Below are 102,865 nucleotides of genomic sequence, written 5' to 3' on the forward strand. Positions count from 1 at the left end.
CATCTGATACATTGCTTGAGTCCTAACATCTGTATAATGTGAGGACAATTGCAATGTATTCAAACAAAATGAAGATATAATGCACACTTCCATGCATTCATTAGAAATTTTAAAACTAACCAACATGTGATGGCCACACAGTGATGTGTGGATGAGAGTGGTACCAGCCCACAACCCTCATGGGACGTCCCGTCATCTCAGCCAACCTGTGCCTCATATTAAGAAAATGTGCTAAAACAGCATCAAGGATTACACTTTATTATAAACGTCATTAAGAAGTCATTTTCAAACATTACATAGTGCTTCCAATCAGTAAATATGTATTAATATAGAAATATAATGAGGTCCAAATGCCTGAAACCACTAGTCAATTAGTGCAAAGCATAAACTGGATTTTGTATTTTAGATTTTTATTCATTCTGTACAACCCCATTTCCAGAAAAGTTGGGAAATTTTGTAAATAATGGTTAAAAAGAAATAGAAATAACAGATTCTTGTTTTAAATGCATTTCACAAAATGCCCAATTTTTGGGGAAAAATTGGGCTGTACGAAAACAGAGCCGGCCCAGGGCACAAGTGAACTAAGAGGATGCTCAGGGCCCCTGTGGCCACCAGGGGGCCCAAGAGTACATAAAATGACAGCTTGTTTGTCTTTTTTTGTGATGCATTATGTCAATGGACAACAGTAATTATACAAAAGGTAGGGTCTCTTCTTGTTTTTGGGAAGTTCATGTTTAATTAAACTTACGTAAATAGTCACATCTCAATATATTACAAAATAATATTTTACTAGTTAGTCATTGATGAAAGTTTTTGTCTTCTGTGTTAAAAAATATGTATGTTATGTATTTTTGTAATAAAAATAAGCTTCTGTTTCATAAATGTACTGATAACAGCTTAGCATTATTTACCTTAACCTACCCTTCGGGGTCTTTGCTACGATATTCCAGTATCATTATGCCTCAATTAGTTATAGATTAAGAGTTGTTGGTTTATTAGATGTACAAATGGCTTCCTGATGTGTTCAATAATTTATGTTGTTAAAACATTTTGCAACATGATTTTGTTGTACAATTTTCATGGTAATGCAATGTTTTAATATAAAATTGGGTTTCAAATGATTCATTTTGAGATTTTAAGTTTTCAAGTGATATATAATTTCTGATTAATTCTAAAGTGTGATTCTAAAGAGGCAACAAAGAAGACTTTTTTTGACAAAGGTCAGAACTCCTGATATGATGTAGGTTTTTGTGGCGCACTCTTGCCATAAATTAATCTATTACTTTTCCTACATAATCTTTTACAAAAAAAGATTGGTAAAATATCAATTTAGGAGTCTTAGACCTTTTCAACGATATATATAGTTGATATGTCATGATTAGATTAGGATTTAATTGTAATATATGAAGTAAACATAGGGGGCCCACCAAGGGGCCATGTGGCAGTTAACAGGTTAAAGTGCATTTAACTCCTGAACACTCTTGTTTGTCTGCTACTGTTATAATTAAAGATCGTAAAAAGGTAAAAACATGCCAAGCAGACATTGGTATGAGGTAAGCAACACAGCTACAACAACAGCAACAAAGAATTGATCATGGTTGTGTTAGATTTATAGTAAGTTAGTGTGCCAAGAAGCAGTCGTATCGGCGGCACGAGTCGCATTCTGCTCCGGGGCTGGTGAAAGGATATCTCTGCTTCAGTAGAGGCGGCTGACAGCTGCTCGGGGGAAATCTCCACTCGGTCTTTCCTCTTGTCTGACCGACGCAGAATTATGACAGAATGAATGTGCACAATGCGGTTTGTGTCCACCTGACGGAAAAACGATATTTACAGTTTCATGACCGCACCTGTTATCGATCACGCACAGTTACACAAAACAACACTTCATAAACAAACAAACAAAAACATTCAGACCTCGCCGATGCAGAGCCCCATTACTTCCTCTTTCTCCGTGCTCAGAGCGTGATTCATACAGACTAGAAATGCGTCTGACTCTAAATGTACAGCGCTCACTGCCATTATATGAAGTACCATCAAACAACTAACGTTAGTGTTTTTCTCTCTGATTTGTTTGTTTATCACTGTACAGAACTTCCACATCAGCAAAGCGCATGCGCTACACTCAATTCCTTCCGACAGGAAACGGGAGGGGGAAAAATCACATGGCATTCAGTTTATCTACGGTGCCCGAGAAAGCACATGTTAGGATTTCCTTAGTTTTGTGTGATAGTGTGTGTGTGTACCAACTTAACCATATTTGTGGAACTAATTTATACTCAAAAGTGAAATCACCAAAAACCTCCATTTGGGGACGTCCTCATTTGAAAAACTGCTGAAAATAAAATTATAATTTATTTTCTATTGTCTTCTCTTCCAGCTTGGTGTTCATATTCAGTTCTCTCTTCACAGCAGTTCAGTCAGTGTATTACTCCGGGATATTGGTTTGTTTTAACTCAGAGGGAGTGTCAGACACATTAAAAAAGTTAACAGCTTAAGTCATTTGTGGATTAATGCGTATTAGAGATGCGAACCGTTTAAAATTATTCAGTTCAATTTGGTGAACTGGTTCAAAAAGATCCTGTTACATCGATTGATTCATTCGTGAACCGGATATCACAAACTGCTCTGTTTTTAACTCTCTCACAACAGACACAGAAGAGAAGACAATGCTGAATAAAGTTGTAGTTTTTGCTGTTTTGGACCCAAATGTATTTTCGATGCTTCAAAAAATTCTAACTGACCCTCTGATGTCACATGGACTACTTTGATGATGTTTTTCTTACCTTTCTGGACATGGACAGTATACTGTACACACAGCTTCAATGAAGGGACTGAGAGCTCTCGGACTAAATCTAAAATATCTTAAACTGTGTTCTGAAGATGAACGGAGGTCTCATGGGTTTGGAACAACATGAGGGTAAGTTATTAATGACATCATTTTGCTATTTGGGCGAACCATCCCTTTAATGTACGAACTGCAGTGGGTTTGTGAGTTGATAAAAAAAAAACTAATAATTAATTATATAATAGAAAGGTAAAATAAATGGAAACAGTTCACCTGCATGTCAGTGTGACCATTAAGCAACATTAAACTGTAAACGTGTGAATGTTAACAACACATTTATCAAACTGCCCTTGAGAAAAATAACCATGGTGTTATTAAAGTTAAACTGTAGTAACCCATGGTTTTTTGGTGTGTTGACTACCATTTATATAATCACAGATTTACTAGAAATACCATGGTTAAACTATGGTTAAAATAGAAAAACCATGGTTAATTTGTGGTTACCATAGTTTAACTATAGTAACCATGTTTTTTTTTTTTTTTTTTTTTTTTTTATTTGTAGTAAAATGGTTAATTTTAGTAAGTTTCCTCAGAGATATAAATGTTATGTCAGATGGGTTTAACTGACAAATGTGTTTGGGAATCCCTTCATTGCAGACTAAATAAACATAAAATAACAGCAATGACTTTAGCTACACGCCCTAAAGACTTCCTGGTTTTAAATATTTTCGTCCAGACAAAATATATAAATATCGTCGGCAGTCAAAGTCTAAAAAAGGTCAAACCAAACCGAAAGAATAATTGCAATCATGATAAAGATTAAAAGATGAGGCGTTTTCCAACCGGACGACATTTAGAGTCGCACAGTCAGCAGCACGCCGGTGACGTCGGTGTTCATGTGTTTACAAAAAGTGACAGCTTGCACTGGATTTATTTTATTCCTCCGAACTGCATCTCGGCTCTACGTATCTTAAAATAAAATGCCACAGAAAGATCCCTGTCAAAAACAGGCTTGTGCCATACAGAAATGTTTACAAGGTAGCTTTGTGGTATCAATGTTGTTAACCTTGCTTTACTTGAATATTGCGGAGCTTTTCGTTTTTAAGCAGTTTGACCTTCTGATGACTTCTTATGTGTTTTTAACAGCCAACAAATACATCGAAAGTCTTTGTGAGGATGTGATTCGAGACATGAAGAAGTGTTGTGAAGTCCACGCAGGAGAAAACTCTGTCTGCTGCTCTGGATTTATCAAGGAACACACATCTACAGACACAAAGACGATCCTTTAATAGAAAGATACACAGCATGCATGTATATGTGCTGCAAGAGATCAGAGGAGACTTTCAAGGACATGTGGAATAGATATTCACCAAAGAGTCTCTTGTAACTTTAATTAAATCAAGCTGCCTCTGGCTGTCACTGTTTATTCAACAGTTTAGTGAGAATAATATGCATTCAACATTTAGTGTCCATCAGAGTGACCTTCTTGGTTTCATGTTCAAAACACAAAGGCCTCGTAAGGACAGCTGTATGAAATGCAGATTACAAAATGGAACAGAAACTGGAATATTTCTAGCATGATGTGCTGAGCATTAGCTGTAATTTAGGGAAATAGATTAGATGTATTAAATGAATATCAAAACAAAGATGAGACAAAAAGGCAAACCAGAATTGTTTAAATCCTGATTGTCTATTTACTGGGAACTTTTCTGTCATTATTGAATAAAATTACAACTTTTATCGACCCCTTGGTCTTTGGAGTAATGTCCAGATTTAGTACAGAAATAGCTTAAGTTTGAACATCAGGGTTTAACAGCACTTAGCTTAGTCAGCATGACATAAAGCCAAAAGGTTAGATAGGGATTTTAAAGGACATTTTCAAATGTTTCAACTATTTACATGTTTAAATAGGCTAACTTTTCAAGTCTTGGTTCGTGCAAAATTAATATTAGCAACATTTTCAAATAAACAAAAAAATTAACCAGGGCTTAAAGTACAAACTAAAAACAATGCACAATCCAAAAACTGAAACCATACATTCTAGCATTGATATACGTTTCCTATATATAGATATAGACATCTTAAGAATCAAATCTTGATCTGATAAAGGAGTGATGAGTTAAATACAAGCTGCAATATCACACAGAAGCTGTAATCTGATGTTAGATGACATCCTCGGAGTATAAGACATTACAATGAGAGATCCTATGAAGCCAGACCAAGCAGAAATCCACCAGCAAAGCCTCCTGTGAGAACAATGTTTTTCTTGACAAATACTTGCACCTGCGTGGAGAGAGAGAGAGAACGTTTAAATTAATTCAGACACAATGGGCAACAGCACACTTCTCATTCCAGTGAATTCAGAGTTTTACGCTTAAATTTGGTAAACTTGAACAGGACAGAAAAGTTACCTCACATCAGATTATTTCTGATGTGTGTGTGTGTGTGTGTGTGTGTGTGTGTGTGTGTGTGTGTGTGTGTGTGTGTGTGTGTGGTGCATGTTGCGAGTCTGACTGGCAGTTGAGGGAAAAAAAGATGCACATACTATATTCTCCATTCAGTTTCATTGTGAATTGTTTTCTCAATGCTGTAAATAAGCAAATGTACACTATCCAATACCATGATATGCCATAACTGTGGTATACTCTATCTGAGATACAATGAGTGTGTGTTTTGAACACACGAGGAAACAGAATATTACAATTACATAAATGCATAAATTATAAAAGTGTTTCTTACCTCATTAATTTTGGTCCTCACTTCTTTAGGAGGCTCTGAATTCAGCTTCAGCTGCTTCTTTGCCTTGTTCACGTCTTGCTCGACTCGTTTCCAGTCTACTTTAATGTAGCCTGTGTGATGAGCAATCTGAAAGCGCATCATAGATGGCTTATATCTTTAAACAATCATAAATAATATATCTCTTCCCCATCTCTTACATCTTTATTTGACCCTCTAACTTTAACACTCACTATTCTAATTCTATTCTATCTTTCTAATATTTTTGTATTCTATTTTCTTTTAATTTATTATGCAATTATGTATATGTGTGTAGATATATATATATATATATATATATATATATATATATATATGTGTGTGTGTATGTGTGTGTGTGTAGTAATATAGTAGCTTGCACTATTATTTATCTATTCTATCTGTTTTGTTTTTATTTATTATATTATTTAAACGCCCATGCTACATGTACTGTGTTTAAGCTAACTGCGACTTGTTACAGCACTTATAACAAGTCGCATTGCTCTTTTGTTGTTTTTGATTACCGTATTTTTCGGACTATAAGTCGCACCTGAGTATAAGTAGCATCAGCCCAAAAATACATCATGATGAGGAAAAAAACATATAAGTCGCATTTATTTAGAACCAATAGTAAACATTACCATCTACATCCGCGAGAGGGCGCTCTATGTCTTCAGTGTAGACTACTGGAGCAGTGAGCAGCATGGAGCGCCCTCTCGCGGCTGGAGACAGTAATGTTTTCTATTGGTTCATTTCTCTAGGTTCATTTCTCTCGGTTCATGTCAAATTAATTTTGATAAATAAGTGGGACCTGACTATAAGTCACAGGACCAGCCAAACTATGAAAAAAAACTTCCACTGTCCTCCAAGTCGCTTTGGATAAAAGTGTCTGCTAAATGACTAAATGTAAATGTAAATAATATACACTCTCAACATATTGTTGCTAAGCACTTGGCTTTTACAGGTTTTACTATTTACCTGGAGCAAAAAGAAGCCTCCTCCTACAGCTGATGCTGCAAGCTTCCCAACTTTCTGAAACAAGTACCCTGCACACCTGAGAAAAACACAAGCGTCAGCTGTTTGGCTAAACTCTACTCCGCATCAGTGTTCACACACTACTAACCAGCCGCTCACTCCTCCAATGGCCAGCTGTGTTGCAACGGAGTACTTCTCCGCAGCGGCTCCAGAGTTATTTTTGCCGAACATCTTGTTCCACCAGCGTTGTTTCTTGACATGCTCTGCCAGCTCCATCACGTCAAAGGTTTCCGTGTCTGTCACAACACAGTAATAGTCATTTTATAAAACATGTTTAAATGAATCCTGAGTAACTTAAGGCTTTTTCATCCCACGAAAGGGTGACAATTGTTAGCAAGAAATTATTTATCAAAAGTGATACATCATTTGTCATGCAGGACAGTAATACTGTATAAAAGACTCTCCACAATAAAGAAAAGCAAAAGTCTCTTTGATTTTGAGCACATATGTTCCTTATATATTATTACTTAAACAAAAAAAAAAACTGTTGTTATTATTATTAAAAAAATATATTATTAATGTATTTATTTAGTAAAATGGCTATACAAAACCACTTTGTGAGGAATGCATTTCTTTTATATTGTGTCGTACCTGAAGGCATAGAAGCAAGTTTACAGTAAGCATGAAATCTGTGTTAATTTACTGCTGGCGGTAGAAACCCTGGCTGATGCAACACAAGGTCAAGGAGGAAAGCTGTTAGAAAAACAAGCTGATTAAACGCAGTGCTGCTGTACTCCATCCAGTAGTAGTCCGCATCTTTACATCACAACCCTGACTAATGACGTAACCTTACAGGACTCCAGACATAAGCCAGACACAGAAATAGCACACTACTGCAGCCAAGAGACTCGCTTTCAGACACATCTGAAGTAAAGAGACGCGAGTAAGAGACTCACACCGTGTCTGTATCCTGCTAATAATACAAAGCCTGCTCTCTTCTTCATACTGTGGATCTCCAGAAATACTTCTGTGGATTGTGTTTGTGCGTGCAAGTGAAGGTTTCTCTGCCCTCTTTAAAAGATGTTGGTTTTATTATACATTGTATTTATTAAATTTGTACATTTCACATTCATGAATGCAAGTTTACAAAAGGCATATTGATTAGTAATATCCTATGGAAATGGAAATGTATGTATAACATATTTCTCTGTAAAAAGATGCTTATGTACTGTCTCTTCTTTTAACCTTTTTTTATTATTATTTATTTTATTTTTTACTGTTCCTTTTCTGTTGAGGCTTGTAAAATGTTTGGCACTGTACATGATACTTGTTGACGATACAACATTAAAAAAAGGTTTGCTGTTTACTAGTCACATCCAAGGCTTTTCTAACGTTAATCACATGTAAAGGCTAATATGACTCATGTCACAAACATGAACTGGTTCTGCATGTGACATTCCGTGCTTTGCTAGTGTGCGAATTAGCGTATTAAATGTTATATAATTGAGAGAATCTCTCTTCATCGTTTAAATATGATGCATTTTAATGTAAGTTACACTGTGCTGCACACTGAAGGACGTGTGTTTATATTCGTGTAATCCTAATTCATCATCTCTGAAGGTGCTTTCGCGACAAGTTTGTTTATTATAACGTAAAACTGAAAACTGGGTCATGTGCAACCTTATTTAAACATATATTAAGTGATAGAAAACAAGAAAAAACGGGGCTTACCCTTCTCTGACATTTTCCTTGCGTGTTTTCTATCCGGAAGATAATGTTCGTGCGCATCCTCTGTGTCAAGTGAACTTCACAGTGGGCGTGGCTTAGACCGATCGGCGTTTGATATCAAATAGCGCGAGAGCGATTCCAAAGCATAAGGAGCGTCTGTTCTCGCGGTATTTCAACATTACACGCCGATCAGTCTCAGTAGGCGTGAAAAGTTTTTTTTTTGGGGGGGGTGCGTGACGGATGATTTGATATGTCATAAATTAGGAAGTAACCTCATAATTATTTATACATCACAAGTAATATATATATATATATATATATATATATATATATATATATATATATATATATATATATATATATATATATATATATATATATATATATATATATATGTGTGTGTGTGTGTGTGTGTGTGTATATATGTATGTATGTATGTTTGTATGTATACCAGTTCCCTATTAAACCAAATTTTGATGAGATTTCTGCTCTTTTGTTAGAGATCATATCATGTCCAGCTTTCAGCTTTGTTTTTAAAATATTTCATTTGATTTATTCACTAATGAGATGTCTTCCCATAAAGAGCATTGTTTGATTAATTTGTTACTTTTAGTGAAAAGTTTTCTATACATAAATGCAAGTACGGGGATTATAAACAAATTACTTATAATTTTGAAATCAGAAATTCAGCAATAGGCCACCTAAAACAACGTATAATCTGATAAACAAGAAAATTGTAAAAATTAATTATGTAATCATTTTCATGTTTATTAGATTATATTTTTTATCTCATTATTAATATTTTTGTTGTTTTTGTTGTTGTTGTTGTCTCTTCCCCCCTGCTTAAAATGTTAAATGTGATTCAATTACAAAAAAAATTGTAATTTTGTTATTATTATTTTGGAGCAAGCTATTTTTTCCCCAAGGTAATGTTAGGAAATTACTATGGTATGGTTTCGGTATCCACAAATAGTATTTGTCTTGAAACTCTGAAAGGTATTATTTAATTTAATAATTTCCCTCTCATTCAGTTTATAATGTCCATGATTTTAATGTTTAATCAGTGAGTGATTTGCTAGATCTACAGATTTCTATATAGTCCTGAACTGATCCTAGAAACATGAATCTTCCAATGTTGAATGAACTGATTGCTGAAAGTAAACTGAAACAATATACTGTTGTGTTTTATGAATTAACCAGATGTTCTCATCACAAAGATCTTGTGCTTTGAAACAATTATGAAGACTAAATAATTATAGAACTGTAATGAATGCATGAGATAAGGTTCTGAAAGAGAGACGTGGAGTGTTACTACAGATTTATTTTTATTTTTTTAATCCTTACTTAATTTAATTTTAACACTCAGTTTAATTTAGTTAATTCAAAATAAATCTGCTTAGTTGTGTAAACACAATTTAATTGGTTTAGATCAAACTGATTTGATGTAATAAGTTGAACTTTATTTTATTTGCCAAAGAAACTTTCTCATGTGGGAACAATTTTATTATTATTATTATTATTATTATTATTATTAATAATAATAATAATTTACTAATTTGCATAGCCAGGTAAGGATGACAATGATAAGTACATCCATAAACTGAAAAAGGCAAGTGAGTTTAGGTAAAGTGGGCCATTTTTGGTTTATCTTGTAATTAATATATATATATATATATATATATGTATAGGCCTATTTTTAGATATATATAATTAAACAAACCCAGAATTTATTAATTTAACAAACTTAAAAACATATAACCTTCGGTCTTAGTAAAATTAAAAACAACTGATAGAACATTTTGCGTTGACATTTAACTTGATGAATGTAATATTGATGATAATTAACTTTAAAACATATAAAAAATGTGACTATAGCACATGTACACACAAAAGAGGAATAAGAGGAATGTTTAATATTTTAAAACTAGTAATATTGTAAAACTTTTTTCTGTTTTTGTCTAAAAACTTTCAATGAGCTTTAATCGTGACCATATTTTAAAGCTTTATACTCTGCATATTCCATGCTTTTCTCACTCCAGATTCAACTTCATTCTACTTTCTTTTTCTTTACCTCCGTATCTGATATTCCTGATTGCACACTCATTTCTGTTTTGTAAAAAGCCAGTCATACATGTCAATTATAAATTATAGTCGAGTCAAGTTTGCAAATTGAAGTTTTCTTGAAAAAGCCTTTTGTGAAAGTTTGAAGCAGTTTGGAAGTTTAGATTAGATTAGATGAAGATATCATGATTGACCTTGTTTGCTTGATTAAGATGTTTTCTAGCAGTTTAACATGATTAACATGTTGTTAGCATGTTAATAGTATGTTTCTAGCATGATTAGCATGTTTGTTAACCTCCTTTTGAAATGATCAGCATGTGACTAGTATGTTGTTAACATGATTGACATGTTGTTAGCATGATTAGCATGTTGCTAGCATGATTAGCCATTTGCTAGCATGTTTCTAACATAATTAACATGTTAGTGGCATGTTGCTGACATGATTAACAAATTATTAGCATTTTGTTAGCATCTTTCTAGCATGATTAGCATGTAGCTAGCATGTGAACATGATTAACATATTGCTAACAAGAAGGAAAAAAATCCAGCAAAACAAAATAGGAAGAAAAAAAATGAAAAAAACTCAAACTAAATAAACACTTCTGATTTAGGTGGGGAAACAGCTTAAAACCAGCTGATTTAGCAAAAAGCCATCTTAAAACCAGTTAAAACCAGCTGAATCAGTAAAAGAATGAAATAAAAAAAGAAAAAGAAAGAAAGAAAGAAAAAAGAAAAAGGTTGAAACCAGTTAAAACCAGCTAAACCCAATTGATTCAGCAAAAAGGCAGCTAAAATTCAGTTAAAATCAGCTGAATCCATAAAAAAAAAAAAAAAAAAAGTTGAATACTAGTTATCTAGTCTTAGCTGGTTTAAGATGAAAATGGCTGGTTTAATCTTGGTTAATCTTCTGACATGTCTCCCAACTTGACCAGCTAAGACCAGCCTGAGCAGAGAAAACCAGTTTAAAACCAGTTTAAGACCAGCCAAAGCATCTCACCAGCTCAGGCTGGTTTTATTTCTTGTTGTTGTTGTTGTTTTCAGTCGGGAGTTGTTAATCTTTGCTATAACAATAAACATCTTAAAAACATCATAATCTCACTGTGTAAAAGAATCAATGAAGTCTGTTTTTCTGGGTGGTTTTGACATTATGGTTTTCGAAAACCGTATGCCGGATCTGATATAAAAGATATAATAACTAACTTCAGAATAGTCTGAAGGTCTGGGCCGAGATTGGTGGTTGTAGCTTTATGTTTTAATATCAGTTTATTTAATGAATATGATTAGAATTAGTGAAGGTTCATTTTACCTCACAGCAATATTGGTTTACATTTAGTGAGCAAACTTACAACTTAGAAATGAAAAAATGAACATCATATTACCTTTCATGATGAGGGAGTCCTTCTTTGAGGTGTAGCCAATCAACAGGGTCATATCGCTTCAGTCAAAATGATTTTATCATCTAAAGAAATAGTGTCCCTTTAATTAAACAGCATCATTATGCTCTGGAAGTGTAAACTCATTAAGCACAGTACAATCAAGTTTAAACGGCCCACTTTACCTGAAGTCAGCAAAAGTTTATGTAGCTTTGTATTTCATATAATATTTAAGAGTAAAATGTTATATTTTGATTTGATTGTACAGGTTATTTATTTATTGTCATTTTTATTTACTTATTTATTTATTTACATATCTGTCACAATCTCAAACCCCTCGCGGTTCTATTATGATTCCGTTGATGTTCGTGGGGATCCCCAGTTCTACATTCATGTCCACAATTTCACTAATGATACGACTGGTTTACAGGATGTACGTACATTCACTACATCTATAATAATGTAACCTTATTGTTTGGGTTCAAACATTTAATCAGCTGTTTATTGATCAAAGATAAAAGAGGGGGTTTCAAGCTTCAACGCAATAAAAGTCCAATACAGCTTTACATTGTTCCCCCCATAAACTAGAATTTGACCTTTTTAATTTTATTTTCCCTTTACAAATGATGTCATACATTTTTACCATGATTTTCAGAAGCTACCCACTAAAAAACATTACTTGTAACAATAGTTCATATACCAAACAATCTTGTTTAATCATATTTAGAACAAGAATCATTTTTCAAGACATTAATAGACTTTATTTGAGAATCTCAAAGCAGCCACTAAATAATAATTCATTGTCATATGAAATCTTTACCAATCTTTGCCACTATTCTTCAAAACCACCAGGTTTGACCCATTTGCCAGCAACAAGATTTATAATAACTTCAAATACAATCAAATTATGTATGTTGTTTCATTTTGTACAAATATATCTGATGATAGAACATTAGCTATTTCAACCATATTTTGACATTTTATTTACACTAAAGATACTTAAAAGAACATTAAATTAGACTTATTTACATTTAATATGCTTTATATGTATATCCTAATTTTAGTAAATGTAATTTGAGGGGGACACTGGAATGTGACGTCTCATCTTTGACCCTTTATGAATGGTTCTTTGGTTTCCAGAGATGCTTCAATATCAGTCACCCGATGAGGGAAGGAAACACTTGCTGTTATTAATATTATTTATTTTAGCATTTTTGAACAGGCTTGTTCATTTCTAAGTAATATCTTTTTTCCCCCAGCTATTATTTAAACAAAACAATCTTGAACAATTTCCATGCATTCTCAGTTTAATCATTTCTTCATTTGCATGTTTGATTTAATTGGTTTACTTTTGTTTTCTTTCAGAGACTGAAAATGTGTTATTACATGGAGCTTTCATAAGAAATGCTGGTTGCACTTTATGTTACAGTACGTGTACTAACATGTATTTATAGTGTACTTACAGTGTATTTATCTAAGAAAGTTCTGGTAACACAAAATAACTACATGGGGTAGGGTTAGGTTTAGGGGTAGGTTCAGGGTTAGTACCTAGTTATTACATAGTTATTGTAATTACTATAATAAGTACATACTATGTACGTGAGGAACAGGACTGTAAAATAAAGTGCTACCGAAATGCTTCTAAAACCATGAAGAGGGTTCCTTCCACATGTGTGATAATGATATTTAGGATCCACATTTGTGTCTATAAAAATGACAGTATAAGACTCATTTTTGTCCAAATTTTATTTTGTTACATGAACTGTGTACTACATCGTGGATTATAGAGCATAATCATTTTACAGTACATAAGTGTTAAATGCATTTCAAAGAAAGAGAGTAAGAAACAGAAACTCATCGATTCAGAATCGAGTTTTCTTGAAGAACTCTTGATTGAAGCGTGTGAAATCTTTACTGACCCAGTAATCAGATGTAGCTGCATTTTGATACAAGACAGACTCTACACTGAGTACTGAGTAAGCAAATGACATCAGTGCAATCTTTGATCATATCCAGCACATATACATTTCTCCGTTAGATGCAATAAAAAGAATAGCAGCAGTGTCGTCCACAAAACATCCTATAATCATGCAATGAATGTAGTTTGAAATAATGAACAGCTAATGAAGTCTCACGTATTCTCCTGTGGCTGTTCTCTGGGTTTTTTTCTTTTTCTCTCTGTCTTTCTGTTTGACAGAGCTGTTCCGAAAAAGTGAAACTGATGGTGTCTGTTAGGGGGAATACCATGTCCTTATTATGCATGCATATTAGGTTATTTCCCAAAAGCATCCACGGCTTACTTAAAACAAACTGTACAGAAAAATATATTCTTCATGATATCTGTGACATAGAGAGTTAATGCAGAGGAAACTCTGTTTATGTTGATTACATGACAGACTCTTTTCTTTGTTCAGAAACTAACAATGTCTCTTTTCAGATTTGGTTGTGTAGGAAGTAAATCAGTCTGTGTAGATTTTGACTTAAAAGAAAACCCAGTTATATAGTTTAATAAAAGCTGAGATATAGTTATAGTTTGTGGTATAGCTGGAATCAATAGAGCTCTAAAATGCACAAACGAAAAACAACAATTTTGATGACTAGCCCCTAAATGTGAATTCTACATTTAATTGAGTAAGTAATTCTGTGAGGATTGTAGTTTAGGCCTTTTGAGTCCATCTAGAAAAGACTTACTTCATCTCAGCATGCCGTCCGGTGTTTCGACGTCTTGTTCCTGCAGCGCTGCACATCTCTGAGCTCCTGAATGCTGTTTGTATGTTCAAGCTCTAACAAAGACACTTGTTGGCTCAGAACCCTATACCATACCGATTTCCACTGAACTCCTCACTTGACGTCTCACGCAAACTGTCTATTGCTCCACATCCTTCCTCCTGCTGTAGTCTACATTGAATTCTGAGAATACGGAAAAAGCGACTTCCTTGGTTGCAGAAGAGCTTGACAGCGTGTCGTGTCTGCACATGGCAGAGCTCTGTTCATGTCTGTTGAGCGTGTGTCGGCTGCGCGGGGGGCCAGCGTTTATTTGCCCTCTATAAATTTCCCCTGGGTCTCTCCCTTCACCTGGCTGGGAATTGTGTGTGTTAGTCACCTTACAAGGGACAGTCCCGTTTGATCTCAACATTTTAAATAAGCATCTCTGCTCACATGCAATACCTTGGACAGAGACTCTTGCAAACGTCTGAAGATGAACGGGGACCTGGGTCCATGCTGTGGTCCTCTTGCTGGAGTTATTAACATGTCTAAAACTATTTCGCAAAGTTGCTATTCTGAAAGTAATTCCGCTTCATTTTTTCTAATTTAATACATCTGGAATTTGATGAGTGATTATTTATTTATTTGTATGAAAAAGCAGACTAATTAATTAATAGACATTTTGCATTTAAATGCAGTAAACTATTTTCATATGACCGTTTTATCAAAAGACAAGAATCACTTTAAGTAAATAAAAAATATATATTACAAAAATAATTATGCATGAACAAGCCAGTTGAAAAGAAAGAGATTCTCTTTTTAAATACAAACAATTATTTTCATATAATTTTACTGAAAGAAGAAAATAATTGTATTGTATTAAATAAAAAATGTACAAAAATAGTTATGAATAAACAAACTAACTGAAATGAAAGACATTCTCTTTTTAAATACAATAAACTATTTTTATATGATAATGTTATCAAAAGAAGGCAATAATTGTAGCATATTAAATAAATAAAAAATGTACAAAAATAATTCTGAATAACCAAACGAATTGACATGAAAGACATTCTCTTTATAAATACAATAAACTATTTTCATATGATAGTTTTATCGAAAGAAGACAAGAATTGTATCATATTAAATAAGAAAATAAATGCACAAAAAAACTATGAATAAACAAACAAACTGAAATTAAAGATTTTCTTTTTAAATACGATTAACTGTGTTATGTGCTGACTTTATCAAAAGAAGAAAATTGTAGCATTAAATAAAACAAATTTACAAAAGTAATTATGAATGAACAAACTAACTGAAATTTAATACATTCTCTTTTTAATTAAATAAAAATTTTCATATGATACTTTTATCGAAACTACAAGAATTGTATCATATTAAATAAATACAAAATAAATGTATAATAATAATAATAATCAAATATTGGTATAAAATTGATTCATATCTCATTGTCAGACTCCTATTTTTCTTGCCTAATTTGTATTTTCTTGTAACTGCTAATTGAGATAACAGAATAGAGATAAAACCCATCCTTAAGTTAAAGTCAATTTTTGTATCGAATGTGTTTGATGATGAAAAGCACTTTCGATTCTGTCTCATACTGAAGGTAAAGGAAAGCATGGGAAACAACTCTATCTGGGGTCAAATGTATATGTCTTGTGTGAGACCATTACATCATTCTATATCTCATCATTCTGTACTTATTTGACCTTCTGTGGGTTCTGCACTGATGCAATCATTCGGCTAAAAAAGTCTAACCCTAACCGTCCCCGAAAGGGTTCTATTTGCATAAACATTTTGGTGAATCATAAAGTTCCTTGCCATCTAAAAGAAGGAGTGTGGCATACAGGAAGTCAAAGCAAAGTTTGTGAGTATGGCGTACAGGAAATCAGTGCAGTGTTCATCACCACCCCAACGTGAAGGCGGGGCCTTTTTTGTTTATTTGCATGTTGTCTTTGATGTTGCCTGGACAGGCTTCAAGTAAGGTTTATTTTGGTAACACATTTCACAATACTCAAAGCAGATTACTGATTGGATTACTATTTTGTAATACTGTATGCATTACCATGTCATTATAGATTTCGGTCGTATTGACCAGCTTTCTGTCAGAACGTTATTCCACAATTCTTCGGTCCGTTAGTCGCCTACAGCGAACAAGATGCAATCATGGCAAGGAACCACAATAAATAAATAAAAGCTAGACAAATGGTGCACCTGCATTTATACAGGCTCCAAACTGCAAACTCTCTGAGTAGGGATTTCTTTTTAAATAAGAAATTATACCCGGCTTATGTTATGTTCTATAGGATGGATGTTTGTAATATAGTCCAGACAAACTACTTTTATTATGTTGTCATTATTCTCTCTTGTGGCCTCATGGGATAATAAAGTCCATCGGATGTGCTGCACTTCACAATCTAAAAAGTCGTTATTAGTAAGTCGTCCGGGTATATTTCCCCTACTGTTTAACAAATACTAAGAATTCTGCTCTTCACACATACTGTTTCCACCCACTGTTCAATAGGAAAGTACGTGATTTTGGGTGCAGGCAAGAAAAACGACTTCAGTACGCTGACTTTTGTGAGTAAACAGCTCATCACCATAAACTGATGAGCTGTCTATTCATTTCCAGTGTGTTTAAACACTATGTGCATGTACAAAAATATACAGTGTCATAAAAGAAGTCACAGAAAATTGTATTTAAATGTAAATATGATTTTTATGGGATCAGAAAAGACTCGTAGAACTGAAAGGCATTCTGTGAGTCAGAATCAAATTTAATAAGAAAAAGTTTAAATCTAAGCAGTAATATTGACATTTTTGAAAATCAAGACTCTTGACAGACTTCTTAGAGTGTCTTTTCTTTTCTTTAGCATGTATGCATCGGTGGTATAGTCATTGACAGAATAGGTTAAAACCAACAAAATCACAAATCTACAGCAATGCGGTGGGCAACTGTCTCCCCCCAGACTTCCCCAGCTCAGGGGCAGGGTTGTGGTTTCAATGAATCTACAAGAAGAAAGAAATAAAAAACAGTAACGCAGTATTCTCCCCACCCAAGAGAAGCCTAATTCCAGTAAACTCAATGCTGGTCATATTTACTGTTGAAGTAACTGACCTCCCACAGTTTACAATGTACTCGCTTGCTTGCTGTTTTTTAAAAGTAGTAAAGTGCTTTGAAATTAATCTAAAATTATGTGGACTGAAATGTGAATTTAACATGGGAGAGTCAAAGTGACTAAAACATAATAAGTTAAATTACTAAATATAACACTTTCAATGCACAGAAAGAAAACAAAGAACATTTTCACTGACAGCCAAGTTCAAGCACTCTTAAAAACTCCCAGTAAAATCACTGAAGCTGTTTACACTGTGAAATCGACATCTTACAGATTCGTACAAATATTTGCGCTTAGTTTTTTCTGACGGGAGAATTCACCAGAAAGAGGTATTCAGTCAGCAAGCGAGTGAAGAAAACACCGGCATTTCAGCGATGACTCATCAGAACACCTCTGATTGGTCATTGCGATCAATAGCATCGCGTGTGATTGGTTATAATGTGCAGTGCGGTATAAACACATCTGTATCTGGCTCAGCAGCTGCCAGTGAACGCACATCTGAATTTAGCAGCTGATGCTATGATACACTGAAAGTTATAATCACTTGGTGTGATTGTATTAAATATAGAAAATATTATTCTGCTATTTTCTGTCTTTCAGAAGCTGCATTCAATATCCACCTGGCTCAAAAACCCTTCGAGGTGTGCGTGATTTCATCAAGTACAACATGTTCATGTATCAACATCCTTGTTGATCCTGGAACAACATTCTAATCAACCAATCAGAACCGAGATATAACTTTTCAGGAAATATCTGTTTTAGGCTTACAATCAGAGTTAGGTGCTTCTACACCCTTGTTTATCAGCTATCATTTCCCACTGATTTTAGGAAATAAAGTTGATCCAAGATCATCAGAAGATGTTGATCCAGGAACGTCTTACTTGGCAAAAGACACCTTTCATGTGAAAATAGCACTAAAACAAATAAATGAATAAATAAAACCTGTAATAGTGTTAAAATCTTGTTTGACATTTATTACAAACACACTAAAGATCTACAACGAAACAGAGAGAGCGCTGGTGATAACTAAGTAAATATTTAATAAAGTATAAATAAATAATAACTTCAATACTAATTTGCTGGAAATAACTTCTTAAAGTGGAAAAATTTGTTGAAAAACCACTTACACTTATCACCAACTGCAACAGCGTTTTTATTTTTTAGCTCAACTGTCATGAACTTGGATTGCACGGGATTGTGGGATGTTATAGACACATCTGTGCTGGCTTCAGAAATCAATCAGATGAACGATGATCGATCAAGCTGACATTGGATTCGGACATGCTTTCCTTAGATGCGTTCTCTGAAGGCAGCATTTTTTTCCGAATCAGACAAAGCCATGGTTTGTCTTGAAAAGATTAAGACAACGGTCAACTGGTTATCTGGAACTGGTTATGCACTTCAGCAAATGCGATGTTGGATGCCACCATGGTTTATCACATTAGACAACAAAATTAAAGTGTAATGGTGTTATCATTTTATGACTCAACCACCTTATATCCAATCGATCTCCAACATGTTTGCCATGAAACATTGGTTTTGGAGTTTACACTGAAAAAAAAAACTGTTTTATAGGAAGTCACTGGCAATTTTGCAACAGGTAGGATTCAGTTTAGGGTCCTTCTCAATTATTCAAACCCGGAGCGACCAATGAAATGAACATTGCAATAGTCAAGATGTAAGGAGAGACAAATACATGTCTCAGTGTTTCGGCATCTTTGAGGCTAATAAAATATTGCAGGTGAAGTCATGAATAATTTTATTAGTTAGTGATTGGGCTATAATGGTCTCAGTTTTGTCCATGTTTAGTTTTAGGAAGTTAGAATTAAAGGGGGGGTGAAATGCTCGTTTTCACTCAATATCATGTTAATCATGAGTACCTATAGAGTAGTACTGCATCCTTCATTACTCCAAAAAGTATTTAGTTTTATTATATTCATAAGAGAAAGATAGTCTGTACCGATTTTTCCCGGAAAAACACGAGCGCCTGGAGGCATGACGTGTGGGCGGAGCTAAAGAATCACGAGCGCCAGTTGCGTTGACAGCGTTTGGAAGCAGTGACAGCTGTGAAGGCTGAAACTGAACGAGAGCAGCAGCAGCAGCAAGGACTCGCTCCCAGCGGGGCTCGAACCCGGGTCTCCGATGGGAGGCGGACGCACTAACAAGGAGGCAGAGATATTTTAAGCAGTTTTACTCACCGCCTGCGGTTGCAACACACGATCATGACCCTTTTTCATTGGGACTGCATTATCCTTAAGAAATAAATGATGTGCGAATCCGGCGTCAAACTGGGCCTTGTTTGTAAAACAAGCATCTTCGAAATGCAGGGAACAAACACAAACACTTGCACAACTGTAGTTTATGATGCTCTGTAAAAATAAACTCCATCCACTGGTCCCTTAATGCTGTTTCTCTTTTGGTAATCTGTGCAGGGTTGTCTTGCCCTGGCAACCAAAAACACACTTCTTTTGTGACATTTCGCGACGCTCTCGCTCTGATCAGTGAAGTCTGTTATGCTCTCAGTGCTCTGCTATACAGGAGCGCTCGCTCTTCCGGCAGAAGTGCCTCAGGACCCATATAAGGAAATTCCGCTCCATCTAACGTCACACAGAGCCATACTCGAAAAAAAAAACTTTCCGAAACTTGTGACAAACCAGAAGTTGTATTTTTGGAACAGAAATACTCCTTCAAACGTACAACTTAATTTTTGAAACTTTGTCCATGTTTAGCATGGGAATCCAACTCTTTAACAGTGTAAAAAACTCAGTATGCATGAAATAGCATTTCACCCCCCCTTTAAACCATCTTTTTTTGTGTTTATGCAAGTAGAAATTGAATCAGTTTGAGTATATAGGGCAGGTTTAAGACGGGAGACACCAAGATGACGGTCGTCTGTCGGGGCAATATCGGTCAGCTTTAGTTGTTGTTGTTTTTTTGGTATGTTCTGCACCGTTGGCTCTAGTGAATCACAGTGGTAGTTGTATATAGATAAGAATAGTCAGAGGCAGATTTAGTGATTTGGGGGCCCCAGGGAAATATATGAATGAGGCCCTATGTATTTACACACATTTACAAACTTAGCCTTGAGGCTCCTTTTTTTGTTGTGATGCTTGCTTCTGCATAATGATGCATTTTTCATGTACATGTTATAATGACACCACAAAATAGCAATTGATTTACAGTTTTCACAAAAACTGATAATTGATAAAATAATAAACCTCACAATTGAGCTTTTAAACTTTTTTTTTTTTTAAGAAAAGAGTCAAGTATAAGAAAAGTCAGAAGCATAAATTATAATATTAATTTAAAACAGGGTAATTTGGGTGGATTTTCACATTGGTCTGAACAAAACCTGCAGACGGGATTATTGAAAATGCACGTTGATTCTCTGCAAGCAGGAAGTGCTTTTGGAAGTTTAGAAATATAATGGTTTCTCAGTTAACGGCCGTAAACAAAGCAGCGCTGCGCTCATAAACACTACTTTATCAGATAAAATGAAATTGCCTTGGAAAGTTTTCTGAAAACAGTCAGTTCCCTTCATTCATTCATATAAAAACTTGAATTAGAGTGCATGAGATAAATGTAAAAAATATAGCCAATACTGACAAGGGAAGTCCACTGATTAGTTACCAGCGTAAGCCTGTGTGCCTGCACTCACTCTCCAAAGACTCATTTTTAAAATACACTTATTTTAGTTATCTTCACATTACATTTAAAAGAAAAAAAAGATAATGAAAAGGAAATTATACATTTACACACCTAAGGATTATATCAACCAAACAAGTAACTGTGTATGCGTCCTCTACTTGGGTTCTTATGAATAAGTAAGCAGCATTTAAAACAATAAATATATAATACGCACTGTTGCTCAATATTTCATTACAGCTTCAGATACATGATATTTTCATTTGCTACAAGCAGGATACACGAGAAGTGTGTTCAACTCGGACTGTTGTCTTGGTGACAAATACCGTAAAAAGCAACCTGAATCCTGATTCAAATCTTGGATTTGGATTCATATGTTTTTAAAAACACGTTTTATCAAAATAAATATAAATCAAATTAAATTAATAAAGAAAGAAAAAAAAGACTAAATATTTGACTGAAGTGTCGTTACTACAGTAACCACGAGAGGTCGCTTTTGAAACAATGTATCATGACTTAATTTGGATTCTTCTTTGTAAAACGCCCAAACACGTCTAACATGAAAGGAATGGGTTAAAGCTGCATTTCTCATACATTTAACAAAGTAAAGTCGTCTTTTATAAAAGCGTTCGGCGTTTATGCAACTATGCAGCTTAAGGAACTATGTCTGATCTATGTTTTAACTGATAGCATGATGCAATGTGTTAAATCACTCCCATCTTTAAATATGAATTGGTTTTATGTGTTTGTAATCTGTTTGTCTGAAACTTTCTGTGCTGCCATTTCGGCCAGGACTCCATGGTAGAAGAGATTCATATCTCGGTGAGATAATTAACGGTAAAATAAAATATACATAAATCAATAATACCAGTTCAACCAGGGTAAGTTTTTTGGGATGAATGATGAAATAGAACTTTAAGAAGGATACAAATAATTCCATCAAGTGTCTGGGTTTCAGTGCCTTTAGCTTCTTTAATTAACTATTTTGTTGATATGATTCATCAGGAAGTAATGTTTTACCCATCTAAATCTCTTTTCTGGACTGGGCAGTGGCCTGTTTTCTGGACCTAATATAACTATGTGCTTGTGCGTGTGTGTGTGTGTGTGTGTGTGCATGTTTTGTGACATATCAGGACACAACTCTGTATAATGACATGGGTATGACACAGGTATTACAAGGAGAGGGTGACTTATGAGGACATAACCCATGTCCCCATTTTTCAAAACGCTTATAAATCATAAAGAATGAGTTTTTTTTTTTTTTGAGAAAGTAATGTTTTCTGTGAGGGTTAGAGTTAGGTGTAGGGTTGGTGTAGGGCCATAGAATATACAGTTTGTACAGTATAAAAAGCATTACGCCTATGGTACGAACACACTTTTCATAAAAACAAACGTGTGTGTGTGTGTGTGTGTGTGTGTGTGTGTGTGTGTGTGTGTGTGGTAGGCCTATAGTTGAGAAGGGTGTTCCTGCATTGGTTATCACTTACGAAACAGCTCCGCCGGCAGTGAGAGAGTTAACTAGGACATACTTGTGAACGCGCAGGCGGGGCCCACGAGCTCACCCGGTCCTTTTCCTGGAAACGAGCGGAGCGGACATAAGTACACTCAGAAGGAAGTGACCGCGCATGCGCGTGGCCGTGTGGGTGTATTTGGGGTCCCGCGTGAACAGGGCGGCGTTTCTATGGTGAAGAGGTCTTTGATCCGCCACATGGACCAGGAAACACCGCGCCTTCTGATGAAACAGTTCACGGATGATACATTGTAGCCGCCAGCTACATCTCTCCGGTCGCAGTCGTGTTTCGCAGTTGTGTTTGTGTATCTACGGCCTCTCGGCGCTGATCGAGGGTCTCTCTTTGAAGCTTTTATGTAATGATCCGCTCTGGCGAGGAATATTCTGGACTCTTGTCTTAGCTGAGAATCACTTTCTAATAAAGGCGTCACGTTTTTAAACGCGGATACAACTTGCCCTGACGATCATCTGTTAAAAATAACCTAGATCGCATCATATTGTCGGTAGTTCTCTCCCACAGGTGTCTTTCACGTTAAGGATGGGGATCTGATCAATCGGCAGAGGCTATCCACCTCTTCGATCATTTCATCATTCGGTCACCGAAGACAGATTTGACGTTAATGTTTCGCCAGGAGGTCGGTGTCCTGTCTTTTATTCCGTCTTGTTCGTACCTTTTCCAATACGAGCAGAGGAACATGTCTCGGTATAACATCTACAGTCTGCTGGACTGGATGTATGGAGGGGTGGACCCCATGTTTGAGGGCAATGGAGGCCCCGAGTGCGCCGCTTTCCTCTCTCCACGACAGAGACTGTTTGAGACTCTGTTCATTGTGTTATTTTCTATCCTGGAAGTGGTGGTGGCTATCAAAAAGATCAATGTCCCTAAAGAGGTCAGAGATGTGGGGAAAGATGGCAGGAGGAGTAAAGAAGACACCTGGGGCAAGAACCTACTGCTTGTGGCTCTGTGCATGACTTTTGGAGTTGAGGTTGGGTTTAAGTTTGCCACAAAGACTGTCATCTACCTCCTCAATCCATGTCATGTGGTCACAATGGTGCAAGTAAGTATATTTATGATAAAATCATTAGGGATGCACGATCATGATTTTCCATGGCCGATTCCGATTTCTTTCAAGCAAACTGGCTGATTTCCGATTTTTTTTATTTATCTTTAAACAACAAACAAGAAAGTGTGTATAAAGAAGAAGTTTATTTGGTATTTAATAAGCCAAACTGGCTTTTGGCAATTGAAAACAATAACCGTAAGCATCTGAAATTAACGGCGGTATCTGCACAGTAAGCAGACTACATTTAATACAAATATAGATGGTACAGACATCAGCATTTAGCTTCTGTTTTTGAATTCGGTTGAAACTACAGAGAACTGGCCTTAAATTAAAAGATTAACAGTGACCATGTGAAATTAAAAGCAATAACTGCATAGTTCTACAATCCAAACAACAAAATCTACACACATTCAGCATCAGCATTTTAGTTTTTAAATTTAAAAAAGGTCTTTACCAGTGAGACTAAATAAAAGTATGCTATATAAATACATTATTAAATCTTTTTAAAATCAAATAATGTTGGTGCGAATAAAACAAAGATGCAAAGTGTTTCATTCATCCAATAATAATAAAAAAAATTAAGGTAATGATTCAAATCTATATTTTTTTTACTTGAGCCAATGAAAAATAAATAACTATTGTCTCAAGTTAAAAAATAGAAATGTGAATCATTAACCTAAATTTTTTTAATTGGATAAAGGGAAACACGTTGAAAATACTTCCACACAAATGGCATAGTGAATGATTACAATGTAGTCTGTGCACGGGGCGCACTTTCGGAAAAATCGCCCGAAAAAAGACCAAAAACCGGTTCCGATTTATGGCCTGTCAACCGGTGCATCCCTAAAAATCATAAAAAGTAGCCTGTTGGGCAGGTGTGGTTCTGCTTTTGTTGCAGATGATATGAGCTGGAGGTTCAAAATCCCATGAACAAAACATTCAACTTCAGATTGCTTAAGTGTGCAGTAGTCAAGTGCTTTGGGTAAACTAGTAAACTAGAAATGAGAAGTAGTGAGGGTTTTTGAGGCTATGCATTTTGTTTCGTTTCCAAGCTTTGGATGTTATTGCATGCATCACTAATTTAAGAAGTGAAGTGACATTCAGCCAAGTATGGTGACCCATACTCAGAATTTGTGCTCTGCATTTAATCCATCCAAAGTGCACACACACACACACACACACACACACACAGAGCAGTGAACACACACACACTGTGAACACACACCCGGAGCAGTGGGCAGCCATTTATGCTGCGGCGCCCAGGGAGCAGTTGGGGGTTCGATGCCTTGCTCAAGGGCACCTAAGTCGTGGTATTGAAGGTGGAGAGAGAGCTGTTCATGCACTCCCCCCACCCACAATTCCGTCCGGCCCGAGACTAGAACTCACAACCTTTCAATTGTGAGTCCGACTTTCTAACCATTAGGCCACGACTTCCCAAATTAGGCCACAACTTCCTAATATGTTCTTATATGGCATAACACACATGGGTGCAATTCTGAATTCGTTCTCATTTGCAGTTCTTCTCTTACAGTTATCTGGCCCTCAAAACATAGGAAGGAAATGAGAGAAAGATAAGTTCTAAAAAGGAGGAAGAGTTGTCATACTTTTGTGCCGCTTTTCTTTGCAGCTGTTTAAACTGATGTACATTTTTACTGGAATGAGGGGGGTGTTTTTAATCGTTCATTTCCTCGCCCTCAAGTAGTTCCAACCTGAATGAGTCGTCAAGCACAGAAGAAGAAACAGTATTTTGAAGAATGTTGGTCACCAAATAGTTGACTATAGTATGGACACTATGGTATTCACTGTCAACTGTGTGGTTTCCAGCATTCTTCAAATAATCTGTGTACATTCATATGACATGCTTGTTAGGTTGATTTGATTAAATTTTTTATATATATTTGTTGACAGAAATTTATAGCATATTCTGCCAAAACAAAAGCTGGAGGATTTAGCATATTAACAGCTTGATAACTGTTTGAATGTTGGAAAGTGAAGAATTTAAGACGGTGTATTGGAGCTTGTAGTGGTTATGTGAAGCGTGAAACCTGGCATGAACATCCAGAGGACCTTTCCACCAGCAGAAGAGTCTTTGCTCTTGTGTTTCATATGAATTAAATGTAACATCAGTTCAAATCGCAACATGTGCCAGAGATGAATTTGATGTCAGTTTCGGTTGAAAAAACAAAACAAAAAAAAGGTTCCCTTGACCTAGTTCAGTGATGGGCAGACTTGTTCCTTCCAGGCCACTTTCCTGCAGAGATGCAGAGATTTGATCCAACCCAGCTGAACTCTGAAGGAAAGTGGTCTGAGTTTGCCCACCCCTGACCTGGATCAATAAACGCTGTTTAAGCGCAGTAATGACCTAGTTTTGTTACAGTTAACTTCACCAATACAGTAACACTATTAATATGAACAGTAACATAAATCTTTGACAGAACTCTGTAATAATAATATTATATATAATAATAAAACCTTTGGAACATCTCTCTGTCTTGATATTCTCATACCTGTTTGCACGTTCATGGCCAGTGATCAGCCAGCGGTCTGTTACTGGCTACTGCCTTCATGTTTCAACCGGCTAAAACACTATTGTTACTTTAGAGCTGCTTTACAGCAGAATTTTGATTTGACAAAGTTTGCATCACTTTTCTATTGCTTCCCTAAACGCTGTTTTGAAACGATCTCTATTGCATAATGCACTTTACAAATCAAGCTAAAGTAAAATAAGTAGCAGCATGAAATCACCAGCGTTGCTTTATTTCATATCACCTCCTAAATCAGGTGCGATATTTGATATATTGCCCAGCCTACTCAGGCATAAGCATTTCTTTATGTTTTATTGTCCAGCTGTTCTAGGTGAGGCTTTCCCATAAAATTAGTAAATAGATAAATCCTTGCTTCATTTGCGGAGTCCAGCTCCAGAATGCCCGTCTTTTGCCAGGCATCAAATATGCAAACTCAGCATGTGTTCTCAAGCACGGTACACCATAGTAACTCGATGGTTCTACTTATGTCAATAAACTTATGTGTGCAAGTCATACAGTATTTGAACAAGGTCACAGGCTTATCATTTGGTAAATATTAGTCCATATTACATGATAGTGGGGAATTCTCAACAGGCTCAATGGATCTCACACACAAACAATTAGCAAAACCAATAATCACAAAAATACACCGGGAGATGTGGGGAAATTAACATGCTTTTCAAATCCTTCAGTGCATACAGAATGTAACAAAACATTATACTGTAGCAATACCAAACATGTTTTTAACGTAAGAACGTCTTCCTGCCGACATATTGTTGCAATAGTTCCTCCTCAAAGCAATCTAAATGTCAAGGCCATGATCACTTACCCAACGTGAGATGATCGTGTGAAAACATGGATGATGTTTTAGAAGGTTATGAGTGAATAATAACTTCAGTCAGTTCATGAGAAAGTTATCAATAGCTCTCTATTCACTTTAGTTGTATGGAAAAGAGCATGCACATACATTTCTTTTGTGTGTGTGCCAGGAAAGATGGATTAAAAAAACAACAGGAGGGTGAGAAAATCATGACCATTATTTTATTTTATTATTTTATTATTTTGTTATTATTTTTCAATTCGTTTAACCAGCAGAAAGGACTTTTCATAGTTTTAAAATGGTAATATTTCTTTAAAATTACCCATGCAGTGTCGTTTATGATTTCTGAGGGAGATAGTTGCATAGACATCTTTTTTATCATTATTTTAGGGGTAGACTGAATGATTTTTTTTTTTTCATTTTTCGATACATTAGCGGTCAAATCAACCAGTTGAATGGCTAGCAGTTACTCTTTGTGCCTTGCTCCCAGACTGCTCTTCATATCCTGGCTACCCTCCAAACAGATATTAAATGATGTCAGTGTGTGATCTCATTAACCCTAGATTAGATATGGCTTGTGGCCGTCCTTACTGAGAGAATAGACCACATGGAACATTCTGACTCAGATCAGAACCAAAAAATAGTTTTCTCATAAACAAATGTCTCAACAAATTTGAAACAATGAAATGTATTTTAATATGTGAAACACTTTATTCAGAAAGATTGCTCCGTTTTTAGAGCTGTAATTTTAAGTTTACTTGGATGGTATTGTTAAACTGGTGTTTTTGCATTAAATAAGAATATATATAGGTGTATACAGGTTATTTTTGCAATAATAAAACTGTTACACAAGTTGTTTTAGGTAGTTCTCCATGCAACGCTGAGCTGGTGTGAAATGGTGTCACGTTATCTCCAGATCTCCACTTTTCAGTAGCTGAATGTCTGTTTGATTAACACTCAGCCACTGAAAATGTGATGAACTTGTTCTGATAAGATATGCACAGCATGGCCCTTGGCCAAAAGATTCAATTTATGCACCTCCGATATATCTAAGATACACTCATTAACAGCAGCTCTAATGGCTTGCATGAGTACTCTTCTCTTTGCAGAAGTCTCTTTTGTTCAGTTAATTTATTATTTGGAATTGCTATCCTCTTGTTGATTTTGTAAAATTTCTGGCATTTATTCATTCTCATGTCAAGTTGTTTGCATTACTAGCTTAGCTGCTTTGTCCAAAGAGTCATTGTTATTGAGCTTTATCACTCTCTCTTTTGCAGATCTTCCTGCTTGCATGTCCCCCCTGTAAAACTGCCATGGTTATTTTTAGGTAAGTACTCGGTAACAGCCCAGGTTGCACTGCAGAGCACTGTGTAATTTTGTATATATATATATATATATATATATTTGATAGTCTTTGTCTTCTCATGCAATTTAAGTCTAGTGAAAGTAATTAGTGTAGAGTTTGGCCTCTCCAGCATATGAGGAATGCAAACCTGTGCATATCACCACACTCTTCCTAAAATAGCCTTTCAACATCTTTTTTTGTGAATGCTTAGGATTCTTATCAGCTTTTAATAATATGTTGGGGTAACGCATTACAAGTAATATTTAATTTGACAATATGGCTGGGGGTACATTAACAACCTCAAAAGTGTGATGATTTTAGACTTTATAAATAATAATTTTAATAATAACAGCAGCTTAAGATCAGATAATTCCTTCCTATATCATGGGCCACCAGCCAAGAATTTCACCTTGACATTAGAAGATTGTTGAATAAATAAGTATTCTGGATTCATTGTTTTATTTGAAGGCAAAAGGCATCTGTTTGCTGTCCACAAAAGCCTGATCACATTGAAATGAAACATAATGACGCATAATAACAAGATGCATGAATCATTGTTGTTGTCATTACTATCTGGGCAGTAGATAGAGCGGAAGATCTAAGTGTTGCTTGTCATTGGAATTTTAACACAATCCTATCTACTTAGGGCATGATGTAAAGCTATTTTAAAGCAATCAGTATACTGTAAAGTGATATGTAAATAAACGTGACTTGATAATTAATATTATACCACATGGTGAGCAATTGCTATGATATATACTCAGCTGATGTCACATCAGCTCTTTGGTAAAGCCTTTGGTATTTGAACAGAGCGGTGTTAATGTCCCTGTTTTGACTTTTCAGTGTAATGACATGGTGATGCTAAATTCCTCACAGGAGCTTTTAATGTCTTGGATGTGAGACATGTCACCAGATGGCAATAAACTATTAACAACCCCAGAGTTCTAGATTCATCATATTATAAAATGATTTGTTTCCAACTGAATCACACGAGCTTGAATCCTTGTTTTTTTTTACATTTCTTTTGCGACTCAAGAAAGAAAACACATGCACATTTTGGATGACATGGGCGCGAGTAAATTTTTGATTCTGGAAGTGATATAATCAGTTAACGTGTGTAAACTAGTGGCCATGACATGACAAATGAGTGCTAATGAGGTTAGCTTTGAGCACAGTGATGCCTGTTTTTATACCAGTATATTAGAACTAACTTGAATTCAACACCAGAGATGCTCTTCATGTTCCTAATGTGTTTCAGAAAAAAGTTTGAACTAAAATCCAACTGGAAATGTAAAAAATGAATGTAACTGAAAAAAATATAATATTGCTTTAAAATGTAGTAATATTACTTAACTCTGATTGGCTGTTCAGCTCAGCAAATGAGTCGGTGCGTGAGAATTAAAGCAAAAGTGATGGAAATGAGCTCGTAAATCAAGACTGCACAGACAGAAGGCTGATCTAATGTTCCTTAATCTTACCCAAACATTTCAATACACCGCTTTTTCATAAACAACATACGTCGCTTAACATGAAGAAAGTTATCAACATAACTGATATTCAAAATTGTAAGCAAGCGCTGCTTTGATTGTGTATCTGCGTATATCTCATATATCCTTATTTCGGTTTCTCCTTTTGAATGATGAATAAAGACTATTGAAAGCTGCTGATACAGACACGCAGGCACATACCGCACATGCTAGTTTGCAGTCGGCTGTAGTTTGTGTGGTGCATTCAAGCAGACATGAGGCGACAACACTGTCTGCTATCGTCCCCGCGAGTTCTATGACGTTAGCTTGGTGTGCCCTGCAGAGTTTAACTTCAACCTTAAACACACCTGATCCAGCTCATCAAGTCCTTCAGGCTTATTTGAATAAGACGTGGTATGTGTGATGGAGCAGGGTTGGAACAGAACACTGCGGGCTCCGGTCCTCCGGTGTGCATAGGCTCTGTACAAAGAAAAATGAACCTATGCTAATATGAACAAAACTTATTTGATAAAAACTGTTCCTGTTTAAATAGTCCAACAAACAAAACAGCCTAATGTTGTGTAATGAAGAGTTTATCATTGCATCAAATTTACATCATGGACAGGCACTGACAGGAGACAATACCATTTATTTTTATTTCATACATCTGAAGGGATGTAAAGTATTAGCACTGTGAACCAAACAACATGAAGTTATGAATCTTAACAGCATTTAGAAGCCAAGACCATAATCAGAATGAACGTCTGCCTACATACGCAGTTGCCTGTTATCAGGCCCGGAGTAGCAAAGGGGTTTTGTGCCAAATTGCATCTTCTTGTCAAATAAGTACCCCACTCATTGAAGCCTCTACGTGATTTTCTAATCCTAAACGGCACCTGGGGAGGAGTTGGGGGTTCGGTGCTTTGCTCAAGGGCACCTCAGTCGTGGTATTGAAGGTGTAGAGAGAGCTGTTCATGCACTCCTCCCATATACAATTCCTGCCGACCCGAGACTCGAACTCACAACCTTTCGATTGCAAGTTCGACTCTCTAACCATTAGGCCACGACTTCCCCTTGAGTGATAAAGTGATCCTTTTTGTTTTCTTTGCGTACAAAAAGTATTTTCATCATTTCATAATGTTACGGTTGAACCACTGATGGCAGATGGATTATTCTAATGATATCTTTCATACTTTTCTGGGCATTGACGGTGTATTTTACTTGGCAGTCTATGGGACAGTCACAAGCCTCCCGGTTTTCATCCAAAATATCTTAAATTGTGTTCCGAAGATGAACTAAGCTTTAACAGGTTTTCATTTTTGGGGTGGAATATCCCTTTAATTTCTGACCCTGCTCTGCTCACAATCAGTCCCTCCTTCCAAATAATGAAAAAAAGTTGCCAAGATCAAGATTTACTGTATGTGTTGCAATATTTCATAAAAGAGCATAATCCATACTGCTGTCTTATAGTCATTATAATTTATTGGCTTTTTCATTTGTATGTGATGTTTTGACCTATAATAGCTTCAGGTTTTGAATGATATTTCTGATATCTGTCAGTTTGATGGCATTTCTTTGCTTCCCAGTTGATATTTAGATCCTGAGGTGTTTTAGATGTACTGTTGCTGTGAGCTTTCTGTGTTTTCTATGTTAAAGACTTCAGGTCCATATGCTGAATGGAGCCCTTCTAGCGCTTCTCTTCCCAGTAGTCAACACTCGACTGGTGAGTATATTCCAACAACTATTAAGTTAAGCGCTCTGTTCAAATCATGCTAACTCCAAATAAGGCTAGAACATGTAGGTTTTGTCTTCTAAACATGCTTTTTTTTTCTCCCATCACAGCTTCCATTTGAGAAGGAAATCTATTATATTCAGCACTCCATGCTGTATCTTGTGCCAGTCTACCTTTTCAGAAAAGGAGGTGAGTTTCTGTCGTAGTGCATCATCATATCTGCCAATATCCATGTGCACCACGATGACATTTTAGCTTTCGAAATGACAGTTATGTTGACGTCAGAAAGACACTTCACGTGTCCAGAGTTCAGTATATGCCAGTACAGCAGTGACGCTCAGAGAGAAATGAGCAGTGTTGGGAAAGTTACTGTTGTACAAATGACTAATCTCGACATTAAAATTGCAGTTTGATTACATTACTAATTACTACATTTAAAAAGTCACTAGATTCTTAATTACTTTACTCTCGTGTTTAGTTTACTTTTTAAGCTATCAAACCTAAAAAAATAAAAAAAAAACACTACAAAGTGAAACTTTCAGTAATTTGATATTTAACAGCAACTTGAACGATCACTTGTTTTCCTGACAACAGCCATTTTTGATTGTACAGATTACGGAGAAATAAATAATTTAAAACTGTAAAAGGTCTACTTTCCTTTGTATGCGCTTGCAATATCAACAAAACATTGTGCTTTTGTAAAATAAAGAAACAGCAGAAAACTCAGCAAATACTTCACACACAGCTGATAAAGTAATACTTATGAAACCAATGCGAGGTCCAGGCTTTCTGAGCGCATTATCTGTAATGGGCATACGCACATCAATATTGCGTAGCAATGTATTTCTGCTTTACAGTTAATAATAAGATTAAAATATGGACTGGCTGTCTGAATGTGTGTGTGTGCGTGCGCTGTCTAAAGCTAAATTAACATGACATGGGGAATATATTTAATATATAAAAATAACATTATATATATATATATATATGTATATATGTATGTATGTATGTATGTATGTATATATATACATAAATACATACATATATATATACATATGTATATATATATATATATATATATATATATATATATATGTATATATATATATATATATATATATATATATATATATATATACATATACACACATGTATGTGTGTGTGTGTGTAATTATATATACAGAATAAATGTACACAGCGCATATATTAACGTAAACAAAAAAAAATATTTTGGATGCAATTACTTCCGATTAATCGTTTCACAGCACTATTTAATATATTAGGCTGTATAAATGTAGACATTTGCGAAATTAATTGTAATTGCATTTTTATAGTAAAATCATGAAAAGAATCATTTTAGCTAAATATAAAAGGCTATCATTAACAAAAACATTAGATTTTGTTGAATAGAAGAATTTCGTCTCGAAAGAATCAGTCCTATAGAAGATACAGGATATCATAATAGCAACAGATTAGGTTCAGATGAAATGATTTGCCTCAATCATCAACAGGGTATGATGAATAATGTATACTTTTTAGATGCATATGTAATTAATGGGAATAATATATAATAATTCCGATTCACAGTTGTGTCTGACGTTTTATAACACAACTTTAACTTTTCTCAACAACATAAAGTTGTATTTGTTTAATGGTAACCTATATTTGGTTACCATCTTATCCCATCTCACCCTATAATTCTCAAGTTTAGTGGTTATATTTTTGAAATGCTATTGCAATGTTTATCCAGGTGCGTGGTCTTGGCCCCATTGTTAGTGCTTCCCTGTAATCACAATTTTGTTTGTTTGAAGGAGGAGGTGAAACTCTGTGTGGTAACAGATGTAGCTTAACCTCTACTGAACCCAGAATATTCCTTTAAAACAAATGATCAAGCGTCCAGATATATACTGTTCTGACTTGAAGAGATTCTTAAAGACTGTGCCATGTGTCTCATTTGTCAGGTGTGTATAAGCCAGAGCCGCTCCGAGACATGTGGTGGGCGCTTCTCTCCTCGGGCGTCCTCTTCCTCTACCACTTTTTGTTCCTCCAGGGCCTCGGAATGGTATGACAATCAAACACTACTGCTGAATAATTCAGAACACTAGCATACTGCTCTTTGTATTTCTTCCATAGAAATATGGAAGAAATAGTAAGAGTTGGTAGCTTATGACTATGTTAGAAATTGAATGCTTGATTACTACTTCCTGATAGCTGCATAGTATACACTGCATGCTTCCCACTGTATGGAAGTGAAAGAGTACACATTATTCTACAGCATTCCACTGCTTTGTCACATGAGCTCATTGCATTGTGTTGAATTTAGAAAGTGTTACAGTAAGTAGTATGTTCTATTGCGTTTTTCTAGAATTTCAGTTTTCATTAAAGTTTACATTTCGCTGTTGAGTTTTTTTTTTCCTAAGAGTTGCGAAGTATAAATTTGCACTTGAGAAAAAAGGCAAGTCTTCTGGGGTGTCTGTTCTGATCACACAGAAGGGCTACTGTAGCTCAGATTGCTGGAAACCTTCATGCCGGCCATGATAGAAAGATGTCAGAACACAGTGCTTTAGAGTTTGCTGCATATCCACAGACCGTCTGAGAGCCCACGGTGGCCCTGTCCATCACCGAAAACACCTATAATGGGAGAGTGAGCAAGTGGACCATGAAGTAATGGAAGAAGCCTGGTCTGATGAATCCCATTTTCTTAAGACTGGCTGACCGAGGCAGAGATATACTCTGCATAGAAGCCTTGGGCACCACCTACCAAACAATTGTTGCTGACCACGTACACCACTTAATGGAAATAGTGTTCCCTCATGGCATTGGCCTCTTTCAGCAGTATAATGCACCAGCCACAATGCAAAAAAAAGTTGAGGAATGGTTTGAGTTCATGGTGTTGCCTTGAGCATCTGCGGGATGCACTGGACCAACGAATCCATGGAGGCCCCACCTTGCAAATTGCAGGACTTAAAGATCTGCTGCTAATGCCTTGGTGCCAGAGACCACAGGACGCTTTCAGATGTCTTGTAGGGTTCATGTCTTAATGCATCAGGCTGTTTTATTTTTATGTTGTGGCTTGTCAGTACCGAGCTATCTAATCACTTGGAGGATATGACTCTTATTAGATGATCAAACCAGTCTCTGGACTGGAAATATTACTTGATATAAAAACATCAGTTGGTTCCTGATTGTATCAGCCACTAAAGTGCATGCATTACACTTAATTGAGGTTTTATTTGATGTCTAAATGTAATTCTTTAATAAGCCACTCTTGCATATTTAATAAAACTGATGGTCAGAATCGGAAGTATTGCATGTACACATACACTAGTCTTGTGCACTTCCGTTTAAATAAAATATGCATCAGAGTAACATGACACCATTTGAACTATCTGTCATCTGCCATTGGTGCAGGCTTACATTTATAGTTATTTCTCGCTACTATTTGACATTTTATACATAAAAGTGTGATAAATTACTTCTAGCATAAAAATAATGAAGCATGTAATTAAGCAAACTCCGCTTGAATCATATATGCTGTTCATATAGTTCTATGGGTCACACTTTTTTGGGGACCAATTTTCACTATTAACCATGACATTTGCCTCCACAAACTTCTAATTTGCTGCTTATTTATAGCTAGTAAGACGGTTGTTAAGTTTAGGTATAGTTATAGTAAAATAGGCTCATGTAAAATAAGGCATTAATGTGTGCTTAAAAAAATAAACAGACAATATGCTAGTACTAATAAGCAACTAGTTATTAATGAGAATTGGTCCCTGAAGTGTTACGATTCTGTTTCACATATGCATGTTTTGCTTTAGTTATTGTGAATGTATGCTAACTCAGTCTTGTGTTCTTGCTTCCCACCAGTTGACAGAAGTGAATCTGAATAACATGCTGTGCCCTGCGGTCTCTGACCCCTTCTACGGACCATGGTACCGAGTATGGGCGACCGGCCACCAGACTGCCCTGACGTTACTGCACGGCAAGGCTCTGACCATCCTCTCGCAGCACACCGCTCCCATGTGCCGCTATTTACTGGATATAGCACATCAACGCAACAAGAAGTTGGACTAGTTTTTTTATCAGGAGTCTTACATGGACAAAACTCGTCCAGCTTCCTAGAAAAACATTAGTACCTTTTTTTTCTATTTGTTGTTTGGTTCAGACGTTGTCATTATATCTAAAGACTGTTTTAACTCCAAGGACTCAAGCAACATAAACCTTGCCTTGTTTTTATATTTTTATTTTAAAGTTTAGCAAAATGAAGAATCTTTGACCTCAGAACAGATGTAACTTTTATTCTCAAGTTGCCTTCTTTAGTTACATTCAACAGTGGGCCAACCCAGTTCCTTTTACTCATCTGGTGCGCAGTTATAAACGCTGAATTTCCTCATGCCTTGCATGCTGTTGAGGCAGTTTTAATAGATGGTCTCAAAATGACATTCTGTTAATATTGTAGACCTGTTGTGGAAAGCATACATGTAGTGGTACTGTACGTCTATTTCCAGGCCCCCAGCAGTCTCTTTCTTTGAAACTGGGATGTAAATAGTTGCGACTAAATTTTAAGATGACGTTATTAGCTGTAGTCACATCCACTAAACATTTTCTATTGGCTTAAAGTGATTCCACCTGCTGTTTGATCAAGCTCACGTGCTCTACTGATCATATTATCCATGGGAAATGATAGTGTTTTTCTATGCTCACATGTATATACAAAAAGTTCAATATGTAGTCAAATGAAGGAAAAATAAGTTCCATTACCAACCACACTTGGGGCTCCCTTGTCTAGTCCCAAAATTGCTCTGATCATCACGTGTTTTCCCGGTTGTTTGCATGTCAGAAACTAAGATTTGCTGAACAGTTTGCGGCTGTTGCAGTCATGCAAGAAATGTCATTTGAGCAGTCTAGTGAATTATGGGATCACTCTCATTTCAATGTATGTAGCTTGACTGAAAGGGAAACCTGTCTGTCTTGGTGTCATTTTTGTACATATGTTTTTATCTACATTAAAGGTCTTCTCAAACATGTCATTGATGAAGTCTTGGTTTCACAAAGTGTCAAAAGAATACAAATAAATACAAAGACACCTAATGCCTTATCCTTTCAGAATTAATTTTTTATTGGATAAATGATTTAAAAGGTAATAACAATAATGTTTTAAAACTACATTATCATTGCCACAGCCATAGCTCACATACCCACATATAACCCATCTACCCCCCCCCCCAACACTTTTTGTTGTTTTTTTGTAATTTTGTCTTTTTTTGTCTTTTTTTTTTTTTTGTAGCCATACTACCATATTCATAATAAATGCCCATTTCAGGTCTCATCACACTAACAGCAATTCAGTGGGGTTAAATGATCTAGTTCTACAGGGGAGTTATATATATATATTTTTTTTTGTTTTCTTTTTTTTTTTTTTTTGCCAAGTCGTTACTTTATTTCAAGTTCTGAAAGGAAGAAAGAATCCAAAATCAAAATAGAAACAAAAAGTGGTGGGCATATGGGGCTACACCAGGCAACCCCGGCCCCCAATGACACCGCAAGCTGTCAGTCATCGAAGGGCATGTTCAAAACTCATCTTCTCAAAGCTCCAGAACATAGAAAACCACTAAAATAATTTAGAAACTAGGTCCAAAATATTTTTTTTAAGAATTAACTTGATATATAAAAACAGTCATTGTGTTTACTTTTTTTCCTTTTCTTTTTTTTTTACAAAAGTTTTCAAACAAATTTATTGTAGTTAACTTTTTTTTTTTTTTTTTTTTATCATCATCATTATTATTATTAGTTATACGTTTCCCCCCATATCTATCAGTGCGATTGTATGCCAGTGCAGCTACTGGGTCCAGAGTAAAGAAAAGAGGCTTTTTATTTTTTCCTTAAATTGCATTTAAAAATAAGGATTAACTCATCTTTTGTATAAAGTATAACTGCTGGTCTTAGGAAAAAAAAAAAAAAAAACCTTAAGAAACCCATAAATCTAAGAGGCACGCTATGGGGTTTTCTTTGTTTACAAAAATATATAATAATGACAACAATGATGAAAACAAAAAAATAAAAAGTGCAACCTAGTATTACGGTCATTGACATCGTGCAAGGTCTCAAAGACAGCTACAATGAAAATTCATTGAACTTAGGTAGCTAAAATCCTAAAACATTAGAAATTGTACAAAAGAAGAAAAAAAATATACACAGAAAACAGAAGACATTTCTCTTGCAGGGAAGGTTTTTGGAAGGACAGGAAGGCAGGTCTGTAGAGCAGCATTTGGACATGGCTGGAGGCATCTTTGGTTCGGTTGAACACACTAAGGTAACATGAACCAATCAACTTTCAAAGGACTATGGGTTCAACCGAGCACGAAGCTCGTTTGCAGGTGTTACAACCCAACGTGCATGCCTAAAATGAGCATTTGCTATACACGCCAAACACTAATCCCAGTTGTGGTGTTAAAAACAACAGAAATCCAAAGACAGGGTAGCGAGAAAATGGTTTTTAACCAATCTTTGAGCAATGTAACTGTAGGACGGGTATTGAGAGATTCTACAGTCTTCAAATGCGCCTGGGATTGCTGATGTCCTCAAAGTGCATGTTCAATCTACTCTAGGAATCATGAAAATACTTTGTTCCAGTTGCAGTCATTTTACAACTGTAAAATGTACAGACATATGACAGAAGCAACGTGTCTTTCATCACATAGCATGGCTTGCAACTGAACTAACCGATGATCTTTGAACAAATGTTGTTAGAGACGTAAATTCAGCACACTGAACCTCATTTTCGCTGTAGTTTTGGCCATATGGAGGCAACAGCGTTCAGCTTGTTAAGCCAGCCGCCTTTCAAAACGGTAACGTACATGAACGCAAACATTCACAAAGAGCGAGACTCCAGGGTAATTGTATTTTGCGTAAATGTGCACATCTATAAGAGATGAGATGTTAAGCATATGCCCAAATCCCCCAGGCCATGAGGGGAAAGATGGGGTTAGACTCGTCACTACTTGTCCTTTCAAACCTGCAGGAGATTACACTGGTAGAAAAAAAACACCTGTAAAACAGATCTGCATATATTGAGGATAATAATAAAGTCTGATATGAGTCCGCATGACCAGTCACATTTACTGCGACCACCCCCAACATGAGGTCCGATTAGCACCATTTTATTTAGTCTTTTTTTTTTTTTCATATCTATATAGCAGTGAAACAAGCATGCCATGTTTAACAAGAGGCCTCTTATTCATGCAACAAATGTATTGCAATGGCCAATACATCAGATTTCAAATGCAAAGACTTAGTTGATTTTGCAGCTGATTTTTTTTTTTTGTTTGTGCTGTTAATGGACCAACAAATGGAGCCCTGATCGTCCAACTAGAAAACAATACCAGGGTTAAAAAAAAATAATGCAGATATTTAAAGGGATGTTCAAGACAGAGAAACCAATGTGTGACCAACATGTGTCACTTTTCATAGCTGACCTACATCCTGGTAGGTGGGGTTTAGATTAATCAGATGAAAAACAGTCACGGCTGGGCAGTAATAAACACTTGACTGTTAAACAGGCATCTTTTGCCCAAAAGTCGCTGGTCAAAACCTTCATGTTATGAAATAATCGGTCTCAAGGTAGTTGAGCACTCAGGGCAATATTTGCTGGTCCACATCATAACCATTTTTAAGGCAAAACAACTGAAATCAGGTTTTTTTTCTCTTTAGGTTTAAGTGAGCTGGATAACGACTGTGGATGGAACCCAAAAAGCCCTTAACATTTTGCATATGAAAACAAAACCAGATTTTCTCATTTTCCTTTCAGAAAAGAGCGTCCACTGCTTCTACAGACAATATAACGTGATATTCACTCTACCTCCTGGTCTTTGAAAAAAATTAAAATAAAGCTGTATCAAACCAACACAGAGCAAGAGTTGAAAAGGGGTCTAATAGAGTATAAATTGTCCGTGAGAAAACTATGAAAACACTTAACGACCATAGTTTAAAAAAAACTCCCTGGTGTGACATGACAACATTCATCAAATTAGTCATCTTCTCAATTACAGCCACAGTAAAGTCTGCGCGTTCATATGAAGGTGTAAACATTGGTGCCATGCGAGACAGAAACGGACATATTCATCCATATTACCAGATCATTAATAACTAAACGAAGTGTCTTCTGAAGCATCCTCCTGAGAATGAAGATTCCCGAGCCAGGTAAACAGACCAGGAGAGAAATTAATTAAAATCAGCTATTCAGAGCAACCTCCCTGCCACAGCATGCATTAAAAAAAAAAGTATGGCTTTTTTTTTTTTAGCTTGTCCCTGTCGTTTAACCTTGTTCTCTCACAAAGGTTTTCCTCTCTGTGTGACAAAATAGGTGAAATACAAAACAAACCGACTTGAATCTGCTGTCTCTTTATCCTTTTACACCCTTACTCGGAGCACAGACCTACACTTTTAATTTCACAAACAACACGAATACAACACATCACAATGAAAAACTAAATAAGAGACTTTTCCTAGCAACACTAGACAAAAAAGGGTTTGTTTATCTAAGTTAGTTCAGTTTAAATCAACTTAAATCATGGGGGAAATATTCTGGTGTACCCAAAAGCTAATTTAAGATAGTGGTTTCAATAATCTGAGAGTTCGAGAAAAAAAAAACCCAACAACAACACTTTACTAGTTCTTCACTTCCTAACGTCAGCCACACTGCAAAACCCAACAATGCTCACGATAAAACAAGAACAGAAAACTAAATCGCCACTCGAGAGGAACTGCACAGAGAGGAACGAGATTCCCTTAAACCCTGTGGCTGCCTAGATGATATAAAAGTCAAACTAATAAGAAACAATAAAAGAGGGAGAAAAACTGAGCGATCACTAAAGCAGAGCATACATAAAATCCGAGCAAAAGCATAACTACTCCAACATTTAATATGACTTATTTCCATCCACAGACTAAGAAACCTGATTTTAGGAAATTTGTTGGAAAAAAAATATATATATATAATATTTGTTTATTTTCTTAAAAAAGGGAAGGGTTTTTTGTGTTATATATATATATGCGCTGCAAAAACTAAATGAATACAAAGAAATGAATTGTATTTTTTCGCTTTATAATCACCTAATGCTTATTTGCCACCCGCTGCCATGCCTCCAACGGACCGAGGACATGGCAACGGAAACTATCATCATAAAATGGTACAGTAGTACAGATAGCTAGACCACGAGGGGGCGGGCTCTCCCGGGAAGATGTCCGCCGAGAGGTCCAGTGACTGGTCATGCGGCTCGCTGTCAGGAATAATGGTTGTACGGAGGGAGAGGGTGCCCGATGCCATTCTGGTAGTGATGATGCTGGCGGTGGCCGATGTATTCTGCGTAGCTCACGGTCATCTTTTCACTACGGTACCTAAAACAATGGTGGAAAAAGGGGTAAGCGTTACAACAATGAAAGACACTTGAAATAATGTGCATTGTGCACAACAGACCTGTGAACAGCTGTAAAACTGTGTAACAAAAATCTGTATTTTTGCTTCTGTTGTCAGTAGTGTTGGGGAAAGTTACGATTAAAACTAATGCATTACCGATTGTGTTACTCCCTAAAAAAGTAACTGATTCCGGTACTTAGTTACTTTTTATGGAAAGTAATGCGTTACATTACTTTTGCGTAACTTTCTTGTTACTTTTTAAATATGAGCAGGACTTGATTGTTTTTAATATAAGTTCTATTTATAGCAAATATAGAAGCCCTTTCACACCAAAAAGTGTAATGAATAAACCTCAGGCTGAAGGAAAAGTAAACTGACGTCTGTACAGCAGAAGAAGAAGATTCAACACTCTTCAGCAATACAAAAACATTGATAAGTTTCTCTAAAGTCATTCACGCTTATTAGTATGGTTGAACTGGATCAAAGATCAGCAGCAAAGACACTAGCTAATAAAATAGGATTATATACATTTGTGTTATTTAACATTTGGTTTTGCTGAAACATGCTGGTTTGCGTCATATTCTGAGTTTGCATTTCATGGTATATTAATTTTGATGAATACTTTTTTTTTTTTTTGCAAGTGGGATTAATTAATTCAGTCAATAAATGGGAAACACAGTAACTGGCATTACTTTTTAGAAAAAGCAACTCTTCTTGTAAATTAAATATTAATGCGTTATTTTAATTATATAGTTACTTGAAAAAAGTAATCTTATTACGTAACTCACGTTACTTGTAATGCGTTACCTCAACACTGGTTGTCAGACAACGCAACCCATAAAGACTACATGCAGGCATTTCCAATCTGCTACTCTGCACTGCTAAAATCCAGATTTATAACTAAGACATCATTTGACAAAACCACCATACACAAAGACACTGGCTGTTGTGATCTCAGTTATATTTAAATAGAGCACAGGGAAAATGCAGAATGTCTGCCTTATTTTGACTGCTATCACCAAAAAAGAAAAGGCTAAATGTACTTAAAATATTATAAATATTAAATATAAAAAATTGTCCTAGCTACTCCAAGCTCTATCGTTGCAGTCAGCGGGTGTTGCAGTTGAACAGTTCACAAGTCTTCAAATAAAGGTTGCGCTTTCATATTAAAATGGACCAACACCCAATTTTTTATATAACTCCGACTGGATTCGTCTGAAAGAAGAAAGTCATATACACCTAGGATGCTTTGAGGGTCATTTTTGGGTAAACTAACCCTTTACATATCACCAAAATAGCTCCTTGTCTCAAAACATTATTAAACGTTGCAGCAACAATGAGAACATTAATAAATTTGGTGACAAAATCCCCAGACTGGAAACACTGCAGCTAACATAAGTGTTATGAAGGGAATGAGTTTTGAATTAATCTTATCTACAAAGTAGGAAGATGGGCATACTTTGAAATCCACACCTGCCACAGTGTGTGTTATCTGTAATCTCAGACAGAACAGAGGCGACACTGAAAGTGGCACTGCTTGCCCAACTCTTTCACTGTGAACATAGTGTACTTTTTTTTTTTTTTTGAGTTACCATAGATCTAGACTAAATGAGAACATGCATTTACTCCTCTCACTGACACAAAAACAGATTCACTTTCTCAGAATTGAAAATGATGCAAACCTCCTTTAGGCATTTAATCCAATTTTATTAACCAATGTCATTGCTGCTTAACTTTGACGATCCAATTCAACCATACTAATGAGCAAAAATTAGCATTAGATAAATCATTTGTGCATTTTTATTTTAAATTTTTATTAAGAATGTTGACATTCCTTCAAGAAACCCAGAATGGAAGCACAGCTTAAAGGTTTGTTTGAGGTGCGCCCTCTACTGTAAAGATTTCCTTCAGCCTGAAGCTTATTCATTTCACTTTTATTAATTTCACTTTTTTTATATTAAAAACAAACAATCAATTCCAGCCTGGATGAGGAAAGTAACACAAAAGTATCATAGCAAATTACTTTCCACAAAAAGTAACAAACGCAATTAGTTACTTTCTAAGGAAATAACACAATATTGTAACGCATTACTTTTAAACGTAACTTTCACCAACACCTTTCACTAAAGCCTTGTCCCATTGGACACAAAAACTAAAAGATTAATCTACCAATACATAGCCTGTAATGAAAATAAATAAGAATTTGTTCAGAATGCTCAATTGTCTCACCTGGTCAGTTTAATAGTCTTCCTGAAGTCATTTGTGATGGGAGCTTTGTAACCTCCCTTTCGAAGTAAGGAATCTATGGTCTGAATGTGGTCCCATCCTATCAAGACAGAAATTAAATCACGGTCCTTCATACTGATTGTTACATTTTGGTCTGAATCCTATTTCTACTGCAATTCAAGACGTGTATTTTATTCTCACCTTGCTCCTTCGCAACCTCTGGCAGGTAGGTGGCGGTGCGCTTTGATCCTTTTTCACTAAAAAACTCTATCCTAATGCCGTGAACACCCACCTAGGAAAAAAAGACATCTTGAAAAATCATGTATATTTTTTCCATACTTGACCTTTGTGAAATTGACAAATACTGTTACTTTGGTGCTGATAATGACATCAAAATTGTAAGAATAGGTTGTTGAGAGAGGAAAAATTTCATCTGTGCATCTGCAATCAGTTCCGCTCCCGCTTTCTTTAAAAGGGACAGGAAGAGACAGACATACTGACAAATTAAATATGAGACCAAATAAACAATTACACATCATAGATGCCTGCCTGTAGTCCAATCCATTCAAAATATTAGAGAGTGTTGTTTCTCCAGACACTGGCATGGGTTGCAAGATTGAGGACACGCAACAGGAACGAGCACATTTTACAACGGAAGGTGACAAGACTTATACGCCAAGTTGATGAGTTGGGTTGAGAGGAATAATCTCTGACCCGGTTCATTTTGTTGGCTTCAATGGCTGCAAGTAAGCTGTTATAACACCAACTGGCAACCTGGAGTGTCAAAATACTATTAGGTGCATTGGCAGTGGGCGGAGTCACACAGACCAAAACCAAAACATTGCATGTCCTTCAAGTGGGTTTGCCAAATGCCATTAAAAGGAAAAGAAGCTGCTCGAATGGGCATGATGCTGAAGAACTAATGAGGTCTGTTCTAGTCCATTTACAATATTTAATACATTTTGCTACGAATGACTTGAAAGACATTAATTTACTGTTTATTTTTTAAATAGTGTCAGACTATAGGAGACGGCGGTGTTGTCATAACACGCTGCTATGGGCTAGTCTTGCTCCATACTGGCATTCTGACACAGCAAGCTTCATGCTTTCTAGCCTCATCTACCCATTTTTTCTTTTTGCAATTATTCTACCTATTGTACGTATTTACAAATATATTTAGCAGGTGTTTTTCTATGGGATTTTCATCTCTTTCATCACTTAAAAAAATCTGACCATACAAATCCCTGACCATAGGTACGAGCAATGGTGATGCTTGCAATGACAAACACGTGAAGGATTGCTAAAGCAGAGGTACACTTCTGGTTCACTATTTAGCCTCTGGGTGTGTGTAAACTCAGTCTAGCTCTGAATTCGGTCAATGTTTACAAAATGCATGAATTCTCATGGAACGGCAGCAGAACTACAAAAGATGGTCGTGTGAACAGTCTAGGGATATTAACAGTCTGCAGTTATTTTTCCTAAACGAAGCTCGTTAACCCATTATTAACCGTTAACCAATAAGATTATTTTAAATTAGAATTGAATTAAATTAGGAAGGATTAGGAAGTGTCTGTGACCCATTAAAAACACTAACATTTGTTTCCCAGGAATTAATTAATAGGCCTATACGAGAAATATTTTTATAAGAAAATGAACGAAAAACTATCAAATGAGAGACCCAACATTGGTTTCAGTTTAGTTTTAAGCCAAATTAAATAGTTTTGGCTTGTCATTTATATTACTATAGCTTTTATTTTTAATTGTTGTTCTTTTCTAAATACTGTTAATTGAAAGGGTTTGTAGTGGAGTGAGAGGAACTAAAATAGCCTAGCTATGTTAACAGTGTTTATTATAATGTTTGTAAACATTTTGAGTCGCATTAGGCCTATTTCTGAATGAAATAATAAAATGCAACTTATAAGTGACTTGTTTTTTTTTTTTCTCCCTCTTTCTACTAAACACAATTTGTTTATACGCATAGCGTATTTTAACCATGCAGCAAACCTTTTTCAACATTTTGATAAATTACTGAAAATTTTATTTATCGGTCAAAATTCTTAACGGTCGGTTAACTGTTAACCGGTAAAAATGAACATCCCTAGAACAGACAGAAAAATTAGAGAGATGTGGCAAGGGGATTGACGGGTTTATTTAGTTAATCAGACAGCATTAATTTTGAGCGACAATTATTAACATAAGATGCCTGTCATCACATGTACTGATTTGAAAAAGGATTTTTCTGACCATTTATTTATACGATAGCTGTTTTAGTAGTTTTAAAGCATTTATTAATGCCTTATTCTTCATGACCATATTTTAGATTCTAAACTTAACAACTGCCATACAAACTATTAATAGACAATTATTAAATTATTAACTATTAAAAGCTAATAGTGAGAATTAGAATCAAAACTAAACTGTGATCTTAAGGTGGGACTGTCTATTATTTGGATGTGGTTGTTAAATGCTTTGCAAACCATGTACAGCACACCACTCTGCATGAAAGTCTCAGTCAGCTAACAGTAAGGAAAACACAAACTAACATCCCCCAACTCTGCAAACACTAAAAAAAAAAAAAAAAAAAAGATTGCACGCACAATACACAAGACATCATCATCATCACTCCTCACCCAGGGCACATTTCGGTCTTCACTGTTGTTGATCACTAAGGACAGTGTATAAAGAGAGAGTGTGTCTATCCAAGCACATATATGTTTGCATGGCCTGAATCATCAAGCTTCCACAGTATAATGCCAGGCTAAGTCTCTAGGCCTGTGCTTCATTTGAAAGCAAGGATGCAATTAGTATCTAATTCTGCATGGCCCAAAATCACGCAAATTTGCAAGCCGTCTATCAACAGGCTGCAGTGGCCAGACCGTTTGTTGACATTGTAGGCTGAGGGTAGAGCTTGAGAGTATGTGAGCGGATCTTGAAGTAGTTTTGAGCTCCAGAGTGAGCTGCGGTACACTCCGTGATAAACAGCAGTTTTTCTAATTAGTTTGTTTCTTTTCATTTCCTGACAAGGTACAAGGTATGGCTTTAATAACAATTAGCCTTTTCCCAAGTGCAACTAAAGTCTTTAACATTCTGAAAAATTTATACACGAACAACAACAGACTGCCAGAAGGTTAAGTGCATGTGCCCAACGTGCTTAATTTTCCTGAAGCCTCATGATGGCGGTGGCACCGATGCCTGTGCACATCCTCGTTGCTTGCAGCTATATTTTCATTTATGACTCTTTAAACCAGCATAACATTTGTAAGACAGGCAATACAAGCGAATAAAAAAAATATATTGGATAAAAGTTGAAATGTCAATCAAAAACATTTCCAAAACACAAATATCAGGGAAAAAATTTTATTCCACAATTTACAGGATATCTGAAAAACAAAAGTAAATAATTAAGGCTTCTTATGACCCTTTTTAAGAACTGCACAAAAAAAATAACATATGAACTGGTAACATATTAAACTGTAAAATGACTGTAAAATGGTTTTCACAAAATAAAAATCGTATAAAATTATATATCACATTAAGTCTTTAAACCATTAAGAAAAGGGATAAGTCAAACATATACATTATTATATTAATTAACAACGTATGAGCAATATCACAAGTAGTTCTAAGATATGGCTGTATATCAGCTGTGACTCAGCCGTATTTGATCACAAAGTGATCCAAGTGTGATACTGTGTTTATACAACAGTTTGACAACACGAGTGCATAAATACATAAGAAACTACAACAGGGTCTTAAAAAACCCTCTTTTGTGCAGAACTACTTCCTTCCGCCACAAATTCAAAACTAGGGCTGGACGATTATGGCATAAAGTCAAAACCTCGATTAATTGAACATTTTACCTCGATTACGATTAATAAACGATTATTTTGTTTCTGTTTAGTTTTTTTGCCCTCATAGTTCACTTACAAGGTTTGTACTGTAAACAGGGCCATAGTTGGAGTTTGCGGGACCCCGGTTCAAGTTGTACCAGTGGGCCCTGTTTGAAAGTGCTTAATTTGTATGTTCGTTCTGTTTATTTGTTCATCAACATGCCCGCCACATCCCAGAATGCAATGCGGCGCCAAAGCTCTATTAGGTGCGGTCACTTTAAGACAATGAATGCATCCAATATAATACACATACGATTTTTTTCTCAACTGTTTACTTTAACTTAAGACATAACTGACAGTTTTTTCGAACATACTATCCAAAACGGGTATTTTCACATATTTTTTATGTATTTGTCGGTACAAGAGCAAGAACAGACAAATTCGGTGTTCAAATGTTTTGAGACGCCTCTCTCTGCATGAGCCTGAACACCAGAACACCGCGGTGCTGAAGTGGGCTCGCCTCTTACACATCCTTTTCTGTTGGTTTAAACTGAGCACAGAGCACAGCGCCATACCTGTCAAGTTTTGAATTTGAAAATAAGGGAAATTTTCCGGCGCCCACCGCAAGCAGTCCCACCTCCCCAACAAAGCTCCAGTATCCCTTACATTTTAAGACACGTGTTATAGCCCAAATGAAAACACAAAAGGGTATATATGAAGAGTATTTATTTAAAGGCTTATTTGCATATTTTCTGTTAATTTAACATTGCTTGTCTTTACATTTACATTTTATTTTCATTCCACACATTCTTTTCATTTCATATTGCTTTTCTTTTACAGTTTTTCTTTTTATTTCACATAACTTTTCTTTTACTCTTTTAGTGAGTTTGCATTCTTTGCATTCTTTAAAAAAGTAAATTCGCTGTCCCATTTATCCTGGTATTTACACATGGGTTTTGGTTCTTTGGCAGGTGTGCCTTCACTCTCTATCGTAGCATCCATCATCCGTCTCCGTTTTTTCTTTTGTTGTTGTTGTTTTTCCCTCGTTATAACTCATGTCACCTGACCTCACACACCCCTCGCGACAGGCTACTTACAGGTGGCAGTTATCGCGAGACTAGTGACAGAGCTCAGATTGGGAATGTTTTTATTATTATTATTTTATTAATAACGCAGGTTAAAATAAAAAAAATTAAATACGGGAGATTTAAGGGAAAATACTAATACGGGAGGACGGCGGGAAAGAAGGGTAAAACACGTGACTTTCCCGGCCAAAACGGGATACTTGACAGGTATGCACAGCGCGCGAGTAACCAGCGACTCAGTTTAGCTTTTCCGCGTCTTGTGTTTGAATGCTTTAGTCTTTTGAATGGTTACATTTGCAAGTGGCAAGGCTTAATAACACGTGAAAATGATACACTTTCGTGTCGACACGCAGCAGTGTTCTGAGCGTCTCTTTAGACTGGCCTCAGCCAGACGGTTGACATCGACTATTAAAGATGGGATATTTTTTCCTATTGAAAGAACGATCATAGCTCACTATCAGCAGTTATTTTATCTATGTTCGTAACATTTCTTACATATTATTGCTCGGTGTAAGAGATAAATAAAGATTAAAGGTAAACAGTACCAGTACGAGTGATTGCGTGTGTGAATTAGTCATACAGTCTCTATATTATTGTGAAGCTGTGGGTTGTAAATAGCCTAATTCCTTCAAAAGTAGAAAAATATGCTATAATAAGTTGAGACTCTAAGATACTTCAATGATAAATCACAGGACAATGCTGACATCTGCGTTCCTGTGTGCGCACGATCTTCACTGATATGAGTTTTCGTGCCATAATGCAGCTGCACGAATATTTTTTTTTTTTAACTCAAATAAAACAAATACAACTGACAAAGTTAAATGAAGACTCAAGGCTCACCGCTCGCGCGCCATCACTATGTGTTGAACTGGCGTTCACCTCCGTGTTTTGCTTTTATGCCACTGACTGGCAGAATTATGTGGCTACACACGCTTTTAAGGGGGAAGTATTAACAGGAAATAACCGAAATAACCGACATGGGAAAATTACGTCGGTTAGTGGTTCTAAATTTCGGTTTCGATTACTTTTTGATTAATTGTCCAGCCCTATTGAAACCTCAGTTTGACAGTTTAACAGCTGAGCTCAAGCCTCGGTTACTAATTTGAAATCATCAATTTACAAATAGTAACGAAGGAACATTGAGTTGCTTCATTAAAAGCTTATTATATAACTGTATTAAAAGCAATGTATTATGTGGTGTTGAGTATTATGAGATGGACTGAGTGAGTGCGATTACCTGAATCTGAGCATTCATTTTTCATGTAAAATGAATGTCACCTTGGCTTTATTTTTAAAAATATGATTCCTAATGCACAAAAAATTCCCAGAATACTGAGTGCTATGTTGGTTACAGTTTCCTTCCTTTTTAATTATTTGTGGAAAAAACATTGTCATCTAAAGTATATTTTACCCATTTATTTAATCCATTTTCAAATTACTACAAATTTCCTAAATAGCAATTAAAATAAATACAATTATATCTGCTTTATTTCAGCCATTGATCACCCTGCTTTCCAAGATATCCGCATGAGCAGTCAAAAAAACTATATTGCTTGACCAACAAAAATTACCATCACAAATCACACACTGTTTCCCAAAACCAAACAAACACTATAAATACTACTGTTTCTATAAAATATTTATTGAATAATAATATTTAACAAAGAACAGCAACTGCCATCATAAAAGTTGCTAGGCAATTCAGTCAAAAGTAAAAGTGCAAAACTATTTGCTATAGAACAAATAATAATGAGACCAAAGACTGCCCGTCAGAATAACCCAAAACTTTAGATATCTCAGAGCCAGCGGCAAATTCCAGAAGATCTGCCCGAGGTGAGGCTGCTCTTGGTGGGTTCATGAGCGCTGAACGGCCGCCCACTGACACCCTGGATCTCACATCTCCAAAAATTAAGCAAATTTATTTTTGTTAATCTTTAATAACAAACCAAATATTTGAAGTCTAAACAACTACATTCTTGCCAAAAAAAATTCTTATAACTACATTCTGTGACACATACACACACAAAAAGCATCATTTATAAAAAAAAAAAAAAGTGTGTGGACTTGGACATACGAAATGACACTTTCTTTAAGAAATACTGCATGTGGAAAGCTACAAACAGTCAAATGAAGTTCTGATATCACTAGAGTATGGCAATCCTCTCAGCAAATCAAATTTGAGAACCAGATAGATCTGTTATGTAAAAATACATACTCTTGGTGTCTTCATTTTTATGAATTGTAGAAGACACATAAGCTTCTTTCACATTTACAACTCTGTGTTTGTTTTGTAAAAATAGTCAATTTTCACATTGTTCTGAACAAAAACAGTAGAAGGGCTTAATAACAATGAAAATCAGTTATCTGTATGCAAATTATTTTACTGCCACTAGGTGGGGCTTTTGAAACAGCAGAAATAAAGCAGTTTTCCCCAGTAACGACTGTACACAAAGCATCGCTGCACTCATAAATGCTGCTTAATCATGTTTTATCGGAAAGATAAATTGAAAACGCCATTGAAGCTTTTCTGAAGACAGTTGGTTCCCTTCAGAGACAAATTCATATAAAAACACCCGCACCGTGTTTAGATTGTGAAACCTGCAGCCAGTGTTGGGTGTAATGCGTTAAGGTAATTAAATTAATTATCCACTGAAAAGGTAATGGATAACTGCTCATTTTTAGATAATTTAATAACCGTTACATATAAAGTACTTGCATTACATACAGTCAATTTCAACAGTTCTAAAATCAATATTGAATTTTAAATCAAAATTTGCTGTCTAAAGATAAAATTAAATTCAGCATCTTTAACCCTCTGCGCACGAGCACGTTCACTTTTTCCTGATTCAAAGAGAAACCTTAAATACTCAGATACAGATAAGATTATATCTAATCTAAAAAGGGCCTACTTTTATTTGTGTACACTGACAATAACAACAAAACATTGTTGCACTTTCTGCCATCTAGGTCTCTGTGAGCAACTTTCTATACGTCACAAACTCCACGAATATTTCACACACAGACATTAGAAAAATGAGAAATAATCGAAAATGAATGTTCTCTGATAATTTATAATTTAAGATAATTTATGTAATCTATTCTTACCTACATTAAAGTGTTATTTTTTACATAAACCTGCACAGATTTTACAAGTTGGGCTTTTCTTGAACATCTTGCTAAACTGAAATTTATCATTTAACTTTTCTTACGCTTTTTAGTTATTCAGATTAAATTTAAATTTATGCATTTAGCAGACGCTTTTATCCAAAGCGACTTACAGTGCATTCATGCTATCAATTTTTACCTACCATGTGTTCCCGGGGAATCGAACCCCCAACCTTGCGCTAGCTTGCTTGCTAACGCAATGCTCTACCAGTTGAGCTACAGTTGTTATTCAGAGTATTTCTACTTGTTAGAAGAAGGTTACATTTTTTTAATAAAAATGTTTAAGTAATGCAGTTTTTTTAAAACTAAAAGGCTAAACTATTCTGTTTGACTCAAATTGAAAGAAAAAAAAAGTTTTATTTTATAAGGTTCATAGGGATTTTAAGATTGTAGCCTTAATAATTACGTTACTTATTGATTAAAGGTGCTGTAGGGAACTTTTGTAAAAAAAATATTTTTTACATATTTATTAAACCTGTCATTATGTCCTGACAGTAGAATATGAGACAGATAATCTGTGAAAAAAAATCAATCTCCTCTGGCTCCTCCCAGTGGTCCTATTGCCATTTGCAGAAACTCCATCGCTCCCGGTAAGAAACAACCAATCAGAGCTTGCGGTCCGTAACTTTGTTTGTGTTCAAAATGTAGGAAAATGTATATAATACGCGAGTACACCATGAATCCATTTTCCAAACCGTGTTTTTGGCTTGTCCTGAATGACTAGGGTGCACCTATAATAAGTGTTTATATTCAGACTATTTTACATTGCTTCGGGGATACCGCGGCGGAGTAACCCAGTACCTTTGTGATTCTTCATAGACATAAACAGAGAGAAGTAGTTCCGGCTACAATGTTCTTCCGCAAAACGCAAGCAGTTCTGTTTATTAACCGCTAGAGCGTCAAAAGTTCCCTACCGCAGCTTTAACTAAGTTACTTTTAGGACAAGAGTAATTAATAAAAGTTATTTAAATACAATATTGATGATGTAATTACTTTTTGAAAGTAACTTACCCAACAATGCATGCAGTTCATATTTATTCAATGAAATCACAGCAATTTTTGTCTTTCTGTCCCCAAATTTAAGAACTTTTGAAATAATAGTTAAGATTTTTCTTATACCATGTAAGGTATTTAAGACTTTTATGGCCTTAAATTCAACCACTAAAGATGTCCCGTCGTGCAGGGTGGTGATACATTTTATTAGCCCAAGTGGAAAACACAATTAGCCTTTTGATTTTGCAAGCCCTGCATATCATGCTAAAGATTTTTTCTTGGGGCCTGGTCAGGTTAGAAGTTCAGACTTTCCCATTTCAAATGGTGGTTCAATCTCTGTTGGACCACATGAGACAGACTTGAAACGTTTAAACTGACAAGGCCTAAAATCTCATGCAAATGATTCAGTGAACAGACACCTGTTTGGCTCTTCAGGGAACAGTTATTTAGTGGTAAGTGACATTTATTACCAAAATGCTTGCAGCAAAAAACCCTTAAGTGCACAGGGAGTTTGTTTGTTTAATTTTGTGAATAACAGATGGCAATAGCTTCTGCGCTCTTACCTCCCAGTCTAGGTAATCACCAACATCCTCAAAGTTGGTGAGCAGAGACACTGAGCAGAAGAGGCGCGGCAGCTCGTCCCTCGTCATGGGGGGAAAACGACTGTCTTTAAGGGCACTGTGAAGAGGACATGAAGGCAAGATTTACAATTAAAAAAAGTCTACTAGGGTAGACGGCCAATCGCAGTGAATAAGTACTTATGCGCATGAATTCCTACACCAATTCATTTTGGGATCAGTCATAATGACTATTTGCCTAACAATCTAGTGAAGCTGACTGGTGAGTCTATCTAGATTTAGTGGCACAAAAACTGGCAGACACAGGAGAGGACGTGACAATGTCTCAAAAAGAAACTTCATAAGAAAAATCTGTCACCAAGGAAAGATCAACAGTAAGAGGAGGAATAAGAAGGTGGATTTTCTTTGGCAACTTCTCTGTCAGTAACAATAATAGAGTTTCTGTAGTGTCGGTACGGTTTCAATTCAGTTCCCAAGAGCTGTGATACTGACAGGAGACTGCTTTCAAAAGCTCACACCAATGCATTTCTTGGTAAAAAAAAAAAATTGTCACCTTGCAAGGTATTAATGAAATGGCTGTTAAATGTATGATTTTCTTACCTTAAAAAAAAAAAAACTAGAAAACAATATTAGTGAATGGAATCTAGTTTCAAGCTCCAAAAGGTTTATTCAAAAACGGCAACACATAACATATAATAGTTTATTACTGAACACTTTTTTCTTTTTTTGAAATCTCAGATTTGATAGTCAATTAAGAAATTTCACGGAAATATACATTTTTATTTCGTAACTTTACAGCAAAATAACTATTGTGGTATAAACTATATTATTCATATAATGATATAATTCGTATAATTACTATCTCACCCTGAAAGCACAGATGTGACAGATGTCAGTCAGCTCCTGATCTTTGCAAAGAAAGATCATAGAGATTTTTGATATTCTGATATTTTGAAGCTGTTAAACTTGGCTTCATTACATGGCACCACAAAGGGAGAGGATATTTTCAAAGCGGTTAAGAATATGGTATGAGAATATGGGGCTTTGCTAAACTGTCTGTTGTTATTAATGGAGCACCTGTAATGCAAGGAACAAAATCTGGATTTGTTGGGCTTCTTCAGAAGAGTGGTGTTAACTGTCCAGTTCTGCACTGCATAATATATCAGGTTAGTAGACTTATTTTATTTACTTAAAATCTGCGAAAGTAGTTTCTCAACAATGAAGCACATCGAATCAAAAGAGAAACAGGCTGACAGATGACACTCTCTTTCAGCTACTGCAAGTTGGGTGTACACATTTTGAGACTGACATTGAATCCATTGTGCACTAACAGGAGAGGCCACAAGTTTCTCATTGAGATGTCTATTTGTTAATGCTAGGAGACATATGGCATTAGCTTGTGGACTCGTTATAATATTAAGTTCTGATTGGCCAATCGATGTCATTTAGTTTGTACATTCTTACTATTTTAGAGAATATCAATATTTAGGGTGCTTTCGCACCTGGCACATTTTTCCCCTTAGCTTGGTTAGTTTGGGCATATGTGAACACGCCAATTGCGCTTGGATCCAGGCCAAAACATGGCTGAGGTGGTCTTGGCTCGATTGAAAACGAACTCTGGAGTGGTTCAGTTGTAGTGAGAAAGCAATCCGATCTAACAAACAAGGCTATATCACAATGTATTATGGGTAATTACATAAGTTCCATGAAAAGCATTAGCTTAGTTGTTTTGCTAATACCTTAAAATGAACCTGTGAATGTGGGTTAGCATGTCTTCTGCATTCAAAATCAAAGAAAATTTTTCATTTTATAATGCCATCTTATTGCCCTTCTTCCTAGTAGGTTATCCAGGTGCATCCTGGACTCCTGCTCAAAATAAATAAATAAATATAACGACAGCTATTAAAAAAAAAAAAAAAAAAAGCTAAAAAACACAATAAGTCTATGAAGCTGTTCCATCCTGATGTATGATATCAGCCATCACAGCTAAGTGGAATCCCAGAAAATAAACAGTGGAACTTTTACCAATGAGAGAACCATTTACTTGTGCGTGACTTGTATTAACAAATGTGTTTAATTTAGAAACTTTTCCGTGTGACAGCGAACATTGTAATCATTTTAATCCCTTGGAACACAGCAATCAATCTACAAGCATGAAAGAAACCCTTAATTTTCATGTTTTACACACAATATTATTAATCTAAAAGGCACTTCTGCACTTTATTCTGGACAATTTCATGTGAGCTTTTTTGGCCCATTTTTCATGTGCGGATCTTATTTTTTTATTTTATTTTTTATCTTTGAGCTATTTTTGGATCTACACACTGCCAGAAGTTCATGTAGTTATTCAATTCCATCTGGCACTATGCTTCTCCAGTCTCTTCATTTGTATTATCTTTGGCGTTGCAGTCCCACCCTTGGATTTGGTCTTTGACATTATGAAATCATGGGCCTTACTGATATCCAGGCACACACCCATTTTTTTACACCCTGATTTACCAACCTCTACAGATGAGGACTACACTAATAAATAGAAAATTCTATACATGAGATTCGACTACAGCTACACGGTACAACCCTGAGCAAATATGTGAGCGCAAAGAGAATTCCTAGAGGTTTGCATATCCAGAATTATCGACTTTAGTTCGTAATGAGGAGGAAATCTAAATTCTCAACAACGCTTCTTTGGAGGTAATAGTTTTGATAATTGAATACACTCAACAAGAACGGTTTAAAATTAAACAGGAAATCACTGATCTTAAAGGAGTAATGTGAAGTCTTAATTTTGTGTTGGGGGTGTACTAGAACATGCTTTCATGCTTTTTTTATTTTTCATATAGTTCACATAATTAAAATACCTTTCTCCCCAGTCTGGCACAAATGGCTGATTAAATTTCAGGTTTGATGAAGGCCCACCTTCCATAAAACGAAATGTGTTGTGATTGGTTAGCTGTCCCAGTGCGATATGATTGGTGAACAGCTTAGACTGTGTTTCAGTAATCCCCCGCCCCTTACCAAAACAGAAAGTTAAGTCTGTTCTGATATAGTTAAGGATGGCGTCAATATTGCCATATCAATATGAGTCTGATTCAGACCTCTGAATATATTGAACAAGAGAATCGCGCAGTACCTTTGCACACACGGATATGGATGGACCTGGCGAAAACTTGACGCTACAGCAGCTCTTCTTATTTTTCTCTGATGCACTAACTCTGCAGCAGAACTTCATCGTTGTTGTCTTGTCTGATGCACTCAACCAAGCATTCTAACCACGACCTCGCCCCTCCTCCACCCTCCAACCATTTAAATTTCCATAGGCGGGAATAATTTTGATGATATTCTAATGGAACAAAACCCGGAAAAACAGCGTTGCCCAAATGATCCACTTGCTCTATTCTTTATCTATTCTTTCCTTTTTTTTTTTTTTATTATATCATCTAAAAACCCTTGCTACATGTACTGTTTAAGCTAACTGAGACTTGTTATAACACTTATATATCATTGCTCTTTTGTTGTTTTTGATTGCTTCCACTGTCCTCATTTGTAAATCACTTTGGATAAAAGCGTCTGCTAAATGACTAAATGTAAATGTAATGTAAATGTAATGTAAATGTGTGTTAAATTATGTTACAAAAATTGATATGCAAGTACTAGTGTTTACCGAAAATAAAGAATAATCAAAATAAAATGTCACATTCCATGTGGTTTGTGCAATTCATACTTATCCAAGTCACATTTGTGACTCACAAATTTCAGATTTGGGCCACCTTTTCTTTGTTTGATCAGCCCAGGTATAAACACTACGGTGATTTTAAAATAAAGGGTTCAACAATAAGGACTGTCTAATGGCCCGGGACCACAATATAAGACGCTCGGGAAAGTTGACGAATTTGTCATTGGGACTTTGTCAGTTCATTGCTACGAAAGGTTATCATTTACACATGAATTAAAGCCTTGCTAAATTACAAATTCAAGCGATTTTAAAGCATTCAAGCAAGATGAGAATGACTACTCCATTCAGTACTCAATTAGAGCACATTGAGAGATGTGTCTTAAAGTGCGAACACTGAATTGAGTTTTTTCTGAGCCTTCTTGTGCTTGAATGGACAAATACATACAAAAGTATGCCAAAATATCCGTCTTGGCAATTATCTTTGTAGCTTTAACAATGATTCATCAGATTCAAAGGCCATTTTTTCCTTTATTTCAACCGATCTCTTCCGGGCTTGCATACAAACTGCATGCAATAATTTTCAAAAATGTGTGGAAATAAAGTCTGTAAACAGCCTTTAACAGAGGCCAGAGAAGCTGAAGATGGACGTAAAGATGAAGAACACTGAAGCAGGCAATGCAAACTCACTGTTCACAATGCGCAAAATATTGGAAGAAAATTCTGAATATTGTATTGTTGGATTATCTGAATGCATCTCTGTGGGGGAGTGACTGTTTTCAGAAAAGTTCATGTGACGTTTTCTTTTCATTTTGCCTCTGTATAATGTATCTAAAGTAGTATTAACAAGCTTTGTTTACAGCGGTAACCAAGGAAACCTTGTACCACTGCTGTTCCATTAGTGCCACCTGCTGTCAGAGAGTGAATTTGCATCTCATTCAGCTTATCGGTTGTTTTCCTAAAGCAGAATTTAATTTGTATCTTTCTTGTTTATATTCAGTTCTGCTATTGTTTGTAATTGGTAATTTGTTCTTATTTACTGACTTTTCACTTGTCTTTAATAATATTTGAGCTATATTTGATAGGCTAGTAGTTTTTGCAGTAGTATCGAAATTAGAACTGAGAATCTTAAAATTGAATCTAAAATGTTATTAGAAAGCTAAGAAGCTTATTTATGAGAACAAACTTGATAGTGAGAACAGGAACCTTTTTTTTTTTTGTGGCAGGGCCTGTAAAAAATATATGCAGGGCAAGTAAAAATTTGCCAGTAGGAAAAATCCTTAGCGTTGAGCCCTGAAAGATATTTAAGAAAAGAAATTGAGGTTCAACCAATGGAGTGAGTTTGGTGTGGGACAATGAGTTAACTAAATGATAGAAAGGGAGCTGGAATCCCCCAAAAATAAATGAGCAAACCTGAATATGTTATTTCATGATATGAATGGAGACACATTACAGAGAAAAAAGCAGAATTTCAAAGACAGATGTGGCATACCTGGTAAGGGTGTACTCCCTGAGTCCTGAGTGCAGGTTCATGGCAGAAAATGTACCTATACAACCCCTTAACCGCTTGTCCCGGCCGATTTTCCAAGTGACAAACAGTGGGCTGTTGGAAAAGAAAAGAACACCGATCACAATGCAGTTGAAATAAACATATAAATCAAGGTGTGAAAGCAAAAATATCCCCAAGTAGGCTTTTGGGTTTTTGTTTTTATTTATTAGCTATTATATAAGTACTATCACACAAGCAAGAGTGCAGTTTTCCTGAATATCAGTGTGCAAGTGCAATCGCAAATGTGATAAATGTCATACATTTTAGACACATTGTCTTTTTTTTTTTTGTCAACAAAAATATTTCCAAACAAAGGCGAAGCAGAACATTTGTGCATCTAATGGCAGCAATGCTGTTTTTTTCCAAAGCAAATCTGTTTTTGGACAAATCGAGTGAACCAATGATTCAACCCAAAAAAACAAAAACAAAAAAACACAGGCCTACTTATTGCATTCTTGTAGAAATTACAAATTCATAGTTTGGCCATGATTTAACTAAAATGAGGGAACAAATTCTTTATTTATGGCTACATTATCCTCCATTTTTCCCCAACATCACGTCCAGGTCTCTGCACAAACAAACTTGACTGCCTTAACTTGTCTAACAAGCTCAAACTATGAATGCTACAAGAGATAAAGACTAAAAAACAAATGAGACAAGATATTTCAGATATAAGATATAACCGCTTCTGTGCACATTTTGTGTGACCATTATAGGTCAACAAATTATTTGATCAGACTGAAAAAGAAATTGGCTAACAATGCTTTCTGTAACAATGAGAGACCAGCGTGCAAACAGAATTCAAATTTATGTTTCTGTTCGGCATAAATCCAAATGTTTACATGGTCACTAGGGGTGGGAGAAAAAAATTGATTCTCCGATGCATGGCAATTCTCTCTTCAACAATTCTGAATAGATTCTGAATCTGAACATTTCAGAATCGATTCTGAGCTTGTTTTTTTCCCCGCATATGGCAAGTGTGCACGCTAAAGATGCGGATGGCTTCAATGCACAGAATTTGCGCTGTGAGATACGTGCACATTTCTTGACAGTCTGTGCTTCCACCCGCCGTGTTTTACTTTAGATATGCTTTCATTCATGTCATTTGGAATGCAGTTCTATTAGATGCACGAAACTCGCACACTGACAGATTTTCACATGCGCTTTGTGTTTGTTGTCCTGATGTTGTCTGCTGCGGTTAAATGCACTTGCATTTTCAAATACTTTTATATGAAATTGATGTACAAACAGTCAATTATGTTTTCAGAGCAGGAAAAAATATCTGATATCGAAATAGATCTGTGCATTAGAGCAAATGCAGCCTGTTAAAGTGGCCACTTTCTATGATCTCATCAGTAATAAACGGCAATAATGCTGAGGAAAAAAGATAATCTAAGATGTAAAGTTGTAAAGATTATTTGCGGAGCAGAAGAATTAATTGGGGAAAAAATATAGATCAAGAATTGTTTTGGAATTGGATTGTGACTCCCAGAATCGAAATAGAATCGAATCGTGAGACCCATAGATTCCCACCCCTAATGGTCACAGTGTAACATCTGGCTGCTAACCAATTATTTTGGAGGCTTTGTACTTCACTGATGTCCTAAGTAGTGGTCGACCAATAAATCGCCAATATATCACCACCAGTCCAGTTAAAATATCTATGCATTCATGCATGGTAACCAAGTTTTAATTCTAATTACTAAAGTTCTATCATTAAATAATACTTGATTATCATATTATAATGCTTCACGGACTGAGGTTATGAGTGTACTTTGAGATATTTTCAGATATTCAGTATATCAGGCTGGCGAGTAAACTAAAAAAAATCTACTAGCCGATGGCGATTCAATTGCCAAGGTGTACATAGAGTGTTGACACACATCTTCTTCAGGCAATATTTTTATGTTAAAGCATTATGTTTGTTTTCTTCTCTCTTGCTCTGGAAAGAAATCTAAAGTTTAGGTGCTGGATTCTTCTCTAAACACATACAGAATCCAATGGTTACAATCCTAGCAGTCTTAGTAAGACTTCCAATCTCACCTTTAACATTAAAATGGAGTTAATGAGAACGAGGATTAACAATATAGGGCCTGAGGTCACGGTCAATAATTAACTGCTCCCATGATAGAAAACTTAGGCCACTGTTTAAAGTTGAGTATCAGTTGATCATGGTGGAAATTTAAACTAAGCCCTTTGGCCAGGAACCAACTGGCAACGGTCTTTTAATGTGCTGGAAAAATATGAGCATGTTTACATAGACACAAATATGCTGATAAATACCTAAATGTTATTTTTACCCATTTAACATTTAAAACAAAAAAAAGAAACCACTTGAAATCTCAGAAAAAACTAAGAATAGCAGCATGTGTCCTTGAACATGATTCATTTGGATGGAAAGAGTGGAGCCTATTGTTGCATAAATGCAATCTCGTTATAGGGGTGCAACATAATGACAAAAAATAAATCTCGATATGCATACACCAGAAACCATCAACTTACTGTACAATTTCATTCATACAGTGAACCTTTCGCTGTTTGTTAACAGTGTACTACAATTATTTATTTGTAAATGCCAACCTTTGTGAAAGTCTGGAAAACTGGAAAGACATTTGGTTGAAAATACAGCAATGTCATGGAGAAACTGAGCTAAACAGGCACATGGCCATACAAATTATGATATAACACTCCTGCATGTTGCAAAAACACAACACACCCTCTGTGTACATTAAATCAATTAGCACTATCCATTACACACACATAACCCAGAATATTCCAACTGGCCAGGTTCTCAACTCTGGAAAATCCACAGAAGGACAAAAGAAATATAACTCCTACTGAAATCCTATCACCACTTCCTCAGTCTTTGAAAGACCTTTTAGTTCTTTACAACCCTACATTAAAGTGCCTTAAAGCTAGTGTGCAAGCTCCAAACAAATTAAGTAATTTTTTTTGTAACCTTTTAAAAATGCTATTTACTTAAATGTCCGTTTGCAAAATGCTTCTCTGACCATGCTTCCTAGCAGCCCCCACTTCCCCAGAATAACAACCTCTAGTGGCAGGAGGTGAAACTTCCAAAACTATAAGAGGGGTAACTGTCACAATGATATGCGGGTGTATCATCGATCCACCCCAAGCCAGAGATAACACTGAATGACAAGTTTTTTCAGTTTACTTAATTGGTGTTAAACTAACAGAATACATAAGCCTTTCCTTTTATGTCTGAGTTGTAATAAATTCCACGGTGTTCTTGTCAATTTACGTTTGAAATGAATTGCACTTCATGAGGCATTAATGTTGAAGAAAGTCATATAAAATCCTTTAGGTTCAAGGTGAAAGTTAGCATCTTTATGGTTACTGCAAGAATGATAAATGAATGTTTGATGTCAGGTAGCAATAAAATACTTTAAGGGCCAGCATTTCTCTCCTGTTGTGACAGTATCCCCTGGGTTGGACACATTTACACATTTCAGGTAAGGTAATCCTGATTATGACAGCCCATATCATTATAAAATGTTATACCAGCAAGTGAAAATATACTACATTTGAGTCTGTCACTTAATATTGAGAATAAAACAAGGGAAATCAACAAATGGTGCATTTGAAATGTTTTCAATGACATGTTAGATGTTGTTTAGATCACACATGTACACTTGTTTCTGTGAAGGCCTCAATACAGCTCATAATTGCAGTTCCTTCATCTTTCCACAAAGGAACCTTCTCAACACTGAACTCTCATCCCGGAATCTTTTTTTTTTTTGGTTGAATTAAACCTGTGTTCAGTGTGTAATTTTTTTTTTAATTTATGTATGAAGTGATATTAACCCCATGACTTCAAATTCACTTTTTCTTTTGAATATTGTGAAGGCCTCAAATTCTGTCCATTTTTGCTTTTGGTCTTCATAAACAATAGTTTTTACACAAATAAACACAGTGTAACTCTAAACTCAGATTCATCACATCATCATAGAGGATCCTGAAGATGCAGCATTTCACTGGAACTTGGTATTCATTACTATTTTTAGTTTTCTGTTTTACATCTTTACATTTAATCATGTTCAACTCTCATTTATTAATGTATTCAGCTAATAACTGATAAAGCACTGTAATTTTCGAGGGTCAGCTAAAAAAAAAATACAAGTATCTTATTGAAACTACATGCTGTTTTGTGTGTATGCAAAATCCTAATAGAGGCTACAAGATATTATAAAAGATGTGTGGTTAATATACCAATAATGAAAATAAACTTATCAAATCAAATTAACTATTACCTAAACCCTAAATCGTACAGCCCTAAAAGCGCGACTCTTCAGAAGACTTGGATTAAACTGCCCCATTCCAATGAGTTATATTACTCTTTATGAACGTTAATGAACATCACAGTTTGGGGTGAACAGACTTTCAATAGTGGGACAGAAATCTTTTTATTTTATAAAAGTTAAAAGTGATTATTACGGTTTGTGATAATGGTGGAGTGATTGGAGATGAGCGACACCTGCTCGACCCACCGGTCTCGAGTCACACGGTTTAATATTGATAATTTCATCGGACACTATTTTTTTTTTTTATGGATTAGCTTTTCTTTAAACTTCTCTTGGACTGATGCAGTGCAACACCTGCTGAGTGGCATCAAACAGCTTGAAAGATCAAAGACAATTTATTTTTTTATTTTTTTAAACCTCAGACTGGACTCTTATGAAAGAAGAAAGTCATATACACCTAGGATGACTTCAAGGTGAGTAATTTATGGGCTAATTTTCATTTTTGGGTGAACTAACCCTTTAAAATGATGTGACGATGCAAGAACATGGCTAAGAACCTGGACGTAAGATTTAAATGGGGAAAAAGCAGTTGAGTCAACTTAAAATATTAAAGCAACCAGCAGCAAAGGTTTTTTTTTTTTTTTTTTTTGAGTTTACTGAACAGGAATACAAAAGTTGGGCCAAATCAATTTTTCAAAGTTTGACTGGTAGTTCACTCAACTTAAACCAGTAGTTTTACTTTCATATGATTTGGCACAACTTTATCCTTTATCTTCTCAAGTTGAATAAAGGTCCTTTGAACCTGATGTTCACTTGTAGCAATTTTATTTATCATTTTGGTAACACTTTAGTTAAGGAACCAATTCTCACTATTAACATTTTAGTACTTATAAAGCACATATCAATACCTTATTCTGCATGATCATATTTCAGACCCCTTAATCCTACCCCATACCTAAACTTAACTACCTAACTAAATATTAATAAGCAGCAAATTAGGAGTCAACACACCAATAAAAATAAAACTCCATAAAATGTTCCCTGTACGAATTTATTATTAAATTATATAATTATTAGCAGAATATTTTGGGCTATATCATCAGACATGCTTTAAATGGAGTCACATTTCTACTTATGAACTATTGCAATTGTGTGTGTGTCATAATTAGATATATCAGCATAATCAGATGTATCTTGATATAGATATATCTCTGATATAATTTATAATTTCACCTGCTTGTGAATTATATCACACTTTGAACGTCACATTGTGTACAATGAATATTGTAGGCTCGTCTATCAAACATGAATTTTTTTCATAATTTGCAAAACATTGCTAAATTAATACATTTAAAGTTACCTACTTGTTCTCACTAGTGCAAAAACAAATAAATAATAATTTAAAAAAAAATTAAGCAAAGAACATGACTAGTCCATAAATGGCCAACACCACTGTGTTAACAAAACAGCGTTCTATGCGTGTATGCATTGCCTAATTATCTGCATTTATGTGCACAGTACACATAGGGGCAGTGTTACTATAATCAGAGGAAGGAACTGCAGTGAAGACATTAATTCATTGCCTCTTCGACGAGCCTTGACTAACCGGATAAGATAAAGAACAATCTTAAAACCCAGCACTCGATCTGTGGCTTGAGTAAATCGCTTTGTTTCATCACACGAATACATAATCATTTATAACACATTGAGAACGCTTACCTGAAAGAGTCCCAGATGACAAAGAGTCGATGTTTAGCGAGCGACAAAATAGCAGAGTATTAAACCATTGTAGACTTAACACTTAACATGCGAGTTAAATATTCTTTCGTGTCCTGATACCATTGTATCATTGTACCTTCGCATTGGTACAACTTGCGCAACGTTGGACTGCAGATTGAACGAACAGTACTTTGAGAGGTTTCCAACGAAATAACTGGGGGAAAAGTAAACAACTCTTGGGCTTTGTTAGCTTACTAGCTCACTAAAGCTAACCATAGGCAGCAGCTTCAAATTGAATCAAAATGAAATAACACTCGGTGTTTTCTGTAAAAATCTAACTAAATAGGAAAAGATAGATAACTAAGAGCTAATAAATTGTAAAAGGAAAATATTCGGCGAATGAGAATCGTGTTTGAAGGCTAGCGTTGGTTAGCATGTTAGCTTGCAGAGAAGCTTAAAGAAGAGGAGGCTAACACCCATTTAATCTCTTTCAGAGAGAAAAAAAATGCTCAATTAACGAGCGCATTAAAGACAGATTAATTTAACTCTCAGTCTTCGAAACTAACGTTACACATCTAAAAAAAAACACATATTAGATTGATTTATCAAATATGTAACGTTCTGATTCCAGTAATTTTGACGATTAATTAACAATTAAATCATTACACTTACTAGTATTTATTAATTATATTAATATTAGAAACGTGAGTTTGGAAACATGACAGTATGTTTTTTGTTGTTGTTGTTTGTTTGTTTTTTAGAGAGGGCTTGGATTAACAAGTAAACTATTAATTAACGTTACTTTATTAGGTGTTTACGGACAAAAAAAAACACAAAATAATTATCATGACAATAGTGCAGCAAGGGCATCATCAAAACTTTCCCCAAGAACACCAAGTCTTTAAACGTAGCGTACTGGTTCGAGCACAGAGAACAGGAAAAATACCGTCTGTTATTGTAGCAAAGCAGGTCAAAATAGCTAGCCATCTTGCTAGTGTTACTTACTAGGGGTCGTTTGTAAACCTGGGTGTTCGAGGAGGCTGGTATCCGTAGAGATGGCAATAAAGTACGTCGAAGCAAAAGCAACACATCTCCGCCGAAACGACCATTTTCCTGGCTCCGGAGCCGGGGCTGAGAGTCGGGGAGAGGCCGGTGGAGTTGTATCCTCCTGGGTTTGGGGACAGAGCATTGGTGTTGTTGCTACTACTAACCCCCGGACCCCCCAGGCCGTTCACCCGAGTCACGTTCCCGGCCACAACACTCGACGACGACCCGATCCCCAATTCCGATCCACAATGTCCGGTCCCGGCTACTCCGCTCCCCGCCCCGCCGGGACCCCCCGCACCGGGGGATCCCGACAACTTCTGCTTCTTCACCCCGCAGCACCCGGCCGCCATCTTCGAACAATCTGCACCGACACACCGCTTCCGACCCATCACCGTCACCGCGGGAAGGGCGGACCGAGACGCAGACCACGCGTAGAAATCCCACTGCGTCAGCACGTACGACGGACAGTGCTCCACCTTCCCTTCCTTTGACAGACGTAATAACCGAGCGGAGCGTACGTTATATCTCACCGAGAGAGACTGCAATGTCACCAAATAATTTTCCTTCGAAAAGACGTAGCGTACGCTGCAGTCTTACGTAATGTTCTTAGGCAGACAGGCAGCCGCGAGCCTCCGCTAATTAAACGCTTCGACAGAGCCAATGTATATTTGTTAGAGTAACAGCCCCTCCTTGCACTGTGCACTGTGCCAACTGCAGCGATGCACGCAGGACTCTGTCAAAGCATGTACGCGTCCATCCATACATGAAATGCCAGTCAAGCTAGACAAATGTGTGGCCCGGTCAGGTCTCGCTCTGAGGCAGTAAGGATCTCGAGTACGCAGGACCCATGAACATTAGCCGACCCGAGAAGCGTTCAGTCGATGCGGTTCATGCCAGCCACGGCTCCACGCTTCACACCGGCCCTCGGGACCCCGTTAGCCGCACGACCCCCTTCACTGCACGCCCGCCGTGGAAACTGAACCCAAAAGTTTTCCTTCGACGGATCGGAGCGCTGTCAGCTGATTATTCGGGTACATTTTCAGCACGGCCTCCGTCAGAAGTGGTTCCTCCGGTCTCGCGGAGTGTTCCGCGCACAGCTGCTAACATTAGCTCGGTTGCGGTGGAGAAAATATCCTATGCGTTCATCTGAAGCACTCGGACTAGTATTCTCTACTTTCACGCCGGAGTACAGAGCCCAGGACGTAGTTTACGACAGATTCCTGCGTGTCATACGCATTTCTCCCTATTCACCAACTACGTTATCACGGCGCAGAGCGAGGGACACTGATATCCCGCACTTGTTATTCGCCAAGACGCATAAATCCATTCATTGTCTTGTCATCCTTCGACCTAATGGAGAGAGAACGGAGCCGTTAGAGAGCAACATGACCCAGCATCCAGCCCGTTTTTTTATTTATTTCCAAACTCGCCAGGAAAGCCGTCTGCCCTGTCTAATGCACACACCCACGGTTCACAGGCAATGGAAAACCATGAAATATATTAGGGAATTAAAAAATGATTTTAACTCCAGACATGATCGAATAAAATAATGGAATTTAATACCCCATCAAAATGTCTTTATTGTTTCCAGAACATTTATAAGACCAGCCAGAAAATATAAATATGAAAATCAGAAACAAACACAACAGGGTTTCAGCAGGCTTTATTTGTTTATATATATATATATATATATATATATATATATATATATATATATATATATATATATATATATATATATATATATATTACTGCTATTTAATAACTATAAAATTTTTAGTCACTTTATTTAAGTGGCCTGTTAATTATTCTATTATTATTATTTATGTAAATGTGGAAAAGTACATTATGTAAAATACATTTCCTAAATTTCCACACACAAAAAAAGTTAATATGTAATTTGTAGCAGCAAAAGAATAAAAAAAAAGAAAAGAAAATGTATGCAAAAAATTGTCCTCACTCTTTATTATGTTATGTATATTATTAGTGTCAATGAATAAGGAAAGATCTCTAGGTTCACATTGATAGTCTATAGATTTTAATTTATAAGTAAATGCATTATTAGTGCTAGAGCAAAAATAAAATAAAAATAAAGTTGAGAGAATATTTTATTTTTAATATTATGTATGACGTAACATTATTTTTGTTTTATGAAAGCAGGAAAATACATACATATGGCAACCCAAACTACAGGCTACTACCATAATGAAACTGAACTATCTGACATTTGAAAATGCTGACAACAAAGTTAGCATAGAGAGTTAAAGCACTGAGAAAGCATCAGTCATTGGTGAGTGTTGCATAGATTGAGTTGCATGTAAAATCAGAGACCACAGACAGCCAGGAATTGGTACAGTATCCAACAGAAACTCATGACCTTTATTTTCTCTTTAATAGTATATTAAGTAAAATAAAATACATTCAAAAATTAAGGGGAAAAAAAGAAATGTAAAAAAGTAAACAGGCTACTGGATGGGGATGGGGGGGGGGGGGGTAATATTAAACATATTTTTTTTTAAGTAGTTGTGTCTTTCACTAAATGAGGTCAATATTTATCTAAATATTCCTAATACTTATTCCCAAAATTTGTAAATAAATGAAACATCATTACATGTAACTGTTTTTTTTTTAAGTTTAGATTTTTCAAGGTATTTCTGCGTTTCTGTAATGTACAATTTATAACATAGTTACACATAATGCATTATCATATTAAATATGAACAATCATAACGAATAGCCATGAAGTTATGAATATGAATTAATTAGAATATTTCAAAACGAAAGATCTGTCGGTAGGTTAATAAAGGCTGTGTTTAGAATGTTTGGAAGAGGAAGAGCTGGCCTCCATGTAAAGGTGACGTACTGTAGACAGTACACACACACACACACACACACACACACACACACACACACACACACACACACACACACACATATATATATATATATATATATATATATATATATATATATATATATATATATATATATATACATATATATATATATATATATCAATTAAAATATATTATTAATACTTAATGCATTAAGTTAAAACGTTTGAGCAAAAATATTTACAAGCTAATGCATGAGTTGGTGCCATCTGGTGGGAAAAAAATCTATAATGTCATTGTTTAACCACTAGAAGGCTGTGCATCCTTTATAGATGTGTGCAGCGCTAACGGTTTTTGAGATGATCATTTCCAGATATTATTATTCATTATTAAGCTGTGTATTAGGATATATTCGGGTAAACTGCCATCTTAGCCGTGTTATGTCGGATAAATTGAATTTAAAATTGGGAAAAAAACAGCACTTCATCCTTCCAAAACAATATACATTCATCATACATTTAATTCAGAATACTAAAATATCTTATCAAAATGTTTTGGTAAATGGACAAGAGCAAAAAAAAAAAAAGACACAGTTTCAACAGAATCATCACAAAAGGAGCAACTGGAGAAAATACTGGAGGAATTTTTTGTTCATCTAATAGTTTGCAGGGTATTACTTGTAAATTATTTTGTAGGAAATCTCTGCTAATTTGTTAGGTAAGGAAAAAAACATGTGGAAGCATCCATTATTATTATTATTATTATTATTATTATTATTATATTTTTCACAGAATTAAGCCTGCATTGCTCCAGTAAGCATCATCAGATAACATATCCTGCTGCAATAATGAGCAGACTACTCTATTATTATTTTTGCAGGGAATAGCAAAGCACAAAAGAAGCATATGCCCTGATGATCAGTCTATTTGAATTTTTGGGTGAACTATCCCTTGTATCATTCCAAGCATTTGGAAAAAAGTGTTAAATGCATTTTGATCATCGGTTGTGGATAATGTGTTTACAGTTTTTAAAAATTACCTGAAAATTATGACATAATAATTAATTAAAAAAATAAATAAATAAAGGAATAAAATGTAAACAACAAAAACAAGTGGCTGTATGCCAATGAGTACAAAAGAGTATTTGATGTGGCCAAATGTGTTCTTACTGTAATTTTCCCTGTAGAATAGAGAAGATAGGGGAGGCAAAATTCTGACTGACAAATAAACAAAAGTTGGCTGTGGTCAGTTTGGTTTGGGCAAGAAATAATATTCACCTTATAGACACCGGGCAACACATCTTGGACAATGACAATTTTTTCAGCGGTGTGGAAGCATAAGCTCGCAGACTATTGCATGCATACAGAAAAGGCGCGTGACGAAAACAAAATGCAGAGTTAAGCAATTTGATGACTGGGAATGTTCAGGTTTGTTTTACCCCAACATTTATTTCATTACTAATGAACTTCACCAAACGTTTATTTAGAGAGGGATGGAGCTGTGGACAAATCTACAACTTTTTTTAACTACAGTATTTAATGACATGCATGAACAACTACAAAGTGAAACTTTTGGTTCCACACATGATACATGAGTTATTTGAAACAAAGCAAGTGCTTGTTTTTTAAGATATGAATGCACAATGATTTGTTTTGAAAAATAGTATCATGAAATTAGTGCCAAAGTGATTGTAAAAAATTGTGACGAGTCGTGAAGAACCATTTCAGTATCAAGGTACAGGTTTGCCACTTTTGATATTGAGCCACTGTATGTTCTTTCGTCTGTGCGTTGCATTTTTTTATAGCCATTTTATTGCTTTCAAATGAGGCTTCTTTTGGATAGTTATAACATTTCGTTTCAGCAGATTTCATTTAATCTTTAAGGAAAATGGCAGATGGCAGCCTAGGTAAGAATAATATCCAATCATTTTTCACATGATGCCATTTTATTGAAAGTCCATGGGTTGGCAAGAAGCGCACAGTGGCCCAAACCCCTTAAAATAAAAAGCACTTACTAAATGTTTTACACCGTGACACTCAAACACAGCTGAAGTGTAAAGGTGACCTGTGAAGTGAAAAGTGTCAATTAGAGACACACACCTGCATGTGAAAATGAGAATCTCCAAAAAAAAAAAAAAGTTTTTCGAGATATTTGATAAAGCTAAAGTACAGAGTTTCAATCAGGGCAATTAATGGAAAAATGCCTGCAATTATGGCATATAAACTTAACTCAGCAGGAATAATGGGCCATTGTCAACCTGTTCAAACCGGAAGTCACTAAACCTGAAAGTGGGTCAAACCTCTTGTTCAACCACAAACATTATGCAGAAAAAAAAAAGCTTAAGTTGTTTGTCATGAAAGACACATTAACTGTACTAATTAGTGCAACTGCCGATCAGACGATTTGCAGCTCACTGGTATGTATGGTATATTTAAAGTCATCCGAAATCATGTTTTAATTTTGTATTTTAAATATGAATGTGAAGTTTTATAAAGTCTTTATACAACTCATTTATTCACAATGGAAAAAATAATGAAAGAGAAGAAAAATCAACACGAAACTTCATTAATTGACTTACTCGCTCTTTGCAGATAAATTCAAACATGGAGTTGACAGGTGAGTGTGTTCGGATGTTAATCTCTGCGGGTTAGTTTATATGACTACAGCCAAAGCAAGATATCACCCCTTGTGAAAAACAAGTGCACTTCAGCATACTTTCAAAAAGTATGCCTACATAACCTACTTTAAAAGAATAATTGCGAACTTAATTTAGTTTATTGAGTAAAAAAAAAAAAAAAAGTTCTTGCATTAAAATATGCATTAGTGTATTAAAGAGCTGTAAGTGTGAACATAGAAGTTGTAATCTGCAGATATGAAACCTGTGAAAGTCGAATGTAAATGTTGTGTAGCAAGGATACACAATAGATCTCAGTGTGTAATAACTTGTTTAACTGGTTGATACAGTCTGTTTATGCTCCACTAGTGGACACTGCAATGGTTCCTTGTCCAGATCCATATCGCCCTCTTCAGCTGGAGTCCTTGACCTGGGTCAGATAAGACTGGATATGTTTATTATTCATTAAAGAAAAAAGTGAATTCAGATCATTTATCTGGATATTGACATTAATTGTGCAATTATTGAAGCACTGATCAAAGTTAGCACTTTCCAGTGAATACATTGTTTGGTGATAAACTTAGCATCTTTTAATCGACACCAGCATCTGCTGATCAGTGGATCAACCCAAAATGAAAATTTGCTGTTAATTTGCTGACCATCAGGCCATCCAAGAAGTCAAATCATTCCTTTGAACTAATTTTATTTAGTGAGTTCACACCAAATCTAATGAAACTCTTGTCTAGCAGCACAGATTTGAAAAGTGCAATGTGTTGTGTTCTGTACTTTTGATTTCTGTACCCAGTATTTTAAAGAATTTCAAACGCAACGAAAATACAGGTATCAGTACTCAGTATCGACAAGCAGGCTACCAAAAATGAAAGTATCGGTATCGGATTCATTCAGAAAAACATAGTATTGGTGCATCCCTACTAAGAATATTATTTAACACATGTTATTCAATATTTTATTGTTGACACAATATTTTGTTTACTTCAATGTAAATTAAAAAATATAGTATAAATACTGTACTTTTTGTATTCTGATAAATGTAATAATTTTTGTACTTATGAGAAACGTTTGCATCAAACACTGTTATATGTACTTTTCTCTAACAAATGCAGTTATTTTCTGTTATTTTTATGCTTATTTTAGATTGATCAATTGTTTGTCTACAAAGAACCTCATCCGGATGAATGTTTTGATGAAGGTTTGTTCAGATCAGCATTTCATGATTTCATGGATGAGATATAGCCGGATCACAAACACACACACACACACACACACACACAGGTCAAATATACAAATCAAACTGATGCCAAAACTTGGCATGACGCTGATTTGAACATCATTGGCATACATTTACAGTACATTAAACCAAATTCAGTGTGGTCTTAACTCAGTTTTCACCCAATTACCAAGATATGGCCATCCAAACTGAATTTAAAAGGATGCTAAAGCATCGTCATCAATGACCGATATTTGATGTCTAATTAAAATCAAGGTGTCTGCTGGGAAATGCCTTGTGTAGGATACAGTTAGGTCACAATGGCCATGTCTCTTTTCAAGCGTAATACTAGTAAGCCTATTTAAGTGTCTTTCTATTTCATGTACCATATTGCAATGGACAAATAATATTGTCTCTTCATTTTAATTCGACCGCAATATATGCAGTCATGTCTGACAACTTGACAGATGTTTTCTGAAGTATATATAAATAAAAATTTATTTTGGAGATCATAGATTTCTTTGGAAACCGATTAGACTGAGATTGTTTAGCCTTTATTAAACTTTATGAAACTGTAATGAATGTTATGCATTGTTAATCTCAGATAAAAAGTAAGGTACAAATCTTTTGCATACTGATGAAGTTTACCAATTTCTATGAAATTTTAATTATTCTTTGCATCTAGCCTAGTAATTATTCTGAACCATTTACAAAGATTTATATTTATGAGCATTCATATTTCATTCGCATTGATATTGCTGATCCCCAAGAAATCATTGAAGCCTTCGAAAAATCTGCAGTCAATATATCAGTTATCTGATCTCTTCTGTGAGTATTGTACTCAATATGTGAACCACAGACATCAGTTGGTAATTTAGATTAAATGTAAATGAAGACAAAAAATATATCTAAGGATATAAAGCACATGCATATTTATTAATATTATTAGGGTTAGCGTTACCTCTGTAAACATTTACCACTGTAAAATTGATTTATTTGTAGTTCACAGTGATGGAAACTGATAGAAAATAGATTTCTTACCATGTGGTTCCCTCTAGTGGGCAACTTTAGCACAAAGTGTTGTGGTCCCTCCGCCGTTTTGAGTATGCTCTTCTTAAACCACTTGACTGATTCTCACAAAATTTTGCCTACATCATCTCTAGACACAAATTATAAAAAACTATCAAAATAATTTGAATTAGTCAAACCATTTAGAAGATATAAGCCAATCAATTTTATAGCACCATGCACTTATTAAACTATACATTCTAAACCATTTAATGAATCAAAATTATTTTGATGACTTTTTGTCAAAAGGGTCTCTAGGTGATACATACAAAAATTGGCATTAATTGGATAAATGGTCTAGGAGGAGTTCAAAAAAGTAGATTTTTAAAACATTTAGAATAATTTTATGTTTGACTCAGAGAATCAGAAGAAAAAAATATTTTGATTGTAGCTGTATTTTTGTGGAGATATGAGCAAAAACATAAAAGTACTTATGATAGGTATGTGTGTGTGCAGCTGAGTAATGGGGGAGATTGGGGACCATGCTGCTAAATTTGGCTTACGGTTTTGGCTGGCTAGACCTTTTTAGTGCAAAAAAGACTAATAATAAATATAGCTGCAAGAACGCACATCACACCTCCGTTGCTTGGCACCATTACAAATAAGAAAATGAGTACAAATTCAATAGAGTTCCAGTACCTTTGGTGCTTGGACTTCTAAATAAAGCAAAATCAAAGGAGCAACAATCTTATCTCTTTTTTTATTTCTTACAGTCTGCTGTGGAATAAAGCCGGACAACAGATATAAGGTCAAGGATAATGTCGGGAATGTTCTTTTTAGTATTCTTGAGGACAGCGATTATTGTAGCAGGCATTTCTATCAAGGACGTTCCTTCATAATGAATGTTATTAATGAATCTAATAAAGAGGTCATCAGACTGGTGCACCCGTTTGTTTGCGGCAGCTTCAATCATGAGGTATGAACGTTATCCTTCTATCGATTAGCCCTTGAGTATGTTGTACAGTATATAATATGCTGTGTGTATATATATTTTAGCTGGAGGTTCAGTCCCCACCAGGCTTTACCATCGGACATGTTCGACAAAACTGGCATGTTTGCCTGCCTCAGTTCACAGTTGAGAATAAACGAGGTGAAGCAGTCGCTAAGATCGCAGGACCATTTTTACCTCTTACCTGCTGCGTGGATCAGAACTTTGAGGTGATGCACGAGTTTCACTTTTCAATTTGACTTTCAATGACCAAATAACTTGGCCAAAGTCGTTTTCTATTTTTTACCTTTTAACATGACCTTCACACAAACCTTTTAGTATTTTTGGATTAGAATTTTAACACTGTGCTTATCAGGCCACTTTCCTTGTTTCCTGACGCACTTTGATTGTATAGGTTTAGATTTAGGTGATTTCAGGTTGTGTTACACTTCTGGGGAAATCTGATGCCTACAGCGAAGATCACGCGCACACACATACATAGGCCTGTTTTTATACTAAAATATGACAGTATATGAGGACTACCTGTGCTTGAATACTTACTGTGTTATAGTTACCCGTCTTACACTGTGACCACAGCTGGTGTCTTTGAACGCGGCAGCGACAGACGAACCATTTGGCGAGATCATCAAACCCTTCTCATGCAGTGTAATAAACACAGGTGCAGATTTTGTGCTGAGGTTTCCAAGCGACCTGGATGTCCAAATGAAAGCTACACTGTTGGGGGCCTGCATACTTATTGTAAATATTTTTTTAAAACCTTCAGTTTTGTAATTTAAGACTTTTTAAATATATTATTTATTAATTATAACTCAAATCCATTTTCAGGACTTCATGCATTATGATAAGCCAAAACAACAGATACTATGTCTACTGAAGTATTTATCCCCTTTGGCGGTTTTCACTCTGTTTACGCTCAAGTAAACATGCATGAAAGAAACAACAAGGTAAATTTATAATAATCACATTCTTTATTAATAAAGAAGAAGAAAGCACAGGAGACTGCAGGAGAAGTACAACACGAACCACACTAAATACTACAAGAACGGACAAAGACTATTGAAATCTCAGTATTTTTTCAAACGATTATTAACCCCCCCCCAACCCCCCCAATTATATTCATGTTTATCAGTATGTAAAAAAGAAAACATATACTGTGCATTTGTGGTTTCATTTACTGTTTATTCCAGGGATATTTCACTGAATGCACTAGGAATCAGGGGCCATATTCACAAAACATTGAGTTCTCTTAAATAGCAGTAAAATTTCTTAGCTATAAGAGTTTCCTGCTTGCAAAGCTGCTGAGACCAACTTTAACTGTGGAATGGAAAGAGAAAGGGTGGGTTGACCTCATTATCAACTAAGAAATAGTGCCCTCGTCTCAGAAGCTTTGAGAACAGGATATAAGAGGAAACTCACAGCTAAGAACTTTTACTGTTATTTAGAAGAACTCTTAGTGCTAAGACCAGTAGTTTTATAGATACGGCCCCAGTTGTAGTAATATGCTAATGCTTTTATGTGTTACATTTCTTTTGGATGTTCAATGGTTTAAAAGTGAGAAGAATCTAAAGTCCCCTCATTGTGCCCAGTTTTATTTATTACTGAGTCCTTTGACTGATTGTTTACAGTTAAATGTAATTTACTTCACACAAAGTAACACAAGGCATAGGAAAAAGGTGGATGCATACAGTACAAAAGGCAACTAAACGAAAGACAGATGACACTTAATAGAAACCAAGAATGTATTTTGTTTTGTTTTTTTTGTTGCCCAAAATGCATATGTGTGTATTCAAGGTCTTTAAATTTGTGTGGAAAGTTACCAAGGTGGCTGTTCTTATCTTTGCACGCAGGTAACACATCATTTTACGCTTTGGATACTAGGCCTACTTCAGAAAGAAGACCGGAGGAAGACAAATGTCAACAGACTGCTTGCCAAATTATCCTCCAATAAAGGCTGGAGAGAAAAGAATGATAGTTACTTTGGCAAAAATTGCTTTTTAATATTGCATCTTGCAAAAAAAAAAAAAGAATAAAAACAAAATCACATCACAAATGCTGTTAAAGTTGCTTAAAAATTACCATCTCTTTTTCTGAGGCAATGAATCTTAAGTTGTATTATTTTGTTTTGTATACTCCTTCAACTTGTTTTTTCTTCAGTTTGTGGCTTTCTCTTACTGAAAGGTGTCTCTGAGGTTGTGTGTGTTATCGGGAAGTGAAGCAAACACAGCAGTAACCACAAAAACCAACTGCTTCTCAGTAGTTGCTTATGTTGTTGTAAAAAAAAAAAAAAAAAAAAACCTACCCAAACTGGTGCTTTGAGTTGCTCGTCATGGAAAATCCTGACAGATTGCTCCTATTTAATCATGAAAAATTCTTCCCCTCTGCCTTGAAGGCTAAAATTAATTGCATATACGTGTATATTTTCTGCTTTTTAAAAGCACTGTCAGTTTTTCAGACCATTCACCAAAGTAAAGATTTTCTTTTGTCAATTTCATTATGTAATATACATCAATTTGTGCAGAATGAAATTTCAGATCAGTGATTTTGTGTATGACACTCCCAATGTCTCATAAACCCACAGAAATGTTTACCTATTTGTTGTCTAAATTGTTCCTTTGCCAGTGTACAATATCACTGGTGTCTTGATACTTCACAATATTTCAAGCAAAGGAGTTTACTAAGTCATGGCCTTTTTATGTCCGGAGGTGCAAATCCAATTATGCTGACAACAGTATGATGAGTGATGAGAGTAGGAATTATAATTTCCATGCCAGACAATTGTCCTTAAAATGACGGAACCTACAATGTGCTTGTCACCATCTAAGTGAACATACAAATGGCGATACCTTTGGCATTTTTACAAAGGTTGTTGTTTGATAGATATCTTAGACCATTTCGTTGTTTTTTTTTCTGATTTGGGTTTAAACTGTGATACACCATTTTTTGCTCAGGGGCCAGCTGTGCAAACTTACATAAATCTTAGAACTATTCTGACCAACTAGAAGTTAGCTATCAGAAATTTAGAACTTATTTTAGTTTTTAACATTAGTAAATTTACAGGTGTTGGTCATATAATTAGAATAACATCAAAAAGTTTTATTTAAAAATATTTATTTCACTAATTACATTCAAAAAGTGAAACTTGTATATTATATTAATTCATTACAAACAGACTGATATATTTCAAATGTTTATTTCATTTAATTTTGATGTTTATAACTGACAACTAAAAGAAAATCCCAAATTCAGTATCTCAGAAAATTAGAATATTGTGAAAAGGTTCAATATTGAAGACACCTGGTGCCACACTCTAATCAGCTAATTATCTCAAAACACCTGCAAAGCCTTTAAATGGTCTCTCAGTCTAGTTCTGTAGGCTACACAATCATGGGGAAGACTGCTCACTTGACAGTTGCCCAAAAGACGACCATGTCCATTTCACCACTAAAGAGACATCAGAGCCAGCGGCACACATCAGAAGGTCTATCCCAGTAGAGGCTGCTTCTCGGCGGATAGAGGATCTCTGAGCTCCTGCTGATTGCGACGAGCTCACCGTCTCAGAGATCGGCGAAACACATTTTTAAATAGGCGCTGTCTTTAAAAATAAACCACAGATTTGAGTTTTAAACAACTACATTCTCGCCTGAAATACTTTTAAAATTACATTTCCTGACACAATAACAGTAATATTTTGAAAATGATCAGAATAAATGGTGGTTGAACTCAACCAATGCTGCGTGAACTCAACCAATCAGGATGTTTAGCGGTCAAGTCCTGCCCCCGAAAGTTCCGGAACTTTTAAAAAGTACCACCTCGCCAGCAGGGACTTTCTGAGGGGTATTTTTTTACCCGGAACTTTATTTAGTTCCTGGTTCCTACTGTGGAAACACACCGAGTACCAGGCAAAAGTCCCTAGTTCCTGGGTAAAGTTCCTGCGGTGGGAACGCCGCATTATTTTGTCTGTCATTTTAGTGATTTAATAGTGCACTGCATGAAGTAGTGTTTAAGCAGGTGGAGGTTGAGTTAGACTTTTGTTGGTTGCAGTGATTTTTGGGGTTTTAGCCCATTCGTGAGTCTTCCTTTTCCTCAACTTGTCAGTATTGTGGTGTGGTTGTGTTATGTTAAAATCTTGTGGTCATTTTTAGGGGCTTAAAAAAAAAAAGTAGCAGCCTGCAGTATTTTGTTTTGTGTATTTTGGATTTTTATATTAGTCAGGTCTAGCTCAGGAGTTTGCTGAAAACCCATATGTAGAGGCATTTAATAATCTTAAAAAAGAACAATTTTTGGAATTGACTATTATGAAATTGAGTTGTCTCCTTTCGAAAAATGACTCAAAGACAGCACTCTTAAGGTCACCTGACCTTAACCCCATAGATAATCTGTGGGGTATTGTGAAGAGGAAGATGTGATATGTCAGACCCAAGAATGCAGAAGAGCTGAAGGCCACTATCCGAGCAACCTGGGCTCTCATAACACCTGAGCAGTGCCACAGACTGATCGACTCCATGCCACGCCGCATTGCTGCAGTAATTCAGACAAAAGGAGACACAACTAAGTATTGAGTGTTGTACTTTCTCATACTTTTCATGTTCATACTTTTTAGTTGGCCAAGATTTCTAAAAATCCTTTCTTTGTATTGGTCTTAAATTTTATTCTAATTTTCAGAGATACTGAATTTGGACAGTCACAAGCCTCCCGGTTTTCATCCAAAATATCTTAAATTGTGTTCTGAAGATGAACAAAGCCTTGAAATGACATGGGGGTAAGTGATTAATCACAACATTTTTTTTTTTTTTTTTTTTTGTGGTGGAGTAATCCTTTAAGGTTAACTTTTTCAATCTTTCTAAACAAATGAATACAAATTATTCCTAAAAGTTTGAGTTAGAATAGTTTGCAAGAGCTCGATTGAATACAAGAATGTCAAAGTGATTCGATGAGCTTGTTCATTGTCACTATAAATGTCCCTGACAAGCAGTCCCATTAAGCCACTTATTATTAACTGCCTTTTTCAAGACTTCTAAAAGATTTAAAAAAAAAAAAAAAAAAAATCACAAGGGTTTTACTGATGCATTTACTGAAAGAAACAGGAACTTATACAGTCCAGACGGTAGGTGGCGGTAATGTAGACATCGGTTTGCCAGCAGCCGACAAACAACAGAAGAAGAAGACTTCCGTTCGTGAAGGTGACAGTGATGGCGGCGGCGGCGGTGGTTCGTGGGATCGGCTCAAATCTGTCCAAACATCTGCGTGAGGTCCGCCTGCACTTATGCCAGAAATCAGCTGCCAGTCAGGGAACCAGGTGCAGTACTGGCGCTCTTCACGGGTGGATGTTTAGTAGAGAGTGTGACTGTCCTCTGTAGAAGCTGCTTGAATCACTTGCAGTAATGTTTACGCACGTTATAAATACTGACTGACAGCCCGCGTGACTGAAAACTGCACGAGACACACTCGCTGTTTATTCAGAGTACAGGGTTCCTACAGATAATTAACAGTAAACTTCAAGAGGCTAATAAAATCATTATTGCTTATTGTCCTGCCTAATGGAAGAACTCAAATTTCAATCATTAAATAAACAACACGGACAAGTTGACATAAATAATCAGTTAATAAATAAATAATCAGATGTTTATATATATATATATATATATATATATATATATATATATATATATATATATATAAACAATTATTCCCTGAACATTAATCTTTCAGTCCAATTTTGATATACCAAGTATAAATATAACAAGTATAATATATATACATATACAAACACACACACACACACAGTCATGGCCAAAAATATTGGCACCCTTGGTAAATATGATCAAAGGCGGCTATGAAAATTAATCTGCATTGTTAATGCTTTTGATTTTTTATTTTAAAAATTCACACAAAAAATGTATCCTTTCATTGGATAATTAGAATTTAAAATGGGGGGAAATATCATTACGAAATTAATGTTTTTCTCTCATACACATTGGCCACAATTAACGGCACCTTTTTTATTCAATATGTTTTGAAACCTTCATTTGCCAGTTTAACAGGTCTAAATGTTCCTGTATAATGCCTGATGAGGATAGAGAACACCTGACAAGAGATCAGAGATCATTCCTTCATCCAGAATCACTCCAGACCCTTCAGATTCCCAGCTCCATGTTGGTGGTGCTGCTCTTCAGTTTACCACATTCATTTTCTACAGGGTTCAGGTCAGAGGACTGGAATGGCCATAGAAGAAGCTTGGTTTTGTGCTCAGTGACCCATTTCTGTGTTCTTTTTTTAGGTTTGTGTTTGAATTATTGAACGGTTGGAAGATTCAAACATGGTCCATTATAAGATTTCTAACAGAGTCAGTCACTTACTGATTTTGTATCTATTGGTATTTGACAGAATCCATGATGCCATGTAGATGTCCAGGTCCTCCAGCAAAAATATAGGCCCACAACATCAAAAATACAGCAGTATATTTCATTGTACACATGGGGAACTTTTTATCTCTGTGTTCACCAAACCCATCTTGAGTGTTTGCTCCTAAAAAGCTCATTTTTAGTTTGATCTGACCATAGAAGTCAGTCCAATTTAAAGTTTGAGTCATGTCTGATAACTGAATATGCTGGAGTTTTTTTGGGACGAGCTAGGATAATGTTTTTTAAAACGCTTCCAAGGTTCTGTTTGACAAATTTTTTAAAGAGCCACACAGATGGGAAATCAAAAAGTACCTGTATTACAGTGTATGATGTAGCTGTCCATCAGTGTAAACAATGTGCAAAGTAATTAAACCAAAAAGTACACGATTTATAAAGTTATTGGCTTCTAAAGTAAGGAGTCGACTCTGAATCGCTGAAACGAGTCGTTATAGATTTCAAATCTTTTGCCCATCTCTATGTACGTCACTAGGAGCACTTCGCATAATAATCTCCGCCTAGCGTCTTGGGAGAAACGGAACTCTGACCTGATTCTACTGTTTGCTTCGCGGTGAGAGGAATAAGACATAATTCACCCCAAACAGATGCTAACGCATAGTTTACCATGGAGGTGTGTGCGGAACAACCAATCCAAACTGGTTATGTTAGTTGACCAATCAGAACACAGTATGCTACCGAAAGGTGGGGTTTAAGGAAACTGAATCTTTTGAACAGCTTCGCGCGAACCGTTTGGGGATCTCTGAGAATTGAGGTAATTTTAAAATGATATATTGACAAAATGACAATGTTTTTTAACCTTGGATGGATTTAAACCTGTTGTACAGGACTTATAATCAGTGATAGGAAGCTTAGAATTTTCATCTTACTGGCTCTTTAAAGGTTTTCTGAGCCCGAGACTCAACTATTTCCTGCAGTTCTCCAGCTGTGATCCTTTGAGAGTTTTAAGCCACTCAAACTCTCCTCCTCACCATGCATTAGGATGATATAGACACACGTCCTCTTCCAGGCGGTTTCATAACATTGTCTGTTGATTGGAAATTCTTCATTATTGCCCTGATGGTAGAAATGGGAATTTTCACTGCTCTAGCTCTTTTCTTAAAGCCACTTCAGTAATTTGTGAAGCTCAGTTATCTTTTACTGCACATCAGAGATATATTCTTTGCTTTTTCTCATTTTAATGGATGATAAAGGGAATTTGGCCTTTGTTTTCCCTACTCTTTATATTTCTGTGAAACAGGAGGCCATGGCTGGATAATGTCATGTTTATAATCATACTGGAGTGATAAAAATTTTGAATATGAATGGGAACATACTAGAGATATTTTACTCATTAGAATTTCTAGGGGTGCCAATAATTGTGTCTAACAAGTATTTGAGAAAAAACTCTATTTATAATGATACCCCCCCCCCCCCCCCCCATATGAAAATCTTATTATCCAGTGAAAGGATACATTTTTGTGAATTTTTTTTTTTTTTTTTTTTTTAACAAAAGACCAAAAGGATTAACAATGCAGATGAATTGGTGTTTGAATTTTATTGGTGCTCTATTGTCAATGGTCCTTATTATTAAAAACCGTTTTACTTTATTTTTGTTGGAAATGGTGATACAGTTTTATTATGATTCTTTGATGAATGGGAAGATTAATGAATACCATTAATTTGAAAGAAATATTTTGTAACATTTAAATTTGCCTTTACTGTCTCTTTTGATCGGTTAAATGTGTCCTTGCTGAAGTAAAAAAATATATATATATTTAAAGACTCATAAATGGTAATATATCACATTTTCCACAGAAATATTGAGTAAAAACTGTTTTAAACATTGATGATAAAAAGAAATTGAGCACCATATCAGCATATTAGAAATTATTCAAATTGATCAGTGGCGACCATTGTTATTTTAATTATTGTTTTTTTTCAACGTGAAACTAGTTCTGAGTCATTTTTAATTATGTCTTTGTAATTATTATTTGTTGTTCTTATTTTAGAGATTTTATTGAGCAGCATTATGTGACGTTAAAGGAGGCAAACCCGGAGTTTCCCATCCTGATCCGAGAGTGCTCTGGAGTTCAGCCCACGCTCTGGGCACGATACGGTAGGAAAACACTCCTGAAAACAATACAAAAGCATTATTCATACAAATGTCCACATATACATAATGATGCATCTCTGTGCCTCAGGTTTTGGCAAAGAGCGCAGTGTTTCACTGGACAACATGAACGTCGATCAAGTGGCCAAAGCTCTTGAATCAGTAGTAAATGCAAAGCCCTAAGTAAGCGTCCTGATGTAAAATAATGTACATGTTATTTGTGTCCCCAACTGAAAATAAATGTGTTCTAAATATCTTTTTTTTTGTGTGTGTGTGTGCTTCTGTGGAGGTAAGCGTGTAGTTAGCCAGTATACCCAATATAGAGATTTCCAGTAATCAGAAAAGAGGATTTATTGTTCATTGCTAATGCTAGCTTGGCCACAGGCATATACAGCAGCACCACCAAATCCATATTTAGGGTCCCAGACATAACATGGGTGTTAACAATATTTTAGAAGTATAGATTCGTAACCTGTACTCTAAAAGGTTTAATATAGCATTTACAGCATAAATGATCATTAATTGTAGTGTTTTCTGAAATTTCCCATAAGATTATAACACTGCTTGACGTAACATGAAAATCCCATCCAGTTACACTATTTGTCTTGCATTGTTTTTAATGAGCAGTGTTTGTGAGATTTAACAGCATTCGGACATAATACTTAAATGAGAGTAGAAAGTTAACAGCTTGCATTCAAGATCAATCCGATCTATTTTACGGTCTTCCCAGTTTTTTGGGGGGTTGCTATACATATATATATGAATTATGTAATTAACAATCAGGACATGTCCAAGGCACATCTTGCTTAATGTAATGCTTTTCCCATTCCACATGAAATTTTATATCATCAAATTTCTTGGAGACTGTGATTATGTATTTTGATCTAAAGGGCCACTGTATGCTTATATGTGAGGTTGCAAGGACAAAAGTTTGGGATTCACTGATATATTTAACAAAACAAAGAGAAGTGTAACAATAATAATAAAACATGACAATGATCTGTTTGAATGCAGAAGTATGTACACGGAATGGTTTTTGTACATTACAAACATTACAAACCCTACACCAGTTCTTTGGTAACACTCGATTTTAGTGTCCTTGTTGCATGTCACATGTAGCACAGTAATAACAGTAAGTTATGCATAATTGCGTGCAATTTTCTTAATAGTAAAATGTTAATTAATCATTCTCAGTATTTAAATGTGCAATTAGGCCTACAGTAACCACTGACTTCCATAGTATGAAGAAAGGAAGACAATGGCTACCGCCAACTGTTCACATATTAATATTTTTTTGTAATTGTCAATATATTCTTTTGTGCTCGACTGAAGAAACAAACTCGTAGAGGTTTGGAACAATTTGAGAGTGAGTAAATGATAGAATTCGCATTTTGGGTGAACGGTTCCTTTAAATGACTGATATACGCGGCCTGCACATACAAGGGAAGAAAAGCAATAAATATGCACAACGATGAAATCACACTCTGAACATTGTTTCAAATCTCAAGAGGCTTTGAGAGATAGACGATCGACTATTCAGTTCTTACCGCCTTCGTCATGATGGGGTTGGACTGTAGAAAAAGAAAGGAGGGGGTGAGGGGCCGTGGTTTTAATATAGAAAACTCCTTGTTTGGTGTTTTTTTTTTTTTCATTGTTGCCTATTATGCGTTACGAAATAAACGAATTACAGGCTTGTTTAAAAACGCCGATTTTTTTTTTAGTGGGTGAATTGCACAACATGACCCATTTGTTGGTCAGGGGAACATACCATTGGGGGGGTTTTGGCGACGCAACCCAGCAGCAGCAGCAGATCTTCATCGCCACGTCGCGCTGACAGCAGCAAGACAGAGAAGATTAATAGCCCGAAGCTGAGGAGCACGCTCATAGAGTTGCCACTGCTATTGAAGTATATGGCATTATTCGTGCTCTTCGGACTCCTCATCCTCAGTCCACGAACTTCTGCGTCTTGCAGTGACGCGAGGTCGAGCAGAGAAGACGCCGAGCGCTTTCGGGTTGAACAAGCTGCGCCTTTCAGACCCAAACGACCCCCACATATCATCTTCATACTGACAGATGACCAGGGTTTCAATGACATCGGATATCACAACAGACACATCCGCAGCCCGACGCTGGATAAGCTGGCTTCACAGGGAGTGCGCCTGGAGAACTACTATGTCCAGCCGCTGTGCACCCCGTCCCGCAGCCAGCTCATCACAGGCAGGTCATTCACCTCTTTGCCTTCGCACGATAGCTATGCAGAGTGTCAAAAGTTGATCAAAAGTAGCTTTCCACAAGCTGAGATAAATGCTCATATACAGATGGTGTGTATACGTACAAACGCAATCATGACACATCAATGCAATTAAACAGCATGAGATAAAATAAAACAAAAAATTAACATAACTGATAGCAAAAACTATTTAAAAAAAAAACAGTTTTTGATATCAAATCTGAGCTGTCACGTAGGGAGTATATATATATTTGATCTGGAAGATATAGGTCAATTGATTCATGACCCTATTTAAAACAAGCGGTCAGCATAGCTCAACCAAAAATGAAAATTTGCTTAAAGTTCACTCCCCCTCAGGCCATCCAAGATGTAGATGAGTTTGTTTCTTCAACATAGTTAGAGAAATGTAGCATTCCATCACTTTCTCACCAGTGGATCCTCTGCAGTGAATGGGTGCCGTCAGAATGAGAGTCCAAACAGCTGATTACATTATCCAAAAGTAATCCAATCCATCAGTTAACATCTCGTGAAGCCAAAAACTGAAACTAATCCATTAAGGTGTTTTAACTTTAAACCATTGCTTCAGGCTAAAATATGAGTCCATAATCTATAATAACACATCCTCTAGTCCACTGGTTCTCAACTGGTGGGGCGCGCCCCCCGGACACACTCCAGGGGGGGCACGAGTAGGCTACTAGTCTAATGAAAAAGGCCTTGTTGTCCTCTAAGATCAAAATCCATGATGTGTGCATAGTTCTCTCCTGGTTCAGACCAGATGACTTTTTCACTGGAGAAACCAATATTATGGATAGAGGACTCATATTTTTGGATGAACTATTCATTTAAGACATTTTTATGGAAAATGCTAACTTTTCAGTGAGAAAACAAGGACCATTAACTTGGTTGAGACTGAAAAAAAGATTGCTGTAAACATGCAACTCTAACTTCACAAAAGCAAAAATTGTTTAAACACTGTTGCACCCAAAACTTGAACCTCAGCACATACACTACGTTTGTAGTGCTAATTACTGTAGTCAAGCACCTTTATTAACTAAGCTTCAGATTAGTGTCACATATCCGATGTTGCGTGAAGTCTTGTGCATGTATGTGGTTTGATTGGACATTTGCTTTAGTTTTTTTTAAAGCTCTATGTTCCTGGAAAAGCTTTAGTCCTTTGCTGTTTTCCAAGACATCAGGAATTGATTTCCATCGGAATTGTGACAAATAAAGGGGAATAGGTCAAAAATGGATGTTAATGTAACAATTATTGTATTTGATAACAATAATATTCTCTGATCAATTGTGCAACATAAGGGGCCGTTCACACAGAGCACATTTTTCATTACAATGCGTATTATACATAGTTTTTCTCTGTAAACACACACTAGATGGATGTGTATGACTGTTGCACTTGCATCTTGAGTCTTTCGTAGCATCTCACATGTGAGCACCATATTTTTAAGACACCGTCTCAAGATAAAAGAATTTCAACTTTTACATGCAGGACCGCTTATCTATGTCAGTTCCAAAAAGTGGACCAATCAGAAGACCCCTAAGAAGGGGGCAAGTGTTGCAAGCTTTTGTTCACTGTAACAAGTTGCATGGCAGCTGTTTTATTTTACAGCAACATGGCGAAGCAGGAATTCTTCGCTATTCCTGAGTGCTGCATCTCTCATTTTTAGTTGCAAAGTGTGTGAATGGCCCCTTAGGTTCTTAGGATGTTTATACAGAAAGTATTGAGTCAGTTTTGAGTTCATAACAGGTGTAAGCAAGACCTTATTGTTTCAATTCATTATTTTTTTGTCCTCTGTGTCTAAGCACTGGGAATTTATTTATGATTTCTTTAGATATCAAATTCACACTGGCCTCCAGCACTCCATCATCAGACCACGTCAACCCAGCTGCCTCCCTCTGGATGTGGTCACACTCCCTCAACGCTTACAGGAAGTCGGTTACTCCACTCACATGGTGGGGAAGTGGCATTTGGGCTTCTATCGGAAAGACTGTTTGCCCACACGTCGGGGATTTCAGAGCTACTTCGGCTCATTGACCGGCAGCGTAGACTATTATACATATGGCTCATGTGACGGCAAGTCATTGTGTGGCTTTGACCTCCACGAAGGTGAGTCCGTGGCATGGGGGAAAGCGGGGAAGTACTCAACTCACCTCTACACCCAAAGAGTGCGCAAAATCTTAGCAACACACGACTCAACCAGTCAGCCTCTTTTTATCTTCCTTTCCCTTCAGGCGGTGCATACACCTCTAAAGCCACCCAAAGAGTACATCTATCCGTACCGCCGCATGGGCAACGTCCCCCGCAGGAAATACGCAGCCATGGTTTCTATCGTTGACGAGGCTGTCCGAAACATAACTTACGCGCTGCGAAAGTATGGCTTCTACCGTAATAGCATCGTCATCTTCTCCACTGACAACGGAGCCCAGCCATTAACAGGGGGCAGTAACTGGCCCCTACGAGGGTGTAAGGGGACATATTGGGAAGGTGGCATTAGAGGGGTGGGTTTCGTGCACAGTCCCTTGATACGCCATCGAAGAAGGGTCAGCAGAGCCCTTATACACATCACGGACTGGTATCCAACTCTAGTTGGACTTGCTGGGGGCAATGTGTCGCACCATCAGGGCTTAGACGGGTTTGATGTTTGGCCTACCATTAGTGAAGGAAAGAAATCCCCACGAATGGAAATTCTGCACAACATCGACCCTCTTCATCGGCGGAGTCAGGGCTCGTTGAAGGACGGCTATGGATTGTGGGACACCACCGTGCAAGCATCCATCAGAGTGGGCGACTGGAAGCTTTTGACGGGTGACCCTGGCCATGGGGATTGGGTGCCGCCCCAGGTCCTTACAAACTTCCCCAGCAGCTGGTGGCACCTGGAGCGACAGATTGAAATAAAAAGAAAATCAGTTTGGCTCTTCAATGTTACAGGCGACCCTTGTGAACGGCATGACCTTGCAGCGCACAGGCCTGACGTCGTCAAGGAACTGCTAGCACGGCTAGTGTTTTACAATCGCACTGCAATACCTGTTCGCTACCCGCCAGATGATGCCCGCGCCAACCCCAGTTTGAATGGCGGTGCATGGAGACCTTGGGTGAACGACGACGAAAAGCAGGAAAACTGGGATGGAATTTATTACAAGAGAGGGAAGAATCGCAAAAGAAAGAAATGTAGGCTCTGCAAAGTACAATCGTTCTTCAAGAAGCTTAATTTAAAGATTATGACAAAACAAATATAAGATTCTACTGCTGTTGGACACCACTTACAATTACAAACTTAATTTCTGACCATGTTTAAGACCTGGAAAGGAATATTACACCCAGGCCATCCAAGATCTACATGACATTTTTCTCAGGTGAAGACAAATTAAGGTTTTAGAGGAAAACATGCTCACCAAAGACTATTTTCGACAGTCCAAAATCCATCTTTACACAGATTAAAAGTAATCCACATGTCCACAACTGATAAATAAGGGTTGGTAAATATGTTATACACTTTTTAACCACAAGGGCTTACATTGGTCAAGTTTGGTTTAGTTCCCGACCTCTTGTCTGCAGATGTCTTTATTCACAAAAGATACAGCTCAACAGAAGCATTTACTTGGTTACCTTTCTTTTAACTCTTTCCCTACCATCAACCAGTTATCTCGTCTTTTAAAAGACAACACTTCCCCGCCAAAAACAAGTTTTACAGCTTTCCGTGTTTTCACTGTTATACACTGGGGGGCACTATTACACATCTTCTGAATGAGTACAAAACCTCCAGAACAAAAACACACATGAAGAGGACGGAGAAACGAGCGATCTCTTATGTAAACAGATGCACATCAGTAATAGACAGCATATAAATGAAAACTGCATAATGTTACAGAGTAAAATGATGATCCATGAAGTGGTTTATGTCTGTGCAAGCTTTGGAGGAGATGATGGAAGCGACTAACTGGATTTATACTTTGATAATCATACTGACTATTATCCTGATGTATTTTTTGATAGAAATGTGATTTCCTCACCCTTTTGCTCAAAAAAATGCATTTTTATGAAACCTACCTATATTCAAGTGTTGATTAAAAAAAAGAATGCTTTAAGCTAGATTTAAACTGTTTTTTTATGTATTGCATATTAAAATATTCATACAGCAAAATAGTGAAAATCATCAAAAGTGCTCGCGGTGGATGGCAACTTTTTAAAAAAAGTGCTAGCGGGGAAAGAATTAAACCGAGGTTGATAGTTGTGTGGTATAAATAACTCAAAAAATAACAACATTTGTGTGAGCTTATAAAACTGCATGTATTATTACAATACAGTTGTACTGACAAATTCTGTTTACAGCAGTTTGATTGTCTTTTATTTCTTTTGAGCAAATAAAACGTCAAGTTAATGCAGTGTTGCAACATTTGGTGAAATTATGTGAACTGTGAAACTATTAATTAAAATTATTAACAATGGTTTGAGCACCTGCAGACCTCTTATGTTTCAACTGTTTTTGCATCCTATCAGACTGTAATGTAAAATTCATATGGCTTGCTGCTGAGCACCAGGAGACCACGAGGACGTCATTACATTTCAGCTCTATATTACAAGTACAATCTGTTTGTTCAGGCTCATTGGATATTTCTTAACAGATGCCCTGTAGCACTGGTATTGGTGGATGGATGATACGTCTTCTTGGGGTCAGGTCAAATACCATTTAAGGACCTAATGGTGGAACTGTATGACCTTTCAAAGCTCTCCACAAACCAACCTCTGCCCACAAATGCATTCTGTGGAAGCATGAGACAAATCAGGGACCAGCAACCAACCTCTCTTTGTTGAATGGAGAAACGTGCTAATAAGCTCCTCTTTATTTTCATCAAATGATTGGTGATGGACAATAGACAGAAATGATTTTCCGATTCTTTCACAGTTACAGTTTCAAATTCAGTGGTGATGGAAAAAAATATGTGCAGTTGTGTTTTATATACATATATAATTAAAGATATGATTTTGAAATACGCCTCATGTTTTTACACAGAAATATGGAGGATATTTGAGTGGATTTATCTGATGGCTTCATTGGGTATTCAGTGCTTTGAGATATCTAGATAGGAGTACTGCCCCCTTGTGAAAAAGACAAACATTTTTTCAAACCTTTAATTAGACGTATACCAGTGTTGGGGTAAAGCATTACACATAACGTAATCAGATTACTTTTTTCTAGTAACTAGTAAAGTAACATGTTACTTTTTAATTTACAAGAAAATATCTGAGTTACTTTTTCAAAAAAAGTAACACCCGTTACTTTGTTTTCCTATTTATTGACTGGTGGGTCTCCTGTCCCCATATTGGGAGAAATCTGAAGTACAGAGGCGTTGTGTGCACTGTGTAAACATGATGTAGTTCTAGACTAAATGTGAATGTGCATTAATTCATCCCACTCACAAAAAAACGGGTTTTGTATTCATCAAAATGAATTAAAACAGTGAAATGCAAACTGATGCAAAGCTGCAATTATTGTTATTATAAAATAATTATAATAATTATCTAATCCCATTTTATTAACTAGTGTCTTTGCTGCTGACCTTTGATGATCCAGTTCAACCATACTAATAAGCGAGAATGACTTTAGATAAACTAATCAATGTTTTTTTATTGCTGAAGAGTGTTGAATCTTCTTCTCCTGTGTTCTGCTGTACAGACGTCAGTTTACTTTTCCTTCAGCCTGAGGTTTATTCTTTACACTTTTTGGTGTGAAAGGGCTTTTATATTTACTATAAATAGAACTTCTTATATTAAAAACAATCAAGTCCTGCTCATATTTAAAAAGTAATGCAAAAGTAATGTAATGCATTACTTTCCATAAAAAATAACTAAGTAACGTTTTAGGGAGTGACGCCATATTGTAATGCATTACTTTTAATTGTTATTACACTTTAAATGAACAAAATGCAATGTTTTCAGACCCTTAACTGCATGCTGTTTACAATTAAATGAAAATGTATTATACTTGACATATTAAAGGCAGTTAGAGGAACTAGAGTGCTTTTTGACCCACTTAAGTAAGAGTTCAGTACAGAAATTCATAATGACTTCTCTTCTAAATATGTCCTACTAAATAATACTTTAATGTCATTTCTGTTACAACTTAAAAATGAGGGGTCACAGTTTCTGGTCCCCATTCACTTCTATAATATATATATATATATATATATATATATATATATATATATATATATATATATATATATATATATATATATATATATATATATATATATATATATATACATATTCCTTTTTTTTCAGTACTATGGAAGTCAAAGACTACCAGCAAAAATTTGATTACCAACATTCATCCATTTGTGTGAGTGAGTGTGTATGTTATCCTATCCTGAATACACATTTATTTATTTATCAGGAATGTAAAAATTCTGAAAATGTTCTGTGAGGGGTGTGTGGGTGTGTGTGTGTGTGTGTGTAAATAGGATTATGGAAACTATAGAGTTGTATATATTATGCACACAAATACGAACTAAATACAAACCAGTGGAGTCTGTTTATTTCTTTCTTTCTTTTTTTTTTTTTTTTTTTTTTTTTTTTTTTTGCATGTTTGCATTCATTTTGCGTTTATTTATATTGCTGTTAATTTACTTATTATTATGCATTTATTAAAATATTTTTATGCATTTATTCAGTACAGTTTTTACCTGACTACCCAAAATAAATAATAAACCGGAAATAAATTGATAAATCAACCTAATAGTATACCAAATTTAACCATTAGAAACAGAATTTAGCTGTAGGTGTGATTTCGTGGTTGTCCTGCAGGTGACTGCATGAGACTGTCTGAGCACTGAATCAAAAAAAAAAAAAAAAAAAAAAAAAAAAAAAACATTTTTCTTAAGGTCTAAGACCTGCTTTTAGGAAATACGGTCCTGCTTATTATTTAGCTGAAATTAATTTGAAGCCATCTCCTTAATGTATTAGCACATCTAAAGTAAGGTAAAACATTACATTTGAAAAATAATTTCACTTGTGGCGACGTGCTTTATATTTAAGCTAGGCTATTTGTTTTGTTGTAAGTTATACAGTTGTTATGTACTACTGTATGTTCTACTGTAGCCTATTTGTTATCTGCTAGCTACTAAATAAAGCAAGTCCAATATATATAGGCATTTGGTTTTTAAAAGCTTGTATCTATTTGTCAATTAAATATATTGCTCCTGGGTAAGGAGAGACAAATTCAGAAGTTTTGTTAAATGAACGAAGGAAAAAGTTTAGTGTCTCGTAAATACATGTGTAAATTAAATAATACATAAACTTCAGCACTGTGTAAACGACGACACCTTTGCTTTCTCCTCGCGTTTTTATCAATCATCAGCGTTACCCTTGCTCTGTTTAGGTCGTTTTAAGCGAGACTTGTGCTTCCACAGCTGTAAAAAATACACAATTTACACTGTACAAAAAATAAATAATAATTACATAATTTTAATCAACTATTGAATGTCATATTTGTTAATAGATTTTTATTCATATTAATACGCTTGATTTGTAATTCATATGAACCATCACATCAGAGCTGTCCGTCGAAGACAATATTCTCTGAAGCTTTATTTTTTATTTTATTTTTTCAAACACAAGGAAGTCACACTTGGGTGTGAAATGTAACCCCCACACATCTAAATCCTCTCAGATCGCTTTGAAACCTTGTTCTCCTTCCGAACCGACCCAAACCCGTTTGCATTATTCTGTTTCCTCGAGGTCTGAGAAACTGTTTATTTACTGCTGTGCCTAATGGACTGTAAAGTGTTTGCACGGTTTTCAGATGGAGACATTAACATAAATGGCATGTCTATCTTAGAGCTGGTAATGCATGAGTCAAATATGGACAAACTAATATCTCTCCGCAAAGAAAAAATGACTGAATCCTGAAGAACAGCTTGATGAAGAGCGTGATAAATCGTGTGTATATTAAGTAACTCATCTTAAGATATAGATCAATAAAGGTTAAACACAATAAAAATATGTAAACCACTCAAAATGTAATAAAGTGTCTTCCATGTTGTTATCTTATCAATAGGCCACCGTTTTCAAGCCGAACAGTGGAATAAAAGCTACTATACGATTATAAAATTATTAGCACACAAACACACACTTATTTGTCTTTACAACATGATCACAAACAATTATATTATTGATCAGCAGCATATTATTACTTATACAATTTAAAATATCAGCTTCACGACGTCACAGCTATTTCAACACGGTTCACATCAATTCGATATAAAATAATTAAATAAATAAAATAAAAAAGTTGTATATAATCAATGTACGTTTAAATCATGCATACTCCGTAGAATCTGTAATTATTATTTTACGACCACGATCTATCTACGCATTGTAGACATTGCTCTTTGTTTTGAACCAACTGATAATCGAATGTCGTGTGTTATATAAACTAATATAAAATTATTTCGATTGCAAGAATAATGTTCTGGAAAAATTTAGGCTAAAAATTGGTAGTTTTGTTTGCCATCATAAGATAAAAAATACAGTGACACTGAACCTGCGTTGTATTACGCCACGGTTATTACAGTTCATGTCATTAAATCATAAAATAGTTTACAAATGCATTTGGGCTATTTTTATATGTAAAATGATAAAAGCAACAAATGGCAAAATGTAAGGCCACATAAGAACGTATGTTCTTGATTATTATTTTCTCCTGCAATGTTTCCAATAAAAAATACAAATGCAAAAATAGCACTGAACTAATCAAAATAAATGTAGTACAACTCATGAAAACAAAAATAAGAATAATTGAACATGAAATAAAATCTAAACAATCTGGCTGACATTTTTAAACAATATAATTTTAAAAACAGCCGAATTTACCTTAAACATAGATATACATTATTCAGTGTTAAATAATACACACACACAGGACACAACTCTGTATAATGACATGGGTACAACACAGGTATTACAAGGAGAGGGTGACTTCTGAGGACATAACCCATGTCCCCATTTTTCAAAACGCTTATAAATATGCACAATGTTTCCTGTGAGGGTTAGGGTTAGGTGTAGGGTTGGTGTAGGGCCATGGGATATACAGTTTGCACAGTATAAAAACCATTACACCTATGGGATGAACACACTTTTCACAAAAAACAAACAAACGTGTGTGTGTCTGTGTGTCCGACAGTAATGAACTAAATCATATTTTATTTTTAAAAACGTTTATTATCGCCTACTGTAGATTTGCACCTGTTGTCTTTTCAAAATTTCATTGCATTTTTGCATTTGCACGTGGGACTGCACTAATTTCATAGGTTGCCTAAACATTCTGAATAGCATTCAATCGAGGGCCGCTGTGAACTGGAACATCACCAAGACAAGGTTTCGATACCGTGGGAGGGTGATTATCATGATCATAAAAGTGACGTCAACGACGCAACCTTTAGCAGCCACCGAGTCTGAGGGCTCAGAGAATCTGGCCAGGTAGAGGAACCGACAGGTTATAGGGAAACCTGGGTCTAAGGAGCCAAGATCAACTGTGTGGGTGCATATTATGCACTGGAGTCACCAGACGGGAAAATGTACGTCAGTTATCTCTTGGAGAAGGACACCAGTATGTACCCGAATTCCGTAAGACACTCAAGCCTAAACCTGAACCCTCAGAATTTTGTCCCCACACCTCCTCAGTATCCAGACTTCACAGGATACCATCACGTCCCTGGAATTCCCAGCGACCCTCACCACAGCCAGACAGGAGCCTGGAATCCCGCGTATCCTCCTCCGCGAGAGGAATGGCCACCTTACGGCCCGGGAACTGGAGCTTCGACCTCGAGCACTGGTCAGCTGGGCTTCAGTCCTCCAGAGTTTTCATCTGTTCAAGCGACCGGCCTTCTCCCATCCTCCATAAACACATCAGTCGGTCAGCTGTCGCCCAACTCTCAGAGACGGAACCCCTACGACTGGATGCGTCGGAGCGCGCCGCCGCCAAACTCAGGTGCCTTACTATAAACCTCTATAAACGTAAAAAAAATAATAATAAAAAAAAGTTATTATATTTTGAAAAATATAATCTAATAATTATTATAGAGAGTAAAAACTATCGTAATCGCAAAAAGAAAAAAGAAAGAAAAAAAAGGCCCGTGTTGTAGGTATATGTCATGGGAAAACTACTGCTAATCCTGGTCTCGCGATAGTTTGGAAGAAAACTCTTCTGTTTCACGCGTTTGTCATGCTAATATAGTGATTTGTGTGAATTTCTTTGCTTTGATGTAACTCTTTGTTCTTTTTTGCCTGGATGCCGTGAAGTTGTTGGATACACGGATGCGCATGTGCAATTAAAATTTAATAGCTAGTAAAACAGCAGAAAGTGAAAAAATATAGAAAATAAAAAAAGGAGAAATAATTAAAAAAATTAATTATTCATAGGATCTTTTTGTTTGTTGTTTGTTTTTGTTTATAAAAACAACACAATGTGTAACAGAATGAAAGCTTGCCCATGCAGCTCACTGATTTGGAAGAAATGTCAGCAAATTAAAATTAAAATTATGAAATTGTAAAATTTCATAATTAAAAATTATGTTTACATGTACAGTTGGGCCTTATATTTACACCCACCAACGATATTTGTAATTAGTGCAATTACTGTAAAAAAAAGAAAAAAAAGAAAAAAAAAGAATAAAAACTTTGATGTTTGATATTGTTAATAAGGTATTTTATCCCAGCTCAGGAGCCTTTATATTAAGACTGGAACATGAAGAAACAATTAACTTTGAGCTCTTCCTCATATGAATGCCATACCATGACATAATATGCAAGTTGGAAAAATTGTTGCAAATTTAGTTGAGCTTTAGCTTTATAGGCCTAATACATATGAAAAATACATATGCCATTAAATTAGAATCTTGATGCAATTCCTCAAGACTTTAATTTTAATTACCACACATTAAAATGCAACTCAGTCCCCAGACTTTCTCATTGAAAAAAGTCTGGAGCCAAGCCTAAAATGATGTCTTATTAGCTCATTATTATTATACTCAGATGCATTTTCTATAACATGATTCAGTACCTGGCTTTTTAAATGGAGGACTGTGAGAGTTGCTTTTCTGGGTTAATGATACCAAGAGATTATGGGCTGAAGATGCTGTGGTGGAGAAGCCTAATTATCTGGAGTTCCACCCTCTGTGGCGGTTGCCCTAGACAGACGCTGTCCTAACTGTGCCGCTCATGTTTTAATATTTAACTTGTGGCCACTTAAGTCCCCTCTTGCCGCTGACAGGGTAAACCGAGTTTGAAATATGGAGACACGATTCCAAAGACTTTCATAACATGGACATCTTGGTATTTAATATGTGTGCTTTTGACGATTGGCTTGATTAAGGGAGCAAACACATAGTTACTTTTTAATAGAAAAGATAAACACATAATGACATTAACAAAAAAAAAAAGACTCTTTATTTATATCACATTATCATTAATCATAGTCAGTTTGATTTGTTTAGCAGTTCTCAAAATACATGTTGTTAGCTTTCAAAAAAAAAAATATATATATATATATAATTTCAGTGGACTCAGTGAGTAAAAAAAAAAAAAATATATATATATATATATATATATATATATATATATATATATATATATATATATATATATATATATATATATATATATAATTTCAGTGGACTCAGTGAGTAAAAAAAAAAACGAAAAAATTAAAATAGCATTTAAAGGGACCAGTTTTACATTGAATATGCCAAGCAATTTGTTGCTAAATAATAAAGTACAATAAATTATTCTTGTGTCATGTGATGAAATACCCATCTACACATGAAAAGGAAAGGGTTCTCAAAAGGACTGATTTACAATTATTTGTTTAAAATTGACTCGACTCTTAATTAATCTTTTTTTTTTTTTTTTTTTTTTGTTATGCCGTTTGTCTTTTAGGGGGGAAAACCAGAACAAAAGACAAATATCGGGTAGTGTACACGGATCATCAGCGACTGGAGCTGGAGAAAGAGTTTCATTACAGCCGTTACATCACAATAAGAAGAAAGGCAGAACTGGCGACAGCACTCAGTCTGTCAGAGAGACAGGTCAGCTGCTCGAATACTGGCCACAGTTTCTTAGAAAACATATTCTTCATCTTTACTCTACAGCTTCCAAAAGGGGGGTTGCAGTGAAGCCACAAAACAATTCCCCCAAAAACATTTCAGTCAACAGTTGTTAAAAAGAACCGTTTTTTCTCTTAATGTGAAGAGCATTTGAACAGTTTTCCAGTATAAAGAACATTATGTTGAATGGGAAGGTTCCATGGATGTTAAAGCTCCTTCATGCACTCTTAAAAACAAAGGTTCTTTTTTTGGAATTTATGGTTTCATGAAGAACCTTTTTAATGTAGAATCGGTTGTTCATGCTGTAAAAAGGTTCTTTATTGGCATCTTTGGTTCCACGAAGAGCCTTTAACATCTTTGAGACACTAGGGGTTCCAAAAGATGTTTTGGGTTCCCTAAAGAAACTTTTTCCATTATGATCCTTTATAAAATCGTCTGAGGAATGGAAAATCTCCATGGATGTGAAACACAGAACCACAGATGTCAATAAATGAGGTTTTATTTTTAAGAATGTGAACTTTCATTCCACAAATCATGGAAAAATGGTTCTTTTAAGAACTGTTCACCAAGATTCGTTCGGGAACCAAAAATGGTTCTTATATGGCATCGCTGTGAACCCCCCCCCCCCCCCCCCCCCAGGAATCTTTAAAGCTGATTGCGATCAGTGGTGTGTAATGCAGTGTAGATTAAATATACAACTTTTGCCTTAATGAATGTAAATGAGAATGTTTTTCAGTATGACTTACATAGCGTGCTGTTGACAGGTGAAGATCTGGTTCCAGAACCGGCGTGCTAAAGAGAGGAAAGTCAATAAAAAGAAAATGCAACAGCCGCAGCCGGCATCCACGACCACACCGACCCCCCCTGGATCAGTTCTGCCTGGGAATGTTGCAATGGTGACCAGCAGCAGCGGTGGCCTGGTGTCACCATCCATGCCAATGACTATCAAAGAAGAGTACTGAACTTCATACAGAGCCCTCTCACACTTTTACACACAGGGTACTTTCAAATCAACTCATCAATGAAAACACACCATGAATGGAGCAACCGTGACAAAGACTGAAATCAAAAGTAGTCCATTGAAAAGTAATGCAGCAACATTCTGAAATGGATGAGAGAAACGTTGTGTAATATTCCTCTGGTCGTGTCGGTTTCTTTATCCTAATACTTTATTACTGCTGTTGTTATGCTCATCACTGTAAACTTTAATATGTTTTGAGATTGTAAAAGTGAATTCAAATAACAGTGTACTTCTTAAGTGATTTGTATGAATAAAATAAATGTTTTCATCGTGGCAAATCGATTCATTTCAGACTTGCCATGGAGAAACCATCCATTTTCATATCTGTTCAAATGTGTCTTCCCTCAGATATCAGAAACAGCTGTTTGTGTCCAGCATTGATTTGTCAGCTTTATTGAAGGTGTTTCCATTTTCACCCGGAGTGCTCCTGCTTTGTGTAAAGCATTGAGGAGAATGTCAGATGGGTTTTATGGAAATGGAGAAGCGCAGGAGAACAAGTCTAGCGTGTGAGTGAATAAACAGCACTAGAACAGGAGCTGGTGCTGTTTGCACAGTGTAACGGCATCGCTGGATAAGAGACGAGTGCACGCTGAGAAACTGTGAGCTGTTTCATTATCAAGCACACTCTGGACTCTCTTATCATCGGTGGGACAGAGAAGCTCAGCTTGACGGGCAGCACATATCTCCTCAATACAGCGCCGCTGCAACAGGACCTGTTTTATGACCACGTTAACAAAGCCAGGGTGTGGCGTCCAAAGGCCGAGCAAACAACATGCATCTGCCTGCGAACTTGATGCTAGTGTCCATATGTCCATCTTCATCTTTAGGTTAGAGAAGATACTGTGATCGGTCTTTAGCTCATCATGGCCATGCTTCAGAAATAGACTTTATATTCTGTTGAACTCAGAGTGAATTATCTTATCTTAAAACAATGGCACATTTCATTAATGTGTTAACGCATATAGGAGCAGAATAACTGGGCTTTGCTAGGTATCTCTGTGTATATCATTTATATACAACAATTATTTTTTATATGCAAAATTAAATACTGTGATAACACGTGAAGTTGAAGTGAAATCATGAACTTGAACTTTTGTTAAATAATATTGACACTGATGGCACTAAATTATTCAAGGTACGAAACCAATATATTGTAAGTCCTCAAAGTGAAAATGTAACGATTTTATCCATACGAGACAAATTGCACGTGTCTTTGAAAGTATTCTGTTTAATAAAGAGGCTTTAATGATTCTTCAGCTCTGTCTTGTTACCTTGTATTGTCCCATTTCTCTTTATCACTGCTCTATTTCTGGTAAGAGGAGAATTGTAAACACAAGCTTGCTGATAGCTGCCTCTGAGGTCATAAAGTTTATTGGGGGGGATATTGTAAAAATATTCTCACCGCGGTAACAGAAACATGTGGATGGTGTCCTACATATGTAATTCTATATGAACTACAAAGAGAACTTTTTATTAGGAAGTCCAAATACAAGTTATAATTCTTGACACGTTTAAAAATACAAGCTGAATGTGTGTCTAAATTATTCCCTAGACCTAGTTGAAGTTGAAGATCTTATTTTTTCATCTTCTAGCTACTGTGTTTTTATGTGTGCTATTTAACACAATAATCACTAGAGAGTTAATTAGGGTAAATAGTGTAAAGCAAGGTATCCCCTTGTCTATCTTCACAAACACTAAACAAACTCTTTCCCCGTCCAGCTGCTTGTTTACGAGGCTATTGTATCATAAACTTTCAATTACAATAGTTATACCGACTAATAATCTCTATAATGGCGAGAATAATTCTACATAAACACTGGAGCTGTAAAGCAATGATTCTAGTGACTCTATAAATAGCAGATATGGTGAAGTGCATATGACACCTTTTCATTGAACCCAGAGGAATTTAGTCACATACTCAAAAATACCTGTGCTGGCCATGCTTTTTATATATATTTTTTTAACTAATGCTTATTATTATCAAACAAAAGCCTATACACTTGATTTTATTATATAAATTTTATTATGTTATATAATATTTTGAAGATGGTCAACAGTTTGTTGAAAACGAAACCCTACTGTGGACCACATGTGGACAGTGACGTTTTAGATATTATTAATATTTTTGAGAAATATTTTAACAAACAGAAGTGCAGTAAATCGGGTCATTGTTCTTGCACAATATCTGCCGACGGCGGTGAACGACTCAGAAGGAGCACGAAATACACAGTTCAGTTGCATCATTGTGCAGTTTGTCTCGATGTCAGATACTACATATTTGATAGAAGTAAGAGTTGATGTTCTTGGTTTGTTTTGCAGGCCTCATCCTTCACCTTCATAATCAACCTTTACCTTTGTTGATCATTTAGAGCATTTCAGCATGACAATGTATGGATGTCAACACAAGTTCATGTTTGGCAAACCAAGATAGATGTGCAAGAAACAAACTTGGGAATGATTAACCTGCACAGAATGCTCAGTAAACTTTAGCATCAATAAAATAGCAGAATGATTTCAACTGTCATTTCGAACATAAACCTCACAGCTTCACTAGTGCAGTATTTCTTTATTTATTATTATTTATTTTTTTTGATCACGTTTGAAAATAGTAGAAACTGCATAAGCACAAGTTCAAATTAAGAATGTAAATGCACATCTTAAATGTCAGGATGGCAGGTCATGGCACACAGCCTAGGAAAAGTGGAAAAGTGAATTACTGAGTAATCTAGATTTAATTCGATTGAGACTCAACACTTAGTTCTTCAAAACTCAATTCAGAGCTGAACATTTTAACCTGAATGAGAGCACATTTAGCTCATGTGAAATCATTTTTATTGTTATTTTAATATAATACTGTACAGAAATTAAGACTGTCTATAAAAATAGTCATAGCCAATTTAATAAAAATTGAGTGAAAAAAAAAACCCAACCAAACAAAAAACCCTTTTTAATAATTGTATCGATTGATTGGTTTAAATTTATCCACCGGTTTTTCTTTAGTTTCTCATAAAAACACACTGAAGCTGTACACATAGAACTACATGATTAAGACACAAACAATAATCAAATTCATTCAACAGTTAAACACACACACATCCAATAAAAGTACTTATTCTCACATTAGAGTAGTTGTTCAGGAACAGGAAAAGGGTTCCTGATCCTTAACCAAATCTGTTTTGATGTCATCAGATGTATTGAGTAATAAAAAGAAACAAATCAATACAATTAGGCATTTATGGAGTCAATTTAATGCCATGTATATATATATATATATATATATATATATATATATATATATATATATATATATATATATATATATATATACGTAAAAGAATAAAGTTTTGCAAAAGAAAATAAAGTTTTGCAAAGGAAAAAATCAAGTATTGAGCATTTCCTAAGAAACTTGTAGTTTGTGTTCTTATTTCTCTTTCTTTCAGTTTTTGTTCACAGCAGGTGTTTGAATGTTGAAAGAACGTTTCAGGAACATCATGCTAACCTTTACATAACGTTCTACTAACATTAAGGAAACTGGACATTTTTATGGTTTTGGAATGTTACAAATCAATGTTCCTAGAATGCTGAAATTTAAATCAAACTTAAGTTGACAGCACATTTGAGGATCATCATACCTTTAAAAAACGTTCCCTCTAACATCAAGAAAATATTTATGTTTTTATGAAGATTTTAAACATTTTTATGTTCCCAGAGCCAACACTGAATATTTGGACCCTGTTCTTGTAACACAGTTCTGTGAGCTGGGGACTGATCTCTGGGATGAATCTCAATCACACACAGCACTGAAAACAGAAGGGTTTGGTGTGCAGTGCTGCAGATTCTTACGTCATTTTGCAATTGCAGCTTTCCGCTGAATGCAAAAAAATAAAAATACAAATAAAAATAATCAAGCTTGCTGAACTGAACTCTGACCTGCAAAGTCACTTAACCAAAAACCACGTGACCAATAGAGACTGCACGTCACACACACACACACACACACACACACACACACACACACACACACACACACACACACACACACTTAACACTATAATAACACACATCTGGAAGCTATCGTGCAGGTGGATTGGTGGGTGATAGCTATAGTAACGTTTTTAATCTCTTAAAGACCTAGCACTGAAGGGCCACTGTTTTATCTGTCTTCTTATTTGAGACCTGTTGGGTTTGTGCATAGACACATTTTTATTTTTTATTTATTCATTTTCTGGATTGGAGTCTATAGCAAAGAGTGAAATGATGAACAATGTTTTATTAAAACGACCTGTTTTCATACAACAAATCGACATATTTTTGTATTATCGCCGTTTTTTGTCATCATCACCATAGTTCCCTCCCTGAGCAATATCCAGAGGAAACCTTATTCCACATGATTTGAAGGTATGAGTCAAATTAGGGAATAGTGCGCCCCCTGTGGCAAAACATACACGTTGCCTTGTACCTTACATGTGCAATGACAATAAAGTTCAATCTAATCTAATCTAATTCTATGATTTTCTCTATAAAATGGACTTCAATGGGGACCAATGAGCTGAAGGTCTAAATTGCCGTTTCGGTGCAGCTCAAAGGCCTCTACACGAGGAATAAGGGTCGTATCTAGCAAAACAATCCGTCATTTTCTAAAATAAATAATAAAAAAAAATGTATACACTTTTTAACTAATTATTATCTTAACTGGTCAGATCAGATACTGTAAATCCCAAATTTGGAAAGATGGTCATAACTGCTGTGAATGACAAATGATAGCTGTAATTTTAATATTATCCACTAGAGGGAGTCACAGGATACGAGGAGTCAAAGTTGAAATCTAACCCCAGCAAAACCATGAACTGTCAGCACCCACAGCATGGATTGTTTCCAGTTTGGTCATATTTATGTGTTAATACAATATGTAAAAATGTTATGTAAACTATAGTTAGCTATATATGTATAGGCAGTAGGGTGAGTCCATTAAATGCTTTTTAATCTGAATCCTTGGGTCAAGCTCTAAAAAATGAATTGGCAGATTTTATTTTTGACTTTTTATTTTATTTTGTTTAACTCCTCTTAGCCTGTACGTCTTTTTCACATGATATTTGGGGTGTATCATCTGTGGACTCTCAAGACCAG

The 102,865-nt window shown here is 35.8% G+C and overlaps 9 protein-coding genes across 11 annotated transcripts in view; 6 read left to right on the plus strand and 3 right to left on the minus strand.

Annotated features, from left to right (window-relative positions):
- Positions 1-2,140, minus strand: part of LOC127942365 (lys-63-specific deubiquitinase BRCC36-like) — a 4,066-nt gene extending 1,926 nt beyond the window's left edge. The window contains exons 1-4 of the mRNA XM_052538072.1: positions 1,915-2,140; positions 1,689-1,809; positions 121-207; positions 1-29 (exon numbers count right to left, since the gene is read on the minus strand). The exon at positions 1-29 is cut by the window's left edge and continues 60 nt beyond it. Of these exons, the coding sequence (XP_052394032.1) occupies positions 1-29; positions 121-207; positions 1,689-1,809; positions 1,915-2,100 (423 nt within the window). The 5' untranslated portion in view covers positions 2,101-2,140. The remainder of the gene's footprint in view (positions 30-120; positions 208-1,688; positions 1,810-1,914) is intronic.
- A 1,492-nt stretch (positions 2,141-3,632) lies between these two features.
- Positions 3,633-4,529, plus strand: cmc4 (C-x(9)-C motif containing 4 homolog (S. cerevisiae)). Its single transcript, XM_052537870.1, has 2 exons — positions 3,633-3,823; positions 3,932-4,529. The coding sequence occupies exons 1-2, from the start codon at positions 3,766-3,768 to the stop codon at positions 4,072-4,074; spliced, it is 201 nt and encodes a 66-aa protein (XP_052393830.1). The 5' UTR covers positions 3,633-3,765; the 3' UTR covers positions 4,075-4,529.
- On the minus strand, positions 4,050-8,361 carry LOC127942203 (FUN14 domain-containing protein 2). Of its 2 annotated transcripts, none has more exons than XM_052537868.1 (5): positions 8,246-8,361; positions 6,663-6,810; positions 6,518-6,593; positions 5,525-5,650; positions 4,050-5,068 (listed from the first exon to the last, which is right to left on the minus strand). In XM_052537868.1, the coding sequence occupies exons 1-5, from the start codon at positions 8,256-8,258 to the stop codon at positions 4,991-4,993; spliced, it is 441 nt and encodes a 146-aa protein (XP_052393828.1). In that variant the 5' UTR covers positions 8,259-8,361; the 3' UTR covers positions 4,050-4,990. The 2 variants fall into 2 exon arrangements, with proteins under 2 accessions (XP_052393828.1, XP_052393829.1); XM_052537869.1 differs by lacking the exon at positions 8,246-8,361 and adding an exon at positions 7,166-7,268.
- Positions 8,362-22,748: 14,387 nt separating this feature from the next.
- Positions 22,749-36,662, plus strand: LOC127941281 (transmembrane protein 164-like). The gene is made up of 6 exons (XM_052536200.1): positions 22,749-23,735; positions 28,364-28,413; positions 31,554-31,620; positions 31,740-31,818; positions 33,591-33,691; positions 35,500-36,662. Exons 1-6 carry the CDS (start codon positions 23,298-23,300, stop codon positions 35,704-35,706), a joined length of 942 nt encoding a protein of 313 aa, XP_052392160.1. The 5' UTR covers positions 22,749-23,297; the 3' UTR covers positions 35,707-36,662.
- A 65-nt stretch (positions 36,663-36,727) lies between these two features.
- Positions 36,728-66,545, minus strand: LOC127941280 (nuclear protein AMMECR1). 2 transcript variants are annotated; one of them, XM_052536198.1, is made up of 6 exons: positions 65,130-66,530; positions 58,087-58,197; positions 52,910-53,024; positions 43,475-43,565; positions 43,277-43,373; positions 36,728-41,028 (listed from the first exon to the last, which is right to left on the minus strand). In XM_052536198.1, the coding sequence occupies exons 1-6, from the start codon at positions 65,558-65,560 to the stop codon at positions 40,914-40,916; spliced, it is 960 nt and encodes a 319-aa protein (XP_052392158.1). In that variant the 5' UTR covers positions 65,561-66,530; the 3' UTR covers positions 36,728-40,913. The 2 variants fall into 2 exon arrangements, 1 of the variants encoding a protein (XP_052392158.1); XR_008148973.1 differs by lacking the exon at positions 36,728-41,028 and adding an exon at positions 43,645-43,739 and having other exon boundaries at positions 65,130-66,545.
- A 3,801-nt stretch (positions 66,546-70,346) lies between these two features.
- On the plus strand, positions 70,347-74,807 carry LOC127941308 (phospholipid scramblase 2). The gene is made up of 8 exons (XM_052536233.1): positions 70,347-70,419; positions 70,595-70,619; positions 70,987-71,051; positions 71,773-71,827; positions 73,627-73,829; positions 73,910-74,071; positions 74,439-74,600; positions 74,688-74,807. Exons 1-8 carry the CDS (start codon positions 70,357-70,359, stop codon positions 74,781-74,783), a joined length of 831 nt encoding a protein of 276 aa, XP_052392193.1. The 5' UTR covers positions 70,347-70,356; the 3' UTR covers positions 74,784-74,807.
- Positions 74,808-78,989: 4,182 nt separating this feature from the next.
- Positions 78,990-82,626, plus strand: LOC127942350 (NADH dehydrogenase [ubiquinone] 1 alpha subcomplex subunit 2). The gene is made up of 3 exons (XM_052538037.1): positions 78,990-79,158; positions 82,270-82,376; positions 82,462-82,626. The coding sequence occupies exons 1-3, from the start codon at positions 79,052-79,054 to the stop codon at positions 82,551-82,553; spliced, it is 306 nt and encodes a 101-aa protein (XP_052393997.1). The 5' UTR covers positions 78,990-79,051; the 3' UTR covers positions 82,554-82,626.
- Positions 82,627-83,972: 1,346 nt separating this feature from the next.
- Positions 83,973-89,061, plus strand: arsib (arylsulfatase family, member Ib). The gene is made up of 2 exons (XM_052538036.1): positions 83,973-84,591; positions 86,448-89,061. The coding sequence occupies exons 1-2, from the start codon at positions 84,281-84,283 to the stop codon at positions 87,850-87,852; spliced, it is 1,716 nt and encodes a 571-aa protein (XP_052393996.1). The 5' UTR covers positions 83,973-84,280; the 3' UTR covers positions 87,853-89,061.
- A 4,954-nt stretch (positions 89,062-94,015) lies between these two features.
- LOC127941847 (homeobox protein CDX-1-like) lies at positions 94,016-98,992 on the plus strand. Its single transcript, XM_052537294.1, has 3 exons — positions 94,016-94,604; positions 96,551-96,699; positions 97,482-98,992. Exons 1-3 carry the CDS (start codon positions 94,190-94,192, stop codon positions 97,677-97,679), a joined length of 762 nt encoding a protein of 253 aa, XP_052393254.1. The 5' UTR covers positions 94,016-94,189; the 3' UTR covers positions 97,680-98,992.
- Positions 98,993-102,865: the final 3,873 nt, after the last annotated feature.

The sequence above is a fragment of the Carassius gibelio genome, chromosome A21 (genome assembly GCF_023724105.1).
Source record: "Carassius gibelio isolate Cgi1373 ecotype wild population from Czech Republic chromosome A21, carGib1.2-hapl.c, whole genome shotgun sequence".
Lineage (NCBI taxonomy): Eukaryota > Metazoa > Chordata > Actinopteri > Cypriniformes > Cyprinidae > Carassius > Carassius gibelio.

What these genes read in the sequence shown, in the direction of transcription:
- cmc4 (XM_052537870.1), top strand. Translation starts at nt 3,766, where the DNA reads ATGCCACAGAAAGATCCCTGTCAAAAACAGGCTTGTGCCATACAGAAA. An exon ending in CATACAGAAATGTTTACAAG is followed by an intron (nt 3,824 to 3,931) that starts GTAGCTTTGTGG and finishes TGTTTTTAACAG; the next exon opens with CCAACAAATACATCGAAAGT.
- LOC127942203 (XM_052537868.1), bottom strand. An exon ending in ATTGGAGGAGTGAGCGGCTG is followed by an intron (nt 6,594 to 6,662) that starts GTTAGTAGTGTG and finishes TGTTTTTCTCAG; the next exon opens with GTGTGCAGGGTACTTGTTTC. An exon ending in GAGGCTTCTTTTTGCTCCAG is followed by an intron (nt 5,651 to 6,517) that starts GTAAATAGTAAA and finishes ATGCGCTTTCAG; the next exon opens with ATTGCTCATCACACAGGCTA.
- LOC127941281 (XM_052536200.1), top strand. Translation starts at nt 23,298, where the DNA reads ATGTTTCGCCAGGAGGTCGGTGTCCTGTCTTTTATTCCGTCTTGTTCG. An exon ending in ATGTGGTCACAATGGTGCAA is followed by an intron (nt 23,736 to 28,363) that starts GTAAGTATATTT and finishes TCTCTTTTGCAG; the next exon opens with ATCTTCCTGCTTGCATGTCC. An exon ending in ACTGCCATGGTTATTTTTAG is followed by an intron (nt 28,414 to 31,553) that starts GTAAGTACTCGG and finishes TCTATGTTAAAG; the next exon opens with ACTTCAGGTCCATATGCTGA.
- LOC127941280 (XM_052536198.1), bottom strand. Translation starts at nt 65,560, where the DNA reads ATGGGTCGGAAGCGGTGTGTCGGTGCAGATTGTTCGAAGATGGCGGCC. An exon ending in AGGGAGTACACCCTTACCAG is followed by an intron (nt 53,025 to 58,086) that starts GTATGCCACATC and finishes TCCTCTTCACAG; the next exon opens with TGCCCTTAAAGACAGTCGTT. An exon ending in GTGATTACCTAGACTGGGAG is followed by an intron (nt 43,566 to 52,909) that starts GTAAGAGCGCAG and finishes TTTTTTTCCTAG; the next exon opens with GTGGGTGTTCACGGCATTAG.
- LOC127941308 (XM_052536233.1), top strand. Translation starts at nt 70,357, where the DNA reads ATGAAAGACACATTAACTGTACTAATTAGTGCAACTGCCGATCAGACG. An exon ending in AGCTGGAGTCCTTGACCTGG is followed by an intron (nt 71,052 to 71,772) that starts GTCAGATAAGAC and finishes TGCTTATTTTAG; the next exon opens with ATTGATCAATTGTTTGTCTA. An exon ending in GGATGAATGTTTTGATGAAG is followed by an intron (nt 71,828 to 73,626) that starts GTTTGTTCAGAT and finishes TATTTCTTACAG; the next exon opens with TCTGCTGTGGAATAAAGCCG.
- LOC127942350 (XM_052538037.1), top strand. Translation starts at nt 79,052, where the DNA reads ATGGCGGCGGCGGCGGTGGTTCGTGGGATCGGCTCAAATCTGTCCAAA. An exon ending in GCTGCCAGTCAGGGAACCAG is followed by an intron (nt 79,159 to 82,269) that starts GTGCAGTACTGG and finishes TTCTTATTTTAG; the next exon opens with AGATTTTATTGAGCAGCATT. An exon ending in CACGCTCTGGGCACGATACG is followed by an intron (nt 82,377 to 82,461) that starts GTAGGAAAACAC and finishes TCTGTGCCTCAG; the next exon opens with GTTTTGGCAAAGAGCGCAGT.
- arsib (XM_052538036.1), top strand. Translation starts at nt 84,281, where the DNA reads ATGGCATTATTCGTGCTCTTCGGACTCCTCATCCTCAGTCCACGAACT. An exon ending in AGCCAGCTCATCACAGGCAG is followed by an intron (nt 84,592 to 86,447) that starts GTCATTCACCTC and finishes TGATTTCTTTAG; the next exon opens with ATATCAAATTCACACTGGCC.
- LOC127941847 (XM_052537294.1), top strand. Translation starts at nt 94,190, where the DNA reads ATGTACGTCAGTTATCTCTTGGAGAAGGACACCAGTATGTACCCGAAT. An exon ending in CGCGCCGCCGCCAAACTCAG is followed by an intron (nt 94,605 to 96,550) that starts GTGCCTTACTAT and finishes TTTGTCTTTTAG; the next exon opens with GGGGGAAAACCAGAACAAAA. An exon ending in TCAGTCTGTCAGAGAGACAG is followed by an intron (nt 96,700 to 97,481) that starts GTCAGCTGCTCG and finishes TGCTGTTGACAG; the next exon opens with GTGAAGATCTGGTTCCAGAA.